The following is a 144,179-nucleotide window of genomic DNA, read 5'->3' on the forward strand; positions in this document are numbered from 1 at the left end:
GATCGTGCCACTGCACTCCAGCCTGGGCAACAGAGCAAGACTCCATCTCAAAAATAATAATAAGAATAAAATAAAAATTAGTAAATTAATTGATTAAATAGATTGCTTAAATATAACTAAAAAATTTCTAATAAAATATATTTTATCATAAGCAAGGAAATATACCAATGCACACGATGTGGCCAACAGTAAGAGAGGTCAAGAGCAGGGAATGGAAGTGGCAATGGCAGGGAAAGAGTGATGATATCTAAACCAAGGTAATGAACACCCAGTAACGTGCAGTCAGCTGAGGAGGATAAGTAGGCAACAGAACCATCCAAATCTATTGAAATTATCTCTGTGGTGTTTTTTTGTTTTTGTTTTCGTTTTGAGACAGAGTTTTGCTCTTGTTGCCCAGGCTGGAATGCAGTGGCGTGATCCCAGCTCACCACAACATCCACCTCCCCGGTTCAAGCGAGTCTCCTGCCTCAGCCTCCCGAGTAGCTAGGATTACAGGCATGAGCCACCATGCCCAGCTAGTTTTGTATTTTCAGTAGAGACAGGGTTTCTCCATGTTGGTCAGGCTGGTCTCGAACTCCCGACCACAGTTGATCTACCCGCCTTGGCCTCCCAAAGTTCTGGGATTATAGGTGGGAGCCACTGCGCCCAGCTTATGGTGTTTTTTAATACATTTTATTTTTTAGGGCAGTTTAAAGTTCACAGCAAAATTGAGTGGAAAGTACAGAGATTTCTTGTGTACCCTCTGTCCCTGCACATGCATAGCCTCCTCTATTACAATTTTTTTTTTTTTTTTTTGGAGACAGCGTCTTGCTCTGTCACCCAGGCTGGAGTGGAGTGCAGTGGCACAATCTCGGCTCACTGCAACCTCCACCTCCTAGGTTCAAGCAATTCTCCTGCCTCAGCCTCCCAAGTAGCTGGGATTACAGGCGCGCACCACCATGTCTGGCTAATTTTTGTATTTTTAGTAGAGACGGGGTTTTGCCATGTTGGCCAGGCTGGTCTTGAACTCCTCACCCCTGGTGATCTGCCTGCTTCGGCCTCCCAAAGTGCTAGGATTACAGGTCTGAGCCACCGCGCCTAGCCAGCCTCCCCTATTATCAACATCCCCCACCAGAATAGTACATTTTTTGCTATCGATGAACCTATAATGTTACATTATTATCACCCAAAGTGCATAGTTTACATTAGGGTTCACTCTTGGTGTTGCACATTGTATGAGTTTGGACAAATGTATAAAGACATGTATCCACCATGATAGAATCACACAGAATAGTTTCACTGTCCTAAAAATCTTTTGTGCTCTGCCTATTTACCCCTCTCCACCAACTCCTAGCAACCACTGATCTTTTTACTGTCTCCACAGGTTTGCCTTTTCCAGAATGTCACATAGTTGGAATCATGCAATATGTAGCCTTTTCAAATTGGCTTCTTTCACTCAATAATATGCATTTAAGCTGCAATGAGCCGAGATCGCGCCTCTGCACTCCAGCCTGGGTGACAGAGTGAGACTCCTTCTCAAAAAAAAAATGGCCATGTCTTTTCATGGCTTGATAGTTAATTTATTTTTAGCATGGAATAACATTCCATTGTCTGTGTGTACCAGTTTGTTTATCCATTCACCCAGCGAAGGACATCTTAGTTGCTTCCAAGTTTTGAAATTTATGAATAAAGCTGCTTATAAACATCATGTGCTGGTTTGTGTGTGAACACAAATTTTAAACTCATTTAGGTAAATACCAAGGAGTGTAATTGCTAGATCATATGTAAGAGGATTTTTCATTTTGTAATAAACTGCCAAACTATCTTCCAAAATAGCTGTAACATTTTGCAACCCCATCAGCTATGAATGAGTTCTTATCGCTCCACATCCTTTCCAGCATTTGATGTTTCTCTACAGTACTTAATCCCTCAGTCTCTACCATACACAGATTGATGACAGAGATGAAGACTTGGGTTTTGTATACAGTGGTGAGGAATGGAGCTCTGGGAAAATAAAGTACAGAAAGCATGATAGAAAAACTCCCTGAAAAAGGCTGCAGATTTTCAATGATGGCTCAATTATTTACACATATAGTGTTTATATGTTTACAGTAACTTGGGGGGAAATAGTACTGTTGATTGATTGTAGGTTGGCTTATACTCTGAGTTCATTTTTCATGAATAATAGTAAATTCATAAAACACATGTGCATCTCACCACTGGGTGAACAATATCATGCATTAGAATGACCTTGGACAACTTACCCTGATTCTTGTCCTCATTTTCTTCGTCTCTAATAAGTGCTATGCAATCCTGAAAGTTCTTTTCAATCCTTTAATTAATAAAAATTAAATCTAGGCCAGGCACGGTGGCTCACGCCTGTAATCCCAGCACTTTGGGAGGCCGTGGGTGGATCACAAGGTCAGGAGTTCGAGACCAGCCTGATCAACATGGTGAAACCCGCCTCTATTAAAAATACAAAAATTAGCCGGGCATGGTGGCACGAGCCTGTAGTCCCAGCTACTTGGGAAGATGAGGCAGGAGAATTGCTTCAACCCGGGAGGCGGAAAAAAAAAATCTATATATGTCTTCACAAAGAAATATCCCCAAAGACAAATGTGACCTCAGTGGAATATTTCAAAAAGAAGTTGAGTTTCCCATTTAAAAGACAAAGAATAGATTTCAATTAAGATCATCATTCCTCTTTCTTCCCATGCCATTATTGAGTGATAAATGATACATTTTCTTCCTACTCAAGTTTAAATACACCGGGTGCGGTGGCTCACGCCTGTAATCCCAGCACTTTGGGAGGCTGAGGCCGGTGGATCACGAGGTCAGGAGATCGAGACCATCCTGGCTAACATGGTGAAACCCTGTCTCTACTAAAAATGCAAAAAATTAGCCGGGCGTGGTGGCGGGCGCCTGTAGTCCCAGCTACTCAGGAGGCTGAGGCAGGAGAATGGCATGAACCCGGGAGGCGGAGCTTGCAGTGAGCCGAGATCGCACCACTGCACTCCAGCCTGAGCAACAGAGAGAGACTCCGTCTCAAAAAAAAATAAATAAATTAAAAAAAAAGTTTAAATACAAGGCCTAAACAAATAAAATGTAGTTACCTTTTCTTTTCAATAGCATATTTGTTTAAAGTCAGCAAATGAATGATTGTAACCTCATTGACATTAGTGAATTACCTACATCCATTCAACATATATTTTGTGCCTACTATGTGACTTGCCAAAGGAAGCATTAAATATTATTTTCTTTGTATGATTTGAATGTGTGAATGGAGCACTTGAAAAGTCAGTGTCCCACGATTATAAATGTAATATAAATGTAGTACATGAACTAAATTGTGGTTCCTACGGCTACATTTTTTTAATCAGTATGCATATTTTTTAATGTGTACATATAGTGGCAAAAGGCAGAAAATAAAAAAGAACATACATCTTCAGGCCGGGCACGGTGGCTCACACCTGTAATCCCAGCACTTTGGGAGTGTAGAGGTGGGAGGATTGCTTGAGTCCAGGGATTCAAGACCAGCCTGGGCAACATAATGAAATCTTGTCTCTATGAAAACATCAAGAAATTAGCTGGAAGTGGTGGCTTGTGCTTGTAATCCCACTTACTTGATCCTTGGGAGGTTGAGGTGGGAGGATCTCTTAAGCCTGGGAGCTCGAGGCTACAGTGAGCCACGATGGTGCCGCTGCACTCCAGCCTGGGCAACAGAGTGAGACGCTGTCTTGAAAAAATAAATAAATAAATAAGTAAAATAACATACATTTTTGTCTTTCTTCTATTAGCCACTGGAGGCTTAGAGGTGGACATAGAAAAATGAAAGATAAACAAGCACACAAAAGAGAAAGCATGAGGAAAACGAGACAAATGTGAAACTGGAAGACCAAAGGGATGTGGAAGAAGGAAATAAAACAGCCAAAGTTACCAATGGTCCCACTTTGAGCACCACTTTGCCCTTAACAGATCCAACGATGACCTCAAGGGCATTCCAAGTATGATCCTTACCCCAGACCCTTAGAAACAACAGGTTTTCAAATTGAAAACTGCTCGGGCCAGGTGGCTCATGCCTGTAATCTCAGCACTTTGGGAGGCTGAGGCAGAGGATCACTTGAGCCCAGGAGTTCAAGACCACCCTTCACAACAGAATAAGACCCTCATCTCTACCAAAAAAAAAAAAAAATTAGCCAGGTATGATGGCGCAACCTTGACCTCCTGGATTCCAGCTACTCTGGAGGCTGAAGTGGGAGAATCCCTTGAATCCAGGAAGTCAAGGTTGCAATGAGATACGTTCATGCCACTGCACTCCAGCCTGGGAGACAGAGCAGGACCCTGTCTCAAAAAAGAAAGAAAAGAAAAGAAAAGAAAAGAAAACTTCTCAATTTGCACCAGTAGCAAGTTTTTCAAACATGTTTGGAAAATGAGAAAACTTCTGGATACTCATATTTTTATTTTTCCAAAAGGCCCAATGCCTTGGTTATAACCAGATATGACCAAGAATTAGATTGTGAGGAATGGAGATCACACCAAAATGTACCAATTGCATCATTTATCCATTGCTGCATTAAAAAAATGACTCCAAAACTGGGTGGCTAAAAACAACAACCATTTGTTATTTCTCATGATTCTGTGGACTAGTTGGGCTCGGCTGTGGTTTTTTTGTTGTCATTGTTGTTGTCGTTTTCCATTCTCGGTGCTATTGGCTGAGCTCATTCATTCAACTGGGTCATTCATTCAGCAGCTGCAATCCGCCGGGACCTCGGACAGGGCTTACATATGCAAGATGGTTTCATTCACATATCTGGAAGTTGGTGATGGTCAGCTGGGGGGCCTTAGTTCTCTTTCCCATGGCTTCTCATCTGCTAGCAGTTTAAATTATCTTTCTTACAGCATGACAACTGAGTTCCAAGAGGGAAAGGCCCATTTCTCCACAAGCACTTATCAAGTCTCTGCTTGCATTATGTTTGCTGACATCGTATTGCCCATGCAAGTCACGTGGCCCAAGCTCAGGGTCAATATGGGAGGGCACAACACAAGGACATTATTATTAGAAGGTATTAGTCATTAGCAGCAGCCTATGTAGCAGTCTACAATATTCATTCATTCAACCATCACTTATAGGACTCCCAGATCCTAGGGATATAATGATTATCAGGGCAAAATCCCTGGCATCAAGTAGCCTAGCTCATTGCATTTAGGGGGAGGTCAGGGTAGGGCGAGTGTGGAAGGAATGAATATGCATCCTTAACAAGTACCCCAGGTGATTCTGACATAAACTAATGTTTGAGAACCTCTGCCTTAAGCTTTAGCTACCAATATTCTTTTCTTTTTCTTTGAGACGGAGTCTCACTCTGACATCCAAGCTGGAGTGCAGTGGCGAGATCTCAGCTCACTGAACCTCTGCCTCCCAGGTTCAAATGATTCTCCTGCCTCAGCCTCCCGAGCAGCTGGGACTACAGGCATGCACCACCACACCCAGCTAATTTTTTTGTATTTTTAGTAGAGACGGAGTTTCGCCATGTTGGACAAGCTGGTCTTGAACTCCTGACCTCTGGTGATCCACCCACCCTGGCCTCCCAAAGTATTCCCTGGGAATGCAGGCATGAGCCACTGCACCCAGCGTTATCTACCAATATTCTAAGTGGATTGTTTGATTGTTAGCAGAGACCTAGGATATAAGAGAAAAGGGCAGTAACAACTCATGAAACAGAGTTCTCGTACCTAATGGTTTTGCCACAATTTTGTCAAACTAGAAAATTAAAGGTTCCAGCATATGCGTAGCCCAGTGGTTCTCAAAGTGTGGTCCCTGTATGTGCAGTATTGGCATCACCTGAGAACTATTAAAAATAAAAACTTAAAAAATCTGGGGTGTTTGCAGCCTGGCAACCTGGATTTTAACAAGTCCACTAGGTAGTTCTGAAGTAGGTAAAGTTTTTTGTTATTGTTGTTGTTGTTTTGAGATGGATCGTTGCCCAGCCTGGAGTGCAATGGCACGATCTCAGCTCACCGCAACCTCCTCCTCCCGGGTTCAAGTGATTCTCCTACCTCACCCTCCCAGGTAGCTGGGATTACAGGCATGCACCACCACGCCTGGCTAATTTGTATTTTTAGTAGAGATGGGGTTTCTCCATGTTGGTCAGGCTGGTCTTGAACTCCCAACCTCAGGTGATCTGCCCATCTCAACCTCCCAAAGTACTAGGATTACAGGCGTAAGCCACCACGCCTGGCTTGAAGTAGGTAAAGTTTGAGAAAAACTGTCAAACCCTAACTCGATTACAACTGCAATGCTGCATAAAACGAAACATTATTTTAGGTAGTTACAACTTAGATTATTAACATGCATGTGAGTGGGTGCTTCAATTTATAGGGGGTGGGGGTAGGCTCCCAATTTGCCTATTTTTATCAAGCGGGTTTAAATTCCGAATCTGTGGGCCGGGCGCGGTGGCTCATGCCTGTAATCCTAGCACTTCTGGAGGCCGAGGAGGGTGGATGGTCTGAGGTCAGGAGTTCGAGACCAGCCTGGCCAACGTGGTGAAACCCCGTCTCTACTAAAAATACAAAAATTAGCCGGGCATGGTCGTACACACCTGTAATCCCAGCTACTTGGGAGGCTGAGGCAGGAGAATCACTTGAACTGGTGGTTCAAGGTTGGTGGTGGGCTGAGGTTGCAGCGAGCCAAGTTCAGGCCACTTCACTCCAGCCTGGGAGACAGAGAGACTCCATCTCAAAAAAAACAAAAAAACTGAATCCTGAATCTGTCTTTAACTCCCTCTGCTACCTTGGGCAAAACACTTTGTATATCTGCTTAAATCATCCCAATCCCATAAAATAACAATGTGCCTGTGCTCTTTACTATAGTCCTTTCCAGCACTAACTCCACGTTGTACTTCCAATATTCATATCAATCCATATCCAAGTAATCATTAAACTAGCAAGGAGGGGTTAAGGAAAGGGTAGCTTTCCAAACAGACTAAACTTGAACACATGAGTGCTACTTCTCAGGCAAATAAGTGAAGACCAAGAAGCACTTCTGGGGGAAAACGGGGTGCAGAGATTCTCGAGGGAAGTGTAGGCTTTCTGCTTACATAAATTCTGTGTAAATCAACAAAAAACAGCAAAAACCAGAGGAAGAATAAGTGAAACACCTAGGGACTCTCCAAGAGGGAGGTTACCATTGATTTCCTGCTTTACCAGTCAGAAATCATCACAGTGAGCTTTAGGTGACTCAAGCTACTTAATTTGCATGAAGGACCTTGATCTTCACCTCTGGGTTTCTTTGATGGAGATAGGACAGTGAGACTGCCTCTTGCCTTTCATGATTAACCGTTCTGCTTGTACAGTGCTTTAGCAGGCATTGCATCATTTAAGTCTCACGTTGACACATCTACGTCAGTGACATTTTCCCTATTTTACAAACAAGTAACAAGAAGCCATGGAAATAAATGAGCTATTACTCAAGCCCATGATGATTAAGTGTTGAATGGCAGGGCCAAGATCAAACCAATGTCCTTCCCTTCCCAGTCCAGTGTTTTCTCTATTGCTTTGCCTTCAGATCTGGGGTGGGTGGTGAGAAGAAGGTGAACCAGCATCCTATCTTTTTTCCTTTTTGTTTGGTTTCCCACCTAACTTCCTTCAGCTTCCCTTCCCTCAGACTCCGGTAAAAGGGCACTAGGTTTGATGTCAGGAGACTGAAATTCTAGTTCTGATTCTACCACAGGAGGCTGGCTAGTCTTAAGATGTATGTCACTTACGCGCTCTTGGCCTCAGAGGCCCCATTGTTATTAATACTTCCAACTCTGTCTCAATTATAGTATGAAAAATGGAATCAGAGTGTCTATTGGTTGATTTTTACAATTATATAAAGGTTTTGGACAATAGCTGGGGCTTGAGGGAGTGAGAAAAGTCAAGCAAAAGGGGATTTGTCCCTCTGGGGATTAATTCCAGGACGACCCCACCCCCGCCGCCCTCACCACACACACTCACCCTCCCTACCCCGAGGATACAAAAATCCGAGAATGCTCAAATGCCTTATATAAAATGGCATAGTATTTGCATGTAACCTATGCACATCCTCCAGTAAATTTAAATCATCTTTAGATTAACTATAACACCTAATACAATGTAAATGCTATGAAAATAGTTGTTACATGGTATTGTTTTTATTTGTATTGTTTGTTATTGTTGTATTGACATTTTTTCAAATATTTTTGATCTGCGGTTGGCTGAATCCTTGGATAAGAGACCCACACATATGGAAGGCTGACTGTAATTCTAAAAAAATAAGACAAAGTGGACTTATAAGAATTCACAGTAGGCCGGTCGCAGTGGCTCACGCCTGTAATCCCAGCACTTTGAGAGGCCAAGGTGGGCGGATCACGAGGTCAGGAGTTCGAGACCAGCCTGCCCAGCATGGTGAAACCCCATCTCTACTAAAAATACAACAAATTAGCCGGGCATGGTGGCGCAGGCCTGTAGTCCCAGCTACTTGGGAGGCTGACGCAGGAGAATTGCTTGAACCAGGCAGGTGGAGGTTGCAGTGAGCCAAGATTGCACCACTGCACTCCAGCCTGGGTGAAAGAGCAAGACTCCATCTCAAAAAAAAAAAAAAAAGTTCACAGTAAATATTTAAGATAGGCTGAGCTCAACTCTTCCATCTAACACCTTTCCCCGTATCTTTACCTCATCTCTAACAGGGTGCTGAGATGTGACGCCTGAAAGGCCAATATTTTGGCTTTTCAGTTTTGTTTTGGTGAAAGGAATGAGGATGTGGAATACACATTGTTGTAGGAACCATAGGATCGACAAATTTAAGAATCCCTCATGTACATCTAGCCCAACTTATTCTGAAATGTCTGAATTCTGATCCCATTGTGCTGCCAAACAAATAATTTGCTGTCCTGTTGGAATCTGAGAGTCAAAAGTATGTGAAAGTTCAAACGTGGTCAGGGATTTTTTTTTTTTTAAATGGATCGATGTGGTAGGTTTGGTGGCTTTGTTTTTACTGCCTTCTAGAACCAAGAAAATCCTTTTCTATATCATTCACTCAACTAATGCCTTTCACTGTTTTTAGAGGCAAGTTGGCCTAGTTCCTGCTTATATGCCTGTCTCCCTCTTTTCCTCTTCCAGGAAATTCAGAGATACTGACTCATCTTCACTCTTATATTAAAGCAAGCCAGTTTATCGATAGTTATTAAATCTAGTATGTCCATAAGCAGGCTTCATCTGGAACATTAGAATGTGAGGTCTAGACGGTGTTTAGGAAAATTTGCTTTCAGATCATGTGTGGTAAAACTATACAAACAGAGATGGACAAGTGACGTGGTGTAGAGCAAGGTAAGAAAGGAAAAAAAAAAAAAGAAAAGAAAAGAAATGATGTTCCAGAACACAGAGATTTGGGAAAGGGATGGAAAGAAATGACAGTGGGTATAGCGGAGTGCTTTTAAAATTGATAGAGAGCATGGTGGGTTACAAAAGCAATTTAGTGATTTTCAATCAGCATTAAAAAAAATGATATGCCATAGAATAAAAATACAGAATGCATACTGTGGAAGGACAAATATTGTTTTGGAAAGTTTTTCTATATATACATAAATGTATATTAGATGTATATAACATGTATTTACATGTGTAACAATTGTAACTACAAATGTGCTCCCCGCCCACACACACTGGAGCCTGGGTTTGTTTTGTAAACTGTTTCGCAGTGTGGGTCTTGGTTCCAAGTTTGAAAGCCCTTAGAACACAGGATCCAGAAGGATCCGGGCAAGGTAAATTCAAGGTCAAGGGAGAGTCCCTTTTCTGTCCCCTGCCATCCAAAGCAGTTAATGGAGGGAGAGGAAATGGCGTGTGGGGGAGGGGACCGCAGAGTGAGGCCAAACGAGGAGCAAGGGCGCGTCAGGACTGAGTGGTGCCGGGCGCCTTCTGCCTGAATGGTCGATAGAGGAACTTCGGGAGGTTGATTTTGGGTGCTTTCCTTAAATGCTAAACCGAAAGAACTTCCGCGTTTCTTGTCCCTGAAAAGCTTGCAACGGTGAAGGATTCGCGTTGCTCCTTTAGGTGACCCTATATGGGGTCAGTCCCAGCCAAAGGAATGATTACGATTACCAGGGGCCAGATGCAGGGAGGTGGGCGGGGCGTGGGAAACGCGGGAAGGCCGGGTCGGGTAGGTCCACACAGCGACTCACGTCGCTGCACGACTCTGCACAGCCCACCGGAGGGAACAAGCAGTTCTACACACTTTGAGACCCCTATGGAGGCGAGCCCCAGGACACTAGTGGAAGTGCGCTCTTTTCGCCGGCCAGGAGCGCTGCCTGCCAAAGGGCAGTACTCGTCTCCGCCCCAAGCCATGCAGCTGGATGGCTCTGCTGTCGGCTCGCCGGGCCCCCACGTGACCTACTGCGCGGGCCACCGCCTCCACCGCGCCCAGGCCCCGCCCCCGTGACGTCTCATCGCCCTCTGCCTGTCCGAGCGCTCGGCTCTTTTGCGTTTGCTGATTGGCCAGCCCAGGTGACAGCGCCCACCCCCACCCACCCGACACGCCCCTGGAGCCTTGGGGTACGCGGTGGGGGGCGGGGCCTGGGCCGGAGGGGCGGGGTGAGAAGGCTGCGCGCGGGTAAAGGGGCCGCCTCGAGCGCGGTCCGAGCGCTCAGCGGACGCGCGCGGCCTCGATCTCTGGACTCGTCACCTGCCCCTCCCCCTCCCGCCGCCGTCACCCAGGAAACCGGCCGCAATCGCCGGCCGACCTGAAGCTGGTTTCATGGCAGCCTCAAAGAAGGCAGTTTTGGGGCCATTGGTGGGGGCGGTGGACCAGGGCACCAGTTCGACGCGCTTTTTGGTGAGCCCGGGGTGACATGTGAAGAGGCGCTGAGCCGGGGCGGGAGTCGGGGGACGGAGGGGGTGGCTGTTGTGTCCCCATCCCGCATCTCTCCGGCCCGGGGCCCCGGCCGCTGGGCAAGGGAGGAAGGCCGGAACGGGACCTGCCACACTGGGGATGCCCCACCCAGGCCTGGGGGACCTCGGCCTCTCATGACCCCCATGGCCGAGTTGAACAGTCGCAGTTTTGGTGGCGGAGCTGGGTCACCTACTAATGGGGTGACTCTTCCCCCAAAGGGAGCAGGGACTCTCCGAGCATCCGCGCAGAGCGGCCCGCTTGCAGTAGGGGACAGGTGGCCACATTGACGGCTACCGCGGTCTTCCCCAGGAACATTTGGCCTGCGAGACACAGGACGTCCTTGGATGGGGGGAAAGCTGTGTCACGGCTGTGGTAGCTAACACAGCGTCCTTTCCAGCAGTAGAACGAATAAAGTATTGGAGTGATGATGCATTGTCATCCTCTCCCACAAAAATTGCAGAGGGTTGAAGACTGGGGAGGGTGGCAGAACAAATTAGGAAACAGTCACACTACACTGCTTTTGCCATAATCTTTATTTAATTCCGAAGACTCGCAAATTTCAGTTCTGAGACTTTGCCCATTACAAACAAATGATTGTCCTTACTGTGCTTCACAGCATAATGCGAGACGGAAATTCTGTTTCTCTTTTTATTTACCATGTGTGACAGCACAGTTTTACCGCAAAAGATTGCTATTTAAGTGACTCTGCTGATTAATTTTTGTGCAGTTAGTAAACTTGCTCTTAAAGTGACCTAGCACAGAGTTCAGTAAGATAATTTAAAAGTAATTGAGGCCGGGCGCGGTGGCTCACACGTGTAATCCCAACAGTTTGGGAGGCTGAGGCGGGTGGATTACCTAAGGTCAGGAGTTCGAGACCAGCCTGGCCAACCTGGCATAACAAAAATTAGCTGGGCGTGGTGGCGGGCGCCTGTAATCCTACTTACCCGGGAGGCTGAGGCAGGAGAATCACTTGAACCCGGGAGGTGGAGGTTGCAGTGAGCGGAGATCACACCACTGCACTCCAGCCTGGGCAATCCAGCCTAGGCAACAGAGTGAGACTCTGTCTCAAAAAAATAAAAATAAATAAAAGTAATTGAAATGAATGCCTGCTGATAAAAGCCCATGCTTTCAATGGATATTTGACTAACTTGGCAAGTTGATGTAAATATTTAATGATTATTTAGCTCTTCACTTTACCGCAAATCATGTTTTCCTGCGTTATTTAGTATGTATATATCTATACATATATACACATACGTGTATATTTATACATAGGCATTATACATACAATGTATATATTTTTTCAAAGTTCTGTCAGAGCTGGCACTTGACTAAAAACTGCATTTGTGCTTTGATCCTGACATATCTTTTTTTGTCTAAAGTGAGAAGCTTTCAGTCTAATTTTGGTTTGAATCTTATTTAATGACTTACCCTGGTTTGAGCTGCCAAGCATAGTTCCACTGTCTCTTGCACTGTTTATCTTTTGATCACCCAGGGCAGGTTTCACTTTGTCTTATATTCATAGAAATGTTTATAGAGTAATCCTGAATCATAAGAAAGTTTGCTTAACTGGATTTGATTAATACATAATATACACGATCATCATCTTCCCAACTTAAGAAAGACCATTAAGACATGTGCCAACTAACTGTGGGTTGATGTTTAAAGCCATATTCAAGAATTGCCCACACAAATGCCTGCAGGGACCAGGCAGGTAGAAGGGGGAAGGCAGACTAGAGAGATATCCAGGTCAAGGGGACAGCTAGTAGCTGCCAAGCAGGAACACAAGCCCAGTGCTGCCAGATCGTCAGATTAAAAGCAGGTAGTCTAGAGTTTTCAACGAAATCTTTCAATTCTTAAATGTTGGCAATTAGTTTATAAAGCACTGTGGGGGCCAAACCAAGCATGGCAGATGTTCTCAAGTTTATACAGCCTTTGCTCAATATGAAAATGGGTAAAATATTTCATAACTTTGTAGGCTTCCTTTAGGAGTCAGCTTGAACTGTCCATGCCTTCTTTTTGACTCTTCTTTATTGCTGTCCATGTAGCCCAGCAATCTTCTTTATTCACTGCAGGTTGTTCTTGGTCCCTCAGGTTTTGTTGCCTAAAAGACATCTTTCTACATCAATGAAGAAGGACTTGATCAACTTCATATTACCACAATTAATTGTTCAGTGTGTAACATGAACAACATGAGCCTTCAAAAATTGGCTCCTGTTTACTGGGTTCTGTGAGGCCTCGTCTCATTGCATGTAAGCTAAGATGCAAATTCAGAAGATTCTTATCCTGCTTAGAGAATGATTTATAAAAGTTGATCAATAAAATTGTCCTCTCCTTGAGAAACAACTATGAAAGCATGCTCTAGAGGCAAATAAAAAAACCTTAGAGATCCTGTGTGAAGTAGTGAAAAACTTAGGAATGGTTTAGCAAGGTGTTTTTTCCTTTGTTTATAAGGAGAGAGGTTGCTAAACCACTCCCTGCAAAATGCAGATAAAAGATTAGCTGAATAAGTGCTTCAATCACAAGATGATTCCCGGGAGTTATTCCAGTCATATTACTCCACGTTGTAATTATGACTGAAAAATAATTGCTTACCTCTCAGGAAAGAATACAGTGGATAAGAACTGTCATAAGGAAGCTTATAAAATTAAAGATATTTAAGTAATTTCCTGACTATTATTCATTAAATTTGCATATTTAACTTGACTTTCCTGAGACCAATAATCTCTGCAAGCTTTCTTCTTCTTTTTTCTCTGTTAGCAATATTAGCTTTCTCCCATAAGGAGAAAAGGCTTTATCTGTGCTCTTTCATCCCAGGGAAATGCCTCCACCTCTATCCCCCATATCCGCTTCTCTACCTCTAAATAGTGGCTCAACTGCCACCTTTTAGTGTAAGTCTTCCTCAAACCGTTATTCAGAATTCCCCCCCTTCCTACAGCACTTTGAAAAATACTTCTACTAATAGCTCTTATTACCTTCCCCCTTGTATTATAATTGTATACCTGCTGTACTTGGGAGCAGGGTCCTCCTTTTAAGCTATTTGTCATGTTGACCAAGATGTTTTATGAAATACAAAGATAAACAGCACTTAAAGACTGTTCAGAGAGTGTTTTATACATGTTTATTGAGTAGATTTTTATTTCTCTTTAATAAGTTAACTGAATTATTTTTTATTTTATTTTATTTTTTTGAGACAGAATCTCGCTCTGTAGCCCAGGCTGGAGTGCAGTGGCATGATCTCGGCTCACTGCAGCCTCTGCCTCCCAGGCTCAAGTGATTCTTCTGCCTCAGCCTCCTGAGTAGCTGGGATTACAGGCATGCGCCACCAGGCCCGGCTAATTTTTACATTTTTAGTAGAGACGGGGTTTCACCATGTTGGTCAGGCTGGTCTCGAACTCCTGACATCGTGATCCACCCACCTCGGCCTCCCAAAGTGCTGGTATTACAGGTGTCAGCCACCGTGCCCAGCCAAGTTAACTGAATTTTAATTCTGGTTTTCTTTCTTACCTCTTAAAACGTTCTTGGGTACGTTTGGTTACTTAATTTCTTCTTACATTTTAGTAATAGACATACAATAGAACATGTTCATTTCCTCATCAAATTGTCAATTAATCTTGGGACCCCATGCATATGCTTTGTACAAGCGGAAAATTTCCAACTTATCTGATAGGAAAGTGAATTGGGGTTGGCACATGGTAACTCAGATTGCAGAGTAGGAACTTCTTGGAAAGAGAATTAGTGTAACAGGTTTTAAGGAGGGGCCATTTCTTTGTAAGACAAAAGTTTCAGCTTAAACAATCAACTTCCTTCTTTAATTTGGTAACTTAATTTTTTGCCCACTATGATGATTTTTTAAAAGACTTGTAATGTGTTGTAGCTTGAAATGTGTCAGGTACTATGTTGAAGACTTTTCCAGCATTATCTCATTTAATCCTCATAACTCTGTGATGTAGATCGTATTAGTAAGCTTCTTTACACAGGTGATTAGACTGTGGCTGAGGATTGTGCCCAAGGTCACAGAGTAACTGGTGGAGCTAGGATTCAAGTCCAGGTCTGTTATACTCTGAAACCAGTCCTCCTGACTACTGCCTTGGGTTCCCCAGCTGTGTAGAGTACTGTGAAGGGGAAATGAGAGAAGGGGGAGGCCACCTTCTCACCTATTAATCAAGTGTCAGTTCTGATTATCATCACGAATGAATCTTCACCAAGAAAAACATACTTATAAATTGGTTTTGCAATCTATAAAAAATATTGCCTTTGAATGAGTACTGTGGGTTATGATCATCTTGTGACTCAAATTCAGTGGGTCCTAGGCAGGGCTCAGGTGTGTCACTGTGGATAATGGTTGCATAATCATTTTGTTTCAACAGACAATACATATAAAGAATGACTAGAATTGTAGCTCAGTGCTTGTTTTGGCAGGAAGCATTCCCTTGGCCCCAGCTGTCCCATCATACTTAGAGATCTCATAAGGCTTACAGATGGATTTCCTCTTTCCTTCATTTATGTATTCAGCACATTTATTAAGCACCCATTATGGGCCAGGGACTAATGAACAATAAATTTGGTAAAACTGATTTGGCTCACAGTTGGAATGAGGCCACTCTTGTGATAAGTAGAGTTGTGATTCTTTTTGTTTTTTTTTCTGAGACGGAGTCTCACTGTGTTACCCAGGCTGGAGTGCAGTGGCACGATCTCGGCTCACTGCAACCTCCGCCTCCCAGGTTCAAGCAATTCTCCTGCCTCAGCCTACTGAGTAGCTAGGATTACAGGTGTGCACCACCATGCCCGGCTAATTTTTTTGTATTTTTAGTAGAGACGGGGTTTCACCATGTTGGCCAGGCTGGTCTTGAAATCCTGACCTCATGATCCGCCTGCCTCGGCCTCCCAAAGTGCTGGGATTACAGGCGTGAGCTACCACGCCCGGCCAAGTTGTGGTTCTTTTGTTGTTTCTTTCTCTACTACATTTGCTTGTTTCCTTGCCCATCACATTACACAAGTACCAGGAACACATTCTCAACAGAGAGCTGCCACCCACTCTTGTCTTGTCTGTCACAAGACTAAGTGGTAAGAGCTTTCAATTTTGAGCTTCTTGAGGGATAGAACCATGTCCTTTTTCTTCCCCAAAGCCTGACACAGCATCTGGCATGTGGTAGACACATGTTACATGAACCAACATTAGCAGCAAGGGACCTGCAAGGACTCAGGTGTGTTGACTGGAACGCTTGGATTAGAATAGACTGATAAAACTTGAGGCATCTTGGAAAAAGTCAAACTCAGAAACTATAGCTCTATTTGATGTATGTATATGCCATTTACTACAATTTCTTTCTTTCTTTTTTTTTTATCCTTTTTGAGACAGAGTTTCACTCTTCTTGTTGCCCAGGCTGGAGTGCAATGGTGTGATCTCAGCTCACGGCAACCTCTGCCTCCTGGGTTCAAGCGATTCCCCTGCCTAGCCTCCCCGAGTAGCTGGGATTACAGGAATGTGCCACCACATCTGGCTAATTTTTTGTATTTTTAGTAGAGATGGGGTTTCTCCATGTTGGTCAGGCTGGTCTCAAACTCCCTACCTCAGGTGATCTACCCGCCTCGGCCTCCCAAAGTGCTGGGATTACAGGCGTGAGCCACCGTGCTCGGCCAATTTCATTTTTAAGAAAAACATAATTTCATTTGCTATGTTTTCTTTACTTCTGTGGCTTGTTGGAAGATGCCTTTTCTAGTCAAATTTGGCATGGAACATATTTGTGGCTAATATTTTTATTTTCAGTCACTCACATTTACGTAGTATCATGGTGTTCTCAAGAGGAAGTTTACATTTCTGAATAATGTCTTATCACATGGTAAAGTTTAGTGTGTCATAAAAGAGTAGGCTAGTAGGGAAATCACATGGGGAGGGAAATGAATGTGCACATTTATGATAGGACAGATGAATTAGTCATAGGATGAGTGAGGCAAGCCTACAGGACAGTTACTTAGTAAAGAGAGCATTTCAGCTCCCCAGAAGTCCCATTCTTATAAGGCAGAGAATACATGTGTTGTTTCAGAAGCTAATTTTTAAATATTTTTTGTTTTTGAGACGGAGTCTTGCTCTGTTGCCCAGGTTGGAGTGCAGTGGTGTGATCTCAGCTTACTGCAACCTCCACCTCCTGAGTTCAAGTGATTCTCCCACCTCAGCCTCCCCAGTAGCTGGGATTATAGGTGTGCACCACCATACCCACCTAATTTTTGTATTTTTAGTGGAGATGGGGTTTTACCATGTTGGCCAGGCTGGTCTTGAACTCCTGACCTCAGGTGATCCACCCACCTCGGCCTTCCAAAGTGCTGGGATTACAGGCGTGAGCCACTGGGCCCGGCCAAACACTTTTTTATAAAAACAATTTTCCTTGTTTTTTCAGTTTTTAATTACTCTCCTCCTCCAAATCTGGAATTGAGTCATAGTTTGCGCATAGAGCTGAATATAGACCTGGTGACTTCCAATTGTAATACTATCACTTACAGGTAATAGTAATAATAATAATAATAATAACATAGCAGTAGTAGCAGCAGTGACAGTAGTGGTTACATCTTTTGGGTATATACTGTATCTGCACTGAGCTAAATTCTCATTCTATGTTCACTTTCCTTGTTTCTTCCTTTTTAAATTGCCCTTCACCCAAAACAAAATCTGGAATTGAGACATGATTTGGGTTTAGAGATGAATATAGGACTGGCTTCCTATATTCATTATTCAGAATGAGTGATTTCTAATCCTTATTCTGTCATCTATTAGTGGTGGTGGGAGTAGTAATTGTAATAAAAGTAATTATAAAATTAGTAGCAGTAGTAGCAACAATGATAGTGTTGACACCTTTTGGATGTATACTCTGTGCCTATTCTATGCTAAATACTCTTCATAAATTACTTTATTATCCTTTTACAAATGAAAAACATAGAGGCTCAGAAAAAAATGTCAAATAGCTGATGTGGGCAGGGCTGGAGCTCGATGTCCCCCAGCTCTCTGTGCTTCCGGGGTCTGTGTGTGCTCTTTGCCTCTACATCACACCAAGCATGACGTTGTCAACTACCTTTCTGGCCCACACAAAAGTCTGAGAACAGATTTTTTTTTTTTCTTTCTTCTTTTTTATTTTTCCGAGACGGAGTCTCGCTCTGTTACCAGGCTGGAGTGCAGTGGCGTGATCTCGGCTCACTGCACCCTCCGCCTCCTGGGTTCAATCGATTCTCCTGCCTCAGCCTCCTGAGTAGCTGGGATTACAGGTGCGTGCCACCATGCCTGGCAAATGTTTGTGTTTTTAGTAGAGACGGGGTTTCACTAGGTTGGTCAGGATGGTCTTGATCTCTTGACCTCGTGATCCGCCCACCTCGGCCTCCCAAAGTGCTGGGATTACAGGCATGAGCCACAGTGCCCAGCCTGGATCTTTTTCTTTAAGCTTATGACCTAAAATAGAAGCAACTGATCACTGGATATCTCCACTTCCGTGCCCAAGCAACATCTCAAACACACATTATCTAAAACAAAATTTGCAATCTCCTATGCGTTCCTGTCCGGAAGCTACTGCTCCTACCCTATCCCTTGTCTGGTAAACACTGCCTACTCAGTTGCGCTGATCTGTAACTTGTCATCCCTGAGTGTTGCTCTTTTTCCTGCTTGTATCTCCTGAATTAAGAATCTCTCTGCACTTGCACTTCACTTCTGTCAATCCCATCGCAGCTGCCCTCCTAGTGGAGGCCTCTGTATGTTTCACCTGGACTGCAGACACATTGCAACTGCTCTTCCTGTCCCAGTCTTGCCTCCCTCTAATCCTTTCTCATCAACAAGTACTGTGCACCCTCGCCCACCTGTACACCCTGCAGTCCTACGCCCACTGTCCCGCATGGACTCCCTTCTGTTCAACCTGAAGTCTTAGTTTAGAAGTTACCACTTCTGAGAGCCCTTCTCAGACCCTCATAATTCTGGGTTACATGTCCTTTCTCCTCTTCATAGCCCTGACAGCCCTATGTGAGGCAGAAGTTGCAGTGAGCTGAGATTGTGCCACTGCACTCCAGCCTGGGTGGCAGAGCCAGACCCTGTCTCAGACAAACACCCCAGCAAAAAACCAAATGACCAGGCTAGACATTGTATAAAGCAAGTGATACAGCCACTGCTATCTTTAATTGACAATGATTTCTGAAATCTACTTGAAAAAATCAGACTAGCATTCTTGCCTCTGGGTACTGTGTTTTAATGTGGAGTTAATTATCCTCTACCATAGAGTCTTGTGGAAACATCATTAGCCTTCTTTGTACATTTGCCCATCTGCAGACAAATCAATGGCCAGAAGGCTTCATGTGAACCTAGATATATGAGGAAAAAAGTACTCTAGAACTTCATGTCCAGTACAATAGCCACTGGCCACATGTGGCTACTGATTACTTTAAATATGGCTAGTCTGAATTGAGTAGACTGTAAGTGTAAAATATATACCAGATTTCAAAGACTTAGTAAAAACAAATCATTAATATTTTATATCTATCACATGTCAAAACAATAGTTTATAGATATATTGGCTTAAATGTGTTATTAAAATTAATTTCATATGTTTCTTTTTATTTTTTAATGAGACAATTTAAAATTAGTATGTGGCTTGCGTTTTTGGTTTGGGTTATATTTCTATTGGACAGGCTACATACACTAAGGTGGTGTCAGTCTCCTAAGTTTCAGAGCTTTGATGAAGTAGGGAGGTCTAGGCTCCATCCTGGTACATCCAAATGTTGTTTGATTGGATGGCTTCATGGTCTAATACAGCAAATAGAATTTACCAAAATCCTTCTGTTTTCTGTGTCTCTTCCAAAGATCCATTAATTCATTTTTAGCATAAGGACCCTGATGTTGCCCTAGTTAAAACTAGGAGGTGATGGAAGAGGGGTCTCATTTCATTCAGAGCCCCATAGGTCTGCTATTGAGGTTTTTATGAATTCAGCCAGCAAAAAGGGACACCTTGTTTCTTTCTTTCTCTCTCTCTCTTTCTCTTTTTCTTTCTTTCTTTCTTTCTCTCTCTCTTTCTCTTTTTCTTTCTTTCTTTCTTTCTTTCTCTCTCTCTCTTTCTCTTTTTCTTTCTTTCTTTCTCTCTCTCTCTTCCTCTTTCTTTCTTTCTTTCCTTCCTTCCTTCCTTCTCTCTCTCTCTCTTTCTTTCTTTCTTTCTCTGTTTCTTTCTTTCTTTCTGTCTTTCTTTCTTTCTTTCTGATGTAGTTTCGCTCTTGTGTCCCAGGCTGGAGTGCAATGGCGTGATCTCAGCTCACTGCAACCTCCACCTCCTTGGTTCAAGTGATTCTCCTGCCTCAGCCTCCTGAGTAGCTGGGATTACAGGCATGCGCCACCACGCCCAACAAATTTTTGTATTTTTAGTAGAGACGGGTTTTGCCATGTTGGCCAGGGTGGTCTCAAACTCCTGACCTCAGGTGATCCACCTGCTTCAGTCTCCCAAAGTATTGGCGCCCGGCCAATACTTTGTTTTCTTAACCTAGAGTCCTTTAGGGATTTGAGAGTAGCAGGGAGCAGCAGTAATATGAATAACAGTAACACAGCTGGAATTTCCTATTGTAGTGAAGTTTTTCTGCACATAAGTGTTTCTCATTTTATCTGATAATTTTTGTCCTAATAAGTACATGTAATACATCATGTTTTTTGGACATTCAACAAATACTTATTGAGCACCAACCTTGTGCCTGGCACTATTCTAGTTCCTAGGGATACTTCAGTGAATAAAACAGGGCAAATGGAACTGGCTTCCTAGAGACACACCCTAATGCTAATGGAGCTGGTATCCTAGAGACATACCCTAATGCTACCTTGTAAATCACAGGGCTATCACATGGTGTATGATGTATCAAGTTAACCTTTGACTTGTAAGATATTTTATCTTCTCAAAGGACTTCAGAATTTGCCCTCTTGCTTTCATTATGTTTATTATTTCCTCCAGAAAAGAGGAAAGGGGGCGTGTGTGATATAGAAGGAGGAAGGCAACATTCAACACTTTTTATTTTCTTAGTCTGCATTGAACAGGTAATTTTCTCCCACAGGAAACCTAGGCATGGAAACACTTTACTAATTGGAAGTGACTTCACTGCTGTAATTAGAGTAATTTTGGAAGTTAATTTTAATCAAAATATGCATCTTACTCTGTAAGAGTAAGTACTTTGGTACTCAAATATAGATACTATAACATGGAAACAATATATATGAAAAACTTGCTCTCTCTCTCTGTATATATATAGATATCTATATATATTATATATATCTCCATATATTTTATAGATATATATTTTATATAGATATATAGATATATTTTATATATCTATATATATAGATTTATTTTATATATCTATATATATAGATTTATTTTATATATCTATATATATAGATTTATTTTATATATCTATATATAGATTTATTTTATATATCTATATATAGATTTATTTTATATATCTATATATATAGATTTATTTTATATATCTATATATATAGATTTATTTTATATATCTATATATATAGATTTATTTTATATATCTATATATATAGATTTATTTTATATATCTATATATATAGATTTATTTTATATATCTATATATATAGATTTATTTTATATATCTATATATATAGATTTATTTTATATATCTATATATATATATATATATATAGATTTTTTTTTTTTTTTTTGAGACAGTTTCACTCTTGTTGCCCAGGCTGGAGTGCAATAGCGTGATCTCGGCTCACCGCAACCTCCGCCTCCCGGGTTCCGGTTCAAGCAGTTCTCCTGCCTCAGCCTTCTGAGTAGCTGGGATTACAGGCATGCGCCACCACACCTAGCTAATTTTTGTATTTTTAGTAGAGACGGGGTTTCACCATGTTGGCCAGGCTGGTCTCAAACTCCTGACCTCGTGATCCGCCTGCCTCGGCCTCCCAAAGTGCTGCGGTTATAGGCATGAGCCACCACGCCCGGCAAAACTTGCTATATTTTAAAAAGTGTTGTTTTTAGTAGTGCTAAAATTGTAGAGGATCGTATTACACTTCTTTGTTAGTTTTCATCCATTGGTTTTAATGTTTTATATCAAGGGTCAGCAATTTATGACAAGCATGTCACAGAGAGTAGTCAGCTGGATGGGGCCAAGTATATACTTATTCCTCTACTAACAAGGACTCTATTGCCTTTTTTTTTTTTTTTTTTGAGACGGAGTTTTCCTCTTGTCGCCCAGGGTGGAGCTCAATCTCGGCTCACTGCAATCTCCATCTCCTGGGTGGGTTCAAGGGATTCTCCTGCCTCAGCCTCCTGAGTAGCTGGGATTACAGGCTCCCACCACCACGCCTGGCTGATTTTTTGTGTTTTTAGTAGAGATGGGGTTTCACCATGTTGGCCAGTCTGGTCTCAAATTCCTGACCTTAAGTGATCTGCCTGCCTTGGCCTCCCAAAGTGCTGGGATTAAAGACGTAAGCCACCGTGTCTGGTCTTCTATTTCTCTTTTATAAGAGCTAGATGCGTAGCCACACTTCCCTTCAAAGGAATCTACACAGTACGTGTCTATGTGCCTGAGTATCTGTGACCCTTTCTGTCTCCACGTCCAAGATAAACGGAGTGGAAACTTACACCATTGCTATTAGTATTGTATCAGCTCTCTTTTATTATTCTTGGTTTTCCTATTCTGTAAAATAAATCCATATTATTAATTAATGTGTTAAATTTCTGAGAACCATTTTGGTTTTTTAAGGAGTAGGGAATTGCTTCTTAATTTACCTTTATCTTCAATAGGTTTCTTTTTACCTAAAGAGAAGTTATTTCTGATGCTGCCTTATATCTTTTATGAATCCATATGAAAAGAAAGTGGAACATCTTATATGGCATTTCATCTAATTGGACTTTTTCTACCAGTGAACAAGAACTTCAGTTACTGAATAACTTTAAACATCCTTGATATCTGCCTGCATTTTTACATTAATATTACAATATCTTTTTCAGGTTTTCAATTCAAAAACAGCTGAACTACTTAGTCATCATCAAGTAGAAATAAAACAAGAGTTCCCAAGAGAAGGGTATGTTTCCTAATTTAATATGTAAAGACACATTATGTTTGTTAGTCCATCTCACCCAACTTGCCCTGTGGATTTGTAAAGTAAACTTGGTCAGACATCCTCCTGAAAACATTTGAAAGGTTGTTATTAGTCAAGAAAATATGCAATAACTTGGTATGTCTTACATGTGAGGAATTGATGGCTTAGGAATTCAGTTACAGATAAGGAATGAATAATAAAGTAATAAAGCAAAAGAGTATTAAATATCAGAAATTTCACATTAACTTTGAAGTCATTTAGTTTTGTGTTCCTATTATTGCAAAAATGCTGCTTTGCTGATTTGAGTGTCAGGTTTGTTTTATAATAAAGGTATCTTTTAAAAAAAGTATTCACATATCTTAACATCTAATACTAAAATCACATTTTTGGGAATAGTATTCATATGTAGTAATTGTGATTAAATATGATGTTAAGTATATTATTTAAAATTTAATGATGTTTATGATATAACCACTTTGAAAAACTGTGTTGCAGTTTATTGCAAAGCTAACCATACACCTGCAGCATTTCACTCTTAGGAATTTACCCAAGAGGAATAAAAGCATATGCCCATCAAAAGACTTGCACATGAATGTTTATAGCTACTTTATTAAAAGTCGCCCCAAACTGGAAACCACCCAAATGTCTGTCATCAGTAAGATGGATAACAATGGAATGCCATTTAGTAATTTTAAAAAAGTGGACAGATACTTGCACCAACATGAGGGAATGTCACTGGAAATATGGAAAATGAAAAAGTTGGATACAAAAGAGTATATACTGCATAACTCCATTTATCTGAAATTTTATAATAGTCTAAACTAATCTAGGATGATAGGAATCAGAAAAGTGGTTGTCTGTGAGGTGTGTGATTCACTTGAAAGGAGCGTGAAAGAACTTTCTGGGATACTGGAAATATTTTGTATCTTGACTGGGGTGTTGGTTAGATGGGTATTTCCACTTGTGAAAACTCAGCAAATTGTGTGCTTTCGATCTGTGCATTTCACTGTAAAGTTTACCTCAATTTAAGAAAGAGAGAAAAAAATTGATGTGTTTCCAAATTGTATTGTCTTCTTCACATGAAAAAATGTTCTAATTTTTTAGAGTTCCTTTGTTTAATAATAAAAGTTATTGATACATTAGCAGCATTAGCATGACTGTCCACAAGCCTGAACCCAGTGCAATTTGTAAAGAAGATACCTGAGTCTTGGCTAGATGAAAATTATAAATACACAGAAGGAGACTGGGTTTTTAAAAATAAATTAGAGACGGCTTGGCGCGGTGGCTCACGCCTGTAATCCCAGCACTTTGGGAGGCCAAGGCAGGCGGATCATGAGGTCAGGAGATCGAGACCATCCTGGCTAACACGGTGAAACCTCGTCTCTACTAAAAATACAAAAAATTAGCCGGGCGTGGTGGCGGGCGCCTATAGTCCCAGCTACTCGGGAGGCTGTGGCAGGAGAATGGCGTGAACCCGAGAGGCGGAGCTGGCAGTGAGCCGAGATTGCGCCACTGCACTCCAGCCTGGACGACAGAGCGAGACTCCATCTCAAAAAAAATAAAAATAAAAAAATTAAAAAAAAATTAGTTAGAGACAGAATTCAAAGCCCAGGAAAGGGAAGCATTTAGTTAGGCCTGAGAAAGGCAGAGAAGAAAGGCAGTTGGAATTCCCTTGCTACTTCTGGATCCTATGGTAGAATCATTTTAGTTTGTATCATGTCTACTTTTGGACTTCCTCAAATTACCATATTTCTCCTAGGCTTCTCACCCTTCTCATTTACTATTAGCCTTTCATCCTTCTGAGGCCCTGGTACTTTACCAAAATTATGCTGAGATTGGGTCTGAGAACTTGGACCAATCACTTATCTACATGAAATAGTTAAAAGGAGTTTTAAATTTCTCCCTAAATTCCAACAAAACATTTTGGGAAAAAAGTAGCAAAAAAGACTAGTATACTTATCTGACTTTTCAGAATTCCTTTTGCTTCCCAAATATATCATTCTCAATAATAATAAATATATTTCCGTCTACTTAGAAATAATCAGCGATTAGTGAAACATGCAGATAATTTATCAAAATTAATTAAATCTGCAGGATATAAAGAAGGGGAACTAATTTCTTATTAGACTTGGAAAAATAATTTTAAAATAGGTAGATATTTGCTGTTTGTGGCCTGCCATTAGTGGCCTCCTTGAAAATGATTAATTACTATGTGGAGAATAATAAAATTGTAAGGAAATAGGCTTTTCTTGAAATCATTTCTTTAAAATGTGGAATGTAATTTGCTTTGCTTAATCTGGTTTTCTTTAATGTATGCACCAGCCACACCCTCATAAGTTAACATTTCTATAGAAAAAAGTTATATTTGTGTTGCTTTCTTACTAACCAAATGCCTTCTTTTGTTCAAAGATGGGTGGAACAGGACCCTAAGGAAATTCTACATTCTGTCTATGAGTGTATAGAGAAAACATGTGAGAAACTTGGACAGCTCAATATTGATATTTCCAACATAAAAGGTATTTTAATAGAATATTTTACCCACATAATAAGACTCTCTCAATCAAATTCATTAATTTATTCTTTCAGCTTATAATTGAGTGCCTATGCAGTGCCAAGCATTTCTATGAGAACTTGAGGATGCAACACTAAACAGGAAGATTTAAGTTCTTGTCCTCATGGAGCTTTTATTTGGATGGGGGCGAGATAATAAGAGCAGACAAATATAATTTCAAATACTAAAAAGTTCCATTCCAAAAAATAAAAACCAAGTGGTATGATGGGTTGTGCCTAGAAGGGCTTGCTTTAGATTAGGTGGCCAGGAAAAGCCTTTCTGAGGATGTGACACTTTTGCTGAGCTCTCAGAGGGCAAAAGGGGTCAGCCATGCCAGTGTCTAGAAGAGCGTTTGAGGAAAAGGATGCAGCACGTACAAAGGCCCTGAAGTGGGAATAAGCTTGGGACATTTCCGGGTCAGAAAGAAGGCCAGTGTGTCAAAAGAAGACTAAAAATGTTGAGCAGTGAGACTGGGTAGGGGGGGTTTCAGTAGGCGATCAAATTGTGGAAGTGGGTCGGGCTTCATCAGCCATATTTAGGATTTTGGATGTTATTCTTAGTATCATAGGGAGCCATGAGAAAGTTTAAGCAAGGCGGCAAGGGATGACTTGCAGTTTCAAGGCAACTTTCTGACTGCTGTGTGGAGAGTAGATGGTAAAGGCAAAAGTGTGGACACAGGGAGACTAGTGCGGAGGCTGCTATGGAAGTCCTGAGAGAGGATGGTGGCTTGACCAATAATGGTAGCAGTGGAGGTGGAGAGAAAGGGCCAGAATTTGCTGATAGACTGGATGTTGGGGTAACAGAGAGAGTAGTGGGGTTGAGGGAAGAGATTGGTCAAAGGTGATGCTTTGGTTTTTGCCAGAGCTCCTGGATAGATGAGGATGCCTTTTGCTAAGGAGAGAAAGACTAGAGGAATGAGTAGGTTGTGGGGAACGGGTATTTGGAATCCAAACTCTTCACTTCTAAAATTTCCCTGAAATAATTGCTTGAGGGTGTTAGATTGTTATGGATTTCTCTGTGAAGTCCTAGTAGTTTTTTTTTTTTTTTTTTTGAGATGGAGTCTCGATCTTGTCCCCAAGGCTGGAGTGCAGTGGCATGATCTCGGCTCACTGCAACTTCCACCTCCCAGGTTCAAGCAATTCTCCTGCCTCAGCCTCCCAGGTAGCTAGGATTACAGGCACACACCACCAGGCCCGGCTAATTTTTTGTATTTTTAGTAGAGACAGGGTTTCACCATGCTGGCCAGGCTGGTCTCGAACTCCTGACCTCGTGACCCGCCCACCTCGGCCTCCCAAAGTGTTGGGATTACAGGCATGAGCCACCGTGCCCAGCGAAGTCCTAGTAGTTTTAATTGAATATCTATGTTTGGCTTTTCATCATTCATATAGGGAAAAAAATCCAGCCACCCAAGATTGATATAATAGCATAAAAGGTGGAAGCATAGTGTGGAAGTTTGCTGTCTACTTTATAGCCTAAAATTTTCAAGTTTACCATTCAAGGGCTCTTTTTTTCCTCCTTAGGTAGTTTGACTATAGATAGAGAGAACATCAGTTGGTGGTGGTGGCTTGATTGCCATCATCTTGGCTTTGATACTTACCATCGCTCCTGAGCCTTTCCCCTATTTGTATAAATTAAAACTCACTTAAAAAAAAAGACTACAAATCTATAGAGTGCCTACTATGTGCCAGATGTGCTAAGGATACAATGGAGGTAATGCTTAAGTGCAGAAAACATGTTAATCTGATAATCACAAATAAATGGAAATGCATAAAATAATAGAGTTATTTCTGTTATTGCAGATTTTTTAAAAGTATAATTTGATATTTTATTAACAACTTTTAATATCATGCACATATTAATCCTATCCTCCCTTTATCCCTACATCTAAGTAGAAGGGCTTCAAACTTCTCTTAGGGTTGTAGTCCTGAACTTTAGATGAGTTGTGCATTAGTGATTGTTGTTGATTATTTCCTTGAGCTGTTCTTGCACTTCTCACAGTCTAAACAGTGCAAACAAATAATAGGCAATCAGTAGCACACTCTTGTCAAAATTACCAAAGACGTAGGTAATCCAGGCAGCTTAAAGCCATGTTTAGAATGTAGAGTCCAGGGTGATTGACCATGGCTTTGACATCATTCTACCTCCCTTACAGGTAAGGTAGGTTGTGATGTGTTGGCTTTCTGGACCCACTTGGATGCTATTCCTTTTTCCCTTGTTTTTACGGTTATGTGAAGATGACACACAACTCCTGCCCAAGTGATTTGTCTTCCATTTGCACTATCTGGTCTAAGAATTGAACAGGTAGCTTCTCTATACTCCTGTGTGTCTGGCCAGTGAAGTCCACATCTGAGCCAAACTGACCCAGCATTTCCATCTGTACAACTACCATCCTCTGGCCACAGAAGAGAACATCCCACAAGCTCCTCCGTACCAGGCCAGTTGTACTATTTTTCTTTTTCCCAGAAAATTTATCCAATTGGCATTGCCAAGGACCAAGCTTTTGCTTGCCTGCATAGAACTCTATATAACAAACTGTTAAAGCTGTAAAGGAGACTGGGTGCAGTGGCTCACGCCTGTAATCCCAGCACTTTGGGAGGCTGAGGTGGGCGGATCACGAGGTCAGGAGTTCGAGACCAGCCTGGCCAACATGGTGAAACCCTGTTTCTACCGAAAATACAAAAATTAGCCAGGCGTGGTCGTGGGCGCCTGTAATCCCAGCTACTTGGGAGGTTGAGGCAGGAGAATCGCTTGAACCCAGGAGGCAGAGGTTGTGGTGAGCCGAGATTGCCCCACTGTACTCCAGCCTGGGCAACAGAGCAAGACTTTGTTTCAAAAAAACAAAACCAACAAAAAAGGCTGGGCGCACAGTGGCTCACCCGTGTAATCCCAGCACTTTGGGAGGTCGAGGCAGGCAGATCACCTGAGGTCAGGAGTTTGAGACCAGCCTGGCCAACATGGTGAAACCCTGTCTCTACTAAAAATACAAAAAATTAGCTGGGCGTGGTGGCGCACACCTGTAATCCCAGCTACTTAGGAGGCTGAGGCAGGAGAATCTCTTGAACCTGGGAGGCAGAGGTTGCAGTGAGCCAAGATGGCGCTATTGCACTCCAGCTTGGGCAACAAGAGCGAAACTCCATCTCAAAAAAAAAAAAAAAAAAAAAAAACACTGTAAAGGATCTTCAGTCAACTAGACCAGCTCCCTCTATCTGCAAATTAGGGAAGAGGACTTAACTGCAGGTTATGTAGCTTTTTAGTGGTAGATTAGCATTAAAGCACAGCTCCCCTGACTCCTAGACCAGTGTTCTTTTTCCTGAGCCACACTGATGGTAATCTCACAAACCACTTCTGTTTTTATTTCTTGTGTGGCAAGTAAATTAACTTTGCCAACTGAAGAGTGATATCATTTATAGTCTTACCTGACAGTCATTAAGAGTTCTTCGTGTCTGGTATTTCCTTGGCAAATTTCAATTTCATTGGTTTTGTTATGCTTATCTGACAGAAGGTTTGTTGATTTCAAGTCACTAGGAACAGTGCCTCCAAAATTAAAATTCACTCTCCAACTGAGCAGCACATACTAGCTCAAGGCAATTAAACAGACTGCTTCTTTCCTTCTAGCGGTAGAGTCAGCTCTGTTTGCCTGTCACTGGGCTCAAGGAATTACAAAGTATAAAGAGTTACAGTAGCAATTCCAAAATATAAAGAGTTACGGCTGGGCATGGTGGCTCACACCTGTAATCCCAGTACTTTGGGAGGCCGAGGCAGGTGGATCCCCTGAGGTTGGGAGTTCGAGACCAGCCTGACCAACTTGGAGAAATCCCATCTCTACTAAAAATACAACATTAGCTGAGCATGGTGGCTCATGCCTGTAATCCCAGCTACTCGGGAGGCTGAAGCAGGAAAAACGCTTGAACCCAGGAGGCAGAGGTAGCAGTGAGCCAAGATCACGCCGAGCTGAGATTATGCCATTGTACTCCAGCCTGGGCAACAAAAGCAAAACTCCATTCCAAAAAAAAAAAAAAAAAAAAAGAGTTACATATTCATTCATGTGATAGAACGAAAACACAACATGAACTCTTTCAAAATTGAGAGCATAAAATCCTCAGAGATTAGATTATCTTGTATCTAAAACAATTATTTCCCTGTTAGAGAAAAGGGAAACCCACATATCCATTCCTCCACTGCCTTGCCGTACCCAACATATTCACACACATTTCTACCACCTCTTAGACTCATACTGTCAGGGGCCTCTCAGGGGTTTCAGGAAGGCACCTCGTTCTCCAAAATGTTTCCAGCAGCAGCCACATCTCATTTGCAATTTTTCTAACCCACCTCAAGTACATATCTTCCAGAGCCTGTTTTAAAAAGCTTTATCAGGCCGGGTGCAGTGGCTCACACCTGTAATCCCAGCACTTTGGGAGACTGAGGCGGGCGGATCACCTGAGGTCTGGAGTTCGAGACCAGCCTGACCAACATGGAGAAACCCTGTCTCTACTAAAAAATACAAAATTAGCCGGGCATGGTGGCGCATGCCTGTAATCCCAGCTACTTGGGAGGCTGAGGCAGGAGAATCACTTGAACCAGGGAGGCAGAGGTTACCGTGAGCCGAGATCGTGCCACTGCACTCCAGCCTGGGCAACAACATCGAAACTCTGTCTCAAAAAAAAAATGAAAATAAAAAGCTTTATCTCTCTTCCCACATGGTATTACTTTTTGTAGCCAGAGAACCTTCCTCTGAAGCTCTTATTATTTTGTTCTGTGTGTTTTTAGTTTTCTCCTAAAAAATGTGTTATAATTATATGTTATGATTTTAATTTTAAAAAAGGATGCATCTCATCCATAATTCTACCAAGACAACAATTATTAACATCCTGGAGTATTTTCAAAGGCTCTTTTTTCTAAGGTATATTTTCTTAACTGTGATTATAACTTCACGGAAAATTTTAAGAAAAATTAACCAGGGATTTTGAGTGTAGCTTTTAACTAGTTTAATTTTACTACTGACATGCAGTGTAGAGAAAAGTGCCCCCAAAGAGAATATGTGGGTAAAGTATGAAGCTGGTAAATGCAAGAGCAATACGATATATGATAATGGTTATGATATCTGTAAATGAAAGACTTTGAGGCCAAGAAATACATGTTTTATGCATGTGACTTTCATATTATCTTAAACGGTGCACATGAGGAGGAGTGGAGAATTATAAAACCTGAATGTGTTATTCCAAGAAAGAAGGAATTAAAATTAGGAACCATTAGGAATGGCACATGTGCTGAGATTAGCAGTTGGCAATGTTTTCTTTAAAAAACGTAGAGGATTTTAGGGTAGGAATGACAAGACACTGGAACACTGAAAAAGTTCAGAGATAAGTTCACACATAAGACTTGTGTGCCCTGGGGAGAAATGGGTAGTAAAGACATGTTTGTGGCTGGCAGAGAATCCTGGGAAGCTGTTTCACTGGACTTTGTCTGCAAGCAAAGCAATTTTACTTGGCATGAAGGAATCCAATTAAGATAGAAGAGAAAAAAGGAATGCCCAGGGAGGAACCTGTGACTGAAGAATCAGATTGAAATAGCTCTAAATTAGATTCTGAAGAAAAGTTAAAATGACCCGGTAAAGATAGGTAGCATGAGAGGCATAGAATAGTGACTCAAGGATTGTGAGTAAGAAAGTAGCCAGCTTATTGATGGTAAAATTAACATAGTGAGGAGGAATAGGAGATTTTAGTTGACTATAAGTTCATTGTGATCCCATGTTGTAAAGTTGTCACACGCACAAAAAAATTACATTCACAATATGTACCCATAAAGCTGCTGCAGAATTCCTTTATTTGCCCTCCTTAGCTCAGTCCCATTCTCTGAAACTGTTACTCTACTCTCTACTCAATAATAATGACCATGGCAGCAGCAGTAGGTAACATTTATTGAGTGCTTACTGTGTACCAGGCATGTGTTTTAATATACATTGACTCCTCACTGTAACCCTGTAAAGTTGGAACTACTATTCTCTCCATTTCACAAGACACAAAACTGAGACCCAGAGTCACACTGCTAGGAAGCACAGGAATTGGAATTTGAATCCCAGCTATCTGGCCTCAGAGCCTGAGCTCTACTGAATGGTGCCCCAAACTCTTGCCCTGTTTTGGCAGATAACCCTACCTCCTGCTTCATGGAGAAAGTTGAGGGTCTGCGGCCTTAAATCCTCACCTTCCTGTTCCTGTGCTTAATATCTGGATCTCCTGCCAACTTTCCTTCATCACAAGGGCAGCAATAGCCTTCTGCCCTACTTGGAGCTCCTCCCTCCACTTGTGCTGGTAATCCATCCTCTCCTGTCACTACGTCAGTCAGAACCAAGTCCCCATTGATTCCCAGCCCCATCCATCCCCTCATTCTCCTTTCTCTTCTTTATTTACTTTTATAAACATTTTTGTCTTACCCAGAATCTCTTCCTTATACCCTATGCCTCTAAATTTCTTTGGAGTAGAATCTCAATCATCTTTGTATCTCTAGAAAATATTTAAAAAAATATATATATATATATATATAAACTTTTAGATACAGAGGGTACATGTGCAGGTTTGTTATGTAGGTATATTGCATGATGCTGAGGTTTGGGGTACAGACCCGTCACCCAGTTAGTGAGCATACCACCCAATAGGTAGTTTTAGAAAAGATGTTGAATGAAGTAAGTCAATCTGCATTGGATAAATAGTATTAGAACAAGGGAGCTGATGTTCCCACTCAGCTCTGTGCTGGTCAGAACATTCCTAGAGTATTGTGTTTTATTCTGGACGTACAATTTGAGTGATGTGGACATATACTTGCATGTTCCTAGGCGTGGTGATAAAGGGACTTTAAGCCATGCCATGTTTAGGTGGGGTCAGTTGAAGGAAATTGGATTGTTTAGCCTACACAGCAGAAGAGAAGACTTGAGGTACAAAAGAGCTGCTTCAAGTTTTGAAAGACTGGCATGTAGAAGGATTATCCTTATTCTATATATCTCCAAAGAATATGACTAAGATCGGGAGGTGGAAGCTACACAAAAAATGATTTTTTTTTTTTTGAGACAGAGTCTTGCTCTGTCACCCAGGCAGGAGTGCAGTGGCCCGATTTTGGCTCACTGCAAGCTCCACCTCCCAGGTTCATGCCATTCTCCTGCCTCAGCCTCCCGAGTAGCTGGGACTACAGGCACCCACCACCACACCCGGCTAATTTTTTTTGTATTTTTAGTAGAGATGGGGTTTCACCGTGTTAGCCAGGATGGTCTTGATCTCCTGACCTCAGGATCCACCCACCTCGGCCTCCCAAAGTGCTGGGATTACAGACGTGAGCCACCGCACCCGGCCACAGAAAATGATTTTTATTCTTTTTTTTTTTGTTTTGAGACAGGATCTAACTATGTTGCCCAGTCTGGAGTGCAGTGGCACCATCATAGCTCACTGCAACCCCAAACTCCTGGGCTCAAGCAATCCTCCTGGGTAGCTGGGACTACAGGCATGCACCACCATACCCCCCTAATTTTTAAAATTTTTTTTTAGAAACAAGGTCCAGCTATGTTGCCCAGGCCGGTCTTGAACTCCTGGGCTTAAGGAATCCTCCTGAGTAGCTGGGACTAAAGGAACACACCACCACACCTGGCTAATTTTTTTTGTTTGTTTTTTGAGATACAGTCTCCCTCTGTCGCCCAGGCTGGAGGGCAGTGGCGCAATCTCGGCTCACTGCAACCTCCGCCTCCTGGGTTCAAGGGATTCTCCTGCCTCAGCCTCCTGAGTAGCTGGGATTACAGGCACATGCCACCATGCCTGGCTAATTTTTTGTATTTTTAGTAGAGACAGGGTTTTGCCACGTTGGCCAGGCTGGTCTTGAGCTCCTGACCTCAGGTGATCCACCTGCCTCGGCCTCCCAAAGTGCTGGGATTACAGGTGCAAGCCACCACGCCAGGCCATCTGGCTAATTTTTAAAAATTTTTTTATAGAGACTGGGTTTTGCTACATTGCCGAGGGTGGTCTTGAACCCCTGGGCTCAAGCCATCCTCCTGCCTCAGCCCCGAGTGGCTAGGACTACAGTTGTGTACTGCTGCATCTGGCTAATTATTTTATTTTTTTGTAGAGGTGAGGTCTTGCTACATTTTCCAGTCTGGTGGATTTACAAAAAGAAAAAAAGCACCAAAGTTGCCCAATAGAGATTGCTCTGCCTTGAGAGATGTAGTGAATATCTTGTCACTAGAAGTGCTGTCTGGATGGTCATATGACAGGCGATTCTAGAGAAGATTTGAGCTTGAGAAGTATTTTTGCTTATACAGCCTTTAAGGTCTGTCCTAATCTTAAATTCTGGAAGAGCTGGATCCTTTGGCCAAGTGTGTTCTATCCAGGATGCACATTAGAATCACCTGGGGAAGTTTTAGGAACCCATACCAATGCTCACATCCCATCCCAGGTCAGTTACATTGGAATGTTTTGACCAGGGCTTGGGCATTGGTATTTTTTAAGAGCTCCTCAGTTGATTCTAAAGTACAATCAAGTCTGAAAACCTCCAATTTAGCTCAACCAAGCTGAATTGAATAAGATAGTGTGGGTTAGTGTTTTTTACACTAAATATAGTACTTGTTTTATGTAGGTCAATATAATGTAAATGCCATTATATATTATATTTATGCCTGATTCAAATTCTTATGTATTGCGACATATTAAAAATACAGGAATAAAACTGAATTTCTAACAAACCATAATATAAGGATGCTCAACATGAAGGATTTTGTCCATAGCTATTTTCTTAAAATGTAGGCATGTACATGCGCACACACACACACACACACACACACAAATGCACACACATAGGGAGGAAAATTTCTTGTAGCAATTGGTAAACAAATGAATGAGTTGATTATTGGTCTGCTCAGAATAATAAATTGGGTATTATAAATTTGTAAAGTTATTGCATTCCTTAAAGCAACCAGTGTGCCTTTTATTTGGGTATTGATCTGGGTCCATCATTGTGTGCTAGTAGTAAAGCTGGAAGGAGTATGTAGAAATGAAAAGAAACACTTGGCATTGGGTGTTGACTTTTTCTGGAGCCACTCAAAGAAAATAAACTAATATCACTACAAATGTTTCAAATTTTTTTTGATTTGCTGTGTTTAGTTGTGTCTCTAGTAAGATGAGAGCTGTTTTCCTGAAGTAGTTTTCCTACTTGTTAAATTTTTGACTTCCTTCTGTTTAACTTTCTCTTTAAAGCTATTGGTGTCAGCAACCAGAGGGAAACCACTGTAGTCTGGGACAAGATAACTGGAGAGCCTCTCTACAATGCTGTGGGTAAGCTGTCATGCATGGATGTCAAATGTAGGGCCTTTCTTCACATTGCAAATGTGGTCATATTAAAATATCTTGCTAAAAAAGCATGCAGTCGCCAGGCATGGTGGCTCACGCCTGTAATCCCAGCACTTCGGGAGACTGAGGTGGGTGGATCACGAGGTCAGGAGTTCAAGACCAGCCTGGTCAACGTGGTGAAACCCCATCTCTACTAAAAATACAAAAATTAGCCAGGTGTGGTGGCACACACCTATAGTCCCAGCTACTCGGGAGGCTGAAGCAGGAGAATTGATTGAACCTGGGAGGCAGAGGTTGCAGTGAGCCAAGACCTTGCCATTGCACTCCAGCCTGGGCAAGAGAGTGAGACTCCATCTCAAAAAAAAAAAGAAAGAAAAAAAAAACACATGCAGTCATGGTGCCTATAATCTTGATGGGATGGGCAGAAGAGTCTGCTAAGAAATTAACTGTTGTATATTTACCATTTTTGGATCATACATATTCACATAGTGAATTAACTCTCCCATGCTCTCTCCTCTTGCAGATTGTCTTACAAATGAGTGAATGTTTGCCAAATTGTTTTATAACCCCTGCTGTTTGCGACATCTAAAAGAGATCTTACCTCCTTACCCTCAAAAAATTAAAATTACGTATGTTCACAGTCATTTTTCTATAAAGTACTTGTGTGTTTGTCTTTCCATCTAGGAATTTGAATTATTCTTCTAAGGTTATAAAAATAGAATATTCGAATTTTAGCTGCTTCTTCTACAAATGTGGCTATTTGAGCAGGGATTAAAAAACCCCAAATCTCAAATATACCACTTTTCGGTATCACAACTTATTAGGTGTAAATGATCCTGAGTATATTTTAGCATCATTATTAGCATGACAGTTGTTGAACACCGAATGATACTACCACTTCCTAAAAGGAAAATTTTGTTCTAAATTACAATCACTAAAAGACTTCATTGTGTCAGAAAGCAAAGCACAATTTTTTATCAATAAAATACTAAGTTGTGGGATGGGGAATGGAATCAGAAATTATCAGAGAGGGGATAATTTTGGGGGAATAATCTTTATTAAAAGTTAAGGTATTTAATGTTATTGTATTATAAGAAAGCATTTAGTATGTTTTCTGTATTTATGATAAAAAATTAAATTCTCAAAAAATTTGAAAGAATTACAACTAAAGATCCTTTTAGTACATCTTTTTCTGTGTTTTTTTTTTTTTTTTTCTTTCCTCTGTTTTTTTTTTTTTTGAGACAGTCTTGCTGTTGCCCAGGCTGGGGTGCAATGGCACAATCTCGGCTCACTGCAACCTCCACCTCCTGGGTTCAAGCGATTCTCCTGCCTCAGCCTCCCCAGTAGATGGGATCACAGGCGCCCACCACCATGCCCAGCTATTTTTTTTTTTTTTTTGTATTTTTAGTAGAGATGGGGTTTCACCATGTTGGCCAGGCTGGTCTTGAACTCCTGACCTCAAGTGATCCACCCATCTCAGCCTCCCAAAGTGCTGGGATTACAGGCGTGAGCCACCACACCCAGCCAGAAGTACATGTTTTAAATGTTTATTTTGTTCTCATTCTCATGAGTAATTCATTTTGAATATAAGACAGACTATTTAATGACTAGTATTTAGGAGAGTATCCTTTGATAGATCAATGTTAGCTAACTTCCTGAACTAGTTAAGGTTTTACTTTCTTTTGTTTTCTTAATGAAAGGAAGAGCCTACTCAGGCAAACCAGAAAGTTCCAGTTAAATTCTGAGCTTTTTTTTTTTTTTCTTTTTTTGAGACAGAGTCTTCTCTTTCACTCAGGCAGGAGTGCAGTGGTGCAATCTCGGCTCGCTCTATCTCCCAGGTTCAAGTGATTTTCGTGCCTCGGCCTCCCAAGTAGCTGGGATTATAGGTGTGCACCATTATGCCCGGCTAATTTTTGTATTTTCAGTAGAGACAGGGTTCCACCATGTTGGCCGGACTGGTCTCAAACTCCCGACCTCAGGTGATCTGCCCACCTCGGCACGCCCGGCCAGTTCCAGTTATATTCTAAACATTGAATTGTAAAAATGGAACTTTGGACTTTGGATTGTTATTTTTCAAATAATGCAACTAGGTAAGCTGAAGTTATGCTTACAGTAAAGATTTAAGTAAATGTTTTACTAGAAAGTCTTTCTGTGATGTGCTTATTTACTTATTTCCTTCTCTTCTGCCTGTGTCCCTCTGCACCCCTCCCCCATTCTATGTGCTTTGCCGTATTAATTCAAATGTTCATAGGATATGAGGAACTCTTTTCTTCTATCCTGAGCCACATACATGTTTTGAGAACCTCTTACATGTTTGATGTTATCCTGGGTACTATAAAGGATACAAATTATATTGGCTGTTTTTTTAAGCACTTTATAATCTAGTTTTGGAAAGAGAAAACTAGTTTGGGGAACAATCCATAAAAGAAAATTAGGGAATAGTTGATAAATCGTGTGTTGATAGGTTGAATAGGACTTAGAGCAAGTACATATCAGTATGGATTTTGAAATTTTAGCATACTTTTCACAGTGGAGGTTGAACTTCACTTGGGCCTTGAAGCGTATATTGGATTGCATTAGGAAAAGAGAAAATTGAGGAATAATGTGAACAAGCTATGAAGGTGAAAATGTGTACACATATTTTGCCAGAGTAAAGAAATGGATGAGTTTCATGCATAGGTTGACTCATTTTTTTTTATTTTTAGTAGAACTAGCAGCGATAATAATACTCAGTAAGTGCTAACTGCTATTACTTTGGGATTGTGCTAAGTATTTTACCCATATTATTTAATCTCACTGACCCTGTGAAACAGATTTTACTACCCCTATTTTATAAATTAATTGTGGAAAAGCTCTATAACTTGTCCAATGGCATGTAGCTATAAGTAGAGTAAAGCCACAGTTTAAACATGAACACTCTCCAACCTTAAAGCTTGTGTTCTAATTTGGGTAGACAGGGGTTGGTGAGGATATAGAGGGGGCTGAAAGCCATGCGGTGTAGTGTAGACTTAAAACACGGGGCAGCTTGAGGCAAAACAGATGATAAAGGAGAGTTTAGCCATCCCATGATGGTGGAATGGGTTGTTTCAAACACACCAGTATGCTGAGAACAACCAGAAAAGCTGGATGAAAATGAAATAAAATTCTGAAGAACTGGAAGGCTACCAAGGCAGTGAGGACAGAAGGAAAGCCCAGAGACATAAGCCTAGCATTTGGCATTGCTTATCTCCTGGAGATATCCTGAAAGGAGTATCTGACGGGCTAAGCCACACTTTTGCAGGTCCATAAAGATAAGGAGGCAAAAGGTGAAGTCAAGGGCTGCCAAGGGTGGGGATGAGTGTTGGTAAAATCCCAGACTTTGGACTGGGACTGTGAAAGGTCAAATCCTGGAAGTGAGGTAAACTGAAAATAAACCAACCCTCACAGGAATTGAAGCCCAGATTCAAATGATCTTTAACACTACTTGGATTAAGATGATCTGAGATTGCTAATGCTAGTGGCCTAACTTCCTTTCAGAAATAAAAGTAAATCCTTTCTGGAGGAAGACAACATCATCTAGAGCCTCAAATAATCTCTAGAATTTTTCATATGCATTATCTAGTTTTCTATTTTAAAAAACCATGCATACAAAACAAAACGTGACTGAAAAGCAACAGAAACAAGTGACATTAGAAACAGACTCAAGAAATTCAGATATTAGAGTTTTTAGAGTTTAAAATAGCCATAATTAATATGTTCAAGGAATTAATTGACAAGATTGAGATTGATAGTCTTGGCAAAGAATTGGAAGTCCAGTTTAAATGGACATTCTAAAACTGTATTAAGAACTCAATTGATGGGGTTTTACCATCAGAGGAGACATAGCTGAAGATGAATTTGTGAGCTGGAAGATAAATCAGAACTGGGAGAGAGAGTAAAATATTTAGACTGAAGCACAGAGAAACAAAAGTTTAGAAAAGGCACAAAAGAATGTAAGAGAAATATGGGAAAAGGTGAAGAAGTTTAATATATTTGTAATTGGACTTCCAGAAGGAAAGGAATGAGAAAAAACGAGGCAGAAATAACATTTGACAGATAATGGGAGAAAGTTTTTCAAAACTGATGAAAGATAGCAAGCTGTAGATTCAATAAGCACTATAATCCCTAGGCAAGATAAATATACAGAAGACCATACTTACGCTGGGATATGAAGATATAAAGTTTTGAAGTAGCTGAAGAAAAAAGATATATAACCTTCAAAAGAGTGACCCTAAGACTTTCAGCTAAGTTATCAGTGGAAACAAAGGAAGTCAGAATGTGATGGAATGAAACCTTTAAAGTACTCAAAGAAAGTAACTTCCACATACAGTTCTATATCCAGTGAAAAAATTATTAAGAAATGAAAGTGAAATATACTAGGAGTTGGTGAGGATATAGAGGTCACCAAAAGCTGTGCAGAGTAGTGTAGACTTGATACACTAGGCAGCTAACCCATTCTCTTAGTCCATTCAGGTTACTATAACAAAATACCCTAGATTGGATAATTTATAAACAACAAAAATTTTATTGTTTATACGTTGGATAGAGCATAAGGAGGAGGGAGAAAATAAAGCAGGCCTGTGAGATTTTCAGCCTGAGAGAACAGAAAGAAATTAAATAATATTTAGGGGGTACCAACCTGAGAGAAAAAATGGCCTTGTTTTCGACAAGGTGAGTATTGAACTTGTAATAGAAGCTAATTCTGGGCAATGAGAAATTAGATGGTTCCAAATGTAGACTTGAAAATTGATAACATAGATGTGATAATCTCAATTTATTATGGATGAACTCACTATAGTAATTAATATAAAATTAATTCAATGAAAGAATAGGTGCCTTTCTGTGTTCCAGGTTTTGTGATAACCCTTGGCATATAGTGACAAACCAGGAAGACCTTGTACTTGACTTTCTGCTACAGAAACTAAGGATAGGAGTTTGGAAGCTAGAAGGAGAAAGGGAAATAGGAAAGGAGGAGAGCCACTAAGAAAAGACAAGGATAGATTCTGCCTTCAGTTTTATTTCATCCAGGAAAACACTAAAGTGTCATATCTCCATGTAGGTCTTCAGTTGAAAATATCAACATAATATTAAATCTTTAGCAGTTTTATTCTAAAGCAACACAAGGTAGGATGGATGGAAACAATGAGATTTTCACGTATATTTGTCTTTGAACTTCTTTTGCTTTGTTTATATCACAGTCTGCAGGTTTTATACTTTTTTCTCTGTCTCGGTTCAGGCTGCTTTAACAAAAATATCATAGACTGGGTGGCTTATAGATTAGAAATTTATTTCTCACATTTCTGGAAGCTAGAAGTTCAAGATCAAGGTGCTTACCCATCTGGTGTCTAGTGAGGACCTTCTTCCTGGTTTGCAGATGACTGTCTTCTCATCCTCATATGGCAGACAGTGATAAAAAGAAAGTAAGCTCTCTCTTTTTATGAGGGTACTGATCTCATTAATGAGGGCTCCACCCTCATGGCCTAATTTATCTCTCAAAGGTCCCATCTCTAATACCATCATATTAGGGGTTAAGATTTTAACATACGAATTTGGAAGAGACACATACATTCAGTCCATAGCATTCTCTTTGTATGTTTTCTTCCTTCGTTGTCTATTTCTCTTGTAAATCTCTGTAACTCTAGGCCTGTCCTTCTCCTCTTTATTTCTGTCTTACTAAATTATACAACAGATGATATATGCATATATATATATATAGCTGTATATAAATATATATATTTTAAATACAGATAGGGTCTTGCTGTGTTGAGTAGGCTGGTCTTGAACTCCTGGCCTCAAGTGATCCTCCCATCTCGGCCTCCCAAAATGCTGGGATTATAGGTGTGAGCCACCATACCCAGCCAGATGAGCAATATTTATTACAAACAAGCATATGAAAGGAGCACCTTATATTTCCCTTTTTAAAAACTTCTATGTGGCCTCCTTTCTTTATGGCTCAGGGACACTTGATAAGCAATAATTCACTCACCCCCACTACGGTAACAGAAAAACCAAGATAGGAGAACTTCAGGATATCATTGGTGGCCACGGCATAGGCTTGATGAAGGTAAAGACTGAGAAGGGCTATTTGTTTTTGCTTGCAATAAAGGTGTGTTTGTTTATTGACATCTTTTCTATCAGATACAATTATAAACAGAAAAAAATTTAAATGGGTCCATTGAGGAAGAGATGGCCTAATTTACAAGTTCTATATATTTTTAGAATTTATCTGTTAATTATGTGATTAATAAGGTAAACATTAATGTGATATCTAAAATGGGAAAGTGTTACTTTGCATCACTGCTTTCCAGCCACTGTGCCATGATGCAGGCATTTACAATAATGACCTCATTGGTGGATCAGCAAGAGCTTTGTGGCCCTGGAACTAAAGCAGGCCTTGGGCTTCTCTCTTGCCTCTCTTCAGTTGCCCTAGTCTTCCTGGTACTTCTCTCTTTCCCTTTTAGCATTATCTTCAATATTCCCTTCCACGGGGTTTCCTCTACCCACCCATTTTTCTAAGCCTTTTCCTTCCAAAAGCAGCTTTTATTAATGGTCTACATAACTGGTTGTCTTCTAACTATTATTGAAAAAGTAAATAAGCCACAGACTAAACTGACCAAGAAGCACAAAACTACCCAAGTAGTTAAAATGTGAAGCGGGAGAAGGCTTGAATCAGTGATGTTTAGTATGTTTACACACACATTTTACTGATGCTACCAGGGAAATGTTCTGTCCGAACTAGAATGGCCTAGCTGTATTTCCCCCTAATTGGCCAAGTTTGCTCACTCACCACTGCAGTTGATTGGTATGTATGGTAAGTATAGAGCAATATGACCCTCACTCTGGTAGCTTTCTGTAGAGCACAATTCTTGATTTAATATAAAAATACCATTCATAGGCCAGGCGTGGTGGCTCACGCCTATAATCCGAACACTTTGGGAGGCCCAGGTGGGCGGATCACCTGAGGTCGGGAGTTTGAGACCAGCCTGACCAACATGGAGAAACCCCGTCTCTACTAAAAATACAAAAATTAGCTGGGTGTGGTAGCGCGTGCCTGTAATCCCAGCTACTAGGGAGGCTGAGGCGGGAGAATCACTTGAACCCAGGAGGCGGAGGTTGCAGTGAGCTGAGATTGCGCCATTGCACTCTAGCCTGGGCAACAAGAGCAAAACTCCATCTCAAAAAAAAAGCATTCACAGTAGGGACTAATCCAGCAAGGCAAGAGTCCCTGGCTTAACACTTTTAGGATATTAAAGAAAACCACCCACAAAAAATATTTCGTTGTCCCTCAAACATTTTTCTATATTTAAATGGTAGTGCAAACATTTTTTTCTAAGATGTTGTATTTAAAGTTCCCAATGGCACACATAACTCTTTATGCAGAGTGTTGCAATTTTAAAGATTGGTTATTGTTTTTACATTTTTTTAACATACCGGTTAATACTGGGCCAGTTATTAAACCTATGTGATCATGAGTTGAGATCTGAACCTTGAGCTCAATCCTTTTATCTTTTCTGGAACTGGCTTATGTTTCAAAGAATCAGCAGAAAAGAAAACCGTAGATGACAAACCACCTAAAACGCCTAAGCACACTTAACTTTAAACAATAAAGTATTTTTTTTCTTTTTTTTTAAGACGGAGTCTCGCTCTGTCGCCCAGGCTAGAGTGCAGTGGCGCCATCTAGGCTCACCGCAAGCTCCGCCTCCCGGGTTCACGCCATTCTCCTGCCCCAGCCTCCCGAATAGCTGGGACTACAGGCGCCTGCCACCGCGCCCGGCTAATTTTTTTTGTATTTTTAGTAGAGACGGGGTTTCACCGTGTTAGCCAGGATGGTCTCGATCTCCTGACGTCGTGATCCGCCCGCCTCGGCCTCCCAAAGTGCTGGGATTGCAGGCTTGAACCACCGCGCCCGGCTAAAAGTATTATTTTTTTTCAATTGGTTCTTTGTGGGAGAAGGTTTTTCACTTTTGTAAAATCTAGAATTTTCAGCTTTATTAAGATCCACTTGTTTTCCGTTAAAAAAATTCCATTATTACAGGATTCTTTGAAAACCTTACATCTCCCTCAATCCTGGGTAAAGAAATACTGCTGTATTTATTTTGCAGTGATTGAATTATTCAAATCTGGCCAAATAAAAAGAAACTGACTTAGTTTTCAACTTTGAGTTGTCCAATCTTTAATAATTATTTTTATCCCGTTAAGACTGTGACGTCATCATGGCTATACCTACCTAGAGGTTTAATTCTAGATTCAGGTTCTGGGTTCAGATCCTAGCTTTTCCACTTCCTACCATTCTGTGCCTGTTACCTTGACAGTTAAACTGGGGAGATGAAAAGTGTAGACCTTATAGACTTCAGGTGTAGATCAGTGAGTTAATCCATGTAGGATACTTAAGCCAGGGCCTGACGGACTATAAGGCTTCAGTAATTGTTAGCTAGGGCCACTGTTCTGAATTGGCTGATAGCCTTTTTCATCCAGTAATGCCAGATGAAATGATTGGTTTATACATGATAGGTGTTCCTAGGGGAAATGCAGAGCCTACCTGGGATCACCCACACTCAAGTCAGTCATTGATATTTTGGCATTTTATACCCAAGAGATGAAATTGGCTTCAGCCCCTGCCTTTTGGCATATATGTAAATCAATCTTTCCTTCCCAACTCTGTTTTACTTTTGGCCCCACCTGTTTCTGAGAATGTCATCAGGTGAGGGGCAGCCATCAATATAGTCTCTTCCACCTTGCAAATGACCACTTACCCAGCTTAATTAATAGCTTAGCTTTTGACAAATAGTAAAATGCCATAACTAAACCTGTTTTACTATCATGTCTCTTGTGGGAGAAACAACCCAATAACACTTTGTATAACTGTCAGCAGTCTGTGCTTAGGATGTGTTCCGTAACCTGGAGCCTCACCTTCACCTCACTTCCTATCACCCTAGCAGCTCATGACAGACCATCTCAGAGAAGATTTATTATTTGCCTGTTTCTAGTCAAATGGAAATCAGCTAGATGATTTTAGTGGGCTTTTTTTTTTACTTTATTTTGTTTTTCCTTCTATTGTCATGACTAATGAAAAATTGGAAAGTTATGAGGTTTTATTATTCTAAATATTTAAAAAATAATTTATTCCTCTGTACTGTTTGTTACTATGTCACTAACTCTAGCCCATGGGGATTGAGGCAACTACATTTATCTTCACTCTTCAAACTTTTTTTTTCCAGAACAAACTAAATCTACCAGACAGATTGGATGTGACTTTATTTAATACAAATAAGTTCAGATCATCCAAGTTATTTTTATTAACTTACTTATTTGATGGGCTTGACCATTTAATTCTGCTTTACTTGGTGTAGATAAGGGGAGGGACATACCTTCTAGAAGTGGGCTGTCTAGTGTTCTGGACTCCCTAGCATCAATTTTCCTTCTATTTTTTTCCTAATTACTTTGGAAGTTAGCAATCCCCTGTTCCCTCTAGACACGTTGCTCCCTTCTGTGGAGGTGCCCTTTACTCCCAGCTATCTTACCAGGAAAGTGCTTTCTTGGGGACCTGCCTTCCCAAAGCAGCCCTTTCATGTCTTAGTGTAGATGGCCACAACACAGACTGTAGCATGCTCCTTGCCATTCCTTTCTAACATCCTCTAGGATTGTGCTCCCTCAGTACATCATCCGTCATTTCAATTTAGTGGTTGAATGAGTAGTCAGTTACCACCTGAGCCACTTTTCTAATTAGGATGCATATATGTTGCCAGATAGAGAAGAGTCATCCTAAACAAGAAGCAGGTATTTACCTGGTCTTCATCCAAATGGAAATATTATTGAATCAGAGATTCATACTGGACTTCCTTTGTTCCCTTTCTGCTCCCTGCCTCTTCCTTTTCTTTTTCTACACCAATGTGTAGAAAAAGTGTTCATTCTGATAAACTTGCCCAAGTGATCTACCATTTCCTAAATGGTCAACAAGAGACCTTGAACCTGGCCATCTCTAGCATGAATTGCCCTTATTTCTTCTAATGCTCCAGCTGCTCCAGTTTCTCCTGGCCCTTCAGTTCCAGTTGCCGTTGTTCCCTCTGGCTCTTCAGTTCCAGCTCCTGGTACTTCCTCAGGTATTGGTGCTCTGGCTATTGCTCACTTCCCAGCCTCCCAAGTCCTATATGTTGGGGGAAATTGACTTCTGCTGCCAGATCTGGATCTGTCATTCCTTTTGATTGTTCTCAGAGATTACCTACACAAGGGGCTTAGTCCTCCAGCTTGGGAGTCTTCTCTTTGGCTTTTGGTCTCTCTGCAAATCTAATTCTGCCATCTTAGCTTCTTTAATGAGTTTTCTAATTTTTTTGTTCTTAATTCAATTAATTTTGAGCATTTGTGAATTGCTTGGTAGTGTACCAACCACTGATATTTTTCTCCAGTTTTACTAATGCATTCCATGTATTCTAACTGCCTTAATGTCTGTCTATAAAAACACAGTAATTATTATGACAGGTTTCTATGATCATGGAACAATGGAAGGAGAAAGACTTTAGAGACCATCTAGTCCAGCCTCCTTATTTTATATTTAGAGAATCCAGACCAAGAAGGGTAAAATGAGTTGCCTAAATCACATAGTTTATTGGTGGCAAAGCCAAACATTGAATTTTGGTCTCCCTGATTTCACATCCAGTGTTTTGATTCTTTGTGGTAAGGATTTAACTCTGTGTTTACCACTATTGTCAGTCATAACTGCAAACTTTCAAGTGAGGAATAAAGTGCCTAAGTGGTCCTTGCCAAGGAGCAATAGAATCACTGGGCCACTGGGACTTGGGGAACCATCTGATTATTGGGGGGTTCTTTAGATTTTTTTTAACATATAATTGGAACACACCTAGTATTTTAAAGAATATGCTCTTGAAAAGATGAAAAGAGTTTCTCCCGGGAGGCGGAGGCTGCAGTGAGCCGTGATCGCATCACTGCACTCCAGACTGGGCGACAGAAAGAGACTCTGTCTCAAAAAAAAAAAAAAAAAAAGAGACAGAGAGAAAGAAAAGAGGTCCTCATGTTTTAGTATTATACTGAATTACTTGAGACACTTTTAACAAAAGTACAGAGGCTCAGAGCTCAGGCCTTGCCTAGACCTGCAACCAGAATCATGCAAGGTAGGGCCTGAATTTTAAGGTTTTCCAGGTAGTCCTGGTATGCTTTATAGGAAAGAACCACTGCTGTGAAGTCTAGCAGTGTTTCTCAAAATGGGGCACCTATTTAAAAGTCAGATTTCTGGGCCTCATTCCCAGAACTACTGTCCTAGAATTTATGGGGATGGAGCCCATCTTTAAGCTCCCTTGTGAATGTTATGTCCATTAAAATATGAAAAAACACTGGTCTAGAATATTTTAAGTCGTTAACCAAAAAAGCCTGGGGTAGTAGCTTTCAAATGTATTTGTTCATGCCCCTTGGTAAGAATTACATTTTACATAATGATCCAGCAAATCCACATAACTAAAACAAAAGTTTCACAAATCAATATTTATCTTACCCAGTGCACTGAACTCTGATATTTTCCATTCTAATTCATCCTATTTCAATTTTTAAAGTAGGTAATCAAAACTCACTAAATTCATTTTTAAACTCATAGCTCACTGTATTTTGAAACACTGAGTATTGAGATGTGCTTGTTAATTTTACCTATCATAGATTTAAAACTTTTCTAATTCTTCTACTTTTTCTAGTTATTTCTGTGAGCCAATAACACCTGCTAGGATTGCTTACCTGTAAGGAAGGTCCACATTTGTTACAGTCATACAGTACTGCCACTGTGTAAAAGTAGACTGCCCTTGTTCCCTGGGCATGGGAGATCTTGCCACCTCCATGATGATGTCACTAATGGCTTGTATCAATCACAGTATAAATAATAGAAAATTCTATTTCAACTAAGTGAAGTTTAAAGCAGGGGGCAGTTCTTTTGCTCATGGAAGCAGCAGTCCAAGGGTAGCTAAGTTCAGGTGCTGTTTGATTCCAGACTCAGACAGTATCACCTGCATCCCCCTCAAGCCTGCCTTTTCTGGGATGGCTCCTGATGTGGCATATTCAACTCCCCCTTCATGAGGGCAGCAGGCCCAAGCCACACACTGCCAAGGTCAGCTGAGAAGAGAGACTCTTGCAGACAGAGCACACATCTCTTTGACCACATGTTGTCTGTTGATCCAGTCACTGGGGCCCAGACCCATTCCTGGAGCTGGGAGTAAGATCAAATCTCAGGTACACTACATGGCTGAGGATGAGGGCGGAACGATTTCCTAAAAAGAATTCGAAATACCTCTCCCCAACAGATGCAGGAGGAGTAGATACTGGGCAGCAAATGCAGATGTTACCTATTATAGGCCATCTATTTTCATGGTCTTTCTCTTTTCCCTCCTGTTTTCTTGGTTGTGGTGAGTCTTTTCTTGCTGCTTTTCCCACCTACAGAAACCCGTATCTTGTCCTGAAGTCCCCAGTTTAAGTCTTGTGGAAAGTAGCCACTGTCAAAATGAAGTGCAGGGCCCTCCAGGGAAATGACAGCATAAGTAATTAGAAAGAATTGATTAAAATTTACTACAGGAAATAACTGCTTTTTAATGAAGAGAATGGAGTAATATAGAAGAGTTAACCAAACTACACAATGATTGCTAGCATTCAAATATGTGGTAGTGGGCAAGCTTGTATAGTCTTCCCTGGAGTCCTTTAAATAGACTATGAAACTGAGTCTTTTCAGGAGGTATCTGAGCAGTCAGTGTCCTAAAAATATCAAATGACCACAAATAGATTAAAAGTTATCGAAGTTTAAGTACAAAACTTAAATCTGGCAAATAAAGCTCAGCTGATTCTATTGGCTGCCTTTCACAATTACTTTATGTACTATTTAATGTTTCCTCTTCCTCAAGCCTACTAACATGAAGCAAAACAGAAATCCTTTCCACCAGGGGGTTAGAAAGTAGATAATAGCTACTTAGTAAAGATAATGTTGATCCATTAAAATTGAGATTTTTTTTTTATACTCCAGCAGAGAGAAAGAATGGTGCCTTTAAAAGGATTCTAATGATTCCGGGTCTAGCATACTTGGAAAGATTTCAATGTAAATAAGCATTTCATACATAACAGACAGAATCTTTTGTTTCCTGAATAACAGAATCAAGTTATCTACTTTGTCTTAGTCACAAATTGCTCCCTAGTTTGTTAAGATGCACACTTTATATATGGTATGATGATCCTGGGTTTTGCATTTTGTGCTACCAACTAGCCTGCCTAGCTTTTAGATATTCTCTGGCCTCATGTGTACTTAGAAAATCTATATTCCAAATATTTTTTGTAGTTTTGTTCTATAAAAATAATACAAAATAAGCACTCTAAGGTTTGTATTATTCTCCTAACTTGGTCTGTAATTTTGCATAAAAGCTTTAAATCCTCTCATAAATTTATTTTTATCTAACAATATGCCCATTCATTTCTAATTTTCTAATTTCTATCTCTTAAAAGCTATAGCATTTTAATTCCTTATAGAAACTAATCAGTCTTTTATCCTTGATAGTGATTTCAGTAAGTTCTTATTTTTTAAATGAAGTTTTTCATGTATATTATTTTATTTTGGTCTATAGTGTGGCTTGATCTAAGAACCCAGTCTACCGTTGAGAGTCTTAGTAAAAGAATTCCAGGAAATAATAACTTTGTCAAGGTAAGAATTTCTTCAGAAGTATACTATGTTTCTTTTTTTGCAGATTTCACTAGAAAGAAGCATCTTATGGTACAATAGTTATTTGATACAATTTATAGAATCTTTTTCCCGGATAATTGAGGCCAACTCAAGTCTTTACCTTCCCGTCTTTCTTGCTCTGTGGTGGATTGGAACAATAATAACACAAAATTGACAGGCTGGAAGAGATTATAATGCGTCCCAGTGGCTTAAGTCATACTTCCGAAGGGGTGCTTTTTTTTTTTTTGAGACGGAGTTTTACTCTTGTTGCCCAGGCTGGAGTGCAATGGTGTGATCTCAGCTCACCGCAGCCTCTGCCTCCTGGGTTCAAGCAATTCTCCTGCCTCAGCCTCCCGAGTAGCTGGGACTACAGGCACGTGCCACCATGCCTGGCTAATTTTTTGTATTTTTAGTAGAGATGGGGTTTCACTGTGTTAGCCAGGATGGTCTCGATCTCCTGACCTCATGATCCGCCCACTTCGGCCTCCCAAAGTGCTGGTGGGAGGGGTGCTTTCTATAATTGAACTATGTTTTCCAAATCTATCCCCATTTTTTCTACTGCCCATCAAAGAATGTTCTGGCTGCTTTTGAGTTTTTAAGCATCTGGATTCAGGGAGAGAGAAAGTAAAAGACACTCTAGCCCTTTATTGAACCCCTCTTCCACTTTGTTCATATGAAGAAGGCTAATAAAACTGCCTAATTTTCAGTCCTTATATAGATCCCTCTTCACATAAAGGAAGGGAGAGTGAATTTTTAAAATAGGCGAGGAATTTTTTTTAGCAAGGTCAAGGCCAAGTTCTTCTAGCATCTAAAAGGAAGTTCCCTTTTTCTGTTTTTGTTTTTTGTGTTTTGTTGTTGTTGTTGTTTATCCCATTTTTATTTGTCAGTGGGATGCTTGTATCATTTTCTTCTAAAACTATTGTTGAAATCCCATTAATTGCAGTAATCTGACCATTCCGTCCCCCCACAATAACTTCAGACTTGTCCTGAATAAATCATTTTCTATTCTGTTCCCTTCATCACCCTGCCCAATCCTCATCCTCACCTCCAGCTGCAATCTGCTTCGAGGGATGCATGCTTTTCTCTCCGATGTCATTTTAGGCAACTTTTACACTTTCTACCCCCATCATGAAAATAAGATATTATGTACTACCTCGCTATTGACTTTGTGAGATCTTCCCAGGTCATCTTTTGGGATGACCCTTGTTCCTTCAAATTGAATAATATTTCCATAAAATATCTCCTTCCATTTTTTTTTTTCGAGACAGTGTCTCATTCTGTTGCCCAGGCTGGAGTGCAGTGGCACAATCTCTGCTCACTGCAACCTCTGCCTCCTGGGTTCAAGTGATTCTCCTGCCTCAGCCTCCCCAGTGGCTGAGATTACACGCAAGCACCACCAAGCCCGGCTAATTTTTTTTCTATTTTTAGTGGAGACAGGGTTTCATCATGTTGGCCAGGCTGGCCTCAAACTCCTGACCTCAGGTGATCTGTCCGCCTCAGCCTCCCAAAATGCTCGGTTTACAGACGTGAGCCACCGCGCCCGGCCTCCTTCCATTATTTTTGTGCATTGATTTTTTTTTTAAAGAAAGCTAGAAAACCTTGAGTTAAGATTTTTAATTTACAGGTTGCATTAAAGTATTAAATCCTTTGGTTTGAGTTTTCTTACAAAACCATACTCATATGAGATAGGAGGGAAAAAGTTATCACTTTCTGTAGTTAGGTGATAAATAAGAATAGAGATGGGGAGGGGAAACATAGTTGCATTATTTTTGTGTATGTATTTTCTTTTTCTTTTTCTTTTTTTTTTTTTTTTGAGACAGAGTCTCGCTCTGTTGCCCAGGCTGGAGTGCAGTGGCGTCATCTTGGCTCACTGCAAGCTCCGCCTCCCGGGTTCATGCCATTCTCCTGCCTCAGCCTCCTGTGTAGCTGGGACTACAGGCGCCCGCCACCATGCCTGGCTAATTTTTTGTATTTTTAGTAGAGACGGGGTTTCACCATGTTAGCCAGGATGGTCTCGATCTCCTGACCTCGTGATCCGCCCGCCTCGGCCTCCCAAAGTGCTGGGATTACAGGCGTGAGCCACCACGCCTGGCGTATTTTCTTAACTAGTTAACTTTAATCAGCCTTTATATACATTTAGTGTTTAATATACTAACCACAAATGAGTTGAGTTTGACCCATTCTCAAGGAAGATTGGTAAGCACATATGTGTTTCATTTTTACCCATTAATCTTTCTTCAGTTCACATTCCCTCTGTTTAATATATTTGCTAAATTTAGGCAACTGCTGTTTTAGATAAATTCTGTGTTGCTTTATTTATTTTTTATTTTTTATTTTTTTTGAGACAGAGTCTCACTCTGTCATCCAGGCTGGAGTGCAGTGGCGCAATCTCAGCTCACTGCAACCTCTGCCTCCCAGGTTCAAGCGTTTCTCTTGTCTCAGCTTCCCAAGTAGCTGAGATTACAGGTGTGTGCTACCATGCCCAGCTAATTTTTATATTTTTAGTAGAGACGGGGTTTCACCATGTTGGCCAGGTTGGTTTCGAGCTCCTAACCTCAAGTGATCCACCTGCTTCAGCCTCCCAAAATGTTGGGATTACAGGCATGAGCCGCCACACCTGGCCCTGTGTTGCTTTAATTTGGCATGTCTTTGAGCTCTACTTTAGTGTCTACTAATTTCATGTTATGTTATTTGAACTTGTGTGTGTATATATGTAAAATATATTATTAAGTCTTATTGTTTTAAAAGTTTTCTGGTTATGATCATTAGTTTATGATTTGGTATAGTCTCTGGTTTTTAATAGTTTAAATGTCATTTTTATGGAATATAAAATAAACAGCATAGTTTTGGGCTAGGTTCTACATACAATACTAATTTATTGCAAAAATCAACATCTACATTGTCACTATCTAATTACAGGATGTTGTGCCATTTAATTTTCTCTTTACCTTGCTACGTGGATGCCCTTTGAACTGTAAACATGTCACCCTAATCTTTGTTCATGAATATGCTTTCCTGTGCCATGAGACAGGAAAAGTATTTTTATTCATAATACTATGGGATTGCCTTCAGGGTCTTTGAATATTTTGTGATTTGTTGAGTTCTTTTGTTTGGTGGTTTTGTTTTAAACTGTTACACTTTTCATTTGCTAACTGAACTTCACAACTGTTTTAGTCCAAGACAGGCCTTCCACTTAGCACTTACTTCAGTGCAGTGAAACTTCGTTGGCTCCTTGACAATGTGAGAAAAGTTCAAAAGGCCGTTGAAGAAAAACGAGCTCTTTTTGGGACTATTGATTCATGGCTTATTTGGGTATGTTTAAATATAATGGATATATGGAGAATTTTTTCAGAAATTTTTTCTACACTGCCTTGCCTATTGTTTCTACTAGCAGGTCAGACTTTTTAATTAGCAGCATTATGAAGAAAAACCACTCAAAAAGCAACAGGAGAACATTTCAGCTTCCATTCGAGAAGCATTTTTGCCTACTTCCTCTTTATTTTTTCTTGTCTTACTTCAGTGAAAATGAAGGATAATTACCAAAACTGTATCTAATATCTATTATCTTTAGGATGAGTAATTTAGGTACCCTTTCCCTATTGTCTGTTATATACTCCTTTCCCACTAGCCATGTCTTAGACGGAATAACTGTTTAGCAGGATAAAATACCTAGAGTACTTTTATCTTTTGCTTTCAACATTACATAACTGTCTCTTGTATAATCAAGCCATAATATGAAACTAAATCATAGTGGAAATTTCTATTTAGAATCTTTTTGCCTAAGCTGAATACACAGCAATCATCAACCTATGGCCAATCTTATTTCTACTATACTCACATATTCTTTCTCCCCACAGATAATTTTAAAACAAATGCCAGACATTTCATTTTATTTGTAAATATTTCAGTAAGTATGTAATGATCTTTTTTAACATTCAAGGGAATGTCAAGGAAATATTGTCCCCACTCTCACTTGCCAGATCCACAGAGCAGGTCTTTCAGAACCCATATCAGAAAGAGGCACCTTCTTCACCTCTCCATGTGCTTGGCCAGGGCAGAATGTGCTTTGTGTTCATGGCCAGCCATTTTCACGTGTGTCAGTCACAGTTGAATGAGTACCTTTGACAATTGCATCGAACCAGAGTAAGGCAAGATGTGGAAACTGTGAGCTGCAGGAGACTCAAGGGAGCACATTTTGGCTATATCCCACTGGATACTGTTTATTGAACTTTGTTCCTTTCCTACCTCTTATTGCTTCCATGTAAAGGAAGGCAGCAGTGCCTTCAGTTCAGGCATGTGGGTACACCTGAGAAAGAAAGTTTAAAACTCTCCTTTCAGGATATATGCTTAGGTGAGTGTAGACAGCATAATGCGAATTGTTATTTAAACAACAACAGCAACAACAAAAAAAAACAAAGAGATAACAACAACGCACAATTCTCTAATAATCCTTATGAGGCAGATATTTCCATTTATTTCATCTCGCCGAATTTAATAAGACTCTGAGTTTTCTCAACATAATCGGATGAAAACAAAACCGATTTTTTATTTATCCAACAAGTAACTGGAATTGTGCTGATAAGGTGGCCACTAGCCACATTTGGCTATTGAGCACTTGAAACATGATCAAATTGAGGTTTGCTGTAAGCATGGAATATACGCCAGATTTCAAAGACTTAGTACAGAAAAAAGAAGGTAAAAAAATGTAATGTTCCGTTCTTTTGCTTTATGTGCTCTGCTGATTATGACCCTTAACAATATGTAAATTAAATTGCCAATAAGTACAAATTTAACCTGACTTTTTTACTCTGCCTAGAGTTTGACAGGAGGAGTCAATGGAGGTGTCCACTGTACAGATGTAACAAATGCAAGTAGGACTATGCTTTTCAACATTCATTCTTTGGAATGGGATAAACAACTCTGCGAGTAAGTTCTGTTTTGCTCCAAATATAGTTTTCCCAATACACTACCTATTTCTAACCGAAATCTTAATATTTTCAGATGTCAGTGGAGCACCAAAATTTAACTGTTGATATTTCAACTACAATATGCAAATCTATGTTGTGTGTTTTTTAAAGAGAGACTATTATTGCATTTATAATAAACAGGCCAAATTAATTACTCTTCACGGAAGTTTAGGTTCCTTTATAAAAGTACTTTGGTTTCTGTGTGCTTTCTAATTTTTATTGATTGGCTTGCATAAAGTTAGAATGTTAAATATCTAAGAATACAGCTATGTTCTGTTGGCTTACGTATTTATTGCTATCTAACTCCATGCTCAAAAACATCCATTTCTAATTGTTATTTATGCTTTTTGCATTTAAATACATATAAATGTTTCTAGATGTCTATTTAAAACAGTGTTAAATACCCAATCTTCTTGTTTTTCAGATTTTTTGGAATTCCAATGGAAATTCTTCCAAATGTCCGGAGTTCTTCTGAGATCTATGGCCTAATGGTAAAAAACAAACAAACAAACAAAAAACACACCAAAAAACCAAAAACAAAAAAAAAACCTAATAATTAAAGTTTTTTTATTACAAAACAACTTTACTATTCATAATTCAAAAGTCAACTGTGTTATGTTTTGTAACTTAAAAACTTTACAGTCCTTCTTATCAATGGATTTGCATTTATAAACTTTAATTGGTTTTTCTTTGAGTATTATTATTTTTAAAGAATTGATGGGATACTCTTAACTTTAGATGTTGGCATGAACCAATTTATTCTTTGAATCCAAATAACTGTTTAGTAGTTGTGGTGTCTCCTTTTAATTTAGCGGAGAGACTCTGCATATTTAGTAGTGTTCTTTTTCCCGTTGAATCTTTTTTATGGCCAAGCTATGTTATATATTAGATTCTTTGCCTGAGCAAAATTTAGCAAAGAAACTGAAAGCAAAGAGTCTGTTTTGATTTGGGATTGCTAATTAAACTAGTTTCTGTAATGGACATTTTTACTTTTGATTTCACTGAAATCCAGTAAAGACATAGCTTCAGCAAAAGTGTGCCTAGCATCATTAAGAGTCTGTGGTTAAACATCAGGAATGAAAACCTCTAGGAGGATTTGCACTGGTGTTTGAGCACAAAAATCTGGAATTTATGATAAGACTCAGGAATAAGTCTGATAAATTACAAAAAGTATTGCTTAGACATTTCATGAAAGATATGAGAAACTTCACTTACAAAGTTAATAATAATATAGATGAACACTAAGTGCTCTGGATGAAGCTTGAGCAAGAATTTTTAACTGTTTTATTTATAATAAAGCTTTTTAAGGCAACATAGAATTTCTTAAGGGAGCCATAGTCACTGCTTATCTACAGTAAAAGTGCTTTGATCATTTCATAGCTGTCTGCAAACTGACTTGGGTCAAGGAAAAAGAAACGATGCTTGAGAAATAGTTTCACAGGATGGTTAGAAAAAAAACGTTGAACTGGCCTAGTTTTCTCTTGTACTTAAAATATTATGCTTCTGTCCTTCTTTTTCCCCCTTGCTGACTATAGAAAATCTCTCATAGCGTGGTGAGTAGGTTGCCCGCCAATTATGTACCCATTCATTTGGAAAAGATACAGTGCACTTCCATTTATTTTTAGACAAGCAGAAGTCCATTTACTAAACATATATATCTAGAATTTCCGTGACCTTCCAAATTATTATAAGCTCTAGTCAGATTTTAATTTAAAAAAAAACTTAATCTTGTTTGTTTTTAAAGAGTAATGTTCTAAAATAAAAGACTAAGGTAGTTTCCTGGAATGAGAGATTCTGATATTCTCATAAAGTACAACTGTGATGTGCTTTGGGCTTTACCATAATAGGGCAGTTAGATAGATACAGTTTGAAATGTCTTTTAAATGATATATTGACCACCTTTCCAGACCAGTTAGTTGGAAATGCACTGTTACTTTTTCTGCATGCTTCATCAAGGATGCTCCAGGAGGAGCATCAGAGGTCCCTCCCTCTGAAGAAAAAAGAGCACTTTACATGCCTGAACACACATAGTAGATCCTGTTGATAGTTTGTTAATTTTGAAAGTATAAGCAAAGACTTCTTGTAATACTTAAATATATCAAGATATATAGCCTCTAGGTTTCCTATAGATTCACTTTAAGCCTTTTATGAAATTTACCCTTTACTTAATATCCAGGTTCAGATTTTCAAAGAATATATACAGTAAATGAAAATAGCAGGTTTTGCTGGGCACGGTGGCTCACGCCTGTAATCCCAGCACTTTGGGAGGCCGAGGCGGGCAGATCACGAGGTCAGCAGATCGAGACCATCCTGGCTAACATGGTGAAACCCCGTCTCTACTAAAAATACAAAAAAATTAGCCGGGCATGGTAGCAGGTGCCTGTAGTCCCAGCTACTTGGGAGGCCGAGGCAGGAGAATGGCGTGAACCTGGAAGGCGGAGCTTGTAGTGAGCCGAGATCGCGCCACTGCACTCCAGCCTGGGCGAGAGGGAGACTCCGTCTCAAAAAAAAAAAAAATTAGCCGGGTGTGGTGGCACATGCCTGTATTCCCAGCTACTCGGGAGGCTGAGGCAGGAGAATCACTTGAACCCAGGAGGCGGAGGTTGTGGTGAGCCGAGATGGTGCCATTGCACGCCAGCCTGGGCAGCAAGAGTGAAACTCCATCTCAAAAAAAAAAAAAAGAAAAAGAAAAAAGAAAAGAAAATAGCAGGTTTTGAATTAACCAGAAAACATGAAAGAAATAAAATGATACCAGCTATCTAGAGGACATTTTCTGTTTTGTAAAGGGTTTCTACATTTATGCTATTATTTCTTCATTATCATAGCTATGTAAGGTGAATTCTATTCTTGCCCTCACTTTAACAGACGGGATATCTAAAGCTCCCAGAGCCTGGGAGACTTGCTCATACATGGCAGACCAAGGAGTCAGGTCCAAAGCTTTAGTCTGGTGCTCATCCTAGTACATCACCCCTACTTCAGGGATTTTATATATATATATATGTTCTATATATATGTTCTATATATACATGTTATATATATATACATGTTATATATATGTTCTATATATACATGTTATATATATATGTTCTATATATACATGTTATATATACATGTTCTATATATATACATGTTATATATGTTATATATACATGTTATGTATACATGTTATATATGTTATATATACATGTTATGTATACATGTTATATATGTTATATATACATGTTATATATGTTATATATACATGTTATATATACATGTTATATATACATGTTATATATACATGTTATATATACATGTTATATATGTTATATATACATGTTAGATATATACATGTTATATATGTTATATATACATGTTATATATGTTAGGTATACATGTTATATATGTTATATATACATGTTATATATATATACATGTTATATATACGTTATATATATATACACACACACGTTTTATATATATATATACACACACACTTTTTTTTTTTTGAGATGGAGGCTCACTCTGTCACCCAGGCTGGAGTGCAATGGCATGATCTTGGCTCACTGCAACCCCGCCTCCTGGGTTCAAGTGATTCTTCCACCTCAGCCTCCTGAGTAGCTGGGATTACAGGTACCCGCCATCATGCCTGGCTAATTTTGGTATTTTTGTGGAGGTGGGGTTTCACCATGTTGGCCAGGCTGGTCTTCAAGTCCTGACCTCAGGTGATCCTCCCACCTCGGCCTCCCAAAGTGCTGGGATTACAGGCAGGAGGCACAGTGCCCGGCTGGGGATCCTATTTCTTAGTTCTCCTAATTCCTTAATATCATTAAATATTGCCTTGAGTTAATGTGTCTTTTTTTAAAATTAAGGTTGTCAAGTCTACAATCAGCCACTTAAATCTCATTTTTCTTCCTGGAATGCTGGCCATCATGATCAAAATAAAAACCAGTATTTATGACATAAATTGTTGCTTATCTAAATTTGAAGAAAGATGTTTGCTATGAACAAATAATAAACAGTACCTGAACACTCTTGTGTTTAGAGCAGCTTGAGTAGAAAGAAAAGTTGCTAAAATATGGCCTTGCAAAATAAATGTGTTTCATACTGGTTTGATAGCTATTGGAAGAATATATTAGTCATTTCTTAATAATGGCAATAATAGCAAAGTACTAATGAACTTGAGCAATCACGTAGCCCAATCTCCATTTTGTAGAGAAATAATGTGATGTATTGAGAGGTTTCAACAGCCTGCTAGTAGATTAATACTAACTAACTAACCAAGAGTAGAGCCCTCATTTACTGGCTCCTAGTCTAACGTTTTATGTTCATTCTCCAGTGCCACATCTCTTCCTGTCATTCTAGGAATACTTGTAGTATCTGTCTCTTTATCATTCATTTAGTTGAAATGCTTTCTTTGTCTTGTCTGCCCACATCCTCTGGCACATTGCTACTTGTGTTCACTCTTGTTGCAGCTATGTTAGTAGAGCCAAAATTTTGTGACTATTCATAATCCTTTTTTTAAATTTTATTAGAAAGCTGGGGCCTTGGAAGGTGTGCCAATATCTGGGGTAAGTTTCATCACCAAGTGTCTCCCCATCCCCACCCTTCCCCATGTTATGGCTTTCCTCCTCTTAGTTCATCAATGTGCCTCTTTTTAAACTAGGGAAAACAAGTAAAAGTTGCAAAATTGGCTAATTCTTGTTCTTACATGTCATACTGTGGGCCATTGAGAATCTTTTGAATAAATTAATTTTAACTCTCCCTTCCCATACCTATTATCTTACATATTAACAAATGGTATTAACTAATGGGGAAAATGGCCAAATGGAGAAAATGCAACGAAATAGACAGTTCATTCTTTGATAAATAAAAAATGAAAAATAAATCCTATGGCTCTTCTAAAAAGAAAATTAATACTATTGTATTAGTCAGTGTTCTTTATTGTCATTTATACTTTCAGTGTTTAGGGGACCAGTCTGCTGCATTGGTGGGACAAATGTGCTTCCAGATTGGACAAGCCAAAAATACGTGAGTTTAAGAAACAGACTTAAAAACCAATGCTGTTTTGTTTTTTCTACTTGGTGCTTTGAATAAGGAAAAGCTTTTGAAGTTCATCCAGGATGGAAATCAATAGCTTAATAGCTCCAATATGCATATATACACTTTTTACCATTTTTTTATATCTTTAAATAAAATACGAAATGCCATATATATGCACACTGATGAAGCTTATAAAGACCTAAATTTGTAGGCTGGGCGCGGTGGCTCACGCCTGTAATCCCAGCACTTTGAGTGGCCGAGACAGGTGGATCACCTGAGGTCGGGAGTTAGAGACCAGCCTGACCAACATGGAGAAACCCCGTCTCTACTAAAAGTACAAAATTAGCCGGGCGTGTTGGTGCATGCCTGTAATCCCAGCTACTCGGGAGGCTGAGGCAGGAGAATCGCTTGAACCCGGGAGGTGGAGGTTGCGGTGAGCCGAGGTCACGCCATTGTACGCCAGCCTGGGCAACAAGAGTGAAGCTCTGTCTCAAAAACAAACAAATAAACAAAAACCTTAATTTGTAAAATTCATTACCTTTTATATCCTAAAAACTAAATTTTGGTTCAAAGTATTCTTGCCTTTTTGGGGAGATTGGTGGGGTGGTGAGAGGGGTGGGAAGAAGTGAGGAAGAGCCATAATATATAGTTTTTGGCATATTCTTTCTCACTAACTGTAAAGTTATATTTTTATGGGATTTTCAAGGTTATTTTCCTGGCATTGTGCTTTCTCTCCATTATCTGAAGTTTCTCCTTTGACAAGAAGCAGAAAGAATGATAGAAGTAGAGATTTGGTATATTTTTCTCTCAATCTCATCTTCTTACTACTCACACATGCAGAATCTGGAACAAGCCCCATATCTAAGAGTAATAGGAAGATGACTCCCACTTTAGGATAAGAAAATGGATACTCAAGGAGCTTGCCTAAGGTCATAGCCTTGACACAAAAGCAGAACCAGATCTCAAGGCCATGCCTTCTGAGTCTGAATCTGGCACTCTTTCTTTCTGTTCCACCAATCACTATACTTATTTGAAGGTAATCTTTTTATTTATTTTTTTTATTTTTATTTTTTATTTTTATTTTTATTTTTTTTTTGAGATGGAGTTTCGTTCTTCTTGCCCAGGCTGGAGTGCAATAGCGCGATCTCGGCTCACTGCAACCTCCGCCTCCCAAGTTCAAGCGATTCTCCTGCCTTAGCCTCCCAAGTAGCTGGGATTACAGGCATGCGCCACCACGCCCAGCTAATTTTGTATTTTTAGTAGAGACGGAGTTTCTCCATGTTGGTCAGGCTGGTCTCAAACTCCTGACCTCAGATGATCTGCCCGCCTTGGCCTCCCAAAGTGCTGGGATTACAGGCGTGAGCCACTGCTCCTGGCCAAGGTAATCTTTTAAATATTAAAAAATCTACCTGCCAATTATACGTATTCATGAACAAAATTAAATATGCCTCAAAAGCTGAATTAATACTGACAATTATAACACAAGCTTAGCCAATGGCTATTGTGTTACCTATAATGTTTCATGTGCTTTAAACACATGATATCATTTAATCCAGATATAGATCCTATTATTCCCATTTTATAGATCAAGAAACTGAGAATTAAAGAAAAAAATTTATGCAACAGCACACAACTAGTAAGTGGGAGATGCAATGTTTGCACCCAGATCCATGTCATTCCTTAGCCAGGGTTCTTAACCTGTGTACTGTACTACCTCCTGTATGGAAAAGATTTCCATACAACTGGCAAGAGGCTACATTTAATTGTTATTTTCTTGAGGATTTCCTAATTATCTCATCGATTTTAACTTCAGTGGTTAAGTTCTTCCTTTGTGAATAATGGAATGTGTAACATTTCTAGATTAAACGTTCTCGTAGTCTAGCAGGGTCAGTGGCTCTCATGCAAGAGTGTGACATTATTTGTGTGAGAGTTTTTTGAGGAGGAGGGATGTGGGAATTCTTTGCAGGTCATGGTAATCTGAGGTTACATGACCAAGAGCATCTGAGTCAGCCTGAGTCTGGAAACATTCTTGGAATCTGGGTTCCAGGCAGCTGGAATCAAGTGCCATGAGAAACTTTGAAGCAAAGCTGTTGGGTTTCAATGGGAGGAAAGAAAAATCACAAAAGATTATCTTAATAATGAGATGCTTTGAAAAATGAGCAGTATTGGAGGGTACAGGGAACATTGAACAAAGATACATAGGGGGAAATAGAAGACTTTGTTTAGAGAATGTAGAGAACATTAGAGTAGGGAAGTGACAAAAAATATAAAGCTAGGATCATGTTGTGAAGCCCTATATTTCAGGCTAAGGAGCTTTTCTTGATAGGCAATAGGAAACTTTTGAAGGTTTATGAGCTGGTGTTCAGAGATGACTGCAGTTGTCAGTAGCAGTCTTGGGTGAAAGTGAGGAAAGACTAGAGGCCAAGACGCCATGGAGGAAGCCACCATAGTGTCCCGGTAATGAGCACATGGGCTCAGAAGGATGGAGACAGAGAGGGAGGCCATGAGTGAATGTGCATGGCACTGCAGAGGAGAAAGGGAGGGGAAGTAGGTATGTCATCTAGGTACCTGGACCCTGTGGTTAGGCTTAGCCAAAGTAAGGAAAGGGTCCGAGTGGAAGAATTTCTGTTCAGAGCGTGTTTGTGGTGCTGGCAGGCTGTATGTTGCACACATTTGGAAATGTGGAATAAGTTCAGTATAAAAATAGAAATTTTTGGCCAGGCACAGTGGCTCATACCTGTAATGCCAGCGCTTTGGGAGGCCAAGGCAGGTGGATCACTTGAGGTCAGGAGTTTGAGACCAGTCTGGCCATCATGGCAGAACCCTGTCTCTACTACAAATACAAAAATTAGCTGGGTGTGGTGGCGAGTGCTTGTAATCCCAGCTACTCAGAAGGCTGAGGCACGAAAATTGCTTGAACCTGGGAGGTGGAGGCTACAGTGAGCCGAGATTGCATCACTGCACTCCAACCTGGGTGACAGAGTGAGACTGCCTCAAAAAAAAAAAGATGGAAATTTTAGAATTTCCCTAGATAGAGGGGATTTTGAAGCAACAGAAGTAGATGAAATTACCAAGAAAAAATATACAAGTAGAGGAGATATTTACACAAGTAGAAGTAGCAGGCACGGGGATGGAGAAGTCAGAAAAACAATGCAGTTATTCATTTTTTGTTATATATATATATGAGATAGGGTCTTGCTCTGTCACTTAGGCTGGAGTGCAGTAGTGAGATCCCAGCATACTGCAACCTTGACCTCCTGGGCTCAAGTGATCCTCCCCCCTCAGCCTCCTGAGTAGCTGATACTACAGGTGCATGCCACCACACTCAGCTAATTTTTAAATTTTTTGTAGAGATAGGGTCTTACTATATTGCCCAGGCTGTGTCAACTTCCTGGGCTCAAGCAATCCTCCTGCCTCAGCCTCCCAAACTACTGGGATTATAGGCATGAGCCACTGCACCTAGCCTGAAATTATTCATTAGTGTGGAAATCCAGGGTAGACATATTTATGAGGGAGGCATGGTCAGTAGCGCAAAACATTACTAAGAGGTCATGGAGGCTGAGTACCAAGAATGGACCATTATACATAGAAATTAGGTCTTCATTTGGTGACTTTTTTTTTTTTTTTTGAGATGGAGTCTCGCTCTGTCACCAGTCTGGAGTGCAGTGGCATGATCTCAACTCACTGCAACCTCTGCCTCCCAGGTTCAAGCAGTTCTCCTGCCTCGGCCCCCCGAGTAGCTGGGACTACAGGCGCCCACCACCACACCCAGCTAATTTTTGTATTTTTAGTAGAGACGGGGTTTCACCATGTTGGCCAGGATGGTCTCAATCTCTTGACCTCATGATCTGCCCACCTCAGCCTCCCAAAGTGCTGGGATTACAGGCGTGAGCCACCGCGCCCAGCCATTTTGTGACTTTCAAGAGTGAAGTTGTACTAGAATGCTCAAGATAGAAGCCTGGTTGCAAATGGTCAAAAGAGATGTAAGCAGGTAGGAAATCGAAGACATGTGCTTTGCAAAAATACAACCATCCAGGAATGGTGAGAGAAGGACATAGTTTGTGAGGTTAACAGGATTATGTAACATTTTGGGAATTTTGTTTGATTTTGTTTGTAAGTTATGGTAAGACCAGAGAATGTTTCTTTGGAGTCTGAGCGGAGAACAGATGAAAGTTGTAAAATAAACGGGGGATAAGTGATGGGCAAGACCAAGTAAGAGGTTAGAGAGATTGGGATTGAAAATTTAGTTAATTTCTCCCAACCTCAGCAGGGAGAAAATGACAGTCAGCTCAGAATTCAATGAAAAGCCCATCTCTGTTTCAGAGTGGGGGAAGAAATTATGGATGATTCTAATTTTTCTTTCAGCTTAGCTGTATTTTCCAATTTTTCTAGAATGTAAAAATTATTTGAACATTAAATTTTATTTTTCTGAAAGAGCACCTGAGATAGCTGTCTCATTTGTCCAGTAGTGCTGACTGGGTGTGACAGAGTTTTTTACCTCCCTCACAGCTTCCTCTGGGGTCAACCCCCCTGCCCCTATGCGCCATCTTCGTCACACCTCTCTGGTCTGCTCAGTCCTGATCTGATAGTCATGAAGGAGAGCAAGCAACTTTTACCTTTATAGAAGTTAGAAAAGTGAGACATCTTTCTGGTATGTGTGAACACAGTACAGTGTTCTGTGAGTACAATGTACAATGAGGAAGGCGAGGTAGATCACGTAAATGCTGAAAGCTCCATATGTGCTTGATGACTGGGAAGAAAGAACAATAAAATTCAAGAGGAAAATACTTGCCTGTGTACTGTGGCCTAAGTATAGCAAAGAAGTCTCTTCATATTTGCTAATACTCATTAATTGCTTATTAAGTATACTCACTTAAGAATTCACTTTTATTAAGTACCTTGAGTCTTCTCATCAGTTTTGCACTAAGACGCGTACGCAACTGTTCAGTATAGTGTTTATATGGATGCTAAATTGGTACAGATTTCTCCTTTAAAAAGCATGAAATAGATAATTAACTTCCATTTTATGAATATTTATCACAGTAGATTAACTTGAAACATGTAGCTTTTTCAGTGTGCGGCAATAAAACGGTATAGTGATTTTGTGTTTTAGTTTGTAAATGTATTACCTGTACGTAGTGTTATTTGACAAGTATCTTTACCAAATTAGATATTAGTCCCATGCTCCTTGAATTTGTCACCTGCTCATCAAGCAGGCCAAGAATATATTTGGGTGAGAAGAGATAGACTATCCTAGGCTAATCCTTATGGTAACAATAAGTGAGAAGAGAAGACTATCCTAGGCTAATCCTTATGGTAACAATGGTACCTGGAAAAATGTCAGAAAACAATTTCCCTTGGTTTTGTGTTTGTTGCACAATCAAAATGCAGCTGACGGGATCTGTTGAGTTAGTGCTGACTGGTGGTAGCTTCTTCTGGGATCCTTCTGCCAGCTCCTGGACTGAGCACTGTCCCATCTTTCAGTTGCTGGAATGTCACCAGCACAGTTAGAACCCTGGTGGTGCAGGGCACAGCAGCAAGGCCCACGGGGAAGGAATGCCCAGCTTGGGCAGAGCCAAGCAAGGGTGACTGTAGCAACCTTGTTACCTCAAGCTTAACTGTTCCTCTGTGACCCTTACTGGTATCACTTTGGGCCATCTGCCTGGCACATGTCAAAACTACCTATTAATGTCCAAGGGCCAGACTTGCTGCAGAATCCAAAGTTTATATTGATAAGGCTGCCACAAAATAAATTCAGTTCTTCCATATCAGCCATGTTACATTCTGGCTCTGATTATCAAAGGTAGACCTTAAATTGCCTTCCGTTCCATGCCACTCTTGTCCTAGCTTTCCAACTACACCCTCCCACACTCTGTATCCAGCCTCCCCACCCTGCCAGAAGATAGTGGTGTTTCTCATTTTATGACTGTATTAATGATAGAGCTAAGCTGGCTGTCAGTCATGATGCTTCACTCCACATGGATTAGTAGTAACATAACTATGACAGAACTTAGAATTTGTTGTAATTCGTGGTATTTTATAAACACAGCCCAGGCCTAGGACTGACTAAACACTAAATACTATATCTGCATTTTTCTATTAAGATTACACTGGCCAGGCACAGTGGCTTACGTCTGTAATCCCAGCACTTTGGGAGGCTGAGGTGGGTGGATCACGAGGTCAGGAGATCAAGGCCATCCTGACTAACACGGTGAAACCCCGTCTCTACTAAAAATAGAAAAAATTAGCTGGGCGTGGTGGCACATGCCTGTAGTCCCAGCTACTTGGGAGGCTGAGGCAGGAGAATCGCTTGAACTCGGGAGGCGGAGGTTGCAATGAGCCAAGATTGCGCCACTGCACTCCAGCCTGGGCAACAGAGCAAGACTCCATCTGAAAGAAAAAGAAAAGATTGCACTAAGTACATTTTCTTCTAGGCTGATTTCTAAAACATTATTCCAGGAAGATATATGATTTTTGTTAACTTTAGGAACTTTTATAAAACTATAATGACTTTTTTGGACTAAATTATATGTCAGTTTTGATCATTTGTATTATTAATGTTTCATTATTTGCTTTCAATAAAATTGTCTTACTATTCATTCTCCCTTCAACCATAGGTATGGAACAGGATGTTTCTTACTATGTAATACAGGCCATAAGGTTTGTTTTTTAAATTAAAAAATTGATTTAAAAGTCTAAGTTCATCTAAATAATGCTTGAACATAATTTACTATTAAATAACTTTTAGTCTTTAGCTTTTACTTAATCTTTATCAGGGTTTAATTTAGAGCTCAATACAAAATTTGAATCGTTCTAATAAGAACCATTTTAGGCTCTTTGAATTTTATATGTGTGTTTTTAATTGTGTTGCTGGGAAATTTAGACTGAGACCTCGTCAAATTCTTAATGCAAATCTAATTTGAAACAAGGAATAAACTTTTTATACAGCTTAAATGTGTTCTTAATTCTAATCATTTTGACTGTAAAGTTTTATTTTAAAAAATTGGTTTATTGATTGCATTATTTTGTACCTATGTTATTTTAACTTTAAAAAAAAATGTTCTCATGTTACCTTTTCATTTTCCACTACTGAAATCTTTTTTTTTTTTTCTTTCTCACAGTGTGTATTTTCTGATCATGGCCTTCTCACCACAGTGGCTTACAAACTTGGCAGAGACAAACCAGTATATTATGCTTTGGAAGTAAGTCCTTTTTAATCAATATGGATAATATGACAAACATTCAAAGCTAATAAAAATTACAGTGTTTTCTAACACTTTTCTGGTAAATCTTAATACAGAGGACTCAAAAAGTTCTGCTTTCTTGGCATTTGATTGAGTTGAAGGAACCTGAAACTGATCTGGGTGTCAGGACTCACAGGAGACCTTGATTAGATTGGTTCCTCAGTTCTTATGCCAATTAATCATGTCACCTTAGGCATATTACTTGACAGCTCTACAATGTAAGGTTGTTTTTTTTTAATCTCTAAAGTTTAATCAGATTAACGTGCTCTCTAACATTTCTTTCATCTTGAAAATTCTTTGATTTTATAAATAAAATGCTCCAGTGTTCCAAAGAGAACCCTGGGCACAAAAAGGCAGAACAACTCTCTTCACTTGTCTCCTCATAAAAATAAATTTTGTGTAACATTTTGATATAGAAAAGAAAGTGAGGAGATTTATGCCACTTATCACTGGAAACATTTGTTTCAAACATTTTTGTATGTTATAGTAGGAATATGCCAGCCTAAGCCTATAGGATATGGTAAGTTAGCGTTAGAAATATTTATTTATAAAGTCAAAGAAATAATATTCTTTTTGTAAAATTAGATACATTTCTTATAAGCATTTCTATATAATTAATTTTGAAATGGCTACCTTATAATGCACAAGTATACACTTGATCTACAAACTCATTGAGGCTCATTTTTTGGAGTGCCTGATAATAATTTGGTCACAAGTTAAAGACTTCTAGTTAGAGTTAAAACATTTTATTAGTCATTATGCCTAGCACATGAAGAATATTAGTTTATTTCTATTTTTCTCCCTTCCCCAACCCATAAACACTATAATATTTCTGCCCAGCTCCTTTTCTATGGATGGAAGCATTTGTGAAAACTTAGTCTGTATATTAAATGTATCTTAACACTTCTCAGAACTTAAAATCCTACAAGCCCTCTCCCTCTCTACTTTCCCTCTGTGGAGAGTGCATAGCACAACACTAGGCACATAGAATATGCACCTGATAAGTGTTACCTATAATATAATAAGAATATGATTCTGCTTTTTTTCTTCTTGCATAGGAAACAATCAGTGCTTTAGAATACAGGTGCCTTAGACCTGGGACAGGCCTCAGGGACAGGGGTCACTCGGTCTTAACTCCCCTCCCAATGTGAAAAACCTTCTCCTGTCTCCTTTACCAGTAGCCATCCAACTTCTATCTGAAGACAGCACCCAAAGTTGCTTCTTAATAACACCTCTAGCATTGGACCTGCATTGGTTGTCAAAAGCGTTCCAACATTAGAGGCTGCGGTCAGTTTCTCTGGGTCTTCCTCCTCCAGGGTAAACTGACCCAATGCCTTGATCTCACATGGTTTCTGGATGCTTTATAGTTCTGAGCTCCCTTCATTGGGTGCATTGCAATTCATGTCGTCCAGAATGGAATATAATATTCTACATCTAATCTGACCTGTACTCAATCAATAGGATGATTTGTGCCTCTCCTACCATAAGCACTACTTTTGCTCCTCTAGCCTGAGAGTTCATTAATTTAGACTAATATTTATTAAATTAATATTTATTAATTAAAATAATTAATATTAATTTAGACTTCATATTATTGGCCCTGGGAGCATATGCTAAAAAACCTAGCTCGTTTTCAAATGAATCATTGTCAAACCAAGTCTGCTCCGTTCTGTATTTGTGTAGTTTTTTTGTTAAATCTAAATTCAGGTCTTTGTTTCTTCCTGTTTAATTTCATAATAGTGATTTTAGCCTATTCCTATATAGTCTGAATTCGTTTTCACTCTTTACTGTTACTCTTTCAGTTTTGTCTCATCTAGAGATTTAACAAATATATGCTTTATGATTTTGTTTCAATTTATGTAATGCTTTTAGATGCTTAGAATTGTAAAAGCTCAGAGAGACGCTAGATCATATGACAATATACCCTCCTATCCCCTTGTTTTACACGTGAGGAAACTGAGATTAGAAAAGTGAAATTGGAGTCCCTTGGCCAAGTAACTTTTGACAACAGTAAGTAGCAGATCCAGATGCTTGGACATCAAAGCCTTGATGCCTAGGCCACCCTGCTGTACCATTTCCTTCCTTGTAAGTCTAGAAGTTCTGGGCTCCAGTCTCCCAAGTCCAGTGTTGTTGTCACTGCATCTAGCTTATGTCCCTTCCTTCATCTGCTAACCTAGCGGTCTCAGCAACAACAACAACACACATACGCATACTAATATGTTAACGGTGTAGTTAGAATTTTTTTCTTTGTTTTCTTAATTTTTTTTTTTACAATTAACAAACATTTTTAAAAAATTAAATTAAACCAAGCCAAAAAACAAGGGTGGGGAATAATGCTAGATTGGTAAAACTTTTTATCAGTAAACACATGCTAATTTCACTTGGTCATACTAATTCCTTTTTTTGTAAATGCTTACAAAGTATATATTTAATAATATTGTCTTTCATTTGATCAATTGTTGTTAGGCTTAGAAGGTGGAGATAGGAAAATTTTAGTCTTTATGCTCTTTAAAACCTAAAACTATAGCTACCCATCTTCAGTCTTTTAGTCTTTTTCCATTCTTCCTCCGCTGATTTGGGAGCAATAAGATACATTTCTATGTTTTTATTTTGGTGATTTTTTTTCTTTTGCGTATACCCTCAGATTTTTAAGATATTGTTTAACCATATATTTTTCTAAGAGTGTATGTCATTTTTTGGTATGTTTAATCTCCCAACCATGATAAGGAACTCTAATATTTTATTCTACCGCCTCCATCACCAATTGTGTTATTTTGTTTAAAGCTTTCATTTCCCCCATTTTGTTCAACATGCAATAATTACTGTTGTTTTCTTTGCAGTCCACAGTAAATCATATTTATTGACTTATTTTTCTTAGTTTGTGTCCAGTATCATTTCTTTGGTCTCACACCTTTTTTATTCCCACCTACTTTTTTCCTTTTTTTCTTCTTCTTTTTTTTTTTTTTTTTTTTGCTGAGGGGCATCCTTCTATAGTTCTTTTAGTTTTAGTGTGGGATAGTAAGCCCATTCTCTTTAGGTTTGTCTTTGTTTTGCCCTCACTCTGAGGATGAGTATAAAAGCCTATATTAACAATTGTTTTTCCCACATCCCTTCTGGCCATTTTCGATGTTGATGAGACCTCTGCTGTCAATATGTGGTTCATTTGTAGATAATCTGGTTTATTGTCTGGGAGTTTCTAACATTATCTCTTTATCATTGATGTTCTGTAGTTTTACTATGATATGCCTGTGTTTGGATTTATTTTTATTTATCCTGTTAGGTACTTGGATCCAAGTCTGTCTTCAGATCTGGAAAGTTCTCAGCAATTATCTCTTCAAATATTGCTCCTCTACCATTACCTCCATCCTCTTCTGGAATTGCTATTGGATGAATATTGGAACCTTTCAACCCATCATCCATGTCTCTTAACTGCCCTTTTATATTTTTTTAATCTCTTTGTTTCTCTGTGCTGCGTCCCTGGTGAGTTTCTCAGTATCTACCTTCCATTTCCAAATCCTCTCTTTAAAACAAACAAGACAAATCATAAAAGCCTTTTTTGTATTGTGAAATATAAGACACATAGAGAAAAATGCATTAAATATCAATGTACAACTTGAAAAATTATTATAAAGGCTCATGTAACTTGTTCATAGAACGCCGCCAATCCCAAGAACCTCTATTTGCCCCACGATCACAACTTCCTCCCTCTCCCTGAGATAAACATCAGCCTGACTTTTATCATAATCACTTCCTTACTTTTCTTTGTAGTTCTAACACTTAAATGTGCAGCCCTGAACACCAGAGTTTAGTTCTGCATGTGTTTAATATTTGATATATTAAAAATATAAAAGAAAAGAGAGAGACAGCATGTGCATGCATATCTGAGTCACTTAGTATGTATTTTTTTGTATTTTTTTGATCTGGCTTCTTTCACTCAACATTATGTTTGTGAGATTCATCCACAGTATTATACATAGCTGTTTTTTTCATTGCTTCTTATTGCTATATGAAATTATTGAAGTTTAGTATTTATTCAGCTGTTGATGACATTCGAGTTGTTTTCAGTATTTGGCTATTATGAAAAATGCTGCTATGAACATTTTTGTATATGCCTCCTGATGTAAATGTATTCACCTTTCTGTAGGAGTAGAATTTCTAGGCCATAGATTATGTGTATCTTCACTTTGAGTAGATAGTGCAAACCATTTTTCACAGTAGATGTGTCAAGTTACACTCCTACCAGCAATATGGGGGAGTGCTAGTTTACTCATCCTCTCTATCTAGTCTAGAGTTTACCCCATCTATTACATTTTTCATCTTATTTAATATTTTCATTTCTATAGTTTTTATTTGGTTATTTTTCACATCCACCTGATTTTGTTTCAGTTCTCTTTTTTTTTTTGATTCTTAGTTTCATGTTTGTTTGTTTTTAAAATGGAAGTCATTTCCTAATTTATCTCCGAATACTTAAAACATACGTATTTTAAAATCTGTGTTAGGCCGGAATGAACTCTAGTCCAGCTATTAAGTTTGTTGGATTTCTTTTTTCTTTTCTTTTTTTCTTTTTTTTTTTTTTTTTTGAGATGGAGTCTCGCTCTGTCGCCCAGGCTGGAATGCAGTGGCCTGATCTCGGCTCACTGCAAGCTCTGTCTCCCAGGTTCACGCCATTCTCCTGCCTCAGCCTCCCGAGTAGCTGGGACTACAGATGCCCACCACCACGCCCGGCTAATTTTTTGTATTTTTAGTAAAGACTGAAAATACGAAGTTTCACCGTGTTAGCCAGGATGGTCTCGATCTCCTGACCTCGTGATCCGCCCGCCTCGGCCTCCCAAAGTGCTGGAATTACAGGCGTGAGCCACCGCGCCTGGCCTTGTTGGATTTCTTAATACAAGATTTCTTCGTATAGTTTAGAATTGTCACTTCCAGCCTTGTCTTCCATTAAGCCATATAGCCTCAGTCAGCAAATACACAGTTGCTTGTTTTTCTAGCATCCCTACACAAGTAAGAGAGCGCCACCTAGCCCCTGGCTTCAAGCATTGAGCCTGATTCTATTCCCTGTCTTGCGCAAAACATTTTGGACCCCTTTCTTCTGGAGGAACCAGTTCCCAGCCACCACTCCTACTCCCTGACACATATAGAAAAATAAATCAGAAGCCATCATGCTTGTGGCTTCAGTCCTGTTTGGTTATGTGTTTCCGTGTCTGTCCACATAGATGTTATTCTGTATTTGAGTCAGCATGTTGTTTCAGTTTTCTCTTTTATATCGTGTCTGTTATCCTCTGTGGTTAGAACAAAGGGGATTTTTGAAGTACAAACTCATTATTTCTGCTCATGTAAGCATCTGCATCTTCTTTTTCGTCACCAAGAGAACTCTTTTTCTCTCTCTGAAGCCCCTGGCAGGTGATAGTAAGGCCTGACATTTTAATACCTCTAAATTCTCATTTTCATTATTTGTAAAAAGAAATAGGTGTTCATGATCCTTAAGTTGTTCTGTGACATTAAACTCATATTAAACTGGTTAAATTTGTCCCACCCTTTCTAGTTGGAAAATATTTCTCAGTAGTGGAAGAGACTGGAGCTAAATAGAGCCATTGAGTGGTTCTGCCTTCCCTCTGGCATCCTTGTTCCTCTTCTTTTTCCAAATACTGTTTCACAAAACAAAAATCCTTTTGGGAACTTTTAATATGAGTATGAACCTGAGCTTACTTATGACTTGAGACTTCCATGTTCCGCGTTTTGTCACTAGAATATAGATTTCCTGAGGCCAGGGTACTTGTCTATCTTGTTTACCACTCTGTCCCAGCAGGCTGGCAGATAATACATACCCATTAAATATTGTTCAAATACCGAATCCTATGTTAGGCCATTTTTTTCTTTTTAAATATGAGCTTCAAAGAGGGTTCCCTATATTGCCTCATTGGTTTGTTTAAATATCTCTTCCCTTATCTTTTCTTTGTTATGGTTTAACGATTATAGCTTTAAGATTTCCTTTTTAGAGTTTTTCATCCTTCTTGAGCTAAATCCCTATTTTAGGTATAAACCTATGTAATAGATTATCTATTGCTGTGTAACAAGATTACCACAAACTTAAGTGGCTTAAAACAACACATTTATTGTTTCTCAGTTCCCATGGGTTCAGAATCCAGGCACAGCTTAGCTGGGTACCCTGCTCAGAGTCTCACAAGGCTGCAGTCAAGGTGTTGACTGAGACTCTGCTGTCATCTGAGGTTTAATCTGCTTCCAGGTTCATTCAGGTTATTGGCAAAATTCAGTTCCTTGTGGTTGTGGAACTGAGGACTTCAGTTTCTTGCTACCTGTCAGATGGAGGCCACCCTCACAGCTCCTAGGGCTACCTGCAGTTCCCTGCTACCTGAGGGACCCCCAGTGGTCCTCTGCTTCCTTAAAGTCAGGAAGGGAGGGAATATCTCCAGCAAGACAGGCACAGTAAATCATGTAATGGAAGCACGTACACATCACTACACATATCCCATCACTTTTGACATGTACTGTTGGGTAGAAGAAAGTCACAGATATCACCACACTCAAGAGGCAAGGATTACGCAAGGGTATGCACATCAGGAGGCAGGGATCATGGGAGCCACCTTAATTAAAAGTCTATCTGCCACAAGCATATAAACATTGTTTATGAACTTTTATAATGTTCTTTCTTGAAAAGTATACTTTCTGAGCAATAAATGCTTTTAATTTTAGTTCCCCAACTTGTTACTGAAGTATTAATGAAATCTGTTACATTTCAAAAATAATGTTGCTCCAATTCAACTCTTCCCTTTCTCTATGCAATTAAAAATGCCATAGAGTTAGACACTGCATTTGTAATCTAATATATACAAATTAACCACATTATAAATCATATACGTACGGATACATAGCACTGTAGTATACACAAAACTGTGTTTGCTATGCCTGATGAATGATTGTAAGCAATTTAGGGTAATCTTTACTTTACCTGATTTTTCTTCATACTCACCAATTTTCACCCTAATTGCCTTGTAAGCTACAATTCTACTGCATCCTGAAACATCCTGCTTTATTTTTATACTGTTTGTGGCAGTGGCATTCATGTCAAGGAGCTTTTGAAGAAAAATGTATTTGCCTGCTATGACATTACATCAGATCTACTTGATTATTTTTAATTCAGTCTTCCTATAGCCTGTTTATTAGCCTTTCACTTTCCAGGCTACATGTCTAGTTTTAAAATAATTTATTCCTCTTGTCCTGTTATAATTTAATTTATTATTCTTTACACCCTCTCACTTTCATTGCATCTCCCTTAGTGTACAACTATTAAGCTTGCATGCATCTTTTCCAGGGAGTCATAACCTAGAACAAGGGCTGATTCAAATTTGTAGATGATATACTAAAGTATTGGATCTTTATACTTAGGGTGTAATTTATGGTAACTTAATTGATAACAAGTAGACAGCCACCTTCTATTTATCATTTTAGGTTTTGGCTGCTATACTCTTTTCCTGTCCAGCTTTGAAACATTATTACCATCTTCCATTTTATTTCCTGCCTCTGAATTCAGAAGACCACATGTCTTTTGTGAATTAGAGATGTCTCTCATTTTTATTTCTTTAAAAGCTAAATCATACCATGTATTATATCCTGACAGCAAAATTATTTACTTTTTTCAGATAAGTGTTTTTATCTACCTTTTATTGTGTTATATTGAATCTAGTTTTTCAATCACAACAAAACACTTCTGTATATTCCTGATGACAGAATTTAAAACAGTTATCTCCTGGAGCCTTAACAGTGACTATGTATTTTTTTTCTTTTGTTTTAATCTAAATAATACTCTGATTCTCAACTAATTACCTCTAATCAAAACCTTGATTTTCCTCTTGCTAAAATCATATTGCTTTCTCTTAAAAATATGGTGTAAGCATGTAACATCCTATCTTTTTCAATGGAAATGAGGTATATCAGCATGTGGTTTCCTAGAGTATAAAGTCCCACCAGCTGTGCCACAAAATCACTTTACTAGACTCCTAGCACAGTGGCTTCTAAAAATTCGCAGTTTAACTGTACTTGCCTAAAACAATTATGTATGCATTTCTTGGTTAGATGCTATTTAAGGACAGTGTCTTTGAGAGTATAAGGAGGAGGGACACCTGTTTTTGTTTTTCTTTTTCAATGAGGTCTAGAATTATACTGCCCATGGCAGCCATGGCCACGTGCAGCTATTGAGCCCTGGAAATGTGGCTAGTCTGAATTGAGATGTGCTGTAAGTATAAAGTATATACCAGATTTCAAAGATAGTACAAAAAAAAATCTCAATAATTTAATATTGATTTCATGTTGAAATTTTTTTTAATACATTGGGTTAAATAAAATATTAATTTTATCTTCCTTTTACCTTTTTAATGTGGCAAAAATATAAATTACATATGTGACTCACTTTATATTTCTATTGGACAGCACTGGTCTAGAAACTCTTACATATTTACTAGTATTTGGCAGCTGCTATCTCTGAATTGTCTGTTTCCAAAGGAAATTTGAGAGTAAAGTTCTTAAATCTCTTTAAACCAAAATTTTACTTAGTTCTCTTGAATGATCCCACTAAGTACCTAAATATGTAAATGTGTCAAACTTAATACAACAACTTATTTTAGGCAGGGAATGAGCTGTGTTAGAGTCCCTTGTAAGGTATTTGTTGAATTGTTTTTGTCCCATTTTTAAAGCCTTGTCATATTTGCACAGCTATGCCAGATCTGTTCCTCAAATACTTCCTGTGGTTAAAAAGCCATTTTATATATGTAGTGATACAGAGTACTGTATGTATGTCTACGTATATAAAAATGTATAAACAGAACAATTGTGGCATTCTGTAGCTTTGCAGTAACATAGTAACTTCTCATAGAAGCTACGAATGATGGAATATACCAGCATATTCATTCTCTAGTTTACTTACATTTTGACAACTGACAACAAGAAGGCATGACCATTTGTAATTCAGTTAATAGAACTGGGGACAGGTCCCTACATTTAATATTACCGGACGTTTGGTTTGGAGTGACTCTGTGGAAGTAATTTACATTAATAATCTATATGAATGAACTATCAGAGCTAAAAAAAATTTCTTGGTATTCCTAATGGTTTGTGCTGATACTTCTTCTTTTTTTTTTTTTTGCCTTCAGGATCTTTTTATAATAGCTTTATTGAAATATAGTTCATATTCCACACAATTTACCCTTTTCAAATATACAGTTCAATGGTTTATAGTAATACTATATTTACAGATTTTTACAACCATCACCACAATCTAACTTTAGAACATTGTCACCACCCCAAAAAGAAACCCCATAACCACCCCCTATCCCCCAGCCCAGGCAACCACTAATCTACTTTCTGTCTCTATGAATTTGTCTGTTCTGGACATTTCATATGAATGGGATCATACAATATATGGTCTTCTGTGCCTGGCTTCTTTCACTTTGCATAATGTTTTCAATGCTCATCCATGTCGTAGCATGTATTAAGACATCATTCCTTTTCATAGTCCAATAATACTCCATTGTGTAGACATACTGCGTTTTATCTATTCATCAGTCAGTGATATTTGGCTGATACTTTTTTAACATTAAAGAAATTAATGAAGTCAATATTTACATTTAGTAAGAACCTTCACATATATTCTCATATTGAGCCTCACAGTAATTTGTTTAGGTAAGTGTTGTCATAGTCATCATTTTATAGGTGAAGAAATGGAGGCTCAGAAAGCCTAAGTAACTTAGGCAAGTTACTTAGATGAACTTACTAAGATTAACTTACTAAGTTACTTAGATTAGTTACTAAGATTACACAGCAATTAAGTACTAGAACTGGGACTCAAAGCCAGTTTATCCAACTCTGAAATATGTTTTTATCGTTACTGCCACAGCTCCAGGTGATTTTGTTTTAAAGAAAAATTACTTACTAGCTAGCTTCTTTGCTTTTTGTTTTCTTGATTTACTATACTGTTAGATATGGGAAACAGACTTGAAAAAACTTTTAATATGGCCTCTCCCAATAATTTTATGAACAATATGGCAATATATTTCTAAGTGATAATATACCTCAGTAGCTTAGCAACAGACAGAAAATTGTTCAAGAAGCAAACTGATCAAAGATCAATGTCCACCTATGGGGACAAATCCAAGGGTGTGCTGGAAAGCTCACTTCTTTTCCTCATCCCGTGAAAAACTTTTATTAGTGACTTAGATAAAACTATGTTTGTATTAGAAGACCTAGTTTATCATATTTGTCAGAGTCTCAAAATGGAAACTGAATTCTGTCCATCTGATTGTGTCATACACAGAATATGCTCAATAAAAACCTTGGATAGTGATAAAATATATTCTGTCTTGAATTCCTTTTTTTCTTTAGGGTTCTGTAGCTATAGCTGGTGCTGTTATTCGCTGGCTAAGAGACAATCTTGGAATTATAAAGACCTCAGAAGAAATTGGTGAGTGTGTTCTAACAAAAGGTTAGAATATCTGAAAAATGACACATTTCAGTATTTTATCTCTGCAAAGTAAATACTTATGCTTTGCCCCAAATGTGATCCATAAATTATATGGATCCCTATTATGAGTTTGACTTATGCAAAAGACTATCTTGTGAAGATTTATAAAACAAGGAATTGACATAATTAGTGGTGGTTGTTAATAAACTGGCAATGTAGGGCATAAAAATTACCCAAGTGTAAAATTGAACACTGGAGATTGCCAGAACCTGCAGATAGAGAAGTTGAGTTAAATTTATCTGATGAGAAAGAGCTTTAACTCTTAGATTAGAGTGAGCATTAAAACTCTGGTACCTATAATGTAAGTATTAATATGGCTGTTTTCAGTCTATAGATAATTAGTTTGAACTTACCTACTCACTCTTTCGTCCACTTCCTTAACTTTCCCTGAAGGTGAGACAATCAGAAATACATTTCTGATTAGGGACACACTAGAGGCCACTTTTTCATCTCCTAGTCAGCAACCTTAAAAATAGTGGAAATGAGCTAAAATACCTTAAATAAACGAATCTGGTTCCTTGATTTCTTGAGCTAGGCTACATTTTAGTGGGGGGTATTTAATGTGAGAGAAACTCATTTCTGTTGATCCTAGCATACTACTGTAGTTAGCAACATTTTGCTCTACCAATGAATTGGAAACCAAAACCCCTGTCCTAATTTTTCTAATTTTTAAAATAGGTATGCTTATATAATAATACACAATATTTGTGTGATTTTTGTTTTGTTTTGTTTTTAATGTTAGAAAAACTTGCTAAAGAAGTAGGTACTTCTTATGGCTGCTACTTCGTCCCAGCATTTTCGGGGTTATATGCACCTTATTGGGAGCCCAGCGCAAGAGGGTAAGTATTGAAAATATGGAGTGCTTTTGGGGATCTTGATTTATTTACCAAAGTCGTTAATAACGTATTAGTTCCTTATCTATTTTCAAGTAATTATAATGTGTTGAGAAAACCTTTTCTTTTTGGAGAATATAATGTCAGAAACTTTAAGCTCCAAGAAGTTATGAATCAGCTGACAATAACCCCTGCCATATCCATATTCATGTTATCTTTTATCTTCATGATGTCTGTAAGTTGTATAGTGAAGGGACATCATCATAATGAATACTGATTCAGTTTTATGATGCCATCATCTTTTCAAATGCGTCATGAATTTTTTCATACATGAATGCAGAATTGTGAAATATAACGACTTTCTGAGTTACTTAATGATTATGTCCAATTTTCTCTTCCTGGACATTTCTGTCTACCAAATTTGACCTTTTCATATTTGAGATATTTCAAATTGATTGGTTTATATCATTCTAATCTGAAAATCTTTGTGCGTATTTTTAGGATAATCTGTGGACTCACTCAGTTCACCAATAAATGCCATATTGCTTTTGCTGCATTAGAAGCTGTTTGTTTCCAAACTCGAGAGGTAACGAATATGGGCCTGTTTTCTTGTACTTAGTTCACTTTTATCACTCTTAAGTTATATGTTAACACCCGAGATTTATTCAGTACTGAAAATGTAGTTAATCAAATATTAAGGCTGCCTAAATACTAATCTAAATATAAGCAGGGTTTTCCCCCTTTTTCCAGCTGTCATTACCTTCTAAGTTCCTGTTCCCTGTCAGGCACTGGGAATTTTATGGTTGTGGGGAGGCTGAGTGGCACACATTAGGCAAAGGAAACAGCACAAACATAGGCATCAAGGCAGAAAAACAGGGTGCAAAATAGAGTTGTATAGCTTAGCTGAATATCAAGGTGAATGCAGAGGTGTAGTGAGAGAAAAGGTTGGCTGTGACCAGATCAAAGAGGGCTTAGAAGACCAGAATAAGAAGTCTCAATTTATTCCATAGGCTCTTGGAAGCTCTTGAGAGTTTTTGAGTGGAGGATTGCCATTTTCAGAGATGTTACTATGAAATAGATTTATAACATTAATTGCACTGGTTTATTTAAGATTTTGGATGCCATGAATCGAGACTGTGGAATTCCACTCAGTCATTTGCAGGTAGATGGAGGAATGACCAGCAACAAAATTCTTATGCAGCTACAAGCAGACATTCTGTATATACCAGTAGGTTAGTAAGTCTTCATTCCTTTAAACTCCCAGAGTAATGTTTCTTGTGGAATAAGTAGTTCTTTGGGCATATGTAACCACAAAGATATTGATGGAACTCTCTCTCCTCAGTGAAGCCCTCAATGCCCGAAACCACTGCACTGGGTGCTGCTATGGCGGCAGGGGCTGCAGAAGGAGTCGGCGTATGGAGTCTCGAACCCGAGGATTTGTCTGCCGTCACGATGGAGCGGTTTGAACCTCAGATTAATGCTGAGGGTACATTTAAAGAATGAAATGTTCAGTGATATACTGTGAAAACGACCTTAGTGCACGGGAGTTTTGTTTTTCTGTTTAGTTAAAAGTTAAGGAACCAAGTAAAATAGTAAATGTTATCATTGCAGATTCGGCTGCCAAGCATATTGGGCTTTACTGAATAAATGTGAATGAGAGAAATCGTTGCTTATCAAAAGAACTTCTAAAATCACTTTTTAAAAATCATTTGCTTTTACTGTTTATGGTCCTTTAGTGTAGGAAAATAATACTGCCACACTGTCAGGTATAGCTACTTAGAATAGCCTTTTTTTTTTTTTTTTTTTTGAGACAGAGTCTCGCTCTGTTGCCCAGGCTGGAGTGCAGTGGCGTGATCTCAGCTCACTGCAAGCTCCGCCTCCCGGGTTCATGCCATTCTCCCACCTCAGCCTCCCGAGTAGCTGGGACAACAGGTGCCCGCCACTACGCCTCGCCTAATTTTTTTTTTTTTTATATTTTTAGTAGAGACAGCATTTCACCGCATTAGCCAGGATGGTCTCAATCTCCTGACTTTGTGATCCGCCCGCCTTGGCCTCCCAAAGTGCTGGGATTACATGCGTGAGCCACCGCGCCCAGCCGTAGCCTTTTTTAAAGTGAGAAGGAAGATATATCAGCTACTCATCCCTAATGTCTACACCAGATCATCTTTGGTGCCAGTGGCCCAGTTTTAGGACATAATTAGCTGGGTTAAGAGACACTCTGGTAACTTTTAAGCACAGCAGGACTAACCTGATGAAGGCAGCAACAATTTAAGTAAGTGAACATTAGATACCTGTTTCACTGTGCTAACTAAGCTAAGCCATAAGCTGTGATCAGCACTTTTACTAAAATGTAGTGATGCAGTTCTTAAATTTAAATAAATGTAGAAAAATAAGGTTTTATATATTAGAATTGGTTTTATAACTTTTTAGAAACCCATGCATAAAATAGCATCAGCTGGGAATGGTAATTTGTGCCTATAGCCCCAGCTACCCAGGAGGATCTCTTGGCTTGGGCCCAGGAGTTCGAGTCCAGCCTAGGCAACATAATGAGACCCCTGTCTCTAAAAAAAAAAAGAAAAAAAAAGCATCAAAGTGGATTTTGAGGTATTGGAAATAAGCTTTCAAATGCATTTTTGTTTGGTTTTCTGGGAGAATATACCAGTGTTTCTCAATTTTATTCATTCTTTTAACATATAAGAAAATGAATTATAATACTAGTAATTTTATAGTCAGATTATACCATGTACCTTGATTTAGAAATGTATTTCAGCATCTGATATTCTGTCATTTTTAACTTTTGCAATACTGGATAAAATATGAAGTTCAAAAAATTTTTCTACTTTTCAAAAAAAATCAACTTTGTAATATGCAAATAATGTCCAGAGCAGGTATATGGCCTCTAAATGCCAATCTCACTCTTAAAGCAAGGAAGTTCTGTGCCAAGAGAGCCATCTCCATTCTTAGGAGAGCCATCTTTGCTGGTGTTGAAGGCCTTAGCCTGGGGTTGATCAGTCATGCCCTATTGTCCTCCCTCTCACCAGCCCTCACTCCTCCCCATAAACGAATGGGCACCTAGACATAGATAGTACATTTTGCCAGCAAACAGTTGTTTATAGCCAACCACAGGCCAGAGACTGTACTGATGTGGGGATATAGAGATGAATAAGGCCTTATCTTCTTATCTTCTTTTGCCCTTCAGAAGATTAGAGTATATTGGGAGCAGAAGACAAAACCATAAAAATTTGGTAGCTGACATCCTGGGGTGTGTGTGAAGAGGGGGGGGGATAGAAATGGGGCACTGGAAAGCTTTCTGAAGTGAGTGATTCTTGAGCCTTCTCTCCTGGGTGTTGCAGGCCTCAGGTGCTATGGAAAGTCTGGGAGGCTTGAGAGAAAGGTAGCCCCACATGGGGTTCAGCACCCTTAGAAGTGTACAGCATCAAGCTCATTTTTGTTTAGACTTTCTATTGTGGATTTCCACCTTTAAAAAATCTTGCTTTAAGATGCTGGGGTTGGGGGGCATGGGGCTGTCTCAGAGGAATGCAATTCAAATCTTATGAGAAATCAATATTTGTTAAATCCTGTGACTGAAATAAAAACGTCTCCTGCGGGGCGTGGTGGCTCACGCCTGTAATCCCAGCACTTTGGGAGGCCGAGGCGGGCGGATCACGAGGTCAGGAGATCAAGACCATCCTGGCTAACACGGTGAAACCCCATCTCTACTAGAAATACAAAAAATTAGCTGGGCGTGGTGGTGGGCGCCTGTAGTCCCAGCTACCGGGGAGGCTGAGGCAGGAGAATGGCGTGAACCCGGGAGGCAGAGCTTGCAGTGAGCCGAGATGGCACTACTGCACTCCAGCCTGGGCGACAGAGCGAGACTCAGTCTCAAAAAAAAAAGAAATAAAAATGTCTCCTTCTAGTCTTCCCACATTACAGCATACCCTTTTCCTCATACCCTTTCCCCCCCAAAAGAAGAGAAAACAGATCAAATGGGATTCCCCTTTCTAATTCATTACCACTTGTTTGTGAGTGGCCCAGTCTGCATAGCAGGCAGTCTGTCTGCCAATCTCCCTTTACCCTGCTGAATTTCCCCTATCCTGTTTTTGTTTGTTTGTTTGTTTGTTTGTTTGTTTTTGGGACTGAGTCTTGCTCTGTCACCCAGGCTAGAGTGCAGTGGTGTGATCTTGGCTCACTGCAACCTCCACCTCCCAGGCTCAAAAGATCCTCCTGCTTCAGCCTCCCAGGTAGCTGGTACTACAGGCAGGGTTTTACCACATTGCTCAAGCTGGTCTCAAACTCCTGAGGTCAAGCCATCCTCCCTCCTCACCCTCCCAAAATGCTGGGATTACAGGCATGAGCCACTACACCCAGCCTCCCTGTGTCCTGTTTCGCTCCAACTTCCAAGCAAGCATGTCTTCCAGTCACTGGCAGTCATCAGCAACCATGTGCTTTCAAATCTGAGTCCTGCTAAAGCCCTACTGCAGTTTAATGTGTGCAATAATTTGTCAAGAATGTTGAGTGATCATAAGTATGGTACTTAGAACATCTCAGCAAACTACCTTTCGTTATGTGTTTTTTCTACCTTCTAATTCTAGAAAGTGAAATTCGTTATTCTACATGGAAGAAAGCTGTGATGAAGTCAATGGGTTGGGTTACAACTCAATCTCCAGAAAGTGGTAAAAATGTTTTTGTTTATTATTGCCACATTTTCTTAGTATGTTAAATAGTTATTTAAGTATCTAGGCATTTACACATAGCCAGGCTGCTCTGAAGAAAAGCATTATCGTATGTCCAGAGATTCTAACATTTTGAAAACACTTTAAAGTTCTAAACACAAAATGTAAATTATCAGGTTGATATACATACTTTAACTTTATCCTGCCGTATCTTTCCTTATTAGTTTATTCTTGGTACTTCAATTGACAACTTAGTCTTCCAAGAGTAAAATTATTTCTAGTTTCTTCTTAATGAAAAAAAAAATCAACTAGAGTCTTCCTTTTTTTCCCCTCTCCTCTTACTTTACCTTTTTGGGGGGCTGTCTTTATGACCTGAACCAACTGAAAGCTGTATTAATTTCAGAATATATTCTGCTACTTCCTAGGCTGATTCCAAGTACATAATGGGAATTCCTTTGGAATCAGAGAAAGAGATATACCAAACATAGTAAATTTGAACTCTTATAAATAGATTGGGAAGTGCTCTTAGCAGAAAAAATAGTGGACTGTTCTACCTTTCAGTCACTTAGGAAGGTCAAGAGCTTAAGTAAACCATTTAGATTTAAACAGCCTTAAGATGCATAGTATTATTATTTTTTGCTAAATGCAAGATGTGGAGCATAATGAATGGAACAATGGCAGATAATTTATTGAAGCATGTACTTTTTTTTTTTTTTTGAGACAGAGTCTCGCTCTGTCACCCAGGCTAGAGTGCAGTGGCGCGATCTTGGCCCACTGCAACCTCCGCCTCCTGGGTTTAAATGATTTTCTTGCCTCAGCCTCCCAAGTAGCTGGGATTACAGGCGCCCACCACCATGCCCAGCTAATTTTTTTGTATTTTTAGGAGAGACGGGGTTTCACCATGTTGGCCAGGCTGGTCTGGAACTCCTGACCTCAAGTGATCCGCCCGCCTTGGCTTCCCAAAGTGCCAGGATTACAGGTGTGAGCCACTGCACCTGGCTTGAGCATATACTTTAATGGGGAAGAGTTGACAAATGAAATAATACCTGCCTTCCAACCCCAAAGTTAATGTATCTGTTTTTTAGGAGAAGCTTCCAGAACTATCTACTGCCACAGATAACTGTGGTCTGTATTTTCAGTCCCGGATGTTCCTATTTGAAGCTTTTGTTTTTCTCCTAAATAAGCTTAATATCTTTTGTTGTGAGACTCAGCTTCATTTTCCAAGATGGTGGCAACGTTTTTCTTGCTAAGATTGTAATTTTGAGAGACCCTTTACAACTAAAATTCTCAATCATAAGTACTTTTCTAGCACAGTGCTAGTTGCTGTGTGAGATATAACAGACGTAAGCCTGGACTTCTTTTCTAGTTGCCCTTAATTATTGCTTATAGGAAGTTGAGTTACATTATTTCTTTAACTAGCTGGATGTTTTAAAATGGCACTTTAAATGGCATGTTTAAAATGGCATTTTGTTTTGTTTTTTGTTTTTTGAGATGGAGTCTCACTCTGTTGCCCAGGCTGGAGTGCAGTGGTGGGATCTGTGCTCACTGCAACCTCTGCCCTCCGAGTTCAAGCGATTCTCCTGCCTCAGCCTCCTGAGTAGCTGGGATTACAGGTGCCTGCCACCGTGCCCGGCTAATTTTTTTGTATTTTTAGTAGAGACGGGGGTTTCACCATCTTGGCCAGGCTGGTCTTGAACTCCTGACCTCATGATCCACCCGCCTCAGCCTCCCAAAGTGCTGGGATTACAGACGTGAGCCACCGCTCCTGGTCTTAAAATGGCATTTTAATCCTCCTGTCTCCCTCCCTCCAACCCCATGCCTTACACACAGATACACAGTTCTCCTCACTAGCGGTTGAGGATGTAATTTTAACTGCAAAATTCCCACAAAATCAGCTGATCATTTTTCCATTGTTTGTGTACTTTACTATCAATGAATTTAAAATACTAAGAAAAAGTTGATAAACAAAAAAATGATATCATTGCTCCAATTTCTGCTATCAGCATTAATGATAAAAGTAATTTGATCTTTTGAGAGTTTTATATTTTAAAGAACTTTGTTTTTGTTTCAGTTAGGCTGCAGTGGATTTAAGCCAGTTTGATTTTTTCTTTTTTTTTCGAGACGGAGTCTCGCTCTTGTTGCCTAGGCTGGAGTGCAATGGCACGATCTCCGCTCACCGCAACCTCCACCTCCCGGGTTCAAGCAATTCTCCTGCCTCAGCCTCCCGAGTAGCTGGGATTACAGGCATGCGCCACCACGCCCGGCTAATTTTGTATTTTTAGTAGAGATGGGGTTTCTCCGTGTTGGTCAGGCTGGTCTCGAACTCCCAACCTCAGGTGATCCACCCACCTCGGCCTCCCAAAGTGCTGGGATTACAGGCGTGAGCCACTGCGCCCGACCTGAAAATGTTTTTTGAATAGATTTATGAAAAACACTCTAATATTTAATATTTTGGGGGTCTCTAAGCTGTATAATAAACTTGGAATAGTAATAAAATGCTAGTTTTATTCCTTTAAGCAATCTAAGCTATATAACTATATAAGTTATACGATAACAGCAATATAGATAGAATCCTATTTTAATAAACTTGAGAGGATATTAGAATTGCTACCTGTATCTTAACCTATGGGAAGAATATGAGGCTTGCTTAAGTTTCAAAGCAATTTGCCAATTTTGAAGCAATCATAATTATTTTCTTGTTTGTGACTATATTTGAATGCTTTGTAAACAATTTTTAACATACTTTTCATATGTGTTTAAAATGTATTGTCAGGTGCATTTTGTTACTCACCAAATTCTATTAAAAAAATAAAGCTGAACTAATATTTTAGCAAACATAGGGTTTTAAATTCATCTTAGGACACTAATATAACTCTTCTCTCATAGCCAAAAGAGAACTATAATTTGAACTTGGGTGGAATTAAATAGATCATTTAATATATTTGGGGGAAGAATCAAGAAAGCTAAAATTAACAGCCTCCCAAAAAGTTATCCATAGGCTCACTCTGGCTTTGCCAGTGGAAGGCTAATGTTAGTCTATATGTATTATGTTCTTGGCTGTGTGGCATGCTATCTGTATTGTTTGTTAACTGTCATAAGCCTTCAATATTGATTATATTTTTGATTTGAAGTAATAACTCTTTGCTAGCTTTTATGAATATACTATTTTTATAGCTTATTTTGTTTTGCTATCTTGTGATTCTTAACACAAATATTGTAATTATGTGTCTCTCTTTTGGTTTGCTTGACTGGAATTCTCTTCTGCTTGGATGACCACAGGTGACCCTAGTATCTTCTGTAGTCTGCCCTTGGGCTTTTTTATAGTGAGTAGCATGGTAATGTTAATCGGAGCAAGGTACATCTCAGGTTAGTTACTCTTTAAATTAGACAACTCTATTAGTTAGCTTTAATGTTTTCGTGTATAACTTAGCAGAAATTTTTCAGTGTTTTTCATTCTTTCTGTGTCTAGGAAGCTGGAAAATCAATTAAAGGTCTAATTAATTAGACCAATTAATCTTTGGGGGCAGTTAGAAGTAAGAACTGTGACTCTGCTTACCCTTTTTAAATTTTTAGTGTGATGACTTCTTTAAGAGGGCCTACATTCTGCTGTCAGCTGCAGCAATAAGCAAAAGTGAAAATACTAATATTTAAATGAAAGGACTTTCAGACTGACTGCTGAAAGTTAAAGTATACTTTTGACATTAATTAAATTGTCTTTCAAATGTATATAAATTATTTTTCATACTCCTGAAAATTTGCTAAGCAAGTCTTAACTTTTCAATTCTGGCAAGAGTTTCAGCCAGAGCATGTCCACAGAGTTCCTGTAAAACCCTAAAACCAGGGAAGATTTATAGTTACTCTTATTTTAGTTAAAAGAATATATTTTATGAACTGAAGTTTTAAAAATGATTCCTTAAATAAAGGGGTTGAAATGAAAACAGAATTATTTTTCCACATTAATTTATACCGAATAATCTTTTTTTAATAAAAGTAAAATGGCTCAGCATGTTATGAAATATATTGCATAATCTTATTAATTTATAATAGCCATTTGTGGAAGCTGCTCTTGGTGATAGCTCAATTTTTCTTAAAATTACTGGCTTAAATGGAAATGATGCTTCTTATTCTGTATGTTCCCATGAAAGTGAAACTTTAAAAAAAATTTCATGATTAGGGTTTCATGAAAAGGCTTCGTTTCTATGAAAATTGAGACAGGTTGCATCTCTCTAAGCTAAAAGATGGGCTATGTGTCTAGATTCTTAGACTTCTAAAATGCATGTGGTCACTATATTTAGGTTATCTCTTCGGTGACATACACTGCAATTTGAGAGGGCTGGAAATTGTTTGCCTTGGTAAACAATTAGCAACAGTGGCAATATTTGTTAATTTTGGAATTGGCCCTGTTTGTTGCATTTTAATTGTGAGGCATGATTTAGAAATCATATGGACTTTCTAGCTTAATAAATGATTGAATCATCTTCATTGCTTTAACTCCTGAATTGTATGCATGCATTATTGACATATATGGTTTTTGTTCCCCATTTCAGGTATTCCATAAAACCTACCAACTCATGGATTCCCAAGATGTGAGCTTTTTACATAATGAAAGAACCCAGCAATTCTGTCTCTTCATGCAATGACACTATTCATAGACTTTGATTTTATTTACAAGCCACTTGCTGCATGACCCTCCAAGTAGACCTGTGGCTTAAAATAAAGAAAATGCAGCAAAAAGAATGCTATAGAAATATTTGGTGTTTTTTTTTTTTTTCTTAAACATCCACAGTTAAGGTTGGGCCAGCTACCTTTGGGGCTGACCCCCTCCATTGCCATAACATCCTGCTCCATTCCCTCTAAGATGTAGGAAGAATTCGGATCCTTACCATTGGAATCTTCCATCGAACATACTCAAACACTATTGGACCAGGATTTGAGTCTCTGCATGACATATACTTGATTAAAAGGTTATTACTAACCTGTTAAAAATCAGCAGCTCTTTGCTTTCAACAGACACCCTAAAAGTCTTCTTCTCTACATAGTTGAAGACAGCAACATCTTCACTGAATGTTTGAATAGAAACCTCTACTAAATTATTAAAATAGACATTTAGTGTTCTCACAGCTTGGATATTTTTCTGAAAAGTTATTTGCCAAAACTGAAATCCTTCAGATGTTTTCCATGGTCCCACTATTTATAATGACTTTCTGTCTGGATCTTATAGGAAAGGATACTTTCTTTTTTCTTCCATCTTTCCTTTTTATATTTTTTACTTTGTATGTATAACATACATGCCTATATATTTTATACACTGAGGGTAGCCCATTTATAAATTAAGAGCACATTATATTCAGAAGGTTCTAACAGGGCTGGTCTTAAATGAACCACTGTGTATATAAATATGTTGGAAAACAGCTGTATACATTTTTGGGCAACGGTTATGCATAATATTTACCAGGAGAATTGTTTTCTTAACAAGCCAACGTTTAAAATTTATGTTTTATGTCAATAAAAGAAAATATACTTTATTGTGACTTCAACTATATTTCTTATCCCTTACATTTTTATTTAATTGTCTTAGCTTAAAAAAAGAAGAAACTGGAATACTACAGTAAATATTGTTTTCAAACACAAGCAATAATTCAAATAGTTATTTTTCTTTTGAATTAATTTTAGACATATTTTGGATCCTATTGAGGGGATAAGAGGATGTCAAAAAAGTTAAATACCTAAGTAGAAAAAAATATAGAAATAAAACCAAGAATCTCTTTCAGTTCAAATGTTATCAATTGTTAATAAGAAATTGCTATCTGGGATGACAGAATTACCTCTGCTTAGTATCTTATTATAACTGAAAGAAGGTTTATCATTACAAATGCCTTCCAATGAAACCAAGAATGTCTCAAAATATTTAATGTCACATAAGAAGTTACCTAATCCTGCTTCTTACCGTCAATTTTTAAAAATATCTTAAAATTACTTTGTTTTGTAGTAAACAGTGAAGAAAAGATTGCCTCCTATTTATTTTTTTCAATGAGTGCTGAATGGGAAAACATTTATATCTTACTATAAAAGGTTCTGTTTTGTTTGGAATTAATGGTAGCTTTATTGACTGTTCTGATTGTGCTGTTTCTAATTTATTGAATCTGCTAGGTTTTATTGATGCAGCCACCACTTAAGTGACATAAATATTATAGAAAGGTACTGTGAAATGATCACTTTGTGGCAGGGGTACTTTTAAACATAAATGTTTCTACAAAAGTAGGTTGAGTTCATTGTAAATAATTGTGAAAGCCACTGTTCAAATAATTTTAAGATTACATTAATTTTTCTATGAATTGCAAGATTTATAAATGTTTGAAATTGTACACATTGATATTTAATGACAAATTTACTTAAAATAAATTGACCCCTTGTTCTTACTTGCATTTCTCATTTACAGACTAGAACTTAGTTGAAAGTTAAATTAAGAAAGATGTTTCAGAGGCCAGGCCCGGTGGCTCACACCAGCACTTTGGGAGGCCGAGGTGGGCGGATCACCTAAGGTCAAGAGTTCGGGACTAGCCTAACCGACATGGAGAAACCCTATCTCTACTAAAAAAAAAAAAAAAAAAAAAAGATGTTTCAGGACGTGTGAAACTTGGCTGTTAGCACTTGATAGGGCACACTCTGAAGAGTTAACCAACAGCCAAAGAAGTAATTTCTGTAATGATGAACACTTTAATCATTCTATTAGAAGAAACTACACTGTCCCATCTCAGCATTTGCAAAAAATAACGTTGGTAAGGTCAGCAGCCATTATCAACAGGGCCTTGCATGGCTAACCTTGACCACCATTGTTCTCTCAACCTGATAGGCAACACCTCAATCCTTTGTTCTCCAACTAATCAGTAAAATAAGTAATGCATCTCTGCTTCTGTAATGATATCTTAGAATTTTTAGTATGTTTCTTTTGAAGTGCCCAAAGCCCAATTCTTTGGGATATCTTTTGGGTATCTGGTATCATGTGGGAGTGAAGAATGAAAGTTTTTGGAGAAACCAACAAATGAAAGCTGTGATAGCACAGAAGCTAATGGCATTGACAGTGGAGTAGGTAGTATTTACTCTGTAGTGTTTACAACATAGTAGATAGAAGTACAAAAATTTTTTTAACTATAACTCTTTAATAGCTTGTTTTATCTAGTAATATTTAAATAATGAAGTTTCCTTGATCCTTTGCTTTTGCAACCTAACAACTTTAATAATAAGTTCATACAATAAACAAATTAGTAGAAAACTGAGTGAATTTGTAAAGCAATCTGATTTCTACTTTGTGTATACTTTATAGGTACATATCTTAATTCTGGCCTTATAATTAAATATAACCTGTGCCAAATATCGTAGACAAAAAAAAACTCTCACAGGTATTTCCTGAGATTTCCCTGTCATCAAATTTAATGAAAATGACCCATTAAATTAAATTTGAGGACCATAAAGATAAATATTCTGAGAAGGAGAAGTTAGGTTAAAAACAAGTTTCTCAACTAGGCCAATATCTTTAATTGCCAGTTTTCATTCTATTTCAAATAACTAGTTCTACCTGACAGCATAACAGTTGAGAGGACGACAATATTTTATTTTAAAAAGCAGCTTCAGGCCTCTTTCAATTTTCCTGTTTAGTATTAAAATTTAGTTTCTTTTATTCCTTATTATTGAACTTGATAATATCTATCTCATAGGTTTCTTATTATTGTATGACTAGTTTACAAGTGGATTTCATAAATATGAAATCATTTAAGTAATCACCACAATATCCAACAAAGAGAAACTTGTTAAATAAATTCTGGTACAGCCATACAATGAAAATGCGTAGCTTTAGAAAAGAATGAGGACACTGTCTAGAAAGATATGGTATTTGGGATAAGTGAAAAAGCAAGGTGCGGAGTAGCATGTAAGTGTGCTACCCTTCTATTAGAGAGAGAGAGACAGAGAGAAACTAGAATGTTTGCCTATGCTGGAAGGACAGAAAAGCTGTTAATAGTGCTTATCCACTGGGACAGAAAGGGTTGATAATTAGGCATTTGGGAGAAAGGGGTGGGAAAAAATTTCACTATACATATATGTGTGTGTGTATGTATATGTGTGTGTGTATGTGTGTATATGTGTGTGTGTGTGTGTGTGTGGATATATATATATATATATATATTTTTTTTTTTTTTTGAAATGGAGTCCCATTCTTGCCCAGGCTGGAGTGCAGTAGTGTGATCTGGGCTCACTGCAACCTCCACCTCCCAGGTTCAAGCAATTCTCCTGCCTCAGCCTCCCGAGTAGCTGAGACTACAGGTGTATGCCACCACACCCAGCTAATTTTTGTATTTTTAGTAGAGACGGGGGTCTCACCATGTTGGCCAGGTGGGTCTTGAACTCCTGACCTTGTGATCCGCCTCCCGCCCCCCACCCCCTGTCCTTCCAAAGTGCTGAGATGACAGGCGTGAGCCGCCGTGCCCAGTCTGTCCACTTTATTTCTTTGATAAAACTGCTTGGAAATGAGAATATTACTCCTCTTATAAAAATGGGAAAAAGAAAGAGATTAGAAAGAAGAAAGTCACCCATAGTCCTAAAATGATCCCTGTGGTTATTTTGATTTTTCCCCAGACTTTAAGGGAATATTTCATAGAACTTGAGTGTTCATAAACTATATAAAAATTTCAACATGCAAAATAGGGCTGTCATGTATGTAGACACAAGTGAACTGAAAGTATAAAATAGGCATAGAGATGATAAATACCAAGTTTAGTGGTGGTTACCTCTGAAAGAGGAGGATGGGGTCAGGGAAAGGGACTTTGCTGAAACCTGGAAAGTTGTGTTTCTAAAAAAATTAAGAGTTAAAACAAATGTAGCAATACCTTAAGATTTGGCAGTGCTTAGCGGTGGGTACACATGTCTTTATTATATCCTCTACATTTCTGTATGCTCCATGTATTTCATAATAAAAATATAAGGTGTGTTGTTCCTGATTGTGTGCATCTGAATTCGTCAGTCACTGTCTGTCTATCAGTGTACTTTTGTTAGTACTGACAGCCTTCCCAATTAAAAGGGTTGAAATTTTATTGATCTTCTGGCAGAATTATTTCAAGCACCTCCTACAAAGCATCAATATACAGAAGAAATAATGTGTATTAGAAATTACATCCTGGCCGGGCGCAGTGGCTCATGCCTGTAATCCCAGCACTTTGGGAGGCTAAGGTGGGCGGATCACTTGAGATCAGGAGTTTGAAACCAGCCTGGCCAACATGGTGAAACCCCATCTCTACTAAAAATACAAAAATTGGCTGGGCATGGTGGCACACGCCTGTAATCCCAGCTACTTGGGTGGCTGAGGCAGGAGAATCGCTTGAACCTGGAAGGCGGAGGCTGCGGTGAGCCAAGATGGCGCCACTGCACTCCAGCCTGGGCGACAGGGTGAAACTCCATCTCTAACAACAACAACAACAAAACACACAAACAACAAAAAAGAAATTACATCCTTAGCCATTCACTTGTTATGAACAGAATTTAGAAGACTCAAAAAAGCAATGCCCATGTGTTTTCTATATAGTACCTTCCATGAATTTTCATAGATAACTGCATAGCTGTAAGACTACCATATTTGTAATTATGTGTTAAGGCTAGAGAGTTTCTAGACAGAGAAGTCTTGACTCTACATTTAACTGTAATGTCCAAGGGAAAATAATTGTGATCATCAAATTAGATTTTAAGTTACACACAAGACCTGTTTTATTGTATTCCGGGTTCTAATTCATTACAGTCCAAAGAAAGTACTAAATAATAAAATGGAATGACATTTGTTTCCTTTATAATATGTGTTTAAAAGACCACAAAAACGTGGTTAAAACGGTAGGGTGATAATCGAAGTGATTAAAACCTGCTATTGAAGGGAAAAGTTGACTCTAAAATGGAACAATTCTCTAATTTCACCTGTGCTGGGTTTTTCCCCCATTATGGTTTGATATTTTAATTCTCCTTGCCCACACTCAGGGAGACGTTACTGCTAGTTAGTTGCATTATCTAATCGATTTTAAAGGAAGAGACATAACTAATGACTAAAACTAAGTTATTAGGATTCTTCCATGACTTTTCAATGTTATCTATGTCTCCATCCCACAGGTTCAGTTAATTCTCTAATTCTATATGTTAAATAGATGTGTATCCTGCAAGGATATACCCTCACCCCCAACACAGACACACATACAGAGTATTTTTTTTTTCCTTTTGAGACGTAGTCTCACTCTGTCGCCCAGGCTGGAGTGCAGTGTCGCGATCTCAGCTCACTGCACTCCACCTCCCGGGTTCAAACGATTCTCCTGCCTCAGCCTCCGGAGTCGCTGGGACTACAGGTGCACGCAGCCATGGCTGGTATTTTTATATTTTTAGTAGAGACGGGGTTTCACTATCTTGGCCAGGCTTGTCTCGACCTCCTGACTTCGTGATCCATCCGCCCCAGCCTCCCAAAATGCTGGGATTACAGGTATGAGCTACTGTGTCCGGCCAGAGTACATATTTTTGTTCAGGATAATCAGAAATGAGTATAAGAGAGATTCTTAATGTTTTCTATTAAGCAGGCTCATTTAGAATAAACAAAACCAGAGCTATTATCTTCTATGGATTAAGACTGGAATAATAAAAATTATTGGAAGGAGATTTTTTGTCAGGTCTCCCATGTATACAGGTGTTCATCAGAGACACCATGTTCCCCTTCTCTCCCTCTCAGAGAGAGACACCCATGGATGGCAGGCATGGGCAGGGCCTTGCCTGTCATACACAGGGCTTTGTATATGCTGAAGCCTGCAGCTGTTTATTATTGACTCCTAATTAGCTCCAACAACTGTGTTTGGCTAATTGAATTGCCCTCCCTGCTAGCCACCTGAGCCTTCCCAAAAGAAGATTGCCCTTCAAAACTAAGGAAAGAAAATATTCACACCATTATCCAGCCCCAGATTCTTGGCTTGAGCCAAGCACCTATGTAGCTCAAGCCAAGGATTTCTGTACCCAGCTCGAAGAACTGGTGAAGCTACAAGTGTTAACATAGGTGTCTTACATTGAGATCATAGTGGACAGGACTTCAATGGTTGTGTTTTTTTTATTATTATTAGGTTGTATTTTAGACACCATAATGCCAATTTTAAGTGATTTTAATGTGGAGAGATGCTGAACCATTTCTACTGAAATGTCTCAGATATCCAATCAACATTTATTAAGGAATTGTACCATACAAGATTCCCCTATTTTTCAACCAGAGAATCAGAAGCTTAGGGAAAAAAAAAATTCCCTTATTTTCCAACTCCATCACTTGTAGTCTAAACTATTTTAAGTTTTATTTATTTTCTTGAGATGGGGTGTTGCTCTGTTGCCCAGCCTAGAGTGTAGTGGCACAATCACGGTTCACTGCAGTCTCGACCTCCCAGACTCAAGCCATCCTCCAGGATTAGCCTCCTGAGTAGCTGGGACCACAGGCACGTGCCACCACACCCAGCTAATTTTTTAAAAAATTTTTGTGGAGATGGGGGGCGCTCACTAGATTGCCAAGGCCGGCCTTGAACTCCTGGGCTCAAGAGATCCTCCCACCTCGGCCTCCCAAAATGCTGGGACTACAGGTGTGAGCCACCACACTCAGCCTAAACTCTTTTATCAGCTTGCTAAAGGCCATGTCAATAGAATAGGCTCTAGTGACCCAGTTATCTTTTGAAAAGCTGGTCTCCTGTAAGAAACAAATTCGGCCGCTAGGTGGCGCTACTTTCCACAGTCGGGCTTCTCTGTCTTAGACATTTCTTCCTATCAGCAGAAGTTGCTACTGTACTGGTTTTTGGTAATCATAGTAAAGTGAAAGCATTGTAGTGACCGTGGGAGATGTACAGAATGCTTTCATGCTAAGATCGTAAAAACCAGAGGCTTAACTGAATCCAACAATCTGTTTACGCTCTTGCATCTTTGATTTTCCTTAGACTTTCAGCTCATCATAAAAGTCAGGTTTATAGACATTTCTCTTTATAATTTAACACTTAATACTTCAAATATCTCTGCTAATTACACATATACTCTGCTAAATTTATTCAATCATAAATATATTCTTAGTTATAGCCTATTCTATTAAAAAAGTGTTTTTTTTTAAAAAAAAACTTCTGTTTATACTTGAGTCTTGGAATGACATACTAGAATCAACCAATTCCAAGGCAAAATTGTTCCTCCATTATTTTCTCAATATGAACCAAATTATTTTTACTCTTATTTTTTTGCTTTTGCCTTTCACCGAATGATTCTAGAAAGGTATACAGAAAAAAAATCTTTTTATATAACAATCTATAAACATGACCAAATCAAGACAAAATCGTGTTAAATTGTCCCTTATGTTGATAGCATCATTATCATGTCAATACCAGGCAAATCTTTAACTCTATTATCATTGTCATTAGCTTTTTACATGTTGAGATTTACAAAGTTATTAAGAAAGTATTCTTTATTACTACAATCCATCAGCATTTTGATCATATGTTGTAAGTGCCATAGCATCCAAGTATAATAAAACTGCCAGGCACAGTGGCTCACACTTGTAAACTCAGCACTTTGGAGGCCAAGGTGGGAGGATCACTTGAGGCCAGGAGTTTGAGACCAGCCTGGACAACACAGTGAGACCCCATCTCTACACAAAAATAATTTTAAAAAGAAAAATTGGCCAGGCATGGTGGTACATGCCAGTGGTCCTAGCCGACATTCCACATACAGTTTTAAGACACAAAGTATATACTTCTAAAAAAACCCACAATAGATTCATATCAACAATAATAAGCTACATACAGGATTAAATTTATTTAATCATATAATCTTTAAGCCAGTAATTTTTTTTGTTTTGTTTTTGTTTTTTAGACAGGGTCTTACTCTGTCACCCAGGCTGGAGAGCAGTGGCGTGATCATGGCTCACTGCAGCCTCGACCTTCCTGGGCTCAGGTGATCCTCCTAGCTCCCGAGTACGAGTACCTGGGACTCATACTTGCACCTGCACCCAGCTAATTTTTGTATTTTTTGTAGAGACAGGGTTTTGCCATGTTTCCCAAGCTGGTCTCAAACTCCTGGGCTCAAGAGACCCACCCACCTTGGCCTACCAAAGTGTTGGGATTACAGGCGTGATCCACCATCCCCGGCCTAAACCAACAATTTTAACACCGTAATCCCTTGGACATCTTTTGGATAAGGTTTATTTCAAATGGAATTGTTTTATTTAAAATAAGAAATTTTTAAAAATTTAATATATTACTCTAAAAAAACAAACTATTTTGGAACTGAGTAATCCAAATCTAAAAGAAGTAAAGGCATTTTGCTTTGCATTGTACTATTAGTGAAAAATTTAGTTGTAGATTTATAGATGCTATAATTACACAACAATGAAAGTACAGGCAAGGAAAGTAGGCAAATAAATTGTCTTGCTCACAAAACTATTTTTGGAGCTAACTCTCTTATAGAAAATCATCAAAAAGGGTTTTATCCAAAATGTTTCAGTAGGATGTTAACTTAAAGTGAATGGCCTTAGGGCTATGCTATTCCTTCTTCTCCTCTCAGGTTTCTAGGTTAAGAAATAATGAATTTTGTTTCTAAATGTTGCTTTAGCAGGGCTAATTGTAGCCCCTTGGGTGAAGGGATTGGAGAAAGGAAAATTCAGTTTTTTTACCCTGCTTCAGTAATCAATTGACTTTGGTATACCCAAGTGGACTTGGCCATTTTAACTGTGTATGCTTAAAGATTTTTCTGAAGTCAAAAGGAAAAAAAATACAATTCTGCCATCAAATATTTGATGACTACAGTAAAATATATTTACATTGTTAACACATTTTTCATAAATATCTTCTCCTCAAAATAACAAATAACAAGAATTATGATAGTAATGTTTTAGGCATTAAAATTTCAGTTTAAGGTATTTGTGGGGTCTTTTTTTTTTTTTGAGACGAAGTCTCGCTCTGCTGCCCAGGCTGGAGTGCAGTGGTGCAATCTCGGCTCACTGCAAGCTCCGCCTCCCAGGTTCATGCCATTCTCCTGCCTCAGCCTCCCGAGTAGCTGGGACTACAGGCACCCGCCACCATGCCTGGCTAATTTTTTTGTATTTTTAGTAGAGACAGGGTTTCACCGTGTTAGCCAGGATGGTATCAATTTCCTGACCTCGTGATCTGCCTGCCTCAGCCTCCCAAAGTGCTGGGATTACAGGCGTGAGCCACCACACCCAGCTGGTATTTGTGGTTTTTAATAAATAGTGAGCTGGGTGTATCAGTTATCTATTGCTATATAAGAGACCACCTCACAACTTAGTGGCTTGAAACAACAACCATTTTATTGGTCACTATTCTGTAGAGCATCGATTTGATCTGTTCTACTGAGGGCAGTTCTGTTGGTCTTGCTTAGATTATTCCTGGACAAGTAATCCAAGTCAAATGGCACATTGGTTGGAGGCTGGATGGCCTTGGTTGACCTCACTCATACATCTGGGAGTCAGCTGGGCCTATCAGCCAGAACCCCTCAGTTTTCCACATTGCTTATCCAGCAGGATAGCTCAGACATCTTCCCATGGTGGCTGGATTCCAAGAGGGCAAGAGTGGAAGTTGTAAGGCCTCGTGAGGCCTTGGCTTGGAAAGTCCCGCAATGTCACTTCCGCCACTTTTTTTTTTTTTTCGAGATAGGGTCTCACTCTGTCACCCAGGATAGATGCAGTGGCATGATCACAGCAGTGGCACATTGCAGCCTCTACCTCCTGGGCTCAGGCAATCCTCCCATCTCAGCCTCCCGAGTAGCTGGGGTCACAGGCATGCGCCTCCATGCTCAGCTAACTTTTGTATTTTTTGTAGAGATGGGGTTTTGCCATGTTGCTCAGGTTGGTCCTGAACTCCTAGACTCAAGCAATCCGCCTGCCTCAGCCTCCCAAAGTGCTGGGACTACAGGCATGAGCCACCACAGCAAGCCTACTTCCACGGCTTTCCATTGGTCAAAGCAAATCATAAGACTGCCTAGATTCAAGGGAAGGGAAAACAGACCCCCCCCCCTTTTTTTTTTTGAGATGGAGTCTTGCTCTGTCACCCAGGCTGGAGTGCAGTGGCATGATCTCGGCTCACTGCAGCCTCTGCCTCCCAGGTTTCAGTGACTATCCTGCCTCAGCTTCCCAGGTAGCTGGGATTACAGGCATGTAGCCACTACACCCGGCTAATTTTTGTATTTTTAGTAGAGATGGGATTTCACCATGTTGGCCAGGCTAGTCTCGAACTCCTGACCTCAGGTGATCCACCCACCTCGGCCTCCCAAAGTGCTAGGATTACAGGCGTGAGCCACTGCGCCTGGCTGAGACCTCTTGATAGGAAGAGCTGCAGATAGTTTGTGGCTATATTTATCTCTCACAGTAGGTTATTCAGATCAACCTTCCATTGAAAATGTCAAAATAATATCTTGAAAGTATTGAAGTGGCCTGGTGTGGTGGCTAACGCCTGTCATCTCAACACTTTGGGAGGCCGAGGCAGGCGGATCACTGGAGATCAGGAGTTCGAGACCAGCCTGGCCAACATGGCAAAACCCCATCTCGACTAAAAATACAAAAATTAGCCAGGCTTCGTGGCACATGCCCGTAATCCCAGCTACTTGGGAGGCTGAGGCAAGATAATTGCTTGAACCCAGGGGGCGGAGTTTGCAGTGAGCCAAGATTGCACCACTGCACTCCAGCCTGGGTGACAAAGCGAGACTCCATCTCAAAAAAATAGAATTGTATTGAAGAGCTGAAAAGATAGTAGTGAACTCCTAGGGCAAGTTTTAATTTTGGGGTGATAGCTGTAATCAGAGAGATAAGCTTCTGAGCACCAAAGATGAACAGGCTTCACACTTGAGATCCAGATCCAGAAGTCCAGGACCAAGATGCATTCAAAATATAGGGACTCTTATAGAAGTTTCTCCAGCATTACAGAAGGATCCAAAAAGACTACAACTCCAGTATAAGGACTGGATCTATTCCCTAACTCCCCTGTCCCTGGGGACTACAGAGATGGTTGCCCTGGCTATGAGCAGAGCTAGAGAAGAAAAAAATAAAGGGAAACGTATCCCTCAGAAGTTGTTGCCACATACCTGCCCTTATGCAAGTTTGTACCCCAGGGACCCATAGCCCCAGTGAACAGGGTCCATCAAGCCCTGAACTTGGTTGTTGCAATCTGGATTGGAAGTGCTCCCAGGTGGCTGACTGAATCAAATCACAAAGTCTCTTTAACGTAGGCCTTTGGAGGCCACCAAAAGTAATTGTCCAAAGGCAATGGAAGGCATGGGGTCAGAGACAGTACTGATATAGGAGTTAAGAAGAAAGTACTTAGGCGGATAGTGAGGGTACGGTAACGGGAGTCCTCAGTAAGGTATTCCTTTTAATGAAAAGCAGCCCCCAAATCATTTTATTTTCTAACAAAGAGCAGCCTGTAAAATCAAGCTGCAGATAGAGACAAGCAAGCCTGAATTTTGCACGGGTGAATGTCGGTAGTTGTGACAATAGGAAAAGGCATGATCAAGATGGCAGCTCCACCTTCCCTTCTTTTTGCCAGCCATGTAAGGAGCAGACAAGATGGTGCCAGCCAAGTGGCAAGCCCATTTGCATAATAAGATTAGGTGGGGCGACTGGCTTTCCCCACGCACAATGTAAATGTCACACCTGGTCCAACCAATCTGTGGGCCCTATGTAAATCAGACACTGCCTACTCAAGCCTGCCTATAAAATCTGCTGCTCCACTGCAGGCCGGCTTTTCACTTTCAGACACCTCTCTCTTGCAAGAGAGAGCTGCTCTCCTCTCTCCTTTCTTCTGCCTATTAGACTTTCTGCTCCTTAACCTACCCACATGTGTCTGTGTCCTTAATCTTCTTGGCGCAAGATGACGAACCCCGGGTATTTACCCTAGACAATGATGCTGCTTCAGTACTAGAAAGCAAGGCGTCATGAATGTGAACCAGCTGATATAACAGCAGAAGGAGATTTTAACAATTTCAGATATTATTGGACAAGTTTCAAGAAATAAATGGCAAACTTGAAAACATTCACAAGACAGAAAGCTAGAAAAGTGACATGGCAGGTTTGAAAAAGAAATGAACTGAACTTCTAGAGATGGAAAACTCAATAACCAAACTTAAGAACGCAATGGATATTGTGAACCCTAAATATCTGAGACAGGTCACAACCAATTTAGAAAGTTTATTTTGTCAAAGTTAAGGAAGTGCCCGTGATACAGCCTCGGGAGGCCGTGACAACATGTGCCCAAAGTGGTTGGAGCACAGCTTGGTTTTATACATTTTATGGAGACATGAGACATCAATCAACATATGTAAGATGTACATTGATTTGGTCTGGAAAGGCGGGACAACTCAGGCCAGAGGGAGGGCTTCCTGGTCATAAGTAGCTAAGAGACAAACAGTTACATTCTTTTGAGTTTCTGATTAGCCTTTCATTGAATGGACAATTTACATGTGAGGGGAGGGTAGAGGAACAGTCACTAATGCCTTAGTCTGGCTTAGTGAAATAATAGGGCAGAGGAAGGGGATCTCAGGAGCCTCAGAGGGATCCCATCTGTCCTTTGTCTACAAGGAATTTCCTTGTGGGTGAATTGTGAGTGAGGTCTGTAGCTTTTTTTTTTTTTTTTCATCTTTGTAGCTATGTTATTTAGAAATAAGATGGGAGGCAGGTTTGCCTGACGCAGTTCCCAGCTTGAGTTTTCCCTTGGTTTAGCGATTTGGGGGTACTGAAATTTATTTTCCTTTCACAATATATTGAACAGATTGGACACATCTTATTAATCTCCCAGTTTAATTAGTAAACAGTTTTTGTTTTGTTTTTTTAAGGTGGAGTCTCACTCTGTCGCCCAGGCTGGAGTGCAGTGGTGCAATCTCAGCTCACTGCAGCCTCCAACTCCTGGGTTCAAGTGATTCTCATGCCTCAGCCTCCCGAGTAGCTGGGCCTATGGGCGCACACCACCAAGCACAACAAATTTTTGTATTTTTAGTAGAGATGGGGTTTCACCATGTTGGCCAGGCTGGTTGTGAACTCCTGACTTCCGACTTCAAGTGATCCACCAGCCTCGGCCTCCCAAAGTGCTGGGATTACAGGAGTGAGCCACCGCTCCCGGCCATTAATTAGCAAACTGGAAAGCAGATCGGGACAAATTACCCAGCATTGAGCAAAGAAAGAAAAGAAGGGGAAAAAAATCTCTGCCAGCCCAACTGGGAGTTCTGGAGTGGAGATTGCCAGTTAAAGAGGTCCCACACTGGGCAGAAGTGGCCAGGCCCAAGTTTCACTGAGCAGTCTTTGAAAGTGCTGGATGTTTGATAAATGTCTACAACTTTTATTCAAAGATAAGGATGGAAGGTGATCCTTCCTCTGTGAATAATAATTAGAAACCAGACAAGAAAATAATCTCTTTATATACTTGGGGTAAAGGGGGCACAGTGAGTGATACATTTGATAACTCAGTTTAATGAACAAACTTTTTAGCCACCTGTCCTGGCAATATACACATGTAGAAATAATAGATAAATTAAAAGGTTTGTATATGTTTTATAAATAAAATACAGGAGAAGGCATCTCAGATAAATTTAACCATCATTTAGGGAAAAAATTGGAAATAAAAGGTCAAATAAATCATCTTCTGCGCCTTAAAACTTTTTAAAACCACATTTTAAATGTGAGGTGGAGGAGGGAGAGGAGGGGGAACAGGGGAAGATAGGAGAAAGAGGAGAGAGGGAGAAAGAAGCAAATTAAAAAACAAATGGCCAGGCATGGTGGATGCTAGCACTTTGGGAAGCCAAGGCAAGAGGATTGCTTGAGCCCAGGAGTTCAAAACCAGCCTAGGTAATATAGTGAGACCTCATCTCTACAAAAAATTAAAAAATTAGCTGGGCATGGTGGTGTACACCTGTGGTCCCAGCTACTTGGGAGGCTGAGGCTGGAGGATCACTTGAGCCCAGAAGGTTGAGGCTTCAGTGAGATGTCATCATGCCATTGCACTCCAGCCTAGGCAACAGAGTGAGACCCCATCTCAAAAAAAGAAAAAGAAAACAAGCAAACCAACCAACCCAGGAACTCAGTGTGGCCAGTAGATTGAAAAGACAAGTCATTATTGAAAAAGCCCTTATTAGCTCACTGTCAAAGTCAATATGATAAATTATTGTGCAAAAATACTCCATCCCTCTCCTCTACTTCTGTGGAAGGACTCTATTTCACCACATCTTAACTTCAAACTTGGCTATATGTTGGGCCAGTGGAATGTTAACAGATGTGCCACAAGCAGAGACTTCAAAAATGCCTGTGCAGTTGAGTGTGTCTTCTGGTGCCCCTGCATCATCACGAGAAGTGCCTTGGCTAACCCTCTGAATCAAGGATGATGAGAGACACATGGAGCTAATGAAAATCCAGCTTAAACCATCAGACCCCCCAGCTGACCCACAGACACGTAAGCAAAATCAATGTTTATTGCTGTATACCATAGAAACGTTGCATTTTGTCATTACTTACCAATAGCTGACTGATACAATAATTATATCTGTTCTAAATGTTCTAAAGAAAGGACATTTTTTAAAAATGAAAAGCTTACATAAGTAAATGTATAGTGGTCCATGAAATACTTTGAATCAAGTAGAAGACATTGGACAGACCAAAATACAATTCAAAGTTTTTTCTCATTAGAATCACAAAAGCCACAAGAAGTGATACTGCAGTGGCTGGAGAACCTGCTAGGGAATCAATGCATCAAAGCCATGGAATGACTAAGCATCAGTCAATTCTATGCTTTGGTCTTGACTACTGAGGACACAAATAATGTTAACATAGCTAGACACCAGGTTAAGAACACTAGGTCAAATCATTGTTGGGCATATGCTAATGTATTGACTACATAAATGTCAATAAATCACTGGGATTGTAGAAAATCCTCCTACAAGTTTTGAAGTCATTCACTGTTAAAACAATAAAAACATATGTGGCAGATTGTTTCAGTAATTATCTCAAATTTGGTCACAGCTTTCTATATCCGTGTCCTTAAGTAGTCCACTTGTACAATGATTGTGGGCTTCACTATGTGATTTTTGCCCAATGGAACAACAGTAAATGAGATGCAAATGAAAGCAGGGAAACTGACAGCACTCTGGGGCTAGCTAGTCTTTGGAGCTCTGATACCATCATGTAAAAGAGAGCAGGTGTATTAGTCTGTTCTCATGCTGCTAATAGAGACATATCCAAAACGGGGTAATTTATAAAGGTAAGAGGTTTAATGGATTCACATTTCCACATGGCTGGGTGGGGGGGCCTCACAATCATGGTGGAAGGCAAAGGAGAAGCAAAGGCATGTCTTACATGGCAGCAGGCAAAAGAGAGCATGTGTAAGGAAACTGCCCTTTGTAAAACTATCAGATCTCATGAGACTTACTCACTACCATGAGAACAGCATGGGGGAAACTGCCCTCATGATTCAATTATCTTCACCTGGCCCCACCCTTGACATGTGGGAATTATTACAATTCTAGGTGAGATTTGGGTGGGGACACAGCCAAACCATATCAGCAGGCTAGCCTACTGGAAGATGAGCAGATCGTGTGGAGCAGACTACCCATCTGAGCACAGCCCAAATTGGCAAGCCTCAGAATTGTGAGTGAATAGATTATTGTTGTTTTAAACCGTTACATCTTGGGGGTGATTATACAGTAAAAGCTACCTGATACACTGTGTGAGTGACCTCATGTGAATGCCTTTGCAATTCTTATCCAAAAGAAAGTGCAGCTTGTTTTTACCTTTAAGAAGTTGGTAGAAACCTTAATAAAGATAATATTGAAATCTGGGGACTGAAATCTGTGACTGAAATCTGGGGATTGAAAAATGTGATTGAAATCTGGGGAGATATGTGAGTCAACTTTGACACCTTCCTCAGCCTGCATCTACCCATCACCAAAGTCTGTTGTTCTTATCTCCTATACATCTGAACTCCTTCTCTCCATGTCCACTGGCACCATCCTAGTCCAGGCTCTCAGCTGGAGTAGTAACCAGGGATTCCTCTTAACCCATCTCCCTGCAGCCACCCTGGCCCCACTTTGAAGATCTGTTCTCCATGCAACAGTCAGAACAATCATTTTAAAAGCAAATCTGACCATGCCGTCTCCCCCAACTTAAGATCCTTCGTTCACTCTCATTTATCTTAGGATAAAAACCTCTCTATTTCCTGGGACCTACAGCCCTTCCCAGGATATGCTGCTCCCCATCTCCAGCCTCCAGCCCTTCCTTCAGTTCTGCTGAAGGGTGGTGGCTCCTCCTGCCACAGAGCGTTTTTGTGTGCTGTTGCTTTTGCCTTGGATTCTGCACCTCTTGCTCCCCACTCTCCTTCCCACCTTCTCATCTCATCTCAGGCATCACTTACTCAGAGAAGCCTTTTCTGGCCCCCAGGTCCAGGTTATATTCTTCTCCTTTATTTGTACTTTTATCTCATTTTTTTGATTGGATATACTTACGTTTGTATAATCATAAGATTGATGTCTGTATTCCCAACTACAGTATAAACTCTAGAAAGCAAAGAATGCTGAATTTTGCTCACCCATAGAGTTCTAATATCAGGCATTGTACCTGTCAAGCCTAGTGCCTGACACATAACTGACACTCAGTATGTATTTGTTGATGGAATGGATGGTTTGATATGCAGAGTTGCAATTGTAGTACTTGGCATACAAAACATACTCAATAGATATTTGCTGAATGAATACGGAATGAATGAATAAGCCTGGAATGAGGAGGGGCTGGAAAATAAGAAACCATATCTTACATGACATGTAGCATTGCTCCTTGCACATAGTAAGCCAAATAAGTATTTTCAGAATGAACAACTAACTAGGAAATTTTGAAGGGATAAATAGGAATATGGACAACAAGAGAACAAGAATTTGTTTCCTTTATACTTGAAGTAATCATGAATTAAGTGGCCTCCTTTGTGTAGATATGAAACTAATCTGCAAACAAAAAGTAAATTTAAATGGGTACCTTTCTGAATGTAGAGCTGGAAACAGTGGTGAGTTTCTATAGGACAATACCTTGGGATCATAATTACCTAACATTTCTATACAGTCTACAGGATGAATTTTCTAGGTTTGTACGACACTAACATCTTCCCAGTAGAGAAATGAGCACAAACTATAGTCAACTTTTCCTAAACATAAATAAAAATCAAAATAGAACATACATATTAGCCTGTCCCCCTAATTGTCCCCCTTATTAACCTTGTTTAAAGCCTCAACAGCTCTCAAATGTACACAGATGTTTAAAAAGTCACCCAAGCTGCAGAAAATCTGCCCACAAAGTTTGAAGTAACCCACAGGTGATACAATGAAACCCTCTGCTATAGATTGCTGCAATGATGGGCCCCAATTTTGTCAGACCTCTCTGTATCCATGCCTTTGATTGGTTTCCACGTGCACAAGTGCACTGAATCAGGGCTTGACCATGTGATTTGCTTTGCCCACAGAATCATGAGCAATAAAATGATTGTTTTTTTTTAAGGCTTTATGTTTGGGGTTCATTTTGCTACTCAGCAAAAACTATCTGCCCCAATGTTGCCACTGTAGCAGAGTTTTCTACACATGAATCTGATATGTCATTCCATTACTTAAAAGCCTTCAAGAACCATCATCTCTTAGGAACCAGGGACTAGCCAAGGAGGTCTCTCTCAGAAGAAAAGTCAAGATTCGTTCAGGAATTTGGTAAGGGGTGTGTGTGTGTGTGTGTGTGTGTGCACATGCGCACGCCCACGCATGCATGTGTTTGGGGCAGAGAATGGCTCAGTGTCCATTAAATTACATATGTTTCTGTAGAATCTAATCTAGTGGCAAGTTTTAACCTTATTTTGAAAACTCAAAGACTTTTGGGGATTTTTCTTTTCTTTTCTTTTTGCCATACACGACATTGACAGAGTTCTAAGTCTTAGGGAAAGATAAATGTTTGTAGTCATTCTCTCCTTGAATTTTTTTTTTTTTTTGATGCATACTTAGCATCTTAGTGCAATACTCTGTTTAGGATGCAACCCCCTTCACATTGTTAAATAGTGATAAATAGGTCCAGATGTTTTACTTTAAAAGGACATTTTAGTTAATGTTCCTTGAGGAGAAGCAATAGTAACCAATGTTGCCCATTTGTCTGGTCATTTTGGGCTCCAGATGGCTTCATCAATGCTTGAGGAAATAGGAATGTTTTATTGAGCTGGGAGATTAAATATATGTGGAGCCACTTGTACCACTTTGGGAGGAGTTTTCAGTTTAAGCCTACAGCATTTCTGGTAAAACTCACATGAAGTGTGACAAAGTAATCGGAACCGCTTGCTATTGCAACAGGTAACTGTTATTGTCTTTTCCACAACTGAGAATTTATAGAACTGTCCCTCAGCCTACTAGCAGAAAAGCACTTTGGAGTATTACCAACTGGATTTGCAAAGGGTGTAGTTTCAGGACAAAGAAGAAATATATACAATGTGTGTCTCTGAGATCATTAATTAAATATCCTATCCAAAGTCCTTAAAAATGGGATTACCCAGCTAAAATGCCAGTAGGATGCCAGTAGGGGATTGCTTTGAAGTTACTGTTGGTTTAAAGACTTGAAATAGATGTCTCGTAAAATTTGCCTGATTAGTTGTGATTGCTGTGGCAATGATATATGATTGTAAACATCACTCCACACTAACACCTTAACAGGTTTTTTTTTTTTTTTTTTTTGAGACGGAGTTTCGCTCTTTCACCAAGGCTGGTGTGCAGTAGTGTGATCTCGGCTCACTGCAACCTCCGCCTACCAGGTTCAAGCAATTCTCCTGCCTCAGCCTCCCGTGTAGCTGGGACTACAGGCACTGACCACCACGCGCGGCTAATTTTTGTATTTTTGGTAGAGACGGGGTTTCACTATATTGGCGAGGTTGGTCTCGAACTCCTGACCTGGTGATCCACCCACCTCGGCCTTCCAAAGTGCTGGGATTACAGGCCTGTGCCACCGCGCCTGGCCCACTTCAACAATTTTTAAATAGCTTCTATCAGTAGTTGATCAAGTGACAGAAATCCAAATTGAACTAGCTATAGTAGATTGCAAACTATCAAAATTCTTTTCCTCCCTTCCCAAGGTGTAGTCTATTTCTCCAACCTTTGCACCTGGATTGACCACGTGGCTGGCTTTGGCCAATGGGACACTAAAAAATGTGATGCAATCAGAAGCTTGAAAAGTGCTTGCACATTGAGGCTTGCCCTCTCTAGCAGCAAACAGAATCCTGCAATTGCCGCGGGGAGAAGGCGAACTGGCCTGCTGAAAACAAGAAATAACGTGGTTCCCCCACCTCCACAGCACCCCAGCCAATAGACAACCACCTGTCGGCCCATAAGTGAGGTCATCCTCTGGATAACCCAGCTGCCAGCTGACCACAAATGCATGAGTTAGCGCAGGTGAGATCAACTAAGGCAGCCCAGCGCAGAGTCCTCTAGCTGACCCACATTATCAGGAGATAATAAATGCTGGTTTTACGCCACTGTCGTAAAGGAGGGAGTGACGCAGTAAAAGCTACCTACTTAGCTGCTTTTTTTTTTAAAAGCTTAAAACAAAGAAAATTTGTTGCACGACCCTGTGTGTTCTGAGACTGAGCTAAGTAGAAGAAAGATTGGATGTACTTGGGCCTCAGGAACAACCAGAACTAAGTATATGGATGTCAGCACAAAATAAAAGATGAAGATATTTTAAAGGCTCATATCTGGTAAGCAATTAAAAAGTCAAATGTTGACCAAAACAGGAGTTCAAATCCACTGTTTTTTTTTTTTTTTTTACCCTTTGAAGTACTACCTCCCACTTTTTTTTCCCCATGCTCCCGGCTGCCGCCATTTTACCCTCCGTTTCTTTCTTTCTTTTTTTTTTTTTTTTTTTTTTGAGACAGAGCCTTGCTGGAGCTCAGTGGCGCGATCTCGGCTCACCACAACCTCTGCCTCCCTGGTTCAAGCGATTCCCCTGCCTCAAGCGATTCCCCTGCCTCAGCCTCCAGAGTAGCTGGGATTACAGGCGCCGGTCACCACGCCTGGCCAATTTTTTGTAGTTTTAGTAGAGACGGGGTTTCACCATGTTGGCCAGGCTGGTCTTGAACTCCTGGCCTCAAGTGATTCTCCCGCCTTGGCCTCCCAAAGTGCTGGGATTACAGGCGTGAGCCACCCCGCGCCCGGCCTACCCTCTGTTTCTATGTATTGATTTTTTTTTTTTTAATTCCACACATAAATAAGATCATGCAGTATATATATATTTTTTTTTTTTCTATGTCTGGTTTATTTCATTTATCATGATGTTCTCCAGGTTCATCCATGTTGTCACAAATGGTAGGATTTCCTTCTTTTTAAAGGCTGAACAATATTGTACCAAAATACTCCTTTATATCACAATTTCATTATCCATTCATCTATCAGCAGACATTTGTTTTCATATTTGGCTGTTGTGAATAGTGCTGCAATGAACATGGGATTGCAGCTGTCCCTTCGCCATATTGGTTTCAGTTCCTTTTGATATATACCCAGGAGTGCAGAAGTGGGATTCCTGGGTTATATGTTACTTCTTTTTTTGTTTGTTTTGAGACAGGGTCTTGCTCTGTCGCCCACATTGTAGGGCAGTGGCACAATCACGGCTCACTGTGGCCTTGACCTTCTGGGCTCAAGTGGTCCTCAGCCTCACAAGAGTAGCTGGGACCGCAGGTGCGCCCCACCATGCCTGGCTAACTTTTTTACTTTTTTTAGAGATGGAGTCTCCCGCCGGGTGCAGTGGCTCACGCCTGTAATCCCAGTACTTTAGGAGGTCAAGGTGGGAAGATCACTTGAGGTAAGGAGTTAAAGACCAGCCTGGCCAACATGTTGAAACCCTGTCTCTACTAAAAATACAAAAAAAAAAAAAAAAAAATTCGCTGGGCGTGGTGGCAGGCCCCTGTAATCCCAAGTACTCAGGAGGCTGAGACAGGAGAATCGATTGAACCCGGGAGGCAGAGGTTGCAGTGAGCAGAGACTGTACTTCAGCCTGGGTGACAAGAGTGAAAACTCTGTCTCAAAAAAAAAAAAAAAAAAAAAAAGAGAGAGAGAGATGGAGTCTCCCTATGTTGCCCAGGCTGGTCTCGAATTCCTGGCCACAAGAGATCCTCTCACCTCAGCCTTCGAAAGTGCTGTCATTACAAGTGTGAGCCACCGTGCCTTGGCCAGTTCTACTTTTAATTTATTTAGAAACCTCCCTATTGTTTTCCACAGTGGCTGCACTAATCTGCCTTCCCATCAACAGTGTATTAGTGTTCCCTTTTCTCTGTACCCTTGTTAACATTTGTAATTTCTTGTGTTTTTTTTTTGATAAAAGCCATCCTAACAGATGTGAGATGATCTCATAATTTTGGTTTACATTTCCCTGATAATTAGCATACTGGCTATTTTTATGTCCTCTTGGACAAATGTTTACTGAGGTCCTTTGCCCATTTTTAAACCAGTTTATCTTTTTTTTTTTTTTTTTGCTATTGAGTTAGGTGAGCTCTTTATATTTTTTGGTTGATAACCCCGTATTATATGTAGCTTGCAAATATTTTCTCCCAACCTATAAATTGCCTTCTCATTTTGTTAACTGTTTCCTTTGCTGTTCAGAAGCCTTTTTTGTTTGATGTGATCCCACTTCTTTAGTTTTTTTGTTGCCTGTGCTTTTGATGTCATAACCAAAAAAATCATTGCTATGACCCATGTCAAACTCTTTTCCTATGTGTTGAGTTTTATGGTTTCAGGTTTTATGTTTGGGTTTTTAATACATTTTGGGTTGGGTGGGTTTTTTCATGCGTGTATGGCATAAGGGTCCAGTTTCATTCTTTTACACGTGGATATCCAGTTTTCCTTGTGTTACTTAATGAAAAGACTATTGTTTCCCCATGGTGTCATCTTTGTGCCCTTATCAAAAGTTAGTTGACCATATATTCTGGGTTTACTGCTGGGTGTTTCTATTCTGTTCTATTGATCTATGTGTCTGTTTATGCCAGTGCTATAATGTTTTGGTTACAGTAGCTTTGTGTAGTAGATTTTGAAATCAGGTAGCGTGATACCTCCAGCATTGTTCTTTTTGCTCAGGGTTGCTTTGGCTGTTTGGGGTCTTCATGGTTCCCTATGAATTTTATAATTTCTATTTTTGTGAAAAAGACATTGGAATTTTGATAGGAATACAAATTAAAAGCTCAACTCCTTCTATCTAATTCAACGCAAATTGCATTGAATCTATAGATTGTTTTGGGTAGTACAGACATCTTAACTATTTTTCCAATCTGAAAAATATTCTATTTATTTGTGTCTTCAATTTTTTTTCTTTTTGAGGCAGAGTCTTGCTCTGTTTCCCAGGCTGGAAGGTAGTGACACAATCATGACTCACTGAAGCCACCAACTCCTGGGTTTAAGCATTTAAGCAGGTGTGACTACAGGCACGTGCCATCACACCTGGCTAGTGGTTTTTATTTAATTTTTTTTTTAGAAACAGGTCTCACTATGTTTCCCAGGCTGGTCTCAAACTTCTGGCTTCAAGTGATCCTCCCACGTCAGCCTCCAAAAGTGGTGGGATTACAGGCATGAGCCACCATGCCTGGCCTCTTTCAATGTTTTATAGTTCTCTCTGTACAGACCTTTGACCTTTGGTTTAATATATTCCCAACTATTTTTTAATGCTATTGTAAGTGGGATTGTCTTCTTGATTTCTTTTACAGATAGTTCATTGTTAGTGTATAGAGAATCACTGCTGGTTTTTCTTTGTTGTTGAGTTTTTCTTTTTCTTTTTTTTTTTTTTTTTGAGACGGTGTCTTGCTCTGTCGCCCAGGCTGGAGTGCAGTGGCACAATCTCAGCTCACTGCAACCTCCCCTCTCAGGTTCAAGTGATTCTCTTGCCTCAGCTTCCTGAGTAGCTGGGATTACAGGCACACGCCACCATACCTGGCTAATTTTTGTATTTTTAGTAGAGACGGGGTTTCACCATGTTGGTCAGGCTGGTCTCGAACTCTTGACCTCATGATCTGCCCGCCTCTGCCCCCCAAAGTGCTGGGATTACAGGCATGAGCCACCATGCCCAGCCTGTTACTGAGTTTTTAAAAATAAGTACTCTGCAACTTTACCAAACTCATTTATTGGTTCTAACCGTTCCTTAGAGTCTTTGGGGTTTTCTATGTATAAAATGATGATGTCTTCAAACAGGGACAATTTAACTTCCTTTCCAATTTGAATGCCTTTTATTTCTTGACTAGGACTTCCAGTCAAGAAAAGTAGAACAGAAGTGACAAGAATGGGCATCATTGTCTTGTTCCTGATTTATTTATTTTTTTTACAGAAAAAGCTTTCAACTTTTCCACATTCAGTATGCTAGCTATGGACTTCTCATATATGGTCTTTGTTATGTTGAGGTACATTTCTTCTTTTATATATTGGCAAATTATAGTTGTATATATTTATAGAGTACAAACTGATGGTATGATTTAAAAAAAAATACAATGTGGAATAATTAAGGCAAGCTAACCTACCCATCACCTCAAATTTTTGACGTTTTTTGTGATGAGAACATTTGAGATTTACTCTTAGTGTCAGTGAAATGTTCAGTACTCAGTTGTTAGCTATAATCACCACACTGTGCAGTAGCTCTCAAAAAAAATCAAACTTATTTCTCCTACCTGATTGAGGCTTTTTACCCTTTGACCTCATCTCCCCATTCCGCCAGCCCCCAGCCTCTGGTAACCTGTCCCTCCCCTCCTAGTTCAAAAACTGTCTTCTTGGCTAAATACGTTTAAGTCATTGCCCAGCATATTGTAAAAGTACTAATTATGTATATTCATATATTTAAAATATTCTTGTAAGCATATTTATGCTTACAAACAGGAAAGCACTACTTTCTTTCCAAATAACATTTTAGAAAATTATAATGATGAGGATAGCTATTGGCTAATATGCTACCTTCTGTGGTCAAAATTCCAGAGCACTATTTAAAGTACTTCACAAATATTTATCCTGTTTTCTGGTGAGAACATTTAAATCCTCTTTTTTTTTTTAATTTTAATTTTTTTTTTATTGATCATTCTTGGGTGTTTCTCGCAGAGGGGGATTTGGCAGGGTCATAGGACAATAGTGGAGGGAAGGTCAGCAGATAAACAAGTGAACAAAGGTCTCTGGTTTTCCTAGGCAGAGGACCCTGTGGCCTTCCACAGTGTTTGTGTCCCTGGGTACTTGAGATTAGGGAGTGGTGATGACTCTTAACGAGCCTGCTGCCTTCAAGCATCTGTTTAACAAAGCACATCTTGCACCGCCCTTAATCCATTTAACCCTGAGTGGACACAGCACACGTTTCAGAGAGCACAGGGTTGGGGGTAAGGTCATAGATTAACAGGATCCCAAGGCAGAAGAATTTTTCTTAGTACAGAAAAAAATGAAAAGTCTCCCATGTCTACCTCTTTCTACACAGACACAGCAACCATCCGATTTCTCAATCTTTTCCCCACCTTTCCCCCTTTTCTATTCCACAAAACCGCCATTGTCATCATGACCCATTCTCAATGAGCTGTTGGGTACACCTCCCAGACGGGGTGGTGGCCGGGCAGAGGGGCTCCTCACTTCCCAGTAGGGGCGGCTGGGCAGAGGCACCCCTCACCTCCTGGACGGGGCGGGGCGGCTGGCCGGGCGGGGGGCTGACCCCCCCACCTCCCTCCCGGACGGGGCGGCTGGCCGGGCGGGGGGCTGACCCCCCCACCTCCCTCCCGGACGGGGTGGCTGCCGGGCGGAGATGCTCCTCACTTCCCAGACGGGGCGGCTGCTGGGTGGAGGGGCTCCTCACTTCTCAGACAGGGCGGCTGCCGGGCGGAGGGGCTCCTCAGTTCTCAGACGGGGTGGCTGGGCAGAGACGCTCCTCACCTCCCAGACGGGGTCGCGGCCGGGCAGAGGTGCTCCTCACATCCCAGATGGGGCAGTGGGGCAGAGGCGCACCCCACATCTCATACGATGGGCGGCCGGGCAGAGACGCTCCTCACTTCCTAGATGGGATGGCGGCTGGGAAGAGGTGCTCGTCACTTCCTAGATGGGATGGCGGCCGGGCAGAGACGCTCCTCACTTTCCAGACTGGGCAGCCAGGCAGAGGGGCTGCTCACATCCCAGACGATGGGCGGCCAGGCAGAGATGCTCCTCACTTCCTAGACAGGATGGCGGCCGGGCAGAGACGCTCCTCACTTTCCAGACTGGGCAGCCAGGCAGAGGGGCTCCTCACATCCGAGACGATGGGCGGCCAGGCAGAGACGCTCCTCACTTCCCAGACGGGGTGGCGGCCGGGCAGAGGCTGCAATCTCGGCACTTTGGGAGGCCAAGGCAGGCGGCTGGGAGGTGGAGGTTGTAGCGAGCCGAGATCACGCCACTGCACCCCAGCCTGGGCACCATTGAGCACTGAGTGAACGAGACTCCGTCTGCAATCCCGGCACCTCGGGAGGCCGAGGCTGGCGGATCACTTGCAGTTAGGAGCTGGAGACCAGCCCGGCCAACACAGCGAAACCCCGTCTCCACCAAAAAAATACAAAAAACAGGCGTGGTGGCGCGTGCCTGCAGTCGCAGGCACTCGGCAGGCTGAGGCAGGAGAATCAGGCAGGGAGGTTGCAGTGAGCCGAGATGGCAGCAGTACAGTCCAGCTTTGGCTCGGCATCAGAGGAAGACCGTGGAAAGAGAGGGAGAGGGAGACCGTGGGGAGAGGGAGAGGGAGAGGGAGAGCTAAATCCTCTTAAAAACATGTTATTTAGGGTATTGCAAAGGATAGATCAAACCACCTTAAAGGGGGAGAAATGTGGAGCAGAAGTTTCTCATGTAACCTATCAGCTTTAGAGCTAGATTCATGGCCACAAAGGCATCAGTGATCTTTCTCACAGCAGACGGAATCGGAGAGAATCCTCCCCAGAAAATGGTATCTGACCTGAAAACTCTGGGTGCCCATCTCTACTGTGTTCTGGCCAATGAAGAAGGAAGACTTCCTTTCCAACTGCAATCCAGAAAGGTCTGGGGAAGAACTGTGGCCTAACTGGAGCCATGTGCCCACCCCTCAGACTTACTGTGACAATGGGATGAAGAGACTACAGTTAGCAGTTCCAGAAGCACATGGATGAAGTGAGGTAGGAGCAGCCTCCTAAAGATCATTTTGTTAAGATAGATAGCAAATATTCTCCGAATAAAGCCTGTAATCCAGTTGTGAGCCAAGCTATCTAAATACAGCAGAATACAATGCAAAGCCTTACCAAAGACTCCTTTTTAAATGGCCGTTGTAAGTTCCAGTTTTCTAAGAAGTTATAACAAACTCTTATGTACTTAATAACAGACCCCCAATATATAGAGCAAAAATTGACAGAAATATGAGGATAGACAAACCCATAATTACAGGGAGGTACTAACCTACTTGCTCAGTTTACTGTATCAAGAAAATAAGAAGATGGCTGGCTAAACACAGCCAGGTAGAACAGCTGCCACCAAGGGACCAGGACAACTGGTGTACTCCTAGCCAATCTTCAGAGGGAAAGCACTGAGACTGGAAGGAGGGAAGATACAGAAGCTGGGCTGAAGTGGGAGGAAGCTGGAGCTACTGCACACTGGGATTCATACCTGGCCCCCAACGACTCTGGAGAAATGGGTGAGTTGAACAGGCAAGGAGAAACCTGATCTCGCCCTGGGCCTCTGGAATCCCGGCAGGAGGAGGCCACTCGACCACCACGGAAACTTGAGTTGGCCGGGAAATCTGCTTAGAGAAGTAGTAGGGGCAGCACTCCAGCTGGTGTGGAGGGTTTGGCAGGGGAGCATCTATAGTGGAGCATGGCCAGTGAAGTCCATCCTCCTAGGCTCAACTTGATTCCGTAGGAGACTTTAGCCCTAGGAGAACTGTCAGATCTCAACTCTGTAGGATGGTCTTGCTTATCAGATGGGGCTGGTCCTACCTGAGTACCACTTGGTGCAGGGATTATGTGCACTGGGGGCCCACATCATAGCTCCTGCACTGGCAGACTATGCTTGACCAGTAGGGAGGGCGTCAGGGCCATGCACCAGCCCAGCCAACCCCACATTGCTTTGCCAGTGCAGTTCCTGTGTGCAGGGGCAGATCTTGCCTTCCCTGCCCCACCAGCATGTGTGTGCACATGCACCCTGCCCTGCCACTGCTGATGGAGTGAGTGCACTCCAATCCTTTCCTCCTACCGTATTATCATTGCAGTGGGAGCCTTGATGGTCACAGAGCCCACCAGTGCTGTCCCCCGCCAGCACCCAACCCCTGCACTGACACTGCCACCCGCTTGAAACTAGGCACAGAGAACAGTGGACCCTCCCCAACCTTGAGCGGCTACCTTTGCCTGTGTGAACATGCACAGAGAAAGCACATAGTCCTGCACATGCCAGTACCCCAACACCATGCTAACACCACCACTATCTCAACCTGTGCACGTGGTTGCCAGCGGGGGTTCTTCCACCCGCTGGAGCCATGTTAGTTCCACTGCAGCTGCAAATGCCCACACAGAGGTTGGTAGTCTGGCACCTGCTAGCACCCTGCTGCAGCTAACAAGTGTGCACACAGCTCTGCTGCTGCTGGCATGTATGAACGGGAATGGATCCCACTGCCACCACCCTATGAAACGCTTTGGTTGGCACCATCCATCAGAGTGTTGTGACCAGTGGTCTGGGAGTACCTCAGCCCCACAACCCAGAACAGTGGGTTCCTAACTTCGAGGAGCCAGAGAACAAAGTTGGGGCCCAAAACCAGTACCCCAGAGTTAGAGCATGCAGTCTAGGAGTTGGGAGCTGAACCTATGGCCCCTAAAATATTCTAGAAATGAAGCCAGTTGACTGAATTCACCTTATACCACAATCAAACCGTCAGGGTTATCAAGAGCTATACCACCTCTCCAGCAAGGGTTCTTAACCAGACTGAGATGGCTGAAATGACGGAAATAGAATTCAAAATGTGGATAAGAACAAAGATCATTGAGATGCAGGAGTACGTGGGAACCCAGTCCAAGAATCACAGTAAAACAGTACAGGAGCTGACAGAGAACATGGCCAGAACATAAAAGTACATAACCTAATAGAGCTGAAAAACACAAAAATTTTATAATGCAATTGCAAGTATTTTTTTTTCTTCTTCTTGAGACGGTCTTGCTCTGTCACCCAGGCTGGAGTGCAGCGGGGTGATCTTGGCTAATTGCAACCTCTGCCTCCCAGGCTCAAGCGATTCTTGTGCCTCAGCCTCCTGAGTAGCTGCGATTACAGGTATGCACCACTACGCCCGGCTAACTTTTGTGTTAGAGATGGGGTTTCACCATGTTGATCAGGTTGTTCTTGAACTCCTGGCCTCAAGTAATCCACCTGTCTGGCCGTCCCAAAGTGCTGGGATTACAAGCATGAGCCACCACGCCCGGCCGACACAATTGCAAGTATTAACAGCAGAATAGACCAAGTGAAGGAAAGAATCTCAGAGCTTAAAGACTGGCTTTCTGAAATAAGACAGTCAAGAATAGAGAATGACAAGGAACAAACAAAACCTCTGAAAATATGGGATTATAAAAAGAGACCAAATGTACCACGCATTTGTGTCTCTGAAAGAGAGGGGGAGAGTGTAAGCACCTTGGAAAACATATTTCAGGATATCATCCATGATAACTTCCCAGTCCAGCTAGAGAGACCAGCATTCAAATTCAGGAAATACAGAGAGCTCCAGTAAGATACTTCACAAGATCATCCCCAAGACACATAATTATCAGATTCTCCAAGGTCATAATAAAAGAAAAAATGTTCAAGGCAGCTAGAGAGAAAAGCCAAGTCAGCCATCAGACTAACAGCAGACCTCTCAGAAACCCTACAAGCCAGAAGAGATTGGGGGCCAATATTCAAATCTTTTTTTTTGAGACAGTGTCTCACTTCTGTTGCCCAGGCTGCAGTTCAGTGGCACAATCTCAACTCACTGCAGCCTCAAACTCCTGGGCTCAGGTGATCTTCCCACCTCAGCCTCCTGAGTAGGTGGGACTACAGGTGTATGCTACCATGCCCAGCTAATTTTTGTATTTTTAGTAGAGACGGGTCTCGCCATGTTGTCCAGGCTGGTCTCGAACTCCTGGACTTCAGTGATCTGCCTATCTCGGCCTCCCAAAGTATTGGGATCACAGGCGTGGGCCTGGCCTATATTCAACGTTCTTGAAGAAAAATACTAACCAAGGGCTAGGTATGGCTGCTCATGCCTGTAATCCCAGCATTTTGAGAGGCCAAGGCAGATGGATCACTTGAGGCCAGGAGTTTGAGACCAGCCTGGGCAACATTGTGAAACCCCGTCTCTATTAAAAATACAAAAAGTAGCCGGGGCGTGGCGGCGCATTCCTGTAGTCCCAGCTGCTTGGGTGGCTGAGGCACGAGAATCACTTGAACCCGGGAGGCAGAGGCTGCAGTGAGCCAAGATCATGCCACTGCACTCTAGCCTGGGTGACAGAGCAATACTCTGTCTCAAAAATAAGCGGTGGGGGGAGGAGGTAATTACCACTGACTCCACAGAAACACAAATAACCATCAGAGAATATTATGAACACCTTTATGCATACAAACTAGGAAACCTAGAAGAAATGGATAAATTCCTGGACACATACATCCTCCCAGGACTGAACCAGGAAGAAATGGAATCCCTGAACAGACCAATAATAAGCTCCTAAATTGAATCAGTAATAACTTACCAACCAAAAAAGGCCTAGGACCAGATAGATTCACAGCTGGATTCTACCAGATGTACAAAGAAGAGCTGATACCATTCCTACTGAAATTACTCCTAAAAATTGAGGAGGAGGGACTCCTCCCTAACTAATTCTGTGAGGCCAGCATCATCATGATACTAAGACCTGGAAGTGACACAAGAAAAAAAGAAAACTTCAGGCCAGTATCCTTTATGAACATCAATGGAAAAGTCTTCAACAAAATATTAGCAAACTGAATCCAGGAGTACATCAAAAAGCTTATTCACCACGATCAAGTGGGCTTTATCTCTGGGACGCAAGGTTGGTTCAACATACACAAGTCAATAAATGTGATTCTTCACATAAAACTAAACACAAAAATCACATGATTATCTTAATAGATGCAGAAAAGGCTTTTGATAAAATTCAACACCCTTTCATGTTAAAAACTCTCAGTAAACTAGGTATTGAAGGAACACACCTCAAAATAATAAGAGCCCAGCTATGATACTGAATGGGCAAAAGTTTGAAACATTCCCCTTGAAAACTGGCATAAGAAAAGGATGCCCTCTCACACCATTCCCGTTCAACATAGTATTGGAAGTCCTGGCCAATGACTGAGACAAGAGAAAAAAGTAAAGGGTGGCCGGCGTGGCGGCTCACGCTTGTAATCCCAGCACTTTGGGAGGTCGAGGCGGGTGGATCACGAGGTCAGGAGCTCGAGACCAACCTGGCTAACACGGTGAAACTCCATCTCTACTAAAAATACAAAAAATTAGCCGGGTGTGGTGGCATGCGCCTGTAGTCCCAGCTACTTGGGAGGCTGAGGCAGGAGAATTGCTTGAACCTGGGAAGTGGATGTTGCAGTGAGCTGAGATTGTGCCACTGTACTCCAGCCTGGGCAACAGAGTGAGACTCAGTCTCAAAAAAAAAAAAAAAAAAAAAAAATGGCATCCAAATCGGTAAAGAGAAAGTCAAGTATCTCTGTTTGCAGACGTGATTCTATATCTAGAAAACCCCATAGTCTCAGCCTGAAAGCTCTTTAAGCTGATAAGCAACTTCAGCAAAGTCTCGGGATACAAAGTCAATGTACAAAAATCACTAGCATTCCTGTACACCAACAACAGTCAAGCTGAAAACCAAATCAAGTATGCAATCCTGTTCACAACTGCCACAAATAGAATACCTAGGAATACAGCTAACCGGGGAGGTGAAAGATCTCTATAAGGAGAACTATAAAACACTGTTCAATGAAATCAAAGATGACACAAACAAATGGAAAATCATTCCATGCCCATAGATAAGAAGAATCAATATCATTAATATGGCTATACTGCCCAAAGCAATTTATAGATTCATTGCTATTTTCAAACTACCAATGGCATTCTTCACAGAACTAGATAAAAACCCTATTTTAAAATTTATATGGAACCAAAAAAGAACCCAAATAGCCAAGGCAACCCTAAGCAAAAAGAACAAAGCTGGAGACATCACACTACCCAACTTCAGACTATATTACAGGGCTATAGTAACCAAAACTGAATGGTACTGGTACAAAAACAGACACATTGAGCAGTGGAACAGAATAGAGAAGTCAGATAAGGCCATACATCTACAACCATCTGATCACTGACAAAGCTGACAAAAACAAGCAATGGGGAAAGGACTCCCTGTTTAATAAATGGTGCTGGGATAACTGCGAAAGATTGAAACTGGACCCCCTCCTTATACCATATACAAAAACCAACTCAAGATGGATTAAAGACTTAAAACCCAAACTATAAAAACCCTGGAAGACAACCTAGGAACTACCATCTGGACACAGGAACTGGCAAAGATTTCATGATGAAGACGTCAAAAGCAATTGCAACAAAAGCAAAAACTCACAAATGGTATCTAATTAAAGCAAAGAGCTTCTGCACAGCAAAAGACACTAACAACAGAGTAAACAGACAGCCTATAGAATGAGAGAAAATATTTGCGAACTATGCATCTGACAAAGGTCTAACATCCAGCATTTATAAGGAACTTAAACAAATTTACAAGAGAAAAACCCCATTATAAAGTGGGCAAAGGACATGAACAGACACTTTTCAGAAGAAGACATACATGTGGCCAACAAGCATATGAAAGAAAGCTCAATATCACTGATCATTAGAGAAATGCAAATTAAAACTACAATGAGATACCATCTCATGCCTATCAGAGTGGCTATTATTAAAAAGTCAAGGCTGGGTGCGGTGGCTCACGCCTATAATCCCAGCACTTTAGGAGGCCAAGGCAGGTGGATCATGAGGTCAGGAGTTCGAGACCAGCCTGGCCAACATGGCGAAACCCCATCTCTACTAAAAATACAAAAATTAGCTGGGCATGGTGGTGTGCGCCTGTAATCCCAGCTACTCCAGAGGCTGAGGCAGGAGAATCACTTGAACCCGGGAGGTGGAGGTTGCAGTGAGCTGAGATTGTGCCACTGCACTCCAGCCTGGGGGACTGAGCAAGACTCCTTCTCAGGGGGTGGGGGAAAAGGAAAAAAATAACAGATACTTGTGAGGTTGCAGAGAAAAAGGATTGTTTATACGCTGCTGGTGAGTGTATTAGCCTGTTCTTTCATTGCAATAAGGACCTACCTGAGACTGGGTAATTTATGAAGAAAAGAGGTTTAATTGACTCACAGTTCCACAGGCTGTACCGGAAGCATGGCTGGGGAGGCCTATGGAAATTTACAATCATGGCAGAAAGCGAAGGGGAAGCAGGCACATCTTCACATGGTGGAGAAGGAGAGAGTGAGTGAATGGGAAGTGTGACATACTTTTAAACAACCAGATCTTGTAAGAACTCGATCACATGAACAGTAAGGGGGAAGTCCACCCCATGATCTAATCACCTCCCAGCATGCCACTCCTCCAACACGTGGCGATTACAACTCAACATGAGATTTGGGCAGGGATACAAATCCAAACCATATCAGTGGGAGTGTAAATTAGTTCAACTATTGTGGAAAGCAGTGTGGTGATTCCTCAAAGCCCTAAAAAACAGAACTATCATTTGACCCTGCAGTCCCATTACACAGAATAGAAATCTGTCATAAAGACACATGCACACGTATGTTCACTGCAGCACTATTCACAATAGCAAAGACATGGAATCTAAATGCCTGTGAATGGTAGACTGGATAAAGAAAATGTGGTACATAAACACCATGGAATACTATGCAGCCATAGAAAGGAATGAGATCATGTCCTTTGCAGGAACATAGATGGAGCTGGAGGCTGTTATCTTTAGCAAACTAACGCAGGAACAGAAAACCAAATACCACATGTTCTCACCTTTAAATGGGGCTAAATTATGAGAACACATGGACACATAGAGGGAAAAAACTGACACTGAGGGCCTGAGGGTGGAGGCTGGGAGGAGGGAGAGCAGCAGAAAAAATAACTAATAGGTACTAGACTTAATACCTGGGTGATGAAATAGGCAGTACGCCAAACCCCTGTGACACGAGTCTATCTAAATGACAAATCTGCACATGTACCCCAAACCTAAAAAATAAACTCATTGAGGATATAGACAATCTGAACCATGCAATTACGTTTGATTTAATAGAAATAAGCCGCCAAGAACCCATTCTGTCGTGACTGATACTGAAACAGTAGTCTTAGCTCACTGGGTTACCTTCCAAAATTCATTCCAAGAAGATTTACATAGACATTGACATTATAGAAAGATGGCCTAAACTATCACATAGGGAAGTTAGAATTCACTTACTACTTCCGTCTCTCATCCTTTTTTTCCTCCTCCTCTTCCAATGAGTTAGAAACTCGATGCCTCTGAAGTCATCCTGTTAGATTAATAGCAGATCTGTAACTAGGGTAATGCTCTTTCTATTTGTCCATATTATTATTAATTTTTTTTTTACCATGTGTATAGTCTCAGTAATGAAGTAGAAATCTGGTAAATGGAGACAACTTAAACTACATTTATGTGTCTCATGTATATCTGTAACAATTTTGGTGAGAAAGACCCCATGGAAAAACCAATATACTTGCTAAAATTCCTACTAGAAAGTCATTTGGAAATTGATCAGGGCAGCCACGAGCTGAATAAGGAGCACATGAAAAATTAGAATCTACTGGAAGAACAAAATGTAGTCTGTTCAAAACCCAAAACCTCTTCAAAAAGGTGGAGTCCCTGGGGCATCTGCTGCTCATTCTTGCACAGAGGAAGTACTCTTGTCAAAAGGCAAGTAATGTAATGAGTCAAGTAAAGGAAATGTTTATTATATGGATTTTTAAAAAAAGTAAATGGGAACTATTTATTACTTGTCGGTAATTGTGAGTTTTATGGCTGTGACTTCTTATTTGCTGCCAAACAAGCAAGTAAGTGCTGTATCTCCTAACGACTCCCTCCATCACCATTCCTGGTACTCTGTTGTCAAATGGCCTGTCAGTTGGTTTTTATTCTAGCATATGTTTTTAGTAAGTTTTCAAAGTGGGGAATAGTTAAATCTATTTTTCCTTTTAGGAAGTCTTAACTTTGCTTGGAAGCTATTAACAAGATTGAAATCCATAGGAAAAAAAAGATTGAAGAGGAATTTGCTGCAGTGTTAACAGTAGTTATCTCTTAGCAATGAAACTTTAGTTAATTTTCCTTTCCTCTTTGAACTTATTTTTCTACTGTGAACATAAATTGCAAAATCAGAAGGAAAAAAGACACTAAAATAGAAAGCATTTATGGCAAAGGTCATTTAAAGTTATTCCATTTCTCAAGGCAATCATTTAATCTATAAAAGCAGAAGATATTTACTGCCATCATTTATCCTTGTATCCTCCATAGCTCCTAGTTTTAAAAAAAAAACAGCCAGGTGTAGTGATTCACACCTGTAATCCTAGCACTTTGGGAGGCCAAGGCGGGTGGATCACTAAGCCCAGGAGTTCGAGACCAGCTTGGGCAACATGGCAAAACCCTGTGTCTACAAAACATACAAAACTAGCCGGGCATGGTGGCATGTGCCTGTAGCCCCAGCTACTTGGGAGGCTGAGGTGGAAGAATCACCTGAGCCCAAGGAGGTCAAGGCTGTGTAGTGAGCTGTGATTGAGCCACTGCACTCCAGCCTGGGCAACAGAAAGAGACCCTGTCTCAAAGACAAAACAAACAAAAACCACACATAATAAAGGTTTGAAGTGTAAGGCACAATGCTAAGCATTGCAAGAGATAAGGAATTATCATAAACACATGTAAAGACTTTAAAATTACTCATCTTTATAAGGAACTTTGTGATATAAATGGTTTCTGTATTTTACAGATAAAGTATCAGAGAGGCAAATGACTTGCTCAATGTTACATAGTGAGTGGCTGGGCTAGATTGGTTAGTAATGACCCTTTAAAAAGCAAATCTTATGTGGTTTGCTGTATCCAATGAGAAATTAGCAAATAGGACATGAGCAGAGGCTTGAAAAGGTCTCGAACATTGGAGCTTGTCCTCTTGCTGTTGTTTGTTGTTTGTTTTTGAGATGGAGTCTCGCTCTGTCGCCCAGGCTGGAGTACAGTGGCACGATCTCGGCTCAGTGCAACCTCCGCCTCCTGGATTCAAGTGATTCTCCTGCCTCAGCCTCCTGAGTAGGTGGGATTACAGGGGCCTGCCACCACGCCCGGCTAATTTTTGTATTTTTACTAGAGACGGGGTTTCTCCATGTTGACCAGGCTGGTCTCAAACTCCTGACCTTAAGTGATCTGCCCGCCTTGGCCTCCCAAAGTGTTGGGATTACAGGCATTACGCACCACGTCTGGCCCTCTTACTGTTCTTTGTAACCCTGAGTCGACCATGTGAAGAAGCCAGGGCTAGCCTATTGGAAGATAAGACACCATGTGGAACAGAAATAAGCCCTCACAGCTGAGGCACATGAGACATACTAGCCTCACCACTGCCACACACCTAAGGCCATACTAAATATCCAGTCTCAACAGAGGCTCCAAATGATTTCAGGAGTCAAATGAGCTAGCTGGGACCAGAACTGCCCAGCAGACCCACAGAATTGTGAGAAATGATAAATGCTTATTGTTTTAAGCCACTAAGTTTCAGAGTCTATTATGCAGAAAAGTTATGTTATACAGTGACCAAACCTGAATTTGATCTTTCTCTGTTGGAAACTCTGATCTCTCCTGTTGTATGCCACTGACTACCCATTCCTGCCCACTTTCGAACAGATGAAAGGGATAATGACCCAAATAACTGGACACAAAGGGGCCATGTCATACACATGTGTAACTTACATTCCACTAGATATAATTGGCAAAAAGGGAAGTCAACTTACGAGGCGAAATTATGTAGAGTCAAAATTACCTTTGGAAACACCTTAGGTCCAGGCAGAGAAAACATCAAGTATAAAGGCCCAGAGGGAAGTAGAAGATGGGCTTAAGAGAGGTAGCAGGGCCCTGCAGCCCAAGATTGAAAAGCCTTGATCAACAAACACAACAAACTGAGTGGGATTTTAATAGATTTAACAAAACACAGCAGATGCAGGTTTCTGAGCAAAACTGTAGTAAGATGGCTCAGAAAGCAAGCAGTTAGAGGAAGGAAGAAGAGATGGGGAATAATTGCAGCCATTCAGGGAAGAAACAAGGGAATGGCCACGTTGATGGAAAGGATGCGCTGGAATCAAAGCCTGCTGCAGAAGTTGAATCATGGCAATTATTGACTAAGTAGATGTGGAGTGCAAAATCCAAGAAAAGAACATGAGTGACTAACATTTCGAAAAGTGTATAGGTTGAACGCAGTGGCTCATGCCTGTAATCCCAGCACTTTGAGAGGCTGAAGCGGGGAGATTGCTTGGGTTCAGGAACCAGCCTGGGCAGCATAGGGAGATCCTGTCTTTACAAAAATTTTAAAAAGTTAACTGGGCATGGTGATGCATGCCTGTAGTATCTTGGCTACTTGGGAGGCTGAGGTGGGAGGATCACTTGAGCCTGGGAGGACAGAGCAAGACCCTGTTTCATATCTCCAAAAAAAAAAAAAAAGTTTAGAAGAAATCTTTATTTTTGAGACAGGGTCTCACTCTGTTGCCCAGGCTAGAGTATAGTGATGTGATAGTGGCTCACTGCAGCCTCAACTTCCAGGACTCAAGTGAGCCTTTCTCCTTTAGTAGCTGGGATTACAGGTATATACCACTATGCCCTGCTAATTATTATTATTTTTAAACTTTTCGTAGAGATGGGGTCTTTATGTTGCCCAGGCTGGTCTCCAGCTCCTGACCTCAAGCTTTCCTCCAGCTGCGGCCTCCCAAAGTGCTGGAACTACAGGTGTGAACCACTGGGCCTGGCCAGAAGAAAGTTTTTTTTTTTTCTTTTTTGAGACAAGGTCTCACTCTGTCACCTAGGCTAGAGTGCAGTGGGGTGATCTTGACCCACTGCAACCTCCACCTGCTGGGCTCAAGCGATCCTCCCACCTCAGCCTCATGAGTAGCTGGGACCACAGGTGTGCACCACCACACCCGGCTTTTTTTTTTTTTTTTTTTTTTTTGTATTTTTAGTAGAGCCAGGGTCTTGCCATGTTGCCCAACCTGGTCTCGAACTCCTGGACTCAAACAATCCACGCACCTCAGCCTCCCAAAGTGCTGGGATTATAGATATGAGCCACCACACCCAGCCCAGAAGAAATTTTTTATACCTACTGTCTGCCGAGCACTTTATACTCAGTGTCTCCTTTAATTTTTACACCAATCCTTAATGAGATAATTGTTGTTCTCCACATTGCGCAAAAGAGAAAACTGAAGCTTGAGACAGTTTGAAAAATACGCCAAACTTAAAGGGGTGGCAAAGTCACAACTTGAACCCAAATGTGTATGACCTCTAGTTGGGTGGGGAGGGTGGCTAGTGGCATCACAAACAAACGAACAAACCTGGGACAAGTCTGGAGGAAGAGTTAAGTTGAGCGTGAAGCCTGCTGCATGTGAGGCACTGGAAAGCACTCAAAAGCACTCAGGTATGGATGTTCAGTCACCAGGGTAACAGGGACTAACCAAGGGTCTCAGGAGAGGCAAGGAAGCAGATTTGGGTCAGCTGTATTTGCCTTGCCTCATATATATACGCTGATATATTCTTATGAAACAAATTAAGTTTTTTTTTTTTTTCAGTAAAACTGTGCATATCAATTTGTATTCTAGAGAAGTTATCCAAAAATTTCATCTAAGCCAACCAGGCCAAATTTTTATCGTCTTGAACAGGGTGAGTTAATTCTCTCTGAACCTCAAAATACCTCACTGTTAAAACATTTTGAGACAGGATCTCTCTCTCTCTTGCCCAGCTAGAGTGCAGTGGCACGATCTTGGCTCACTGCAGCCTCTACCTCCTGGGTTCAAGTGATTCTCCTGCCTCAGCCACTGAGTAGCTGGGGTTACAGGCGTGCCGCCACCACACCCGGCTAATTTTTGTATTTTTAGTAGAGACCAGGTTTCACCATGTTGGCCAGGCTGGTCTCAAACTCCTGAGCTCAAGTGATCCACTTGCCTTGGCCTCCCAAAGTGCTGGGATTACAGGCATGAGCCACCACACCCAGCCAGTGAAAACATTCTTTTAATGTTTTCAAGGCAACAGTGGCACAAGTAATCAAGGTCTTATATTACTGATGTCAGCTTACTGTCTGCTGAACTTGCAGGAAGCAAAAAACCAGTGAGTCAAATTTAGTAACCCATCTTTATGTTATATAAGCTTTCTTCTTTCCCACCCCCTTAGTTAAGGGGCTGACAAACTGTTTTTGTAAAGGGCCAGAGAGTATGTATTTTAGACTTTGCAGGCTATGTGCCTTCCATCACAACTACTCAGCTATGTTGCAACTATTCAACTCTACCATTGTAGCAAGAAAGAAGCCATAGACAATATGTAAACAAATGAGCATGGCTGTGTTCCGATAAAACTTTATTTACAAGAACAGGCCATGGGCTGGATTTGTCCCACAGGCTATAGTTTATTAATCTCTGCCTTAGATAATTATATGAGCTATGAGTAATATTTTCTGATCTACATTCTCTTTTTATTATTATACTTTAAGTTTTAGGGTACATGTGCACAATGTGCAGGTTTGTTACATATGTATACATGTGCCGTGTTCGTGTGCTGCACCCATTAACTCGTCATTTAACATTAGGTATATCTCCTAATGCTATCCCTCCCCGCCCCCAGTCCCAGAACAGGCCCCAGTGTGTGATGTTCCCCTTCCTGTGTTCATGTATTCTCATTGTTCAATTCCCACCTATGAGTGAGAACATGCGGTCTTTGGTTTTTTGTCCTTGCGATAGTTTGCTGAGAATGATGGTTTCCAGCTTCATCCATGTCCCTACAAAGGACATGAACTCATCATTTTTTATGGCTGCATAGTATTCCATGGTGTATATGTGCCACATTTTCTTAAACCAGTATGTCATTGTTGGTCATTTGGGTTGGTTCCAAGTCTTTGGTATTGTGAATACTGCTGCAATAAACATACGTGTGCATGTGTCTTTATAGCAGCATGATTTATAATCCTTTGGGTATATACCCAGAAATGGAATGGCTGGGTCAAATGGTATTTCTAGTTCTAGATCCCTGAGGAATCGCCACACTGACTTCCACAATGGTTGAACTAGTTTACAGTCCCACCAACAGTGTAAAAGTGTTCCTATTTCTCCACATCCTCTCCAGCACCTGTTTTTCCTGACTTTTTAATGATTGCCATTCTAACTGGTGTGAGATGGTATCTCATTGTGGTTTTGATTTGCATTTCTGTGATGGCCAGTGATGATGAGCATTTTTTCATGTGCCTTTTGGCTGCATAAATGTCTTCTTTTGAGAAGTGTCTGTTCATCTCCTTCGCCCACTCATTGATGGGGTTGTTTGTTTTTTTCTTGTAAATTTGTTTGAGTTCTTTGTAGATTCTGGATATTAGCCCTTTGTCAGATGAGTAGATTGCAAAAATCTTCTCCCATTCTGTAGGTTGCCTGTTCACTCTGATGGTAGTTTCTTTTGCTGTGCAGAAGCTCTTTAGTTTCATTAGATCCCATTTGTCAATTTTGTCTTTTGTTGCCATTGCTTTTGTTGTTTTCGTCATGAAGTCCTTGCCCATGCCTATGTCCTGAATGGTATTGCCTAGGTTTTCTTCTAGGGTTTTTATGGTTTTAAGTCTAACATTTAAGTCTTTAATCCATCTTGAGTTAATTTTTGTATAAGGTATAAGGAAGGGATCCAGTTTCAGCTTTCTCCATATGGCTAGCCAGTTTTCCCAGCACCATTTATTAAATAGGGAATCCTTTCCCCATTGCTTGTTTTTCTCAGGTTTGTCAAAGATCAGATAGTTGTAGATATGCGGCGTTATTTCTGAGGGCTCTGTTCTGCTCCATTGATCTATATCTCTGTTTTGGTACCAGTACCATGCTTTTTTGGTTACTGTAGCCTTGTAGTATAGTTTGAAGTCAGGTAGTGTGATGCCTCCAGCTTTGTTCTTTTGGCTTAGGATTGACTTGGCGATGCAGGCTCTTTTTTGGTTCCATATGAACTTTAAAGTAGTTTTTTCCAATTCTGTAAAGAAAGGCATTGGTAGCTTGATGGGGATGGCATTGAATCTGTAAATTTCCTTGGGCAGTATGGCCATTTTCACAATATTGATTCTTCCTACCCATGAGCATGGAATGTTCTTCCATTTTTTGTATCCTGTTTTATTTCGTTGAGCAGTGGTTTGTAGTTCTCCTTGAAGAGGTCCTTCACATCCCTTGTAAGTTGGATTCCTAGGTATTTTATTCTCTTTGAAGCAATTGTGAATGGGAGTTCACTCATGATTTGGCTCTCTGTTTGTCTGTTGTTGGTGTATAAGAATGCTTGTGATTTTTGTACATTGATTTTGTATCCTGAGACTTTGCTGAAGTTGCCTATCAGCTTAAGGAGATTTTAGGCTGAGACAGTGGGGTTTTCTAGATATACAATCATGTCATCTGCAAACAGGGACAATTTGACTTCCTCTTTTCCTAATTGAATACCCTTTATTTCCTTCTCCTGCCTGATTGCCCTGGCCAGAACTTCCAACACTATGTTGAATGGGAGTGGTGAGAGAGGGCATCCCTGTCTTGTGCCAGTTTTCAAAGTGAATGCTTCCAGTTTTTGCCCATTCAGTATGATATTGGCTGTGTGTTTGTCATAGATAGCTCTTATTATTTTGAAATACGTCCCATGAATACCTAATTTATTGAGAGTTTTTAGCATGAAGGGCTGTTGAATTTTGTCAAAGGCTTTTTCTGCATCTATTGAGATAATCATGTGGTTTTTGTCTTTGGCTCTGTTTATATGCTGGATTACATTTATTGATTTGCATATATTGAACCAGCCTTGCATCCCAGGGATGAAGCCCACTTGATCATGGTGGATAAGCTTTTTGATGTGCTGCTGGATTCGTTTTGCCAGTATTTTATTGAGGATTTTTGCATCAATGTTCATCAAGGATATTGGTCTAAAATTCTCTTTTTTTGTTGTGTCTCTGCCTGGCTTTGGTATCAGAATGATGCTGGCCTCATAAAATGAGTTAGGGAGGATTCCCTCTTTTTCTATTGATTGGAATAGTTTCAGAAGGAATGGTACCAGTTCCTCCTTGTACCTCTGGTAGAATTCGGCTGTGAATCCATCTGGTCCTGGACTCTTTTTTGTTGGTAAGCTATTGATTATTGCCACAATTTCGGATCCTGTTATTGGTCTATTCAGAGATTCAACTTCTTCCTGGTTTAGTCTTGGGAGAGTGTATGTGTCCAGGAATTTATCCATTTCTTCTAGATTTTCTGGTTTATTTGCGTAGAGGTGTTTGTAGTGTTCTCTAATGGTAGTTTGTATTTCTGTGGGATCGGTGGTGATATCCCCTTTATCATTTTTTATTGTGTCTATTTGATTCCTCTCTCTTTTTTTCTTTATTAGTCTTGCTAGCGGTCTATCAATTTTGTTGATCCTTTCAAAAAACCAGCTCCTGGATTCATTAATTTTTTGAAGGGTTTTTTGTGTCTCTATTTCCTTCAGTTCTGCTCTGATTTTAGTTATTTCTTGCCTTCTGCTAGCTTTTGAATGTGTTTGCTCTTGCTTTTGTAGTTCTTTTAATTGTGATGTTAGGGTGTCAATTTTGGATCTTTCCTGCTTTCTCTTGTGGGCATTTAGTGCTATAAATTTCCCTCTACACACTGCTTTGAATGCATCCCAGAGATTCTGGTATGTTGTGTCTTTGTTCTCGTTGGTTTCAAAGAACATCTTTATTTCTGCCTTCATTTTGTTATGTACCCAGTAGTCATTCAGGAGCAGGTTGTTCAGTTTCCATGCAGTTGAGCGGTTTTGAGTGAGATTCTTAATCCTGAGTTCTAGTTTGATTGCACTGTGGTCTGAGAGATAGTTTGTTATAATTTCTGTTCTTTTACATTTGCTGCGGAGAGCTTTACTTCCAAGTATGTGGTCAGTTTTGGAATAGATGTGGTGTGGTGCTGAAAAGAATGTATATTCTGTTGATTTGGGGTGGAGAGTTCTGTAGATGTCTATTAGGTCTGCTTGGTGCAGAGCTGAGTTCAATTCCTGGGTATCCTTGTTAACTTTCTGTCTCGTTGATCTGTCTAATGTTGACAGTGGGGTGTTAAAGTCTCCCATTATTATTGTGTGGAGTCTAAGTCTCTTTGTAGGTCACTCAGGACTTGCTTTATGAATCTGGGTGCTCCTGTATTGGGTGCATATATATTTAGGATAGTTAGCTCTTCTTGTTGAATTGATCCCTTTACCATTACGTAATGGCCTTCTTTGTCTCTTTTGATCTTTGTTGGTTTAAAGTCTGTTTTATCAGAGTCTAGGATTGCAACCCCTGCCTTCTTTTGTTTTCCATTTGCTTGGTAGATCTTCCTCCATCCTTTTATTTTGAGCCTATGTGTGTCTCTGCACCTGAGATGGGTTTCCTGAATACAGCACACTGATGGGTCTTGACTCTTTATCCAATTTGCCAGTCTGTGTCTTTTAAGTGGAGCGTTTAGTCCATTTACGTTTAAAGTTAATATTGTTATATCTGAATTTGATCCTGTCATTATGATGTTAGCTGGTTATTTTGCTCGTTAGTTGATGCAGTTTCTTCCTAGTCTCGATGATCTTTACATTTTGGCATGATTTTGCAGTGGCTGGTACTGGTTGTTCCTTTCCATATTTAGCGCTTCCTTAAGGAGCTCTTTTAGGGCAGGCCTGGTGGTGACAAAATCTCTCAGCATTTGCTTGTCTGTAAAGTATTTTATTTCCCCTTCGCTTATGAAGCTTAGTTTGGCTGGATATGCAATTCTGGGTTGAAAATTCTTTTCTTTAAGAATGTTGAATATTGGCCCCCACTCTCTTCTGGCTTGTAGGGTTTCTGCCGAGAGATCCGCTGTTAGTCTGATGGGCTTCCCTTTGAGGGTAACCCGACCTCTCTCTGGCTGCCCTTAACATTTTTTCCTTCATTTCAACTTTGGTGAATCTGACAATTATGTGTCTTGGAGTTGCTCTTCTCGAGGAGTATCTTTGTGGCGTTCTCTGTATTTCCTGAATCTGAACGTTGGCCTGCCTTGCTAGATTGGGGAAGTTCTCCTGGATAATATCCTGCAGTGTGTTTTCCAACTTGGTTCCATTCTCCCCATCACTTTCAGGTACACCAATCAGACGTAGATTTGGTCTTTTCACATAGTCCCATATTTCTTGGAGGCTTTGCTCATTTCTTTTTATTCTTTTTTCTCTAAACTTCACTTCTCGCTTCATTTCATTCATTTCATCTTCCATCGCTGATACCCTTTCTTCCAGTTGATCGCATCGGCTCCTGAGGCTTCTGCATTCTTCACGTAGTTCTCGAGCCTTGGTTTTCAGCTCCATCAGCTCCTTTAAGCACTTCTCTGTATTGGTTATTCTAGTTATACATTCTTCTAAATTTTTTTCAAAGTTTTCGACTTCTTTGCCTTTGGTTTGAATGTCCTCCCATAGCTCAGAGTAATTTGATCGTCTCAAGCCTTCTTCTCTCAGCTCGTCAAAGTCATTCTCCATCCAGCTTTGTTCCGTTGCTGGTGAGGAACTGCGTTTCTTTGGAGGAGGAGAGGCACTCTGCTTTTTAGAGTTTCCAGCTTTTCTGTTCTGTTTTTTCCCCATCTTTGTGGTTTTATCTACTTTTGGTCTTTGATGATGGTGATGTACAGATGGGTTTTTGGTGTGGATGTCCTTTCTGTTTGTTAGTTTTCCTTCTAACAGACAGGACCCTCAGCTGCAGGTCTGTTGGAATACCCTGCCGTGTGTGGTGTCAGTATGCCCCTGCTGGGGGGTTCCTCCCAGTTAGGTTGCTCGGGGGTCAGGGGTCAGGGACCCACTTGAGGAGGCAGTCTGCCTGTTCTCAGATCTCCAGCTGCCTGCTGGGAGAACCACTGCTCTCTTCAAAGCTGTCAGACAGGGACATTTAAGTCTGCAGAGGTTATTGCTGTCTTTTTGTTTGTCTGTGCCCTGTCCCCAGAGGTGGAACCTACAGAGGCAGGCAGGCCTCCTTGAGCTGTGGTGGGCTCCACCCAGTTCGAGCTTCCCAGCTGCTTTGTTTACCTAATCAAGCCTGGGCAATGACGGGCGCCCCTCCCCCAGCCTCGCTGCCGCCTTTCAGTTTGATCTCAGACTGCTGTGCTAGCAATCAGCGAGACTCTGTGGGCGTAGGACCCTCCGAGCCAGGTGCGGGATATAATCTCGTGGTGCGCCGTGTTTTAAGCCTGTCGGAAAAGCGCAGTATTCGGGTGGGAGTGACCCGATTTTCCAGGTGCCGTCCGTCACCCCTTTCTTTGACTAGAAAAGGGAACTCCCTGACCCCTTCCGCTTCCCGAGTGAGGCGATGCCTCGCCCTGCTTCGGCTCGCGCACGGTGCACGCACCCACTGACCTGCGCCCACTGTCTGGCACTCCCTAGTGAGATGAACCCGGTACCTCAGATGGAAATGCAGAAATCACCCGTCTTCTGCGTGGCTCACGCTGGGAGCTGTAGACCGGAGCTGTTCCTATTCGGCCATCTTGGCTCCTCCACAATATGACTTCTTAAAAATTTTTTCCTCTCTACATTGTTTACCAAAGTGTAAGGGTAACTTTATTATTGGCTTATATACTTTATGCTAAATGAATACTGTTAAGCATAGCTAAATTTTAGGTGAGATAATTTTCTGTTACACAAGTAAGGTTTCATATTTCTGCAAACTTGTTTTTACTCTATGGCGCATATGGGATGGGTTATAAAAATGACCATAATATTTCGCAGCTGTTGCCACCAAGAAGTGAAGTCTGTTTCCTGACCCCTTGAATCTGGGCTGGCTAAGTGGCCTGCTTTGATGGACAGAATGTAAGAAATGTGCACAATTTTGAGCTTCAGCCTAACAAAGCCTTGCAGTTTTTGCTTTTTTGTGGCTCTTGGAACTGTTTTACTACTGTTTGATAAGGCTGGGCTAGCCTGCTGGAGGCTGAGACCAAATGGAGTGGTGATAAACCGTCTTAGCTGAGCCCCCCACCAAAATCAACCGGTTCCCAGCCAACCTAGCAGCTAACCACAGAAACTTGAGTGAACCCAGCAAAGACCAGAGGATAACATCCCTGCTGAGCCCAGCGCACCTTGTTGACCCACAGAATTCTGAGATAAGTGAACGGTGGTGGTTTTAAGCCAAGAAGCTGTGGAGTCATTTGTTACATAGCAGTAGATAACCAATATACTCCATCTCTAAAGGACTTAAGTAAAAATCATTAGTGCATTTTTTCTACTTTTATATTTCCATTTGTATGTGTTTATTCTTTTGTAATTTGTGCCTTAAAGATCATATAAATGATTCTGAAAAAAGACATTTATAGTCTTGAGCTGACAAAGTAGATGTGTGTTGGAGTTTGAGAAGGATCAAGGATAATCTTTTTTAAAAAATTATTTATTTTTGGTTAGATAAGAATTAGACATATTTATAGGGTACAACATGTTTTGATATATGCATACAATGTAGAATGATGAAATCAAGTGAATTAGCATCTCCTTCACCTCACCTACTTTTCTTTTATTGGTGAGAACATTTAAGATCTTCTCTTTTAGCACTTTCAAAATATACAATACTCTTTCCCCTTAGTTTCCCACTGAGGTTTAGAACAATTCAGTGACAGGCTCAGGAGTAAGGCATGAAGATAATAAATGATCACTGCTATTACTCTCTAGTACTGGGCTGAATCTCAGGAATCTAGAAATGGTCTAGATTCTGATCCTGACGCTACTGAGTGGCAGATTGAGAATTATACAGCCACCAGCTGCATTGAATGAATTTAGGCAACTCTCTTAGGGGACCAGCCCCTCTGAAACTTTGAGCTTGGAGGGGCAGAGCGGAGTAAATGCCCTCTATAGGCAAAAAGGAGGATAGGGAAGAGAAATTGTGTCAAGATGAACAAGTATCTTCTCTTAGATTCACCAATAGTTCAGTCACCTCCCTCCATGGAAGAGCAGAGGAAGGCTAGGAATACTGCTTTAATGGACTGTCTCCCCAAATGTCAAGCTACATTAGGAGCAGTAAATAAGTATTCTTACTTGACAGTGTCATGAACTAAAAATGCTGAGCGTAATCTGACCATCAGCCAGAAGTTAGCAGATTTAAAATGAGAAATATACCATATTGAAAAAAGCAAAAACAAGAAAACAAAACAATTTTTGCACCAGTAATAATGGCAGTAATAGCTATTGGCTTTTGAGTATTTATTGCATGCCAGGCTGTGTTCTTTTTTTTTTTTTTTTTAATACTTTAAGTTTTAGGGTACATGTGCACAACGTGCAGGTGGGAACTGAACAGTGAGAACACATGGACACAGGAAGGGGAACATCACACACCAGGGCCTGTTGTGGGGTGGGAGGAGGGGAGAGGGATAGCATTAGGAGATATACCTAATGTAAATGATGAGTTAATGGGTGCAGCACGCCAGGCTGTGTTCTAATGAAAGTATTTAACCCTCACATAACCCTATGATATAGGTATATTTATTGTCTCCTTTTTACAGATGGGGATAATAATGCACAGACATCCTAAGGAACTTGCACCATGATACATAAGATGGGATGAAATTTATATCTTTCCTGGCTTGTTTCCATCCAAGAGTAAGAAGTATATTTTGAGAAATGTATGTAGTTCACATGGATGGATTTGTGTAGTTCATAGACTTAACCTAGGATGCAGTTTGAAACCTCTTCATTCTGTGATCATTTATTTATTTTTATCGTACAAACACTGACCTACCATAAGCTTTGTTTATTTTAATTCAGAGAGTAGTTCTTTTCTTCTATCTAAGACATTCAATCTAATGCCCTGTTTGATTTTATTGAGGTACAGTTTCTAAACAAAAGCTTTGTATTTAACTGTCACTATGGCTCATCCAATTACACCCTGTTTTACCTGTAGCCCCCTCCTCTTTACCCTATTGTAGATCAGAACAAAAGCTTGAAAAGTTTGAGGCTACCATTACAGTTTGAAAAATTTGTCAGAAGCAGACTCACCCTAGGATGCAATTTGAAATCTCTTCCTACATTCTGTGGTCATTTATTTGTTTTTTTTTCTTTTCTTTTCTTTTCTTTTTTTTCTTTTTGATATGGAGTCTTACTCTGTTGCCCAGACTAGAGTGCAGTGGCGCAATCTCGGCTCACTGCAATCTCTGCCTCCCGGTTTCAAGTGATTCTCGTGCCTCAGCCTCCTGAGTAGCTGGGATTATAGGTACGCACCATCATGCCTGGCTACTTTTTCTATTGTTTGTAGAGATGGGGTTTCGCCATGCTGGCCAGGCTGGTCTCGAACTCCTTACCTCAGGTGATCCGCCCACATCGTCCTCCCAAAGTACTGGGATTACAGGCATGAGCCACCATGCCCGGCCCATTTATTTATTCTTATTGCACAAACACTGACCTACCATAAGCTTTGCTGGTGATTCACAGATACTATGAGTCTACTGTTCTAGTTATCTGTTGCTTCATAGCAAGTTATCCCATACTTAATACCTTAAAACTAAAGCCATTCATTATATTTCATGATTTTTTGAATATGAATTTGGACGAGTCTTGACTGGCTGATTCTTTTACTCCATATGGCATTGACTTTTAGTAAGGGAGAGTGGGTACATGGTAGACCCATTAAATGAAGCCGTGGGATTCAGGAAGATAAGTCACCATAGTATTTGCAGAAAAAGTAAAGATTCAGGAGGGTGGGGAAGGCATACATTTTTCTTGAATTTGTTTCTTGAGGTAGAATTCACATACCATAGATTTACCTAAAGTATACATTTCAGTGGTTTTAGCATATTCACAGTTGTACAATTGCTACCACTATCTAAGTTTAGAACATTTTCTTCACCCCAAAAAGAAACCCCTTACTCATCAGTAGTCACTTTCCATACCCGCTCCAACCACAGGCAACCACTAATCTTTTTTGTGTTTCTATAGATTTACCTGTTAAAATTTTCATATAAATGGAATCATGCAATATGTGGCCTTTATGTCTGGTCTCTTTCAGTTAGCATAGTGTTTTAAAGGTTCATCTGTGTTATGGTACATATCAGAACTTTATTCCTTTTTTTTTTTTTGAGACAGAGTTTTGATCTTGTTGCCCAAGCTGGAGTGCAGTGGCGCAATCTCAGCTCACCACAACCTCTAACTCCTGGATTCAAGCAATTCTCCTGCCTCAGCCTCCCGAGTAGCTGGGATTACAGACATGCACCACCATGCCTGGCTAATTTTGTATTTTTAGTAGAGGCAGGGTTTCTCCATGTTGGTCAGGCTGGTCTCAAAGTCCCAACCTCAGGTGATCCACCCACCTCAGCCTCCTGAAGTGCTGGGATTACAGGCGTGAGCCACCATGCCCAGCTAGAACTTTATTCCTTTTTATGACTGAATAATATTCCATTGTAGAGCTATGTCACATTTGTTTAGCCATTTATCAGTTGACTAACATTGGGTGGCTTCTACTTTTTGGCTATTATGGATAATGCTGCTATGAACATTCATATATGAGCTTTTCTGTGAACATATGTTTTCATTTTTCTTGGGTGGAGTGGAATTTCTGGGACTTACTGTAACTCTGTTTATAGTATGAGAAAGTTTACAATTTACATTTTGAGGAAAAGCCAAAGTGTTTTCTAAAGTACTTGGCCATTTTATATTCCCATCAAAAACGTGTAAGATTACTGGGCACGGTGGATCACAGCCGTAATCCCACCACTTTGGGAGGCTGAGACAGATGGATCTCTGGAGCCCAGGAGTTCAAGATGAGCCTGGGCAACATGGTGAAACCCCGTGTCTACAAAAAATACAAAAATTAGCTGAGCATGGTGATGCGCACCTGTGGCCCCAGCTAGTTGGGAGGCTGAGGTAGGAGGATTGCTTGAGCCCAGGAGGCGGAGGTTGCAGTGAGCTGAGATAGAGCCACTGCACTCCAACCCAGGCAACAGAATGAGACCCTGTCCCCCCCCCCCAAAAAAAGAGAGATTTCTAATTTTTTCACATTCTCACCAACACGTATTATCTTTCCGATTTAGCCATCTAGTGGGTGTGAAATGGTATTTCATTGTGGTTTTGATTGGGATTTCCCTAATGTGTAATAATGTTGAGCCTCTTTTAATGTGTTTGTTAGCCATGTGTATATCTTCTTTATAGAAATGTCTATTCATCTCCTTTCCCTATTTTTAAATTGGATTATTTGCCTTTTTATTGAGTTGTGAAGGTACTTTTTATATTCTGGATACCAGTAGCTTATCTGATATCTGATATATGCCTTGTAAATATTTTCTCCCATTCTGTGGGCTGTCTTTTCACTTTCTTTTTTTTTGTTTTGTTTTGTTTTATTTTTGAGACGGAGTCTCGCTCTGTCACCAGGCTGGAGTGCAGTGGCATGATCTCGGCTAATTGCAACCTCTGCCTCCCAGGTTCAAGCGATTCTCCTGCCTCAGCCTCCCGAGTAGCTGGGATTACAGGCACGCATCACCACACCTGACTAATTTTTGTATTTTTAGTAGAGATGGGGTTTCACCATGTTGGCCAGGATGGTCTCAATTTCTTGACCTCGTGATCCTCCCGCCTCGGCCTCCCAAAGTGCTGGGATTACAGGCATGAGTCACCGTGCCCGGCCTCTTTTTTTTTTTTTTTTTGAGACAGAGTTTCACTCTTGTTGCTTAGGCCAGAGTGCAGTGGCATGATCTTGGCTTACTGCCGCCTCTGCCTCCCAGGTTCAAGCGATTCTCCTGCCTCAGCCTCCTGAGTAGCTGGGATTGTGCCACCACGCCCAGCTAATTTTTGTATTTTTAGTAGAGATGGGGTTTCACCATGTTGGCCAGGCTTGTCTCGAACTCCTGACCTCAGATGATTAGTCCGCTTCGGCCCCAGAGTGCTGGGAATACAGGCGTGAGCCACTGCGCCCGTCCTTCACTTTCTTAATGGTATCATTTGAACAAAAGTTTTAAATTTTTATGTAATCCAATTTACCTATATTTTATTACTTATGTTTTTAATGCCATGTCTAGAAACTGTGGTCTAATCTAAAGTCACGAAGACTTATGTGTTTTCTTCTAAGAATTTTATAGTTGGAACTCCTACAATTTGGTCCTACTTCTTTTTCATGTGAATATTCAGTGGTCCCACCACCATTTATTGAAACACCATTCATCCCCCCATTGAATTATCTTGACAACCTTGTTGAAAATCAATTAACCATAAACATAAGAATTAATTTCTGGAGTCTCAATTCTTTTCCATTGATATACATGTCCATCCTCATGCCAGTATCATGCTGTTTTGACTACTGTAGCTTGGAAGTAAGTTTTGAAATTGGAAAGTGTGACTCCTCTAACTTTATTTTTGAAGATTGTGTTAGCATCTGGTTCCTTGTGTTTCCTTATGAAATGGAGAATCAGCTTGTCAATTTATTCAAAGAAATCAACTAGCATTCTGATAAGTACTGCATCAAATCTGTAGATCAGTTTGGGGAATATTATCATTTTAACAATGTTAAATCTTCTGCTCTATCCCCATGGATGACTTTCTACATATTTAGATCTTCTCCAATTTCTTTCAACCACATTTTTTAGTTTTCAGTGTACAAATCTTATGTTGCTTTTGTTAATTTTATTCCTAAGAGTTTTAATCCTTTTGGTGCTGTTATAAATGGAATTTTCTTATTTTAATTTTCAGATTGTTCATTGCTAGTGTATAGAAATGCAGTTGATTTTGTGTATTGATCTTGTATCCTGAAACTTTGCTGAACTTATTTATTCTAATAATTTTTAGTGGATTTCTTAGGATTTTCTATATACAAGATTATGTCATCTGCAAATATGGTTTTACTTCCTCCTTTCCAATTTGGATGTGTTTTATTTCTTTTTCTAGCTTAACTACCATGGGCTAGAACCTCAGTACAACATTGAATGGAAATGGTGAGAGTGAACATCCTTATCTTGTTCCTGATGTATCCAGTCTTTCACCAATTAAGTATGATGTTACCTGTTACTTATTATTATTGAGATCATGTGATTTTTGTTCTTTATTAATATGGTATATTACTGATATGGTTTGGATTTGTGTCCTCTTGCAAATCTCATGTTCAATTGCAGCCTCATTGTTGGAGGTGGGGCCTGGTGATTGGATCATCGGTGTGGTTTCCCATGAATGGTTTAGCACCATCCCCTCAGTGGTATTCTTGTGATAGTGAGTGAGTGATTTATCATGACATCTGGTTGTTTAAAAGTGTATAGCACTTCCCCCATCTCTCTCTTGGTCTTGCTCCTGCCTTGTAAGATGAATAAAAACTCCCTGAGGCCTCCCCAGCAACAGATGCTGGCATTATGCTTTCTGAACAGCCTGTGGAACCATGAGCCAATTAAACCTTTCTTCTTGATAAATTACCCAGTCTCAGGTATTTATTTATAGCAGTGCAAGAATGGAGTAATACAATTACATTGCTTTTTTTCCCCCTAGATGTTAAGTCAGTGTTGTATTCTTAGAACAAAACCCACTTTGTCGTGGTATATAATCACTCTTATATATGTCTGGATTCAATTTGCTAGTGTTTTGTTGATGGCTTTTGCATAAATATCTGTAAAGGATATTATGATGGTTAATTTTATGTGTCAGCTTGATTGGGTAAGGGATGCCTGGATAGTTAGTGAAACATAATTTTTTGATGTGTCTGTGAGGGTGTTTCTGGAAGAGATAAGCATTTGAATTGGTAGATTGGATAAAGAAGATCCATCCTCACCCATGTGGGTGGACATCATCCAGCCCATCAAGGGCCTGAATAGAACAATAAAGTGGAGGAAGGGAGAATTCACTCTTTGTAGGAAGTTTCTAAATTATTAATTTAATCACCTGTCTCAGGTTTATTAAGATTTTCTATTTCTTTGAGTCAGTTTCAGGAGTTTGTGTTTCTCTAGAAATTTTTCCGTTTTATCTAAGTTATCTAATGTGTTGGCATATAGTTGTTCCTAATATTTTCTTAAAGTCACTATTATTTCTGTAATATCAGTAGTGATGTCCTCTCTTTCATTCCTGAGTTGAGTAATTTGTTTCTTCTTTTATTTTCTGTTCAGTCTAGCTAAAGGTTTTCAGTTTTGCTGATCTTCTCAACCAATCTTTCATTGACTTTTTTCTATTTTTCTATTCTCTATTTTAATTGTGCTCTAGTCTTATTTCTTCTGTTTGCTTTGCATTTAGTTCACCATTTTTGTAGTGTCTTAAGATGGAAGATTAGGTTGATTTGAGATATTTTTATGTTATAGGCATTTATAGCTATAAATTTCCCTCTAAGCCATGCTTTAGCTATATCCCATAAGTTCCAGTATTTTTTGTCTTTTAATGTGCTGTGTTTGAGTTATCTGTCGAATTTTTAGGTGGAGCAGTCTAAGTAGGAAGTTCAAAATGTACCTAAAATTTGGAAGTTCAAGAATAGACATAAATGAAGATAGGAGTCATTATCATTCTAGTGATACTGATAGCAACAGGAGGCAGCCAAATGCCTAAGCAGATAGGGGTAGGTACCTGGTGAAACCCCACCTCTAAGCCGAAGATAGTTTAAAGCCTGAAAGCCAAGCTACAAGTTAAATCTTCAGACTGGATTGCAAACTTGTCTTCCTGTTTGTCATGCTTTCTTCTGATTGATCCACACCCTTCACCTATTTTACATCTACCTACCCTTTCCTAATTGGTTTTCTACACTGTTGTGCCCATATTTGAGTGGTGTCTTTGCTTTAACCTTTTCTGCATAGTCACAAACCAGTCGGCACACACTCCCCATCTTGTGCCTTTAAAGACCCCAGACTCAGTTGGTAGAGGAGGAGACAGCCTGACTTTGGGGAAGATGACCTGCTCTTCCCATTCCCTCTCCAGCTCCCCTCTCTGCTGAGAGTCGTTTTCATCGCTCAGTAAAATTCTCCACCTTCACCATCCTTTAACTGTCCATGTGACCTCATTCTACTTGGACATCAGACAAGAGCTTGGGACCCACCAAGTGTGGGTATGCAGAAAGGCTGTCACACTGGCCCTTTGCCCTCGCTGGCAGAGGGAAGCAGCCCCATGTGATGAGGCAAGGGGCTAACTGAGCTGCTAACACACCACCATCGGTGGATGGTGGAATTACAGGAGCACTGTAACAGCTCCTCTGGGGCCTCAGGGTCACGGGCACCCTCAACTGGGCACCGCCATGTTCCCCTCCAGGCAATACGCCTTATGTGGCTGAGGACCCTGCATTGAGCTTGCTTCTGTGTCGGCGCCCAGAGTTAGCCGGCTGCATCCCATACTGGCTCGCTTGTGCCTGGTCTGGCCACAGGCCCCACATGGAACTTGTTCCTGTGTTGGCACCCAGGGCAGCTGGCTGGATCCCACACTAGTTCATATGCTCCCTCCCACAAGCGGTCGAGCGCAGTGGGCCAAGTAGAGGGGGCACCCCCGAGTCCAGGGAAAGGGCCAAGAAAACTCCTGCATCAGTATCTGAGGGCAGTGGATGGGTGACTAAGGGAAGGATACGAGGTGAAAAAAAAAGTTTCAAGAATGAAATGCCATGTCAACAACATGCATATGGTGAGCAGGGGAGGAGGTATCCAAGGAGGAGGCTGGAAAGTCATCAAGGGTAGAGGAAACCTAAAAGGTCCTGAGATCTTAAAGCCCAAGGTGAGAGAGAACAACAAGAAGCAGTTAATATCACAAAGTCAAGTGAGATAAAGCCTGAAACCATGACATTCTCAAGTTAAAAACCACTTTCAGCAGGCAATTTGGCAGAGTCCAATCTATAGCAGAGGAATCAGCAGCAGTAGAGAGAGTATAAAGCTAGGATAAAATAATAAATGTGTCTGCGAAACAGATTTGGGAGATAACAAAGTAGAATTAGTGTTTGGGGACTTTCAAAGTACATTTTTAACAAATTAAACTCATTTGTGCACATGGTTTAGATGACACAGGACTGCTATTAAAAAGTAACCATCTTTTGGATGAAATTGGAAATCATCATTCTCAGTAAACTATTGCAAGAACAAAAAACCAAACACCGCATATTCTCACTCATAGGTGGGAATTGAACAATGAGATCACATGGACACAGGAAGGGGAATATCACACTCTGGGGACTGTGGTGGGGTGGGGGGAGGGGGGAGGGATAGCATTGGGAGATATACCTAATGCTAGATGACGAGTTAGTGGGTGCAGTGCACCAGCATGGCACACATATACATATGTAACTAACCTGCACAATGTGCACATGTACCCTAAAACTTAAAGTATAATAATAATAAAAAAAAAGTAACCATCTTCTACATAGAGGTAAATACTGACAAAGACTCTCTCCCTTAACCTAACTGTAGTCAGGTTCCTCTAAACTCTTCTCAACCAGGCCTGATTTTTGGGCTTCTGTATTCATTTCTGCTTATTCCAGTTTTAGCAAGAATCTTATTGGGTCAGTTTAGTGAAAATCCCCCACCATTGATATCTGACCAAATTTCTCATTCCCCACCCTGGATACCTTATCACCTTGGCCTGGCTTCAGCAATAATCCTATCAAGTAGGTTTAGCCAGAGTGCTCCTTATCCTTGATGTTTTCTCTTAGTAAATTTCCGTCAACTCACCCCACCCTGCTCCTTGGCTATACATTCCAATTTTTCCTTGTATTTGGAGTTGAGCCAGATCTCTCTCCTCTATCACTGTGGTCCTGAATAAAGACTGCCTTACTGTCTTTCACAATTGTCATGAATACTTTTTTCTTTAACAACATTGATCATTGTTTCCCTGCCAAATGTTGTATCTCTAAATATGCTCATACAAATTCTTGCTTTATCAACTTTAGATAATACAGTTGGGGCTCAGAGGGTGATACCCCAAGGACTGGCACTTTGACATGTTCGGAGGCCTTAGAAGCTGCCTCAGAATCCGGATACCACTATTCTTGGTCCTCCCCTTCGAGGGCAGGGGTACACCATCTGGAAATTTAAACGACCAACAAAGTTTCTTCTTAAAAGAAACAATTACCTTCCATCCTCTCCCTGACATCTCATTATCTCAGAAAAAAAGACAACTGCACCTGGGAGAACTTTTTCACAAGATAATGCCTGCCTCTTGGGCTCATTCAGTTTCTAAAGAGAATCATTTACAAGTTAATTTTTATCTCCTAGGTCCATTCATTCTCTGTACAATCATTTGCTGCCCCTCAAAAGAATTGTCTGCCTTCCCCATGATGCCTCTCCCCCATGAGAAAGGATATATAAGCTTCTGGACCTCATTAGGTTATTGGGTAATTATTCTCCTGGGATTCTTCTATAATATACACATTAAAATAAAATTTTGTATACCTTTTCTCCTATTAATCTGCCTTTTGTCAGTTGATTTTTCAACAAACTTTCAGAGGGCGAAGGGGAAGTTTTCCTTTGCCCTACAATACCTAGTGGCTTTCTGCTTTCTTTTTTACCCCATCAAGTTCTGGGGTACATGTGCATGATGTACAGCTTTGTTACATAGGTAAACATGTGCCATGGTTGTTTGCTGCACAGATCAACCCATCACCTAGGTATTAAGCCCAGTACCCAATAGCTATTCTTTCTGATGCTCTTCCTTCCCCGACTCCCCATCCCCTGCAGGCCCCAGTGTGTGTTGTTCCCCACCATGTGTCCATGAATCAACCCAAATGTCCATCAGTGATGTCCATCAGTGACTGGCTTTCTGCTTTCATAGAGGATTTGACTCATTCACACCTATGCCTATCTCCTCTTTTCCTCCCAATATCATCATTACCCTGTTCTATTTTTGGTTGCCTTTGAAACTTTGAATAATGTACTTAAAGTTCAATTTCTTATCTCAAATATGGCTGGGGTCCTTTGTCTCAATGTGATGAGGTTGGGACATCAACACAAGTATTCTCTATTTCTGTGGTCACCATTCCCAACTCCCTGCTTCTGTCATGTGTGCTTTCACATTGACCAGATTTATAGCATTTATACTCTATCCTTTAACCACAATTTAGTCATTCTGGCTTTGTCTTCAGGTTGATTCTAAAAGCTAAACGTCAGTAGTATTCCTATTGCTATGACTTGGCTTAGTACCAAATTGAGTATTAATATGTTATTTCTTGGAGTATCAAAGAAGATAGAACACTTCCCTTCTGGAGCTTTCTGTCCACCTGTTGCAATCTGAACTGATTGCCTCTGTACAGCTGTCATTCAGAGCCTGCTTTTCATTGCTCTCCTAAAATGTACCGTCTATTTCCTAAAGTGACCATTTCTCCTCTTCCTCATCCTCCTTACCCTTGGTTACCCCCTCATTTTGCCATAGCTATCTTCCAGAAATTTATCCAAAAGAATATAGAAAAGGTAAACTGCTGAGTACTTGCTTTGTCTAAAAACTCTTTATTCTGTCCTCATACTTGACTGAAATGTCCTTAAATGTCCTACATAATTTTGAAACCGCCTTTGCAAAAATCTGTTTTTTTTTTTTTTTTTTTTTGAGATGGAGTCTCACTCTGTCACCCAGGCTGGAGTGCAGTGGTGTGATCCGGCTCACTGCAAGCTCCACCTTCCGGGTTCACGCCATTCTCCTGCCTCAGCCTCCCGAGTAGCTGGGACTACCGGCGCCCGCCACTGTGCCCAGCTAATTTTTTGTATTTTTAGTAGAGACAGGGTTTCCTCATGGTCTCGATCTCCTGACTTCGTGATCCGCCTGCCTCGGCCTCCCAAAGTGCTGGGATTACAGGTGTGAGCCACCGCGCCCGGCCCACAAAAATCTTAACTGAGGAAATTATGGCAGTGAAAGAGATCAGACCTAACTGACCCCATCTTGTTTCTAACCTGGGAAGAAATTTAGCTTATACTTTAAACTCTGAAACCAAATTGATAATAGCCCTATCCTGAAAAAAACCCTTCTTTCCTGGGCTGCAAAGAGTCTGAACCTCCCCAAATTGCTCCTGGGAATAACATTACTGTTGCAAAATCTAAGATCAGTGCTTGAGATATTTTGCAGACCCTGTATTCTGATGCAGCACCCAGACTGATAATCTGGCTCAACCAGTCCTGCAATCCCATCCAGGAACAGAAGTCAGCAAGAAGAACTCACTTCAGTCCTCTATTATTT

General features: G+C 40.4%; 1 protein-coding gene across 7 annotated transcripts; it reads left to right on the top strand.

Annotated features, from left to right (window-relative positions):
- The first annotated feature begins 10,558 nt into the window (after window positions 1-10,558).
- Window positions 10,559-88,232, top strand: GK (glycerol kinase). Of its 7 annotated transcripts, none has more exons than XM_019019750.3 (21): window positions 10,559-10,822; window positions 22,870-22,943; window positions 25,371-25,477; window positions 34,740-34,817; window positions 48,449-48,525; window positions 51,718-51,855; window positions 53,360-53,469; window positions 53,935-54,001; window positions 55,046-55,063; window positions 58,025-58,060; window positions 58,453-58,520; window positions 65,150-65,192; window positions 65,654-65,734; window positions 76,169-76,247; window positions 77,050-77,146; window positions 77,642-77,726; window positions 78,252-78,372; window positions 78,483-78,626; window positions 81,733-81,813; window positions 85,093-85,179; window positions 86,361-88,232. In XM_019019750.3, the coding sequence occupies exons 1-21, from the start codon at window positions 10,745-10,747 to the stop codon at window positions 86,369-86,371; spliced, it is 1,680 nt and encodes a 559-aa protein (XP_018875295.1). In that variant the 5' UTR covers window positions 10,559-10,744; the 3' UTR covers window positions 86,372-88,232. The 7 variants fall into 7 exon arrangements, with proteins under 7 accessions (XP_018875295.1, XP_018875296.1, XP_055231515.1 ...); XM_055375541.1 differs by lacking the exon at window positions 55,046-55,063 and adding an exon at window positions 44,867-44,950 and having other exon boundaries at window positions 10,592-10,822; XM_055375539.1 differs by having other exon boundaries at window positions 10,592-10,822; window positions 81,733-81,810.
- The last annotated feature ends 55,947 nt before the right edge of the window (window positions 88,233-144,179 follow it).

This window comes from Gorilla gorilla, chromosome X, assembly GCF_029281585.2.
Source record: "Gorilla gorilla gorilla isolate KB3781 chromosome X, NHGRI_mGorGor1-v2.1_pri, whole genome shotgun sequence".
Lineage (NCBI taxonomy): Eukaryota > Metazoa > Chordata > Mammalia > Primates > Hominidae > Gorilla > Gorilla gorilla.

Excerpts from the sequence above, each read along its gene's own strand:
- GK (XM_055375541.1), top strand. The coding sequence starts at position 10,745 with ATGGCAGCCTCAAAGAAGGCAGTTTTGGGGCCATTGGTGGGGGCGGTG. Across the intron at positions 58,061-58,452 it reads AAGGTGTGCCAATATCTGGG|TGTTTAGGGGACCAGTCTGC; the intron begins GTAAGTTTCATC and ends TTATACTTTCAG. Across the intron at positions 58,521-65,149 it reads ATTGGACAAGCCAAAAATAC|GTATGGAACAGGATGTTTCT; the intron begins GTGAGTTTAAGA and ends CTTCAACCATAG.